Source organism: Chlamydotis macqueenii, chromosome 3 (genome assembly GCF_036417535.1).
Source record: "Chlamydotis macqueenii isolate bChlMac1 chromosome 3, bChlMac1.mat, whole genome shotgun sequence".
Taxonomy (NCBI): domain Eukaryota; kingdom Metazoa; phylum Chordata; class Aves; order Otidiformes; family Otididae; genus Chlamydotis; species Chlamydotis macqueenii.
This window is the reverse complement of record NC_141558.1, coordinates 80,905,705-81,049,883: the sequence shown is the minus strand read 5'-3', so window position 1 is coordinate 81,049,883 and position 144,179 is coordinate 80,905,705. Positions and strand designations below refer to the sequence as shown.

General features: G+C 40.5%; 2 long non-coding RNA genes across 9 annotated transcripts; both read left to right on the top strand.

Moving 5' to 3' along the window:
* The first annotated feature begins 57,030 nt into the window (after positions 1-57,030).
* On the top strand, positions 57,031-58,880 carry LOC147601327 (uncharacterized). The gene is made up of 2 exons (XR_015258020.1): positions 57,031-57,139; positions 58,604-58,880. It is a non-coding gene; the product is annotated as an uncharacterized LOC147601327 (long non-coding RNA).
* Positions 58,881-62,997: 4,117 nt separating this feature from the next.
* LOC147601326 (uncharacterized) lies at positions 62,998-110,301 on the top strand. 8 transcript variants are annotated; one of them, XR_015258091.1, is made up of 7 exons: positions 62,998-63,098; positions 84,297-84,459; positions 84,548-84,623; positions 94,887-94,968; positions 103,323-103,493; positions 104,681-104,863; positions 108,958-110,298. It is a non-coding gene; the product is annotated as an uncharacterized LOC147601326 (long non-coding RNA). The 8 variants fall into 8 exon arrangements; XR_015258088.1 differs by having other exon boundaries at positions 103,323-104,553; positions 104,681-104,772; positions 108,958-110,295; XR_015258090.1 differs by having other exon boundaries at positions 103,323-103,937; positions 104,681-104,772; positions 108,958-110,294.
* The last annotated feature ends 33,878 nt before the right edge of the window (positions 110,302-144,179 follow it).

Here is a 144,179-nt window from a genome sequence, read left to right as displayed (position 1 = left end):
GGAGGGGTGTCGGAACCAACTGTCAGTGCTGTCATTGCCCCAGGTTGCAGTGCCTCATACCTCATGCATGCCGTAGCCGCTGAGGCACCTGGCTGAGCAAGGGTGGCAGCAGCACTGGACCCGAGAAGACACTGAGGACCGAAGGAGATGCCGCCACAGTGGGCAAGGAGAAAGATGTAGAGTGGCATGACAACATTTTTATATAACTACTCTATGGGAATTTTTTTTTGTCAAGGAAAGGGCATATGCTGCAGTCACATGTCCCTACTCAGTGCTGATAAGGGATGCTGAGGCTCCACAAGGGCCTCCCATGGGAAGCTGTTAAACCCATGTATTCAGAGGCCTTTCTCCTCTAGGAGAGGACCGAGAGCCTCACTAGCGCTGCAGTCCCAGAGGCCTCTCAGCTGCCCATGACTGTCCCTTCCTGCACTGCCAGCACGGAGAGTGTTTTTCTGTGTAGAACAGTGGAGTCACCGCCTGAGCTGATCAGGAGCTGAGAGAGAGGACCTCTTCCCCAGTCACTATCATTTGGCACTGGAGGGGCAGAGGTTGAGGTATGAAGGGTATTCTGGGTGGTGGACAGCCAAAATAAGAGTAGCTCTTTCTGGACACCTATAACTAGTGTAACTCTCCTCTTCTTGCAGATACTCTTCTGAGTACAATTAGTGAAGGCTTTCAGCCCTCTGCTTCTCTTAGATACCTTTTCTACAGGGCAGATATTGTCCTAATTATTTTGTGGTCCTGGCAAAATCAATTTTTGTTGCTATTCCCCCCATATTTGCATAGTGATCGATGCTGACCAGTGAGCAGCTCTGCAGACAGCATCCCAGAAATGCTGCCCCTCCAGTTCTGCCAGCCTGGGTGACTGCCCAGTTTATCTCCTTGGATGTGCTGGCCCCACTGGACTCCCCCATGGTCCTCTTCATCCTTCCGCAGTCCTAGGAGCAGAAGATATCTTGGAGCAAAGGGCATGTTTAGGAGTTCAGTGCATGCTGTTTTGCAGGATAAGTGGGAACAGAAAGCTGGGCCATTATGTATTTCAAAAAAAAGGAGAGGAAAATGTTGAAACTTCCTTCTTCAAAAAAGCCCTGAAGCTCAGGCACTGCTTTGCTCTCTCCTCCTCCTTCTACCTTGTGAAAATTATACCAGTCCAACAAGCTCCTTTACTTTTCACCTTTTACTTCCTGGAAAACAAAGACACACAGAACTGGAAAGGACCTCTTGGGTTAACAAGTCTCCTGTCTCAGCATGTTGCACATGCGTGATGCCTTTCTTAAATTTGTGAGGTTTCTTCTAAAAGCCAGTATGGTTTTTCGGAGCCAGAACCCTACGGGGAAGCCATCGGACTAGCTTAGTGACTAGTACCTTTCTTGTGAATTGTAGCCTTAAAAAAAACCCAAGCCCCTCCAGTTGACATCAAATGTTAGTGTTGTTCTGTAGTTTCTTCTGCCTGACGGAAGTAACTCTACTCTGTCAGCCTCCAGGAGCTGTTTTGCTGCGCGCCCAGCCAAACCGGGTGCCGAGGTGCCCCTTACTCCATGTGCCTGCCGACTGACCCAACTAGCGTGTCCTGCCTCTGCCAGCTCTTGGCCCCGACAGGCCACCCCTTGACTCGAACCAGCCTGGTGCACAGAGTAACAGTAGGTAGGAAGGCATGGAAACGTCGTTGATGAGGAGATGGACATGAGAAAGCATCACAAAAACAAGCCGTGTTCACAAGAGACCAAGGTAGGTAGAAGGTGGGAGGCTGCTTTACCTATTAGATGGGGCCTCTGCAGGATATGCAGAGCTAAAATGAGGCAAAATTAGGAAAGAAACAGGAAATCAGAGTGGAAATAAGGGCAGATGGACACAAACCTGAGCCTCGAGGAGGAGAGGGCAGGCTGTCATTTATCAAGAAAGGACAAGGCACAGAAGGGTGGCACAGTCAAATCAGTAGGCAAGGAGAAGGATTTTGACGGTTAAACCGATGCGTTCTTGCACAGACAGATACATCGCTGTCGTACAGCAAGCTGTGTTTGGGTTAGGCCGCAGGTATGAGATGACTGTGTGCCGTGCAATGCTGAAGTATAAACTTCTCTCTCTCTTTGTATAAAAGCTCCAAGGATATCCCAAACACAAGACCCTGTATTTCAGATTTCTCTGTTTAGTCTGTGTGCTATAATTTAATCTAATATGACAAAATATTTGTAAGCACACATTTGTTTTGTCATGTGTGTGTTTTACTTCTGATCCAAAGCAGAATTAGGGTCTCGCTTGTGATGCTCTTTCTTTAAATAAAGAAAAAGGGCCTCCTCTCCAGTGCTGGCCTGATCTTACGCTAATCTGCTGCGATCAAGTTTTATGACCCAGAGTCACACTAATCCCCAGTGGTCATGTAGTTACTATAGTTTCACCGATAGAACAAGGTTTGCGCACTGCGAAGCGATGCAGCATCTGTTTCTGGCTGGGGTAATTCTGGACGTCTGCACGGGCCTCCCTCCGACCTCTCGGCCTCCTTTGTAAATAGATTTGGCGACTCTTTGAACCGTGCAACCATGCCCCTTTTCTGCTCATTCAGCTCTTTCTTCTTTGCTTGCACGCTTCTGGGGGAGGGGGCGTGCTTGGTGCGGTTCTGGACTTAACGCGACTTTGGAGTTTGACGTTGCGTGTTGTGGGGGGGCGGGGGGAGGGGGGACGTTTACTCAGATTTTGTCTCCTGCTTCATAAAAATTTGTGTTGCTATTGACTCGTAGATAAGTAATCTTCCTAGGACAAAGGTTACAGTAAAACTGCAAAACCATATAACTAGCGAACTTCATGGATTCGGTGGATGGACTATGGGTGCAGAAATCTGTAGTTCATTACTCTCTTAAAAACTCATCTTTTCTTTCTTCCCAGTTAACCTCTGCATACCTCAGTTTCACTGTGTGTCAGTTAGCAATAATGACAATTTTAACTTATTTTATAAATCACCGGTGATTCTTAGAAGGCAGGATAATACCATATTAATTAGTTTGGGGCAAGGCAAGATAAAGCCTCAGAGATTCCTATCTGCTGGGCTTATCTGCTAACTAACAGATATGCTATGAGTCTGTTTGTTTTATGCTTGTGAAAAGGAAAACTCCATTCAAAAATGTCATATTGCTTATATAAATGCTGCTGTGACTCTGCTGGTGATACACTTTTATTTATTAGAAACCTATACAACTCCTAGAGTTGAGTTTAAGTTGTATTGATTTCTTGATCCACTGCTTTAAATTACATTTAATTTCAAATTCATTGATTCAAACTGCACTGAGAAAATAAGTCATCTCAATTGGTGTGCAATTTCCTGGTGTACCTTCTACCCACAGGAGGAAGAGCTGAAGGGCTCGGTGTGGAGCAAGGCAGGAGTGATGTGATGGATGACTACTTCAGGTGAAGGCCCTGCTCAGTGCTGGGCAGGATTTCTGGACCTGCACGTTCCCACCCTCTGCCCAGGGACCTGCGAAGGGGGAAGCTGGGCAATGCCTTCTCCTGTTTTGTCTGCCCTGCAACTGGAGGATGTTGGTTTCCAGAAATGTCAGCCCATGTCAAGCAGCTTTCAGCAGCTCTAAATTCACTAATGGTGTTAATTTGCCTTAAATGCTTTTCCCCTTTCAGAGTCTCTGCCCTCTGTCAATGGGGTGGGACCGGCCTCCTTTGGAGTTTGAGATGTGGAAACCTTTCTGCTCACTTGCTAGACAAGCTCTACCTTGGATGTAGCAAATGCAATTTGGTATCTCCAGCAGACTGTCTCCTCTCTGTTGTGTATCTTATCCTGTAAACCCTTCTCAACCTGGAGGCAAAAGCTGAAATGTCACAAAGTAGGCAGCTGTTTCTTCCTAAAACACCTGTGAGTCAGTTCCCAGTGGGCATGAAGATGAAGATAACCTGGAAGGCTTGCAGGGACAGGCTCCATTCATCACCTCCCAGTTCCTTGCTAATCTGTTTTAACCCTCTTTTTCATTGGTCTTACAAAACACTTCAAACTTCTTGTCAGCCAGGAGGACCTGGTTTACCACTGGATATAGGAGGAAGCTGGGGTCCAGAATATCTGACCTGAATCTTAAACTGCCATACATTTAAGGTGTTTGTGAGCTTTGATTTCAGTGAATAATGACAGCTATTCTTATTTCCATTATTGTGAAAGCAGCTACTGACACTGCGCGTTGGACACCTGACAGTCCACAAACTGATGTTGTTTTATGTTGTCACATCGGTGATGCAGAGTTACCTTTCAGTAATAATTACACAACACTAACTGTGATACAGAGATAACTGCTGAATTATTTTTAATACCTTGGGAAAAGCTCCATAATTATCCTAGATGCAACAAAGTATGCTATTTGTCTAAAAGAAAAAAAAAAAAACCTTACATAGACAGAGTCCACACTCCCCTTTCCTTTTTTTTTTTTTTTTTTTTTTAAATATGTATAACATCTTCTGTACTCCAGGTAAATAAAGGTGATGTACTAGTTGATGGAGAAGAAACTATCGCAAGTTGTAGTGTTGTACGTTCAACATGAGCTCCTGTGTAGCTTTAGAGGCAAAAGCTTATTTGCTGAAGATTAATATAATAATCCCTGCTCTTTTGTTTTACTGTCTTGTAGCTGAGCTGTCTGCTGGAGAGAGTGAAAAGAATTTAGGCAAAAGAATGAAAAAAATTATATCTCTAGGCTGCAGCATCAGGCTGAGGGTGAGGTAAGCTACAGTTTGCTTCACTTTATGAGGCTTGAGGGGTTCTGGTTCATTCTACCCACAGAAAATTTTCTAACATTGCTCATATCTCTTATATTTCTTTTCCCTATGTCCTTGTATAGTCAAAACCACCTATATAATTAAATGGCAGAGGAAAAAAAAAATCCATTATTTTTTTCTATTTTTTCTTATACTTGAGGCTGTGGGGGTGAACTCTGGCTCATGTTTTTCAAATTTTTTTGCCACAACTACAAAGGCTAGAGAGGTATTTGTTTAGAAACGATCCATCCAACTTCCACCCCAATAAATGAAAGCTGAGTAGCTCATCTCATCATCTGGATGGAAGGTTTTAAGAAACTCCTGGAATAACATGAAAATTACTAAAACTGGGTAACCAAAATGAGATTTGTACTGAAGTTCATGACAAAACACCTGTTCTTCGGTGTGAAGGCTCTAACAAGCAGTAACTCCAATGGCTTGTAAAGCCTGCAAGACATTTTAAAAATGTTCTTACATGAAATGAAGTAGAACCAGGAATATTTTTCAAAGTTTCTATTTTTTTTTAATCTTGCATTGCATTATTACTCTCTCTGAATAGCTGCTATGAACAAAAACTGAACTAAATGCTCTGTGACTTGTTCAAATGTTTTCACTTTTTGTTAAATAGTTATTTGATATTTAGTTATTTTCACAATTTGATATACTTCACTCATTCATTCAGAAGGACACTTATCAATAAAACAAGTGCATTATAAGCCTGTTTACTGTTTATTTCTAAAGAGGTCTAATTTTTTCCTGATGCTTATTTCATAAGTAAGAACTATTGTGCTAAACAGAGTAATTGTGAGTAAAAGAAAATACTCTCAAGAACAAGTAAAATGACAAAATTTGAACATCATTCCTCTTTAGCTCTTCTACTTGAGTCATAAACCTAAAGATACATTTAAGTTTTAACTTTTCTTAATAGTTTATGTGTTTAGGGAATGTGTGTACTTAAATTACTTAGTTAAGTGACAGTAAGTCATTTAGTTAAGTTAAATGACAGTGGATTTGAGCTCTGCATTCCCTAAATTTTTTTTTCTGTTTTAAAGATCAATTTCATTTCCTTCAACGCTAGTGTTGTTGGAATGCATTGCAATGTGGTCTCAAGTATTTTCTGATATAAGCCATGATTTTAGCTCCTAACATATATGAGCGTGCCGTTCCATAACTAAATGTACTCCACAGAAAGAACTGTGTTAAAGATAAATATCATTAATACTTTGGGCTAAAGTAAATTGCAAAGGTTTAGTCTTTATTTAGATCTGCCTATTTAGTTGTGTTATTATTTAAGAAGGACACATAATAAGATTATGCCAAATCTAAGCCATGCTTGTCCACTGAACGACATGTTCATTTCCCCCCGCTTTTTTAAAAAAAAAAATGATTGAAGATTTATCAACAACATAGTAAGTATTGCTGCCCACTACTGAAAGATTTTATTTTTCTGTCATCTGAGTGGTTTCTGGATCGAAGGACTTGGCAGATGTATTGACTAAAAAAAGATTTTTAAAACCCAGAAGTGATTACTATAGCTAATGTAGGCTTTTGATGTACAAGGTAACTTGGCCGCTTTTGTAGCCCCACTAACAAAGACTTTCGGATAGGTTGTGATTTCCTAGATCACCACAACTTACATCAGAGTAGTTTGTCCAGTTGACAAAACTATGGTCCTACTCTAATTGGCAATGGTGATTTTTTCCCTGGAAAACACACTTATTTTTTCAATGGTGGGAACTGCTAAAAGGGAGGGAGACACATTTAAACTGTCTTGTGCATTCTTTCAGGCTAAACATAGGCTTGCAGAGAATAGTGAATCTGATGATATTCATAAATATTCCCTTTCCCCCTCCCTTTCCCTCTCTAATTTAGGAGAGAGTCTCTTGAGGAAGGGCAATGGGAAGCACGAAACATGGGAAGAAACAACTGAACAATGTCTGAATGGAAGTATAATATAATTTCTGACACTGCATGTGTTTTGTCTTTTTTAAGTATCAAATCACACATAACAAGATATCCATCAAAAGGAGTTATAACAAATAAAAGAATGGTGTGATAAAAGGTAATCACAATTTACAAAGCACCTACTGTGTGGGAGGGTGAAGGAAGGGGATAAAATTTAATTGGAGATGAGGCTTGCAATTTGTTTTGCAAGAATTAATATGGAAGAGTCTTAATCAGTTATGAAACATAATAAAGTTCATTAAATAACAACTGATGTTAATAAAATATAAATAATCACTTATTATTGCTTTTGAAATCTATAATTACCTGTGAGAGTTTTCTATCAGCCTGTAAACTGATCTACAAGATACAGGGATCTTTTGCTAATGAGTTACTCGAAGCCATTGTTTGTGACTCCAAACACATGGACTGCTTCTAGAGTGCTGTGCAGTAAACCATCAGTATTGTTAGCCTCTGGGCAAGCCATGCCCTGGCATTATCACTTATTTTTTTCATACTGTCTGCTAAGAAAACCCTCTGTTATGATGAGTCATGATCTGCTGTTAAGAATGTCCTGAAAATTCACTTTTGTCTGCTGAAAGCATAGTGTCTGGGAGCAGTGTGGAAAACACTCAACCACAATCATTGCATTAGATCAAGACCTAGTAGCATAATGGTAAGGTTTTCTGCAAAAGAACAGCAGATATTCAGCAGTTTACTGCTTTCTGCCAGCAACATCCTGCTAATGCGCAGGTAGTGTGGCAGTGCGTACCAGAGAGGATGCTCGGGACTTGAAGCAAACTGGAGAATGATTAAAGGCTCTTGACTGACTCATCCTTTGCTTGGCTGCCCCCATGGCTTCAAAATGATGTTATTCAGCAATTGCAATGAGATGAGGATGGCCCTGTGAAGGTGCTTAATATGCTACACATGGCAGTGTCAGCTTGCATGTTTGGCAGCCACCTATACAGGGAGTAGGTCCGGAGTGTGGTACAATCAAAGTGATAAATTTAAAAGACAGACTGTCAGTGGTAGGCCTTCCCTTTAAACTTGTTGGCTAAAAACTTACTCTGTTGACCTCAGCATCTCACTCATTAATGGCAGGAATCTTCTACTTCTGGACAATTCTGTGCCCAAGCAGAGAAGGAGGAGAAATTTAGAGTGGTTGGTGGTGTCTTGCAGTGAATTGACCATCCCCAGATTATCAGGGTGCTCTTCCCATTTTATTCCAAACTTTCCTCCTCAATGCAGCCTCCTGCTGATTTCCTCTAATAACATCAGTCATGGCAGGTTTTCTTGTAAACAATTGTACTTTTGTGTTTCAACCCACTATTTCATGTTGAAATATGCAAAAAGCTAAAAGAACATATGAAAGAATTATGCAAGACTGTGCAGACAGAGGGGAACTTCCCTCTGAAACTCTGTACTTTGTGAGTATCTCTGAGGCACAGCAGGTATATTGCAACCAGGCTTAGGTCATAAGTTTTTCTCAACCATTCTTCTATAGTTAGACTGACAGTTACCACGTGAAAATGTTCAGGTTTCGATACCATTTGGGTTACGGATGGTCCTAAATTCATGCTTCTGACTGTCATTCTGCCATTACTCTTGCAGAACTATAGTAAACATGAGGATATACTTGTGATGTGTGCTGTACTTGTCGTTGCTGTGTGAGCTAGGCTCTGCATCTGCAGTCTGTCCTGCAGCTCAGTTCAAATCTGTGATGCTTTCTGCAGAGCCCCTTGGCTTATTCCTCTTGTTTGTGTTTGCTGTAAAACTATCTAAGGAACTTCTGTGAGATGAGGTTCACAGTGTGGGTTTTGCTCTCCTCCACTCCCACTGCCGAGTGCTCCAGAGGTTCTGATCAAATTCCAAGTTTGCTGCAGCATGGAGACTTTATCAAGGGAAAGCATGCTGTATGCAAAGCATGTTGAAGTGCCCTCTTATGAGGTGAGGTTTGAATTTCTGATATCAAAAAGAACATTAAACCAAAATTTAATATATCCTGGGAAATCATATTTCACAATCTAATGCCTGAAGCCTTTTTCTTTTTAATATGAGGACCAGAATTCTGATCTCTCTCATGGTTTGCCTAAACATTTTATGTTAAATGACAGTAGGTTAATAAGTACAAAATAGTGGGTGGTTAACTACCGTTTAGCAAGCTAACACTTCGTCGAAATGGGAAAGCTCGGTATAAGATAAGGAGCGAATTTAAAACAGTAAAACTAAATCATTGTAGCCACATCTTGTAGACGCTCCTGTTTTGGTATTAAACTAGATGGGGTTATTTTAGCTTACTATTTATGAAAGCTTTTAAACTAAATAGTGAGTCTTGTCCTGCCTTATCCTGGAACAAACATCTATCCACGTGAGGGAGTTGTGTTAATGCATCCCTAGCTGCTTAGCCATCTTGGTACAATTGTTTAAAGCCTTTGAGGCAAGGAGAGCTACTGGAACTGTTGCCAAGTGACTTAAATGGGGAGAAAAAAAAAAAAAAAAAAAACAAGCCAACTTGCTAAATATGCAGTGACTCCTCTGATAACATGTGATAGTGTGGAACAATGGAGTGGGCAAGCTTGATAAGAAATTCCAGTAGCTTTGCACTGAAGGAAAGGAGCTACGATAGCCATGCAGAAAGTGGTTTGTCGTAGCCTGATGAAATGGCAACTTTTGTGAAATGAAAGGAGGGGAGTAGATGCCTTCTGCCCAAGCCAGGGTGGAATTATCACGCTGGGACACTGCTGTGAAAACTACTGTGAGTGTTGCCTGCTCTTCCCTCAAGAGTAATGGTGATGATGGTAGTAAGATAATGTCAGACAAGGGTAATGTTAATATAAATGCTAATAAGGCTGTTCCTAAGGGCTTTTTGAAAGACTAGTAACAGCATTCTTGTAAAAGAGTTTATGCTATAGTTGCTCTCATGAAGAGAGGGGAACATCTCCTGTGGTCATACAGCATGAGACTACATCACCTTTTCTCCATTGTCAGATGGTACTGTATGGGATTGATAATAATTTCACATACTTTGCTTAGATATGAACCATGAAATCCTGTTCAACCTAGCAGTTAGCTACAGTTAAGTCTTTTGAATGGTTTCTTTAAGGAGAAAAAAATGGATTATGAAGTTAGGTATGTTTTGCATTCAGACCGTTTACAAACAATACCTATAAATCCCTGAATATGTTGTGTATCGATCAGCAGGAGAAAGTTTCTTGGCTTTCTAGCTAAGCCTGTTCTCCAAAGGTCGATCTCAGTTTTTTCCCCACAGTGTTGTCACAGATCCTTCTCTACTGTCTATTGATTACTGTGTTTTGGTGGTTTCTCTCTCATACATGCAAGGGTCCAGCAAACAGCGTGCAGCCTCCAGCTTTGCTCTTTTCTTCCTCCACATGACGTGCATATGTTTGCATTTAAATCCCATGGAAAACTCCTCAAGCTGCTTAGCTTGATTCCTATTTGTGACTTTTTCACAGAACATTTTGCAGGTTGTTCCTATCACCTGAGTTTCCTATTTCATTAAATAGTTTACCTGCTTGCTTTATCTGTACTAGCATTACAGTCAATCGTCAGCTTCAGTGGGCATACCAACCGTGCGCTGGCATAGTGTAACTGTTCAAGGTGAACAGAGGTGAAAAATCTAGATAATGGAAACACTTGAAGGCTTTTCTTAGACTAGGAAGAGAAATAGAATGTCCTTGATTAGGGTTACGGCACTCGTACAGGAGCTGATCTTTTACAGAGATCTTTTTACATTGCAAGAGTATGCAACCATTTTAAAACTTACCAGAACATACCAATGCTGTTCATGGATATGAAAAATGAAGGGGCATTTAGGAAACTTTCAAATTCTCTGTGCTGCACTGGATGGACTGAAAAGGTCTAGTGTAGCCCCATGGGGGAAATTTGACTAGCTCAATGGGACTCTGCTCAGAAAGAGACACCTGGATCTGCTTGTTGCATATGTATAGATGAATTATAGAAAGACTGTGATATCAAAGTGCTTCAAGGATGAATGCCTATGCCATGGTGCTATGTCTTGGCTGACTCTGCAACTTACATCAGCAGATTAAAAAAAAAAAATTGCATTATAAAAAGAAAACTAAAACATTTTCCATATTTTTTTTCTTTTCAAACGGCCTCAAGAAGGTCTAAATTATATAGAGTTGGCAGGTTCAAGTGTGACTCAACTCATTGTTTTCATTCTCTCCTTTTGGCAGTCTTCACTAATTCCAGATGTTATTTCTCTAACCACATGGAAAAATTCTTATTAAAAAAAAGAGATGGCGGGGGGGGGTGTGTGTGTGAGAGAAACTGTTTTCCTGCATTTGGTACATTTTTTAAGCAATGATGATACTGCGTAGACAGTGCTCATGTGCAGCAGGCGCTAAGGCTAGCTGGAGGCATGCCCAGAAGGAGACAGCCCCAAGATAAAAGGCTCTGTGTTATAGGGGAGAAATGAGAAGAAAGCCAAAAGCAGCTAGTTAGTTCAATAAAATGGTGTTCTGTCATTCTACAACTCATTTGTTGGGAATTGTAAGGGCAGGACAAATGGGGAATTTATACTGAACCCACTATATATTGAGGAAGCTTGGAGAACTACAGTATCATGTCAAGGAGATAATGGATGTTTTTCTTACACTGTGACCACAGGGGGATATATAGTTAACCCATAAATAACGCCTTGCTCTTGAACAGAAAAAGGATTTACATGTGTTTGGATGGTGTGCTTTTAGAGCACATGAATCCAGTTACTTTGCTTGGCTCACCTAGCATTGCTCAGCTCAGGGAGAAATGGAGAAAGCATAGCATATAGGCTTGCGTGTGTTGTGGTAGCGCTGCTTTGCAAGGTGAGTCCAGCTCTCTTTCTGTGTTTTTGAAGACTCCTTCAGGATCCAGAAATTCCAGAGGTCTGAACCAAACCACCCCTGTGCTAGAAGGGCTAAAGTTCCCTTTTTGCAGTTCCTAGCCCAACGTGAAAACAAAAAGTGATGGACTGAATCCCATAGCGATAATGACTCTTGACAACACGGGATAATCCTTGGCTGAGCAAAGCTGAGCCTCCGTGCTCATGTCCCACCAGGAGAGAGCCCTTGTGGCATGTTTACAACCCCCCCATCTGGACCCAAACTGCACCTTTTACCATCATCGATGGCTTGCCTTTCCAACCCAGCAGGATGCTGGAGAGCATAAGCATATAAACTTAGGACCCTTCAAACTTAGTAAACTAATAAATAGTGCATAGAAGATTACCCACTCTCTCTGAGCTATCGCGCAGAGTATTAAATCTTATTAATAAAAGCTGCTCCAGTGAATACACGTATAGTGGCAGGCTCAGAACAAAGCACACAGGAGGAGAAAGCAATGTGCTTTTGAGAACTGTGAGTTTTCCCTCTTAAATGCAGCTTTTACTTAAAGGACCTCATTGACACCTCCTTCTAAGACCAAGTTTTGGGGTTTTCTCACTCTTATGGAAAAAAGAAGACAACCCTTTCACTGTGAAAAGAAAGGCCAGACTGCATCTAATTGATTGGCTTGTCATGGTTTACTTTTTTCATTGATGCTGCTTTTTTTTTTTTTTTTTTTTTTTCTTCCCCTCCATAGTGCACAAGATGCAGCAAAATGGCATGGTGCTAGCAAAAGAAGAGAAGAGTTTTTTTTTTTTATCTGTAGGTGGTTCAGTACTGAGAGCCCAGAGAGGCGGGGGGAAAAAAAGCTCTATGTCATTTGTTGGTAAAAGTGAGAACTGTTACTGGAAAATACTTTGTTTTGAGATTAGTTGCTGGTAAGCCATGACTAATGTTCATTGTGCCAATATGTGCTTGCATTTGGGTTACCAGGTCCCCTTCCTGCCCCTTTTGCTTGTTTTATGTAGCTGATGGAGCCTAGGAAAACTTGTACTGAAGGTCTTTGGTGCAGGGACTACTTCTCCAGGATTGTTTGCATCTTGCTTAATGCAATAGGGGCCCTGGCTCAGGACTAAAGGCTTTGGATGTTATGATAGCAAAAATAGTAAATTCAGTGGTGGTTCTTGGTTGCACTGACCTTTGCAGTATCTGGGTCACTTCAGTTTGGGACTCTGGGGACCCAGGGTTGATGTTGAGTTTCATTCGGGGAGTGGAAGCCAAGTCTCCAGCCATGTTCATTGTGAAGTTTTCAAAATGGAAAACAATTGTTGATTCAAGTCCAAGACGTTTCCTGGCTCTGCTAATCTTGTGTTCAGCATGGTCACAATTAAATACATTCAGTATTGCTTTTAGGGGCTTAGTGGGATGTATTGTGTTAGAAGCAAGAGAAAACAATGCATTTGTTACTGGGTTTTGTTTTATTTTAGGCATTTACTTACTTTGGGTTCTCTGGTTTTGTGGATAATCCTGAGGATCTTCTTGCAAAGCTAGGACTGATTGCTTTACTTTTCAGTAAAAAATAAAAATGACAAAGAAGGCCATGCGTAGCTTTTCTCTCTTTCAGGTATTCCAGAGGAACTTGCCCTATTAAGTTCTATCTGACAAATTAACAAAAATCTCTGTCCCCAGATGATCAGTGATAAGACACTGTGCTGGGAAGTGCGATGATGCAATTGCTAACAGCTATGAGGTGCTTGTTCTAGCACTGGCTCTTGGTGACCTACACTGGACCAGGTTCAGAAAGTACCGCTGCAGTCAACAGCAGCTGCAAAGTTACAACAGCATACATTTTCCAGAGCATATAAAAGCCTGCTGGGAGAATTCGCACAAAATGAAAGGAAACATGCTTGGCAACATTGCCTCTAGCTTGAGTTTTTTCCATCTGTGTATTGTAGGGAGAGGACACAGGAACTATGCTGCTTGAAAGGAAGATGTAAAGAAGCAAGTGTCCATATGGAAAGGATTGATTTTTTTTTTTTTTTTTTTTTCCCTCTCTGTATCCAGGGCACTATTTAAGAGGTGTTTGTATATTTTGGTGACTAAGTTAAAATAAACCATTAAACATTTTTTCAAGCTGCTGTTGCACGAGAAAAAGTAGGAAGTATACTGAGAAATTCAAATGTGTCTACCAAAATATCGGACCAACCAGCCAGGCAAGAGCTGACAATGTTGTTGCTGGCAGTATTTTTTCCTACAGGTTCAAATACCCGTAGTCTTTAAAAATCTCTATGGATATGTTAAGCAAAGGTTCAAGCTTTACTGAGTTCCCACCATTCTGTAAAATCCTTCCTAGAGGGAAGTTTAAGAAAAAAAGACTCCAGTTTAGAGTCCTGTTGGCTGGCTGACTTCTGTTAAAGGGTAAGTGTTCAGCATGCTCTGATTCATCCTGGTTCTCTGTATGTGGTTTGTAGATAGCTGTTTGCTTCAGCAGCAATCCAGAACAACCACGACTCAGTGATTAAGGAGTGATGCTTTTCTAAAGTAGCTGATTGTCATTCTTCTGTTTCTTCTCCAAGTATTAACGAAGTCTGTTATCTCTTTCTTGTGTGCAAAGCTGCAGTAGGCAGAAGCTCCTCAACTAGACACACGGTTTGGAGAACATTTTGTAATTTACAGGATACAGCAAACTTTGTGTCTATTGTTCATGGTGTAGTGTTAAAGAGAATGCTAACATGTCACTCTTGAATTAAGGGTAAATAGGTGATGTGCTATCTTTAGACTGTGGTTAGACTCATTATAAAAATCAGTATTGTTTTACTTAAAACCATGAAGTTGCCTCCTAACTGCTGTCTAAGATTTTTCTTAAGAAGAAAGAGCTGAGCATGCTTGGTTTTTCACCCACAGGGGAAGTTGCCATCATTTCTAGGTGAAGAGGTACGAGGATTGATAGTGCCAAGCACAGAAAATATATTAAATTGGGTAGTATGGAGCCTGAAGGTCCCTGAGGGCTGTGGTGAATCAATCCAACCAACAGGACAGGACTCTATTTTGATCCTTCATGTAGCTCTCCTTGTTTCTTGTGTATGTGAATGCTGATCCCCATCTCAAAGTGGAAGGACCATAAGGAAGATGGAGTAATTGAGAAAGTAAATGCCAAGTATATTTTTGTAAGGGATAAAGCAGAATGTAGCCAATTTATACTAAATGTCATAGGGAGAGGACTGGTCCTTTGAAAGCCTCTTGAAGGTATAATTGCAACTCATTGATTTATGCAGCAACCAGTGTTATCAAATACTAATAAATATGCAGGATAGATGGAGATTTAAAACTTGCTTTAGTTTCTTCATTCAAGGGGTGCCTGCCAGAAATAAGATTGTCTGAAAGCAGTGTGACTATTTCTGGCAGTATTTAGTTTTGAAATACTTGACATTTTCAGTAGTTTTCAGTTGACTCAGGCAGAGAAGTCTTAATTTTGAAAGTATGTAATGGCGGTAGGGGAAGCAGCAGTGAATAACGCTCCAGCTTACAGTGAATATAAAGCAGGACATTTTTAAACAGAAGGAGAAAAGAGTGGCACTGGGAAGTGGCCATGACTACTGTAGGACGGAAGTGTTCCATTTCTGTCAACCTGGGGAGCAGATGAGTCTGGTCAGAGGCAAGATTGTTACTCGAGAGAATGAGAGCGAGTGTGTGTGAAATGGAAGATGCAGAATAATTCTCACTAGTCAGACTCTGTGGGGCTAATGGATATGTTGAGCAGGGGTTGAATGATGAGACTTGCGAGCTCTAGCGTGTCTAGTGTCTGTCATTTTGCTGCTATTTGTTGGCAGTCCTTCACAAGGGCAGCATGTCTGAACTGAGGTTATCGCAGTTGTATCAGCTCCAGCAGAGACAGGAGGCATATGAAGAATGGTGGAAAGCTGGCCCTACTTGGAAATCCTTGCCTAATAAGGAATGTAATAATAACAATATAAGAACAGCTCCTGTTGTCCTGCCTCTGACAGTGGTCAGTAAGGAGCTAAAAGAGCAGGACAGACGTAGTGTTGATTTTTTTTTTAGTGTACTCTCCCAGTTTTCAGTAGTGTGTTGCATTCTAGAGCCAGAGGCGGTATCCTCAAGGTTAGTAGCCCTTGATGGATGGCTCTTACATGGCTGTGTGCAATTGCTTTTGGACCTCTTTCAGCTCTGACATCTGCAGTATTCTGTGGCGATGTGTGCTACAGCTTAATGGCAAGTAGTGCAAGAAACAGTCCTTTTTGTTTCAGAGTGACCTTCTGATAGCTTCATTTCGTGTGTCCTCACTTTCGTATTATTTCTCTCTGCAGTAAAAAATGGTTGTTTTCAGATGCATAAATACCCTGATTTGGCTTTGACATGTGGCCTCCCAAACAGATTCTGTATTTTAAAGTGTTTGTCAAACAACATTTCTGGAAGGTCAGTTATGGCCATCTATTTTGTTGGTTGCATGGTGGATGTAGCAAGGGTGATGGGACTTACTGCTGCTGACACCTGCAGGTCCTCGTGACAAAAAAGTTAGTTACTAGACTCTTCAGGTCTATCTTTAAAACGTTTAGGCCGACCACTTATGTATCATTATGTGTAGTTGGAAGAGAGGGATGTGGACTTCTAAGAGGCTGTGGTATGACTCAGTTGTTGTACTGTGCAGTTACGATCATAAATAAAACCAGCATCTCTTAGAAATCTTGGATCTGAGTAGTCAGTGACCAAAACAGTTTATCTAAAATCTGCAACTGTGTCTCATCTGAGTATTTGTAAGAGGAAACAACTCAACCTGACTAAGAATTTTCAAGGTCAGACCCATAGTACTGGTGCTACTAGCAGGTGATCTAATCTGCGTATGAGACTTTCATTTCTAGAGAATTACACTGGAATAACTACTTCAGTGATCTCTGCCTGCCTAATTCTGTTGCTTTTTATGACAGACAATGCAGGTCTTCCTGTTTACTTTCCTGACCAACAAGTCCGTCAAGTAACCTTTTAGGAAATACTGCAGGTCACTTCTGAAGCATGCCTCACTGCATGGAAACCTTTATTGCTGGGATGAATGATATTCTTAGATATTCATGGGAAATAAACAGCAATAATCCTGACAGGAGGTGTTGGCAGAATTAAGTGTGAACAGGAAGCGATTAAAGATAAAAGGCAATCTCAGGAGTTACCTGTAGCTCGCCGTGTGATTATAGGTGTGGCTGGAACAGGTCACAACACAATGTAGCACCTGCCGACAACAAAGCAAACTGGGATCCAAAGTTCGCTCCTCTCCCAGGCTGGACCCCTGTTATATAACCAGGCTAATCACACCGAATAAAATACTTGGCGCTTAACACACCTTTTAGCTTTGACTGTGCTTCAGTGTTGATGGAAACATAAGCTGTATGTCTTATAAGTGAAGCTGTAGTGATTTCTAGAATAACCTTTCAAGACATTGAGCATTAAAACATTTACCTTCATTTTCATTATAATTATGCAGTGAACGAGGCAGAAGTCTAGGCAAAACCCGTGTGTGATCATGTAATAAGGACTGCCTCATAATGACAAGGGAGGCAAATGATGGTTGCACCATCCACCTTCATTAGTGTGTTTCCCAACCACTGTGAGTTTTGTGGGTTGGTTTTTTGTTGTTGTTTTTCGGTTGATTTTTTTTTTCTTTTTGTTACTTCTAGTCCCATTGGCCACCTTCTTTACAGATTTAGTGCAAGTTTTAAATAATACAGAAGGCCATGCATATTATCTATGTGATTTTCAAAGTATCATTGGCTGATATCAAATTTTTAATCTATTTTAATTTGCCATGGGTCCTGTTATGAATAACAGGAGATATGTGTAACAAATGTGGGCCATGTATTTTGTGCATGTCATCTTCTTCCATTTCTACGTATACGAAGCCTGAATCGTTGGGCTTTGGGAAAAATGACAGAAAAGATGAAATCACGAGTAGCACTTAATGTTTTAATGGAGGTCTCTGAAGTTACTCTTCCAGTTTACAGCCTGGATTTTATAGCCCTTCACACTGTTTTCATAGTTTGCCCTCCTCAGCCTTCACCACTCTGACCTGTCTTCAGAGGAATCTGCCAAGCCAGTCCAGAAGAGAGACGTTTTCCTGTGGGGAGCAGGATGTGCAAGTCTTGCATGGGACACCTCTTCCCACAAATAGGGAGCCTTTATCTGAGACGTGTCATTTACATTTCAAATGATGTGGTCAAGAGGTGAGTGGACCTACCCGGTGTAATTAGAACATGCATATATAGCAGCTGAGTTCACAGATTGGAATCTAAGCATCCCTAAACCGGTGGTGGTGAGAGGGGGAGATGGAGGGAGATCTTAATGCTCCATACCAAAACTCCTCTGTGCTCAGGTCTGTCTCTGGTCCCTGCTCTCTCAGATGGAGAATGATTACCCCTCTCCCTTATTTATTCATATCCTTTTCTTTTCCCCTTGTGATTCCTTTGTGCTAATGTTTGCCTTTGTTGCCAGTTCTCAGCTTGCTCAGGCTTTTCAATTGTTTGCCTAGGTTTAATCTTCTTTGAAAGGTCAGTCTTGTGCTAAAGAAGGATGAGCACTGTGTCAAGCAGTGCAGTTCTGAGCATTCTGCAGCCTGGGAAGTTCACCGTGTGGTACTCGTCACTAGCTAGAGCAACCAAATTTACCAGGAGCAGAATGCATTACTTATGCAGGTTCTTATGTAAGATACTCAGCAGAACAATTTAGACATAATCACTGAGGTAAGAGGGTGGTTCCAGGATGTACCCACTGTTCTTAAAATATTAGCTCAACAAATCAGCAGTAGGTAAGCAAAAGGAGCAGACTAGTTAGCTAAGCAGGTTTTTTTTTTGTTGATGAGTCTCTCAAAGGCACTGCCCCGCCTGTGATGAAAAAAAGACTGATCTCCCGTCTTTCAAACTGCTGCAGAGAAATTTGCTCAGACACCAGAAATGTTGCTGCGTTCCCTCACCTGGAGAGGGAGTAATTGTTTGGGACGCACATGATTTGCAGTTCAAATTCCAGCTCCTCCCTGGGTAGGTCTGTTTACTTTAAACTGTTGGCTGGTTTTGGGTCTAAGGGCACTCACACACACAAATGGCAAACAGGTTTGACTTGACTGAGGACTTTGCAGTGGGGAGGTTGGAGGCAAATTGCAAAGACCCAACAAATGAAAGACATGAAAAAATGAAGCAGCCTGGTTGTGTTTAAAATCTTAAGTGTCCAGCCTTTTGTTTCCTTTACTCAAAGCTTTGAGGGGGAACTGGCTTAAAAGGAAAAGAATAGCTAAACTGTTCCCAGTAAATGTGTTTCTTTGCCCAGGCTGCCTAGTGCTTCCCTGTGTTATTTCACTCCTGCATGGCACAAGGCTTATCCTTGACTTTATCCTTGGAGCTGTCAACTCTGGAAAGGATTGGGACCATCTGAACAACAGCTGAACTGTTTTTCAAAGTTTCTGTGATTAAATGCTAGTTCTCAGTCATGCCTCCCAATTGTTTTATTATAGGTATGCACATATGTCCTTCAAAAACACAAAACAGTAAACATATGAGTTTTTAATTGCTCAGAAAGTTAGAATTTCCTTTGCTAGCACCTTTTAAAACAATTTTTCTGTGTTGTTTCTAATGTTAGGGCAGAATAGTCCTTACAGATGTTACCCAAACATCTAAATATATATTGCTTTAGGAGGCATCTTTTGCCAGTAGGCAGATCAAAATATTGCCGACGTGAAGGGAGGGGAAGGAGTCTGCAGAAAAAGGGTGAGCTATGACTCACATCTTCAGGGCTTGTAAGGGCCATATTTGCACCAGCCCTGCCAAGTGTGCATTATCGAAGGCTTTGCACTACTTCAGGGGCTTGGTGGAAGCCATGCCTGAGAACAGCTCCTGTGTACGCAGGAGGTTATGGAAGCTGGTCAAAACACAGCTGTGAAGCCTAACAGCACTCAACAAAACAGTGAACTGTTGACTCCAAGCCTCATCTTGTACCTGCTCTGACAGAGCTCTGCACTCCTGCAGCACCTCCTGGTGCTGCCCCCAACATCACCTACACCTGTGCCCCTCAAATCAGGGCCAGGGCCCAGAGTTTTGCTAGGAAAACAATGGTTTGGAAACTTCTCTGCTCTGAGATGTGAAACAAAATGGAGACAACTTCTTCAGTTAAAAGGATGTGGCATGTGAAATAAAACAAGGTGTAAGTGAGGCAGCAAAGGAGACAACGCTCATGTTACTTGATGTGAATCATACAAAGCAACAAAAATATTGAAGTCCATCAAAAATTGACAGCTGAAACTAGCTGAGTAGAAGATATATAGGCAAAAGCTATGTTGTCCGGTGTAAAATTTCAATTTCATTTACTTCAGTTGTGTTTAGGGCTCCATACCAACCTTTAGTAAATGTTCCTGAGCTTGAAATATGCTACGTAGAAACTCACGACACATGAATCTATATACAAGATTTGGAAATAAAATATAAATTTTCTTTCTACAACAACTAATATTCCATTAAAAGAGCTGTGCTGGGTCCAGCCCTGTTGCTATAGTCTGTAGTTGGTATTTGGAGGAAACCAAAAAAAAAAAGGGAGAATGTGCATGGACAGTAGGACAGGAAAGCGAACAGCCAAAGTGCTTCCTAAAGACACTGCTTTGAGAGAAGCAAGTGATCATGGACTAAGGGCTTGGAGTGGGAAGGTAAAGATACATCCTGGGGCATGGTATTGTAAGGTAGATTGAGCCAAAACAGAACAGTGATGCTATGAAAAGGGGAGGATCCTGCCTCCTCATCAGCTATTGTGGACAGCTCTTTTTTCTTGGTTGGTTGGTTTGTTGGTTTTTTTTGGGTATGGTTCCCTTGGGAGGTGACTAGGCCACATGGCTAGGGCAGGGGATGGAGGGAAGCACCGCTTTCTGTAGCACTGATCTGTTACATTGGTGCTGGCCCAAGCTAGAAACCACTGAAAGGGACAACAGCAGCTGAGGATTCATCACTCCCACATCTGACTCCAGAAACTGTCCTAGAAAATGAGCACTGCAAGTTGGTATTGCAGGAAATTCACAGGTCCCTCCAAGCCCCTCCTATGTACCTTTTGCTCTCTGCTGTGTACGTGCTGGCTTATGTTGGCCTCATGTGAGGCATCTCCTGAAATTTAGTGACATCACTAATGCTTTTATTTTAACCTCAGGAAATCTCCTGGGCTGATGTTTTCAGATTTGGAAACTAGTGGCAGAACCAATGTCTAAGATGTGTGTAATTTTCTCTGAGGTAAAAGGAGGAAACTATCATTTATAACTTAGATGAGTCACTGCTGATATTCAAATCCACATACTGTAAATGTTTCTATTAAAGAAAAATTTGTATCTATTCCCCAGGAACACAGTGCAGGCCATGCAGCAGTAAAACCAGTATTTCTGCTGAGGAGACAGAGGCTCTTCTCCCTGAGAAGCCTTTCTTTTTTTCTCCCGCAGTATGTATAAAAGACATACAAAGCCAGCTGGTCAGATGGATTAGAAAGCACTGCACCACGTCAATGGGCACCCTTGTTTGTGTTGTTGAGATGAGATTCTTAGTTAAGAAAGAAAGAAATGACTCCCTCTGTAATCGCTACTAACGAGGAGACCCTGGTGAAGTTTTTGTTTTTTTAAAAGGCTTGGGTAAAAGACGTTTTGGACTCTTGGATTAGTTTGTGTTCCCTCCCGCTCCCCACTTGATCCTTAAGGATATGCCTGAGTCATGGATTTTTACTGGGCTTGTTAACTCTGTTGTTTGGTTTGGTTTTTTTTTTTTTTTTTTTTTTTGCAGCCAAGAGGATAAAGAAATCCTTTAGTGAGAGCCACTCACTAGGGATTAGCTGCAAGTGGACCGAACAATGCGGTGACTCCCCGGAGGGGGTGACCCCTGGCTCCTGGGTCAGGTGGTGACTCACTCATCTTTTCCCTCCTAGCTGAGGCAAGCTGAAGGCTCCCAACAAGTGTTTTCTCTGTCCTCACTGATTTCCCTCTGCACAGTGACAGGCAGTGCAGAAGATGGGCTCTGTGTTATCACAGCTGCTATTTTGCAAAACAGAGGAAAATGATAAAGTAGATAGAATATCAAAGGATATGGTAACTGTTATTGGAAGGAAATCGTAACCTCTTTTACCACCTAAAGGGACCTGTCTGCTTTCCTCCTCTACAATTTTCAGAGCTGCCCTTCCAGCAAGGGTTTTCCCTGCACAGCAGCGGTGCTTCAATTCATTGCGGAGTTGAAAGGTGGCAAAAGTGGCTTTTGGAAAAGTTTCTGTTACAGATGGTAACTCTACCCGGTCCTGACGGTATCACGGATGCTGCGGTGGTGGCAGAGAAAGGTTTCAAAGGAGCTGCTTGCACCAGCTTTGAACCCACTTACTTTGGCTGGGAAGTTACAAGCAATGCATTTGGGACGCATTTGGGAAGCCAAAAATTAAACTGAAACCTTACATGTAACGGAGGTCAGATCGTGTGTGTAAAACTAATACATAGATGAGTATCACTGAACAAATAAGCTATGCAGATTAACTCTGCTTTTGAGAAAACAGGTTAAATACTATCCTATCTGCTGTTTTACACAGTCTTTGAAATCCTGGCTGTTTTACAAAGCAGTCAACTGCATCTTTTATCAGGTTATCAAGGGCTTGGATCAATTCATGGTGAATAAGCATCCAACCTACTCTATTGAAAGGTCTGTCAGTTATTGTAGTGTACCAGTAGATTTTATTTTTTTTTCCAAGAAACAGCTGTGTAGAAGGAACCTTTCCCTCCTAGCCATTGTTAGAGTAGAAGTAACAAATCGCTTTCATTGTTGGAAGGGAGCGTCAGCTCACACACAGTCAGGTTTAGTGATGTGTGTTATTTTTTATGTGAATGAACTGGATGGAATTAGATGAACCTCCAGTGTATTAAAGCATTGCACCTCAAAAAGAGATTTCCAAACAAGTCAAAGGAATTGAGCTCCAGTGCAACTTAGATCTCAATGAATGAGGGAAGAGTGGAAACAGCTATATTTAAATAAACTGTATATATTTAAGTCTATATGCATTTGATACATATTGATGTGCAAATACAAACATGTAAGTGTTAGCTTTTTGCTTCCCAGCTGTTAATTACTAGTTGATTTATTGTAAATGTGCATGACAGAGGAATGCTCTTGGCTTTATAAAAGGAACAGGCTGTAGCAGCTGTAGAGGTATTTAGGGAGGATCTCTGTGCAGGAGAAGGGAGGCAAACAGGAAGAAGTTGTGTAAAAAGCTGGCAAGGAGAAGGAAGGGCAGGTGATCTGTAATAAGCATAGAAAGAGGAAAGCCTTTAGGAGTAAAAATGTGGCAAACTTTGTGCCTTTCCAGCATCATCTTTGCAACTCACTCTGTGCAGAGCTGGGGTTTTTTTTGTTTATTTTTATTTTTTTCCAAGTTGTTTGCAGGTGATGAAATGCCTAGTCAATACAAGCAGTCTTAAAACTGTTAGCCATTGGGAAACACAGAAAGCTGCAGTGTGCATTTCTCCAGCAATGGCAGCTGTCGTGAATGCATCAAACTTACTCTATGGAGAGCCAGGGCAAAAAGTATTAGATTAGGTTCAAGGTCTCTCCGTTGGCTGTCAGGGTCCTTACTGGCCTTGAGTAAGGGTTTGTGGCAGAGTGCTGGGAGCTTGAGGTGGAGAGCTGCAGCTGGTAGTCTCACTCCTTGGCTGCAAAGAAACCTTCTTCAGTCAGGGTCAGATTGCTGAAGGTAAAGCGACATGTTACAGCTAATCCTGTTTCTTTTTGTACCGGGGACATGTGGTGCTCTGTCCCCATCTTACCACTCTTCTTCCCTGCTCCTGGCTGCCTACTCTCCCTGGCCGGCAGCAAGTCTAGTGCTTGTCAGGCACCGAGTGAAATGGATTCAACTCACTGGCCTGGAAGAAAACTAACATGACAAAAAAGTGAATTGTTTGCTCCTGGGTTAATGAACTGAATCAGCTCAGTGAAGGCTCTGATGAACATTAGTTTGATGCAAGAGAAAGGGTGCGTTAGCATGACTGGGATGGTAAGAAGAAAAGGCAGGGTGGGAGTGCGGGACGTGCTACTTTTGGCAGTGATGAACTAACTGTGAGAGTGACTCAACTCTGACACGTAACTTCCCCAGAAGGGTCTTAATACGGGACTGTGAAACAGGAACTGCTTTTAGCACGAGCTGCACCATCGTCTGTCATTGTCATAAACAGCCAGTGGTATGTGTGCTAAAACAAGAGATTACAGTACACACACACAGGACTCCCAAATTCATTCAGAGGGAGAGCAAAGCATACGATAGACGTTGGCCACACTGTTGAATGCACTGCTGCAAGTCACTCTGTCACTGTAAAGCTGAAGAGAACTTACTGGGGGGGGAAATAAGTAATGAAGATGAAGGGAGATTTATTCTCAGTCTCCCAATAACCATAACGAAAGTACCATCCTCCAAAGAAGAAACATATTGTCTGTAGAATATGATGGAAAAGTGTTAATCATAGATTAATTTCCTTAGACTGAACTTCCAGGGTACTCCAGGGTTCTCATTTATTTTGATTCTGAAAAGCATTTATCACGGCTTTATTAAGGCTCATGTGACAAGCATTTTGGAAGCTCTGTTTCACATCAGCTAGCCAAGTTCCTTTTAGTTGTGTTGTGCTGGAGGTCAGGACTGAGACCTTTGCCTTACAAGGTGGCCCAAGAATTTGAGCACAGAACTATGTTCTAATTTATTGAAAGTATGAAGGATAAAGTTTGCATTTCATAGTGTATTTACAGCTTCAGTGAGTTTTTGAACAATCATGTCTCTAATGAATATCAGTTGTAAGTAGTATGAGTAAAGTTTTTTTTTCCTTTTCCTTTACTAAAGCAAAAGGTTATAAAGATTTTACCCTTAAGTTTTTTGCCCTTATGTCTTTTTCTCTTGTAATTTCATCCCCACCTTGCATGCTTTTATCTCATTGCTCTCTTTAGTTTAAAACATATAGGTAAAATTAACAGAGAATGACCATATTGCTTTACTTGAAAGGTTTTCTTTGCTCACAATGTAAGGTCAAACCATTTTCCAAGTAGTAAAATTCTGTAAACAGTGAATTGTGGAAGTTCAGATGTATGTGTGACTGTGGGACTCTCCCTTCACCCCTTTCCAACTCGCACATGGTGTTATCCACATGCTTTCTCACACCTCTGTGCTTCATTTGCAACTCTGTGTGGTCTTTGGCAGAAGAGATGAAGTGTTTTAGCCTTGGTTTGGCTGCACAGAGAGGTGCAGGACTCTTGCTGCCCTTCCTTGGAAAGGCTGTGGTACAGTGCGGCATGAATATGATGAACTTGCCATCATAACGTGTTGCAGCATCACCCTTCAAACAGCTAGCAGCTTTTCTGCTGAAAAGAGGACATTACACAAAGGTCTCTCAGCCGAGGGTGTATCAGAGAAAGAATGAACCATGCATTGTTGCATTGATCACACTTCAAGGGATAGCCCTTAAGCTTCAACAAATAAACATGTATTTTGATAAACCAGTCCATCTTCAATACTCTTTCAACTTAGTTGTAAAATTTATTGGTATAGCTGGAGACATCATAAAGATCCAGATACCATACAGTTGTCTGTAATACAGTCATTTGTAGCAACTTCAGGATTTAAGTGCCACCTCAGATCCTGCTGGGGCTCTAGGCAACCTCAGGCTTTGCCACAGTTTTGTTACATTTGAAAAGTTTGTCAAGTCTTAGCAAGAGTTCTGCTCTGACATGAGCTGGCTGTTAACTTTCAGATGTTATTGGTATTAGCATTGTGATTTCTTCTTTCCTCAAAAGAAGCAATAGCCTTTATTCACAGGAGGAGGACTCTGTGGAAATGAAGACTCTTATTTCAGTTTTTTCTACTTTTAGTTGTAAATGCCTTTGAAATAAATCTGAAAATGAAGGCTATAATTCAGATCAGCTGGAGCAATACATTCAGTGGATCATGCACAGAAAATTGTAGGTGTTCCTCATATGTCATCCTGATTTTTTTTTTTTTAAGAATGTTCTTGGCTACAACATGATGTTTTTGTGTGGACAGCAATACTAACATTCTGTTGACACCCCTTCCCCCCCAACCCGCCGCTAACCACCTGGTATTAAGTTATTTTTATAATCAGCAGATTTTCTATAAGCAAAATGGTTCAGATTTAGCAACTGGATGGAAATGCCTGGCATGCTTTCTGTGGTCATCCCTGATTGCAGACATTACAGGGTAAGGAAAATGTGCTGCAAACATGTGGTATGTTTGCATCTTCACGAAGTGACTGATGAGTGGCCTAGCTGAGTTACCCAGGCATAGGCCACCTAGTCTCCACGTTTAAGTCTTCCTAAAAGATTGGTGTGTCTTGAAGCCGGAAATCGAGTAAATCTGTGTTGAACTGTAAGTATCCACAAAATCTGAACATAGAGCCCGATAGGACTGTTGAGTCTGGCAGCTCGGTTTAACCAAGATTGGCTATAAAATGCATGCTATACACTGATATTCTTTTCCAAGTATCCTTAAGTTTTTCTTCAGCACTGTTAAAGAGGACTTTAGAGTGACAGTCTCAATGGGGACCCTTCAATGTTTCCTTACACCTCTTTGCAGATGCTGAAATGATCTGTTCTCCTTTTCTGTTCTACATGTTTCTTTCCTTTTTTTCTGTTTTGTTTGAGCTCAGGCAAACTAACAGCACTTTAGAGTCACCTTCCCCTGGGCCTGTGTGCTTTCTGTGACACTGTCTATACTGTCACCCTTGGATTTCTACAGGAAGAAAGCAAATCGTGACTGGCCAAAGTACAAGAAAAAGGAGAAAAACAGATTATTTATTTATTTCCCCCCCCCACAGTCCACACAGATTAAGAGAACTTTCTGCTTTTCCTCACACAAGAAATGAGTTCTTGAAGTGAGCTAAATGCCCAGAACCACAGTGGAGTGATGGCTCAATTTCACCTTTGGTCCGGTTGCCTCCAGAGAAGCTGATCCTGAGCACCAGAGACTCCCACAGGTCCCATTGGGGTGAGGTTCTCAAGCCTGTGAGAGGGTTTCAGGCTGCTCCATCCCGGAGCTGGGGATGCTGGGCTGTAAGTCCCAGTGCTCAACATCACTGGTACATGGTTTTGTCTTTATTGCAAGACCCATGACATTTACACACATTTTCAGCAGCAGGACAGGGTTCAAATGATGTTAAAAGAGATAGTAGGAAGCTGACAACTGAATGTCAACAGGGTCTTAGTGGTTGTCAGCCTTTTCCAGAGTCCTAAAACTGTTCCGGTGGAGGCGCAGGCCAGCTTGTAGGCCTCAGTGTCTCAGCCTCTTGATATTTTGCAGGATATTATTTACCTATTGTTTGGGCCGGGGACTAGGAATCCGGGGGCCGTAGGTTGAGATAACTTCCCAGTTTCTCTGTATACAGCCAAAACTGTGTGCATGGTCCTCTTTTGGTGCAAAGCTCCAGTGAGCCTTTGAACATGGGTGCCATTAATGTGATGAGTATGGGATTTTGCCCCAGGCATTTTTACATCTGCATGTATAATCTGCTCTGAGCAGCTTCAGAGAGTACTGCGATTAAAAATGCCTGGACAGGTCTCCACAAGTGTTGTCCTCATGCCACATTTTGTAGCACTGTACTGATGTTACACACACGAGGTGACAGGGAGCGGAGGGTGACTTTCAGAGCAAGTATTGAGCAGGTAGTTCTCAGGGCTATAGGAGCGAGAGCTATCTTCAAACCATCATTTTAAGTGATAAAACAGGGTGTTGCTTACTGGCCAACACAACAGGCACCTACCTGAAGCTCCCAGCATCCGCTTTGAGGCATTGCAATAGTTGTACAGTTTTCCTTCCAGCTCTCATCCTTCACTGATTCTTTATGCTTCTTCCTTCTGTGTCTTCTTGGTTGCCCCATGTTTTGGTGGTCTCTGTTCTGCTTGGGTGTGACTCCTGGGAATGCTGCGCTCTGCACCCTCCTGTTACCTTAGGAAATGCCTAACCTGTTACCTTTAAGGAATGTACATGGTAGGAAAAGACATTGGTTTCCAAAAAAACACAGCACAGAGATCCAGACTTGCTCATTCCTTGGGTTTTAGGTCTAAGACTCTGCTTTGATGTTTGGATGTTGTGTTGAGAGATATGATTTAGCTGAGAAGTATTGGTGATGGTTGGACTGGATGATCTTTTAGGTCTTTTCCAATCTTGATAATTCTGTGATTCTGTGATCCAGCCCCACAAACACTAGGTCTGAACCTGTGCCAGTGTCTGATCTGACAATGTTTTGATTTGAAGAAACATGCCAATGTTTCTTTGATTTGTTTTTTTTTTTTTTTCTGTTGTTTTTGTTTTTTTTTTCTCCATGAGAGAACTTAAATGTGAATGGTTTGAGGGGGAATATTTTAACTATTTGGAACAGTTTCTGTGATATGAAAATGGTGTTATTGATAGCTGTTGAAATACGAGTGACAGCCAAGCCCTGGGCCTAGCGTCTCTTTGCCCAGAAAAAGGCCTGAACCCAAGACAGCTGGGGAAATCCTCCCAGGCTTTGCAAACCGCTTTCTGGTAAGTTCATTAGCAAGTAAAGCAAATGTAAATCAGTTTACGTAGAAAGCTATGTTAAGGTGGATAGTTGGAGAGCTGTCCTGGAGGAAGCCATCGCAGCTCTTTGCCATTGACCTTGGTTAGTTCCCCATCTCCAGAGTGAGCCTGCTGAACCTCCTGCTTGCTGCCGTGTGCTAATGTAAACTGCTTGGGCTGGCTACATGGAGCAACGAGATGAGCCCTTTGTCCCGAGAGACTTATTCACTCCCTCTTCTTATGATCATGGGACTAGTTTGGCAACATTTTGGGCAGATTTCTAATCTTTTGAAGGGTTACTTCAGCCTCGCTTTGTCTGAAGGAAGAATTCCTTGCTCTGGAGCCTTTCCTTAGGTAGTTTGAAGTGTTTTGGGGAACACAAACTGTAGCCTGGTGTCACTCACAGCTTTTCATTGCTGTCTACTCTTGACAGCTATTTCTGCCAAGAGGTGCATTTTGAGAACCAAATGAATTTATTTATGCTCAGAGACACTTTTCATTTTTTGATATAGAGAAGGCTATCAGTAAAATTATACCCAATTTTCTTTTGTAGTGACTGGTGTGCTAAGGCCATGGGAAGGCCGAGGAGCAGACAAGGGAGTTGTATTTGGAGCCTGGAGTACACTTTGCAGTAATACGAATTGCCAGAGATGTCTGAGAGAAATCAGTTTCCCTTGATGTCTTGCTGATCAGGTTGGTATGTAAGGTGAACCATTGACCAGTGCAGGGAGTGCTTCCAGCTGGCTCCTGCCCCCAGGCCCTATGGCCACAGTTTCTTGTGTAAAGGAGCAGCACGTGAGATGACAGGATTGTCAGAGAATGCTCAACTACATCTAATTTTTAGGGGCCAAACGTGGTCACTGCTGTTTGATGTTTTGGAAGGAGGACTCCTGTGCGTAGCAGTTAATTTCTGGCAATTGCTGTTGTCCTTGTAAATGCCTGAGGTTGCCACAGTCTGCCAGCATGTGCCCAGTGGGGCACTCTGATCTGCCCACTTCTCCAGAGCCTTATGCAGTATTTTCTGAATTTTTGCAGAAGAGTTCAGGATGGCAGTCACTGAGGCTGGGACCATGCAATTCCATGGCTTAGAACACCCCTTAAGTTCACAACAGCAATAGTCTTCTCTTTTAGCCAAGATTCAGGATATGCTCCACGTCAAGTTATCCATCAGTCTTATCCTTTCCTCACCTCCTATCTGCAGTAATACGTGATTACCCCTCCTTTTGCAGCAGCACCAATGCTCATGCAACTCAGCTGCACTGTTTTAGGGAGCTGATCCAGCCAAAAAGTAACCCAAAAAAGAAGTGATGAGCTGTGTAAACCTGCTCCCCAGGAGTCACGTAAGTGTTAATGCTGGCCCGTGGAAGAGAGTGGGAACACATATCCCAGAGTGAGGCAAGAGCTCCAGCTGGGTGTCGGAAGAGTTTCTACTGCATATAACCTCAGTTATTTGGATGGGAAATTTATAACTAAGCATCTTATCTAAGTCACTGATGATTGTTAATCTTACCATGTTTACCCTGCAGTAAGTAATATCAGTAGGCTGCAATCATGATAAGAGCACCACTATGCATAGCTCTGTGTACACACCAGAGGAAAACTGCACAGTGTTTGCAGTCTCCATAGACGTGATAGACAAACACAACCAATGACAATACAAATGTGCTTCATTCAGGAGAGCCATGCTGTTCCTGACAAAAAGTCCTTCTCGCCTCTCTTGCCCTGTAGCTTTGGAGAGGGTGCAGAAAATATGGCATATATAGCACTGCTGTATGCGGTTCACCCTCACAGCTGCAGGGAAGTGGGACTTCTGGGCTGTGAGTTGTTTCCAGATCATAACAGTTACTAAGAGACATGTCCAGCATGAGTTTGTCTGAACTGAAAAAGTCCTGTCTTGAATGCCTCTGCAACAACCCATTGCAGCGGGTTTCTGTCTTATCCAGTGCTGTTTAATGGTACTCTCCTAAAAATTCACTGGATGTTCCTTACTTCTTCTATCAGAGATAAGGTGAACAGTTGTTTCTCATTTGTCTTTTCCATGGCATTATAACTTTGTTAACCAGTGTAAGGTGAGCTATATTAAACTTTTTAAGTGAGAGGTGACCTGGCCTTCTATGGCCTGAGCTGTTAGTTGAGGAAAAACTGCAGCTGGACGTGGGAAGTGCATGGTCTCCTTTGTAAAAGGGCTGAGTCCTCACCACTCCCATGGTATGATTTGCTCTTAGTACTTCTGAGAGTCAAGGTACATTTGCAGTTCTATGCTGCAGACTGAAGGAGGTATTCCTCTAGACACTGCTGCAGGTTTAGCTCCGTGACTTGATTCGGAGATATCGCTGATTTTTTTTGTCGTTGTTTTTGGATTTAGGTGTTTTTGGGCACTTCTCTCTTGCTGAAACATTGCTCTGTAATAGAAGTTTCTGTAACAAGTGTGTGTATCAGCTTTTCAGCCATCACTGCCTAGTGCCTGGCATTTTAACTTAGCCACCACTTATTTTATGTTATTACCTTGGGCTGTGAACTGCAGTTTAGGAGCAGATATATATATATAAACCCCATGACCAGGCAGCAGCACTGGGTGAGGTGGCAAGACCAGTAGGGGCTGGTATCCTTTTTAACTGTTATTGTCAATCCTTTGTTGTTGAACCACTTAAAAGCAAAATGAGTGAACTAAAGCTTTAAAGCAGTATACTGCTGCCCTCTTTTCATGAGGATCACAGTCACATCTCAGAGTGTGTCATCTGCTCAGGGGCACACGGCATCAGCTGCTGCACATGCCTTGGTGTCCTTACAAATGCAGTGTCGTTTGGGAAAAAACAGGGAACACTTTGGGAATTGGCAAGTTTGAGAGGATTTCATCAGTTACAATCAGTTGGCTCCCAGGAATCATTTAAAGAACTCCCTTAGTTCAATTCAGAACGGAACTGGAAAGTGAGTGCAGTATGTCCAAGTCTTGTTTCCTGTGTAAGAACAAGCAATATAAAGTAATTTACATCAGATTCTTTCTTAAAAACTAATGATCATTTCTTTCCCTCATTCTTTGGTAACTGTAAGGATGTAATTAGATGTTAAATAAATTGGATTTGACACAAGACAATTTAAGAAATTCCTGTTTCCCACCTTTGCTGCTCCTAGCTGTTCCTGCACTGCAGTTTGTTGCTGCTCTGGTTGTGCTGATGCAGCAGTTTGTGGGGCTGTGCTGAAATGATTCACATTAAACATCTCCGCACACAAAAAATATCCATCAGCAAAACCTTTTTTTTTCTTATCGACTCAGATCTGAAGATTCAGTCTGTTTTATTTATATCCATCCCTCTGCAAAGTCGCAACGATGTGAGGCTGCACTGGACCGTGGCATGGAGTACAGATGGCACCCAGGGAAAATCAGTGGCAAAATAGGAGACTGTTTGAACATAAGTGTGTAAAACAGTGATACTGGTAATTCCTGATGCACCCTATGTCCTGAGCCAGCCTCTGCTTTCAATTCATATGCACACACAGAGACTCCGATGGAAGTGGCCTCAGCCAGTGGACTACCTGTCAGGACGGTAATACTCACCGAACACAACATTTAAGGGATCTATGTAATTCTGCGACGGTTTTCTTTGTTTCACATTTAGCAAAAAAAGCACTTGTGGCCTCTCACAGACTCTTTGAACAGGAATAACTGTATTATATATAAAACCCAAACTCAACAGGACCCTTTACATTGACTGGAGGGAAAATATGAAGTTGAAAAAACAGACTGCTGACTTCAGCTCTATCTCTATGTGTTTAGTTGTGTCAGTTCTCCCTTCATGCCACAGTAGTAATGCCAACTTAGCTTTTTGAAAATCTGAAGGAAAAAGAAACAGAAAATACTGTTGCAAGGTAGACAGAGGCAACTTCTGAAGACCACTTAGCATTTCCTCCCATTTTGCTTACTAGTATAGGAAAGATGGAATGATTTTCAAGGCGTAATGCTTTTTCTCCCAGGCTCTGCAGTTCCTACCTCTAGTACAGTAAGGTTTGTTTAAAGATGCTGCACAGGTCCCAGCCTCTGTACCTTTGAGTTCTATACTGACATTTGAGGACCAGAATATCAAGATGGACTTGGTCTTTTAAATGCAAGGCCATGAAAAGATGTTAAGTGCCTGAGCATTGTTGGGTTCCATCCTTGTACCCTGGAGCCGGCTTAGGAGAGACTTTTACTTTTCCTCTAACCTCCACAGAATGGCTAACTCTGGATAACTCCAGGTTGTCTCCTATGAGCACACTGGTTAGAATTCATATGTAAAACCTTAAACACTCCGGAGCTCAACCATTTAAGAGAGATAATTACGAACTGGGCTGCAGCGAACTCCCCATTCACTTGCAGCATTCTCCAGTTTAAAGTTTTCTTCAGAGGAGATGCAGGGACAACACTCCGGGGTGGGAACACTTCCTTTTTAAATTACTAAGCAACATTATTGTCTTAAATGTAAATTAGATAATTAGTGAGGTCAAGAGACCACACAAAAGATTTTATTGGCTTGAATAAAATGCAGCCTGGCATCAACTAGTACAGTAACAACCAGAATTTCTGAGTTAGTATGAATCACCATACTAGATGCAATTTCACCTTGTGCCTTTGCTCATACATCTACTGTGTTTCCAATTTATTATAGGGCTGTAATTATTTAAATACACCTTTGCTTGCTATGAATACTGTATTACCTATGCCATTTCTACACAAGGGCTTGGATTTAATTTCTGTTCAGTCTTCGTTCTATGCTTGATTTTTCTTTGACTTTTCTCTTCTTAGTGCTTTGTTTCTTCTTTCCTTGTGGAGGTTTGCTTAGAAGTTATGCACTGTTTTTCAAAAAGGTGAAGGCATGAGTTTAACAGATTGTAAATTACAAAGCTTGAGTTGTCTATTTGGCTATCACTCACGTGTTTTGGCTTTTACTACCTGTTTGGCATGCACTGTCTTTTCATCCAGATGTAAGTAGTGCTACTAAAGTGAAAAAGCTGTGGCTGTTATAGTAATTTTTTACACTAAGTTCTTCTTGTGCTAAGGGCTGCAGATCCTCTCAGCAAAAGAAATTTGTTATTCTCCAGATTATATTATGAAAAGATAAGATAGACAAAAGATGAGCTAAAAGATGCTATATCTGGATCATGTGCAAAGGGAACAGAAGTATTGTGAAGATGCAATGAGAACATATGTGAAGTTTATACTAAGTTGGAAACTGAATCCAAGTCACGTTGTTCCTGTTTTAGTGCATTACAAGTAAGAATTATCTCCCTTTCCTCCAGATTCTCCCACTCTAAATTTTGGATTGCCATGGTTGTTACAAAATACTTTAAATAATGGTATGTAAATTTTTACCTGAAGAGAACATGGAAAATTTAAAATAGATCCTTATTTTCTGGGCAATGTGGTTAAAAAAGCATTGTCTTGCCTTTATTTACACATGAGAGACAGGGTTCCTGCCAGCCAGCCATGGGAGCAGCACTTCTCCCAAGTGAAATGCGTTGCGAGGTGCTTAAACCAGCAGAGCTGGAAGGGAAGGGAGGACTGGCTCTGCCAGTTAGGGAGACACGGCTAAATAAATTGAGCGCTTGACGCAGTGGCAGGAGCTGAATCATGTGCCAGACAAAGCAGACAGCAGGCGTAAAGCCCAGTTAGCATCCACCAGTTATTAAGAAATATCTGACCACAGACACGAGGGTGACAGAATTGGATTTAATTTAATTCTTCACAGGTCTGCGAGGTTACAACCTCATGCTTTTACTTAGGCTGTGCTTCTTTCAGGCTAGAAGTGCAGCATGAGGCTGATGTGAAACCTCATTTTTGTTTTCATGCCACCTTGAAGCAGTAGAGCACCCAGTTTTAGCAGGTATGGTAGGTGTCCTTGTTACAGTGGGTGTTCGGTGTACTTGGTGAGATAAGGGAATGTTGTTACCTTTCATTTTATGGACAGCTATTGCAGCACAAAGTAAACAAGGCCCAGACCCTCAAAGGTACTTTGCTTGTCTCTAAATGATTTCAAGGGCATTCAGGGCCTGCATATTTCTGAGGCTCGAGGCTGATGTGCTTTTTTTTTTTTTTTTTTTTTGCCTTGACACTAGCAGCCCAGGCTGTGTTCCAGGCAGCACTGGGATTTCTAGGTCCCAGGCTAATGGCTTAACCACTGGACCAGACTGCCTTTCCCAATCTTTTGCTCAGATGTCTACCTTAAACCTGTCTGTTCTGCAGGATAAAAACTACTGTGGTTTTTATGCTGAAGCTATGCCTCAGAGCTTGAAAAGACTATGTGCTTCTTGCATATGGGAGGTCTGTTTTGTTGAACTTCTGCACTGTGGGAACAAAAAGCTCAAGTTGCAGTGCTGGGTGAGCAATACCCAGCACACACTCACTCCAGACCTCTTTGTGATTAAATCCTGCACTGTGGGATCATAGTGAAATTATGGCACAAATCACCAGAAAAACTGGAGTGTTTACATTGTGTTTAGCAGGAAAATCTTCAGGAAAGAGTCCACACAGTAAATAAGCAATGAAGTAAAGAGAAGAATGTTTCTACAAACTGTTTGATCACAAATATATGTATTATGTATGTGTGCCTGTGTGTAAAAACAGGGTTTAATAAAAGCACAGATTAATTCCAGGTAATTGGCAGACTGAATTTTGCCTTGATTACAGAATTCTTCTGAAGAAGTGTACTTTTTAAAAATCAAATTTTCTGCTTGATGCCATGCGACTGAATTTAGAAAGTGAGCGAATCTGCCCTTCGCTTGCTTAATCTGCCTGTGAGTTAGAGAAGACAACCAGCAGATAATTTTGATGAGGATTTAGGGAAGGGAGAAAAAAAAAGCCAACTGGGCACTGAGAGTCTCTGTTCCCTCCCACTGCAAGGTTTATTGATGCTGTCTGCAAATTTGTGTTTGCTTTACTGCTGGTAGTTAGAACTGGTGATCAAAGGCTAGTACAGCCATATCCATGAAGGGGCATAATTGGTTGGACTCTTTGAGTCCTCTGTAACAATACTGGGTTTTGTTGTGTTAGGCAGTGCTCCACAAAGTATAAAACATTGTACGATTGCTGGAGCAGTCGGTCAAATGTTTTCTTCTCGTCTCAATTTCTCTTATACAGGAAACCAATATAGCACAGAGCCCAGGGATGACAGCTTTAAACCTGGAGGGTGCCTGGTGCTTCCTGAGAATCTCACGGGGGAAACGTTCAGTCCCGAAACAGCTTCGCTGACAGATATATTTTTATAGCCTATTATTTTCTCTCCTCACTCTTTTTTTTTTCATTTGAATATAATAGGCTCTTTATTTTTAAATGCTCATCTGTTCCTGCTGTTTATATCCTCACCCAAAAATCATAATTCTCTGGGTTATTTTCTTTTTGTTTTGTTTTGTTTTTGACATCACATTTGGTTACTGTTGAACATATGTGCTACAATGCCTGTATAGAAGGGACATTGTTTATTTTTGAGTGATAAATTTTCCATTTTCCTTTCTGTCTTTTCAAAAGAATCCCATATTCCACTTTGAACCAAAAGGTTATAGACCTATTTATAGTTTTTGAATTTTGGCACTGATGTAAGCATGTTATGTGGTTTTATGACTTCATGAGAGAAAAAGCCGGAGTTGCAGATGAGTATGTAAAAATGTTATTTTTCTGCTTTTTTCTTTAATACATGAAGTGGAGAAAATACTTTTGACACAACTCCTCCTGGGTGTAGCTTGTATATTCCGAGGACCACTCCAGGCTCTAAGCAGACCATGTTCTTAAGCTACCGAGGCAAGTTTCCCAGTAGATTCAAACATGATCAAATCCAATGAAATAGAATATACAGAATGGCTTCATTGCCTGGCAGTGTTTAAATGTGGAATACAAGGCCCATGCTGCTAGTGAAGTTGGGTTTCTTTTCCATACCTTCCAAAATTATCTGTTTTGTTCAGTCATTTTAAAAGAATAGATGCACAACTTTCAGGTGTGATAGTTTTTAATTTAAACAAATAAGCAGCCTAGGGTAGAAACACAAGATTTTAGGAAACACAACGTTGCGTGCATCCTGTCAGTTACAATTTCCCTGGAGGCGTTGTAGAAGAGCAGGTCTCTGGAAAGCAGGACTAAGGCCCAGGGGCTGAAAGGCTGCAGCACGCAGAAGACTGTGACACATCTACCTAGGCCACATTTGTAAGGACATCCCACTGTCTAAAAGTGTTCAAAAGAGATTTAAAAACTACGTAAGAGGCAGGCAGCATGTCTGATTCTTGCATTTTTCATATGAGATCTATTTTAGGGTGCTATCTGTGAGAGCCAGCCTCCTTCTGCTACTGCTCCATGCACACCCGCATCCTCCAGCTCCTGGGGATGAAGCGACGGCGTTTGCCCAACTGCCCTTTGCACGCAGATGACTGCACACGACCAGGTCAGCATGACATAAACGCACCACCTCTGACACGTTGCAGCAGGCTACATTGCAGGTTTCTGTCCAGAGGCAAGCTTTGCTCTCTGTGCTGCCGTTAGCTCTGAATGACTTTTGGACAAGTTCATAAATCTGATTCTTAGTCACCCATCTATTGCAATGTCTGCTTCGGAGGGTATTTGAGAATAGAACTGGTAGGAAAAAAGACTTCTGTCCCAGCAAAACTGTAGAAATTAAAATATTTTTATATATATGTACTTAAAATGTTATATATATATGTACATATGTGTATATATACAATTATTTAATATAGAAAATAGCATTATACATATATGTAAATACATACATTTATTCTCCAATTTAATCATAATGAAAACTCAGATAATGAAAATCTTCATTGCAGAATATTTCCTCTTCTCCAGCCTTGTTAAGTTTCAGTCATAATGTCACTTACCGAGACGATCAAACGCTTCGTCCGAGTTCTGATATTCTGTGGAAACAAATGTTTTTGCTGAAGTGGGATTTGCTGTTCAAAAGCTGTTTCAGGAATGCCTTTCTGTTGCATAACTTAATGTTGTACCTAGAAATTATTTTAAGCTCCTTGCAGATCTATTACATTATAATGAACAATTATAATGCAATTAATAATTGCTATTATGATTACTTAACCCTTTTAAGTATGCATCTTCTTTTTATGTGCTTTCCTCCTTGCAGATTGATCATCTTAATGATGGTACTATGAAAACAAAACTTAAAATGCATTCTCAGACAAATTACGAACAGCTTTGTGTGTCTGGAGGCCATCTCAGTGGGAATGGACTAGCATTTTTCATCTCCCTGTGCTGATGGGTCTTGGACTTTGCATTATGTCTTTTTCCCAGACCTTTGATAGAAAATGCACGTTCGCTCTCTCTGTTCTCAGTATTTTAAGCATTACTGGTAATGGTCTAATGATTAACTCTTGGAGCAATGGGGAGCAAAGTGTATGCCATCATCCCAATAACAGTGAATTCTGCCAGCTCCAGACAGAAGGAAACCTCTAGAAGTTTGGAGAATTGACAGATTTTGTTACCAGCTAATGCAATTGGCTTTTTATATTTCAGTCAATATTAAGGGTTATAGGCTCTTAGTCACTGTTCACAAGCCCCTCAGCAATTAGAGGATTTTAAAATTCTCAGTGGATAGAGGTCAGTATGCAAGTCTGCACATGAAATGTCTGCAAGACTGAACAAATTACACATACAATTTTAAAGAGATCTAGAAGCCTTCCCCCCCCCCCAAATAAATAATGATATAAAAGGACAGAACCACCTGTGTAAGTGGCCTCCAACACCGAGTGAGATTAGAGGCCCTGCACTACTTGCAAAGTCCCGTCTACACAAGAAAGATGAGTCGAGCTTTGTGTAATGTTTCTTTTTCTTTCCTGGCTGTGATGGGGTCATCTGACGCAGTTACTGCCCATGATCACGCCGATGAGCACTGCAGCAGTGATGTACCTCTCGCTACGTCAGCGTTTTCAGCTGAGTTTGTGTATCTGCAGAAGTGGCTCACGTCTGCTGAGCTGCCTAACCAGTGTGGATGTGCTAGAAGATTGGAGGGTGAAAGCATTACGCAGCTCTTTCTCTCCCTCAGATAGGCCCTTGCTAGCTGTGTTTATACTGGTATCTCCTGGGCAGCTTTCCCATTCTGCTTTAGCTGCTGCTCTCAGCACAGCCTATTATGGGTACATCTCAAAACTTTTCATTTTGTTCTCAGATTCAGATCTACACTACTGGGGAAGGAGAGCTGAGGCTTTTAGGATTCAGGAGATCTGAGTGTGGGTTTTCTTTTTTTTTTCCTAGGCTTACTTCTGAAATGTTCTTTCTTCCTCACTGAAACAAACTGTAAAGGGGAGCAATAATATTTCCCTGCCTCACTGATTCATGCAATGGTGTCTGTAACAGTTTTTGAGATACCTGCAGGGGAGTGCCCTTAGAAAGTAAAGTGCCATTGGTGGTGGTAGTGTCATAATCAGCTCTGAATCTTCCATCATTTAAATACAAGTCTTTAAGTTTTCTGTACGTCAGCTTGGAATCAGTTTTAATATCATAATTGGAATCCAGGGCTCTCTGGATATCAGTAACATGCCAGTATGTGTGCCTTTCAAAGGCTAAAGGACAAGGAAAGAAAAACAATGGATGAAGGCTTCTGTCATGGAGCTGATATTGACCAGGTGTTGCTTTCCTCCCTTTACTTTGATAAGCTTTTCCAGTTTCTTCAGCCTGGTTGCTTTTATGCTGCCATATTTATCATTATATGGTTGTTGGTTTTTTTGGTTTGTGGGGTTTTTTTGGTTATTTTTTTTTTTATTGCTAATAATAGCTTATTGAGACTTGAGGAACTTTATTTGCTTAACCTTGGATCTCTGGAAGAGAAGCTGGTTACTTTGAACCTTTCAGCCTTCTGCTCTTAAAAGTGTTGAAAGAAGCAACTCTAATTTAGGGCTTTTATTGCTATTTAAAATACACAAATAGATGCCTTCATTCTTAAAATCAACATCAAAAGGCCAGAGAGTCTGGAGTGTATCAACCACGTATTGGTCATTCACCATTAATCAACTTACACATGCCTGTCTCTCTACCAGGATCTCTTCTCCTTCCACTGTATTCGCTCAGCCCCACTGCTGGAGAAGTGGAATCCCAACAGGCCCCATTTGTTGCATGCTGTAAGAAAGAACAGCTTGGTTTCCTCACATGCTTTGGTACAAACATAGTGTTTTGTCACACGGATGAGTCTCTATGCTTATTTATATGCAATACCATTACACTTCAGAGTTTGGATTTTCTGTTTGCACTTCTTATGGAGATTGCTTAAAATAACGCATCTTAACAGTTGCAGACTGATTAGTTAATTTTATAACTTAATAAAACAATAAACTAATAAACATCAAAGCATTTAGGTCCAAAGTCCAAAATGTAAAGAAATAACAAATATTTAAATGTTTGACAGTTAATTTCCAGCCCTTGTGTATATGTGTATTTGTATGTTGTGGACCTTCCCTTTTTGCGTTGCACAGTCTGTGCGTCATCACTGCTTAACTCTGCTCTCCGAGTTGTGCAATGTGTTTGGGCTTGCATCTTACGAGTCAATATATTGGTTTTCATTAGTGCTCTGGTTCCACAAAGTAAATTATCTCTTTGGATGGGAAACTCAGCCAAAGAACACTTATGTTGCTTTAGAAGGACAATGTTCTTGTTTCTCTGCATAGGTATTACTTAACAGAGGTTGTGTATACCAGACTGTGTGTCTTTTTTGTGTTAGCTAAAATAAGATTTGACTGCATGTGTAATACGGGGAATAATTTTTTAGAAGCACATTTCTACCTAAAGCAATGGTTTTAAAACATACTTTATTCTTCCCATTCTGATGTTTCCTCTAAACTCTACTATTATTACTTTTATACACTAAAGAGAAGCTCACTCACCATATAACTCTAGTGATATGCAAAATCTGCCCTGAAAAGCTTATATTAGTGTATAAGAATGCTAATATTCTTGCTAAATAAGCTAATCATGCAGAACAGGAAAAGCTATTAGATCACACATGACCTACAGTCATGCAGGAAGTCTATAAGAAATAGAGATATCAGCCCAGATCTCCCAAATTCCAATCAGTATTTTAGTGAAAGAGCATCTTTCCTCTGTTCATTTCCTTTCTCTTGCTCTTCCTCATCTCAGGTACACATTTTATGGTGATAGTCTCAATAACAATGCACAATATATGGAATACCTGATGGGGAAATGCAAACTCTTTCTTCGTGGCTTTTTTTTTTTTTTTTTCCCCCATCTCCCAGCAGTTTGTATTGTGGCAGAGAGGGCAGAAGCTGTTGAATGCTGTGGCCCTCGAGAGCAACTAAGTGGATTTACTGGCTCACCTTTGAGAAAAGGGGCCTGTCCCTCCTTTCCCTGCTGCTAGCTCTGGTGTACGTGACAGCACGCTATGCTCGTTCAGTTCACTGGTGTGGAAGAAGAGGGGTCCTGGGTAGTTTTTGGTGGGTTACTGAACCACACTGTTAAGGTAAGGGGGTCTACAAGTACCAAGACCAGATCAAGAAAAGCCTAGGCATTTTCCTGTATGGGAACCTTTCCACTTCTCTGATTTACTGCCTAAATTTGTCACTGGAAACAACCAGGAACTCTTTGCGAGAAATTATTCCATGGTGATAAATGTGGCACAACTGTTCTGTAATTTTGCTTTTATTCATTAGATACAGATCAGTGTTTTTCTTTTCTCCTAAAGTCTCCTTTATGTTGTGGGATTGTCTAATGACAAGCTCTTCAAAGGAGAGAAACAATATTCTTACGCACATGGAAGCCTTCCATTGTTTCTCCTGCTGCTCCTTTGGCTTGATGCTGTATTCAAGGAGTAATTGTGGGAAGTCAGTGCTCCTCTTCCTAAAGATAAACTAGGTTGAACTGCACTCTTCCTGCCTGCTATTGTTAGCAGGAGCATTAGAAAATTGCTGTGTACCAAGTCAGTCATGGAAAAGGAAAAGCAAGATGATTAGCATTTTTTCATAGCTGAAGGTAATGCCTATCTTTTCACCTGCTGTACATAAGATCGTTTGCACTACGAACTCTGACAAATAATTTCAATGCGAGGGATTATTTCATTCCCTGTAATGAAATTTTATGGGGAAATAAAGCAAACAGATTTAGGTTCTGGGTTTTTTTTTCTCGGCATTCCCTTTCAGACCAGTGTTAACCCATGAAGGGAGCAGTTTTATGTTTGTTCAGCAAGCATAGTAAGAACTCTTTTGAACTTTAATAGTCTCTTTAGCTAAGATAATTATTAAATAATTTGTCCTTAACCTTCTCCATATTGCCACTAGACAAGTCAGTGAGATACAATCAAATTTAGAATCACATAAGTAACTAGTTTCTAGCACCTTCTTGCTCCAGGTGGAGATTGTTAGGTGAAAGAACAAAACAAAACAAAACAAAACCAACCCAAAACTTAGTATTTCTGGACATATTTATTTGCAGCAAAGAATTAGTATAAAATACATGTCAGAGAAATGCATTACACAGTTGCATACTATTGAGGCTCTTACTATAAATTTCTTCTTTTCAAGCCTGGATAGTTGGAATAAGCTCTTCCTGCTGCTAAAACTTTCTCCACTGGTATAGCCTAGGGATTTTGTTATTCACAGTTGTTTTTCCAATGCAAGCAATTTTCACTCAGGTCAGAAAAAGTGTTCTTTTAGGGCAAGCATGAAATATCTTATGGAAATACCTAGTATAGAGGAAAGAATTTAATGCTGTGTTTGGAATTAGGTTCAAGCTTTTGTTTGTGTTGTTTAAAAGATACTTTAAGAACAATATTGATTTTCTGAGCAACACATCTAGTTGCCACTTGTTTTGAAGATTGTCAACTTTTAAAACATTTATCTTGTGACATAATAGTATATTTCCAAGGCTCAGATATGGCTGGTTTGGGCCCAAGAGATTAGTTCCTTTTGTTCCTGCTTCTTATAAGGATGCCTTATAAATCTCCTTCCTTATAAGGTGGAGGCATGTGTCGTTTAATAACATGATTCAGAGGAGCGTTTCATCCCTTTGATTAGGATAAGAAAATTTTCTTTTTTTAAACTGCAAAGACAGTGAACAATAAGCATGCTGGAAGGACTTCTAGGTTACAGAGGCATGAATAAGTGTAAGCTTTCCATGAAGAGATGAATAAAATGATTGTATTTACTGTTGCTGAGCAATGTATTTAAGAATATCTAGTACCGCTATTCAAAAATGCTCTTTTAATAACCTTTTTTGTGCAGATAACTGTAGGCCCATCTGAATGTCACAGTCAAAAATAAAGAGTCCATTTCTGTGTAGAAGTGCCCAGTTTTAGAGCTGAGTTTGAAACTGCAAGTCTTCTGCAAAAGAAATGGAAAGACAAGGGTTCATTTGGCAGAAGGGGTGAAAAAGTGCAGGTCTTGACATATGACGTGAGAGCTAATGGCCTGTACTACAACAAACTTTACTGACCTACATAGTCAGTTTAAAAGACTAGATGGATTTTGGGATAGACACCCATCTTAAAAATGTATGTTTTTATGTCCTTGTGTTCCAGAAAGTTATGATTCTGGGATGAAAAATGGTTTAAGAAGTTGAAACCGGCTACAATTTTCTGTTAAAATGAAGAGCTGACAGGTTGCAGTCTAGAGAAATCAAGGCCTCATTCAAACTGAAACATTTAAATTCAGTTGGAGCAGAATCTGTCTAATCTGGCCTTCGTGTACGAGATCAGCAGCATGGTATAATTGTGCTCGAGAGTCTGGTTTTCAAGGAATGATTTTGAAGTATCCTCATCCTTATTGCTCGTGCTCTGGGGTGCCATTTGGTCTTTGTATCTTAGGGCCTAAAATGAATATTCAGCAGTTCCGTAGGGATAAGGAGTGAAATCCTGGCCCAGCTGAAGTCAGTGATTTCATGTTGATCTCATAGACACAGGCTTGAGTATTCCTTTTTTCTTTTTCTTTTTTCCTTTCTGATGGCATAAAGAGTTGTTGCAGTTCTTCCCAGGTGGTTAAATTATGTGTAAACTGAGCTGGAAGAGCATTCCTTGGCAGAGGATGAAAGGTTCCAAAGGCATTTGTCCCAGCTAAGCTTCCTGGCCAAGCTGTAAGGAACTGGAAGGGCAGCCAGCGGGCTGAAGCGTGGCACCATAAGCTGTGTGAGGCAAAGGTGGCCCTTCCTCTGGTGCTAAAGTGACGCCACTGCTACAGCTATGGGACACATGGGATGACTGGTGGAATCTTCCTGACCCTGGAAGAGTTCAACATTATGTCGGTCAGATTTGCATGAGGGCATGGTTTATGTATGGAGCCTGTTGTTTTACAGCGGGGTGTAATGACTGACCCATTGCCTGGCTGAGGGCTCTTTTTTAATGTTAAACACCCATGGAACTACGGTGGAAGCAGCCTCAGTTGGCTAAATTTCTGAGAAAAGCGCATCACAATAGCACATTAGTCATCCTTGCTTGATAAAAACAAGAACGATGAATGAAAAAGCCTAGAACAATGTAGATCTCTCAAGAGCAGCTTATATTGAAAGAGCCGGGTTTTTTTTTGTTGTTTTTTTTTTATTTTTTTTTTTTAAAGTGTATGTGAAGACACTGCTGCTACTTGAAATACTTGAAAGCCTCTCAGTTTTAGGTTTCAAAAACTACAGACTCCTTGGGATTACAGGACCGGTAGCAATGGTTGACTCAGCCCTTTATACTTTGGAAGAAGAGGAACAAAATTCTGGCTTCTGCCTTGGCATGAGGCATCTGACGTGTCCTTGAAAATAACAAAGTAGAAAAGGTCTGCCTGCTCTGTGTAAACGTTCAAGAGCACACAGCATTTTCTGGGCGAGCTGGGTGTTTGTCCTGAGACACCACATCCTTCCATCTCCGCAGCTGTGCAGGTCGTTGCTGCCTTCCGGCGCAGCGCACGGTGCACTTGCATTGCATGTGGGCAGCGTCTGGAGCGCACCAAAGGCTCTCTAAGTAACTAATAGTGACCGGTTGCACTACGGTGAATGAACGCTGTTAGTCTTTCTCTAGGTCAGTGTGCAATAAAGGGTTTTCCAAGGCTGATTAAACGGCGCAATGCCAGATGTTAGGATCTGTTGGGCTGTATGTAGGTCTTGCGGGGGGAAAAGCAGATCTGATGACTTATGGAAAGACTTTTGCTCATAAAAGTAAAATAGATACTTTTTTTTTTCCCTCATAGTTGTTGGCAGAAAAAAAATAGAAGGAGCTGTAGAAGCAAAGTGATTATTTGAGCACTGGGTATGTTAGCTGGGCCATCAAGATGAGAAAGCTCTGTAATTTCACAAGGAGAAACAGATCAGTCAGATATAAGCCAGCTTTGCAGGAAAGTGGCAAAAATGCAGCAGTGAAGAGACAACAATCTACCTACCAAGTGATGCTCATAATGCTGAAGGCACCAAGCTCAAATCTGTAAGTTCAAAGACGTAACACTTGGTCCTTCATTCCCACATTTGTTCATCCAGCCTCTTTGGTCCTGTGAGCAAAATATCACAGTGTGACTTGCTTAAAACTGGCTGATGAATTCACTGGAATATGAGGAGTTCCTTAAGAATATGAAGCATTTTTACATGTAATATGATTTATAAGTTTGCTTTTCTCTGTGTGACTAATTTCATTATAATTTCAAGCTGTGATGTTACACAACAGAGAGACTCACCCTCCGCTGTTACAGTCCCTTTTATTCTCTGCCTCTTATTTGGTTTGCCATTGAAACTTTGGGACAAATGCCTCAAGAAATGGTGCAACAGTCTCTCTAAGGCTTTGGAGGCCTGGACAAAGCAATGGAGAGAACATGCAATGTACAACTTGTGCACTAGGGAATCATGAAGAAGACATTCCGTTATTGTTTTTTGTTTTCTGAGTAAAATTACAGTTGTAATTAAATTAAAATGCAGAACTCAGGCTTACGAGGTGTTCGGTGCCCTCTGCTCCTTCTGACGACAGTAGGTCTAGAGAGTGACAGTTCAGCATTTTTTTTTTTTCCCCTCCCATGGCTGTATACCACAGTGGTATTTATTCCAATCCTGAGATGGCATTTAGATTAAGCATTTGTAATCCAAGTCTCTAACGCTGCTGAAAAGACTAACTCCAAGGCAGATAATAAGGCTATGAGAATAAGCTGCTGCTTGAGATGAGTGGAAATATTGTTTTAAAGGCCTATGTGTGTGTCATAGGAATTCAGGACTAGATCTGGGGCTTTTTTAAACTGTCTTTTAATAATGCTGGGTTATAATTAGGCATGCTCTATGTTTGTGTTACACTAAAATATAATTGATTATAAATGAGTCTTGACATGTTGTGCTTTTTAGGAGGTCGCTACTCTTTAAAGAAAACCTTTATATAGTTACAAGTGATGTCTCCTAACATATAAATTTCCAAATATGGATTAGACCTTCTGATATAAAATAATTTGGTTTATGCTCAAGCAAATAATAAGCTCACTTGTCTGATATTAGGCATTAAAGTAGGATTAACTAATGGTGTCTCAAAAAAAAAAAAAAAAAAAAGAAAGGAGCAACCCTTGAATATAAATTCAGAAGGGCAAGGTTTTGTACTTTATGTATGGTCCCTATTCTTATTTATGCATCTCACCTTAAAAGCCCACAAGGACCAAGACAGCCCCAGCAAGAGTCTGGGCACAGGCACCTACTTACAAGAAATGTCAGTGGTGCAATTTCTGTTTCAGAGGAACTGAAGGCAATACTAAGCCTGCTGGTAACTGAACAGGTTCCATAGGTGTATATATCACCTGTTGCCTCCAGTGCCACTGGAAAAATCTTATTGCTGCTTATTATGCCTCTGTCACCAAAAGAGAAAAAGAAGCAAGTGGGAGGGGAGGAAAAAAAAAAAGTTTGCCTTCACTGTTCTCACTGCTCTTTGTATGATCTTACCTTTCAATTCTGATGTTCAGGGGGCTGCAGAATGACACCATTGCTCAAAAAACCAATTTTGTTTGTGGATTCTTCCCTTACTTAGAAACATAATTTTTAGATGAAGGAGAAAATTATTTCTTCTACTAAAAATTAGTAGGCTGGAGTTCATTGTGGATACAGGCAAAACTACAGAATCTACTTAATGGAATGCATCTGAGTTTCCATGTCCTGTGCAGAAATGAGAAAGCAAGAAAAAAAAAATGTGTCAAGCTATAGTGATGTCAATGTGATAGATTAATTTCAGAGAATGACTGGCAGTTTTAGGGAGGAAGAATTTTTTTTTTCTTTAATCTGAGTTAGAACATGAGCAGTTGCAAAGCGATCTTAAATCTAATGAAACAAAGTGTGGGACCAAAATCTGCTAGTCAGCAATGAAAATAAAAATAATTTCTGACACAAACACTTTCAATTAACAAACCTCAGCATAGTAGATGGATCTTGTCCTGTTTGAAAGTACAAGGTCTTGTATGCCTCTGCAAAATGCACAAAAATGGGCTTCTACAATTTCAGTACTTTGACAAAGCCTTAAAAAGAGCTGAAAATGAGGGAGTCCTCGCTCTAAACGTCAGCAACTTGGCAAGGCGCTGGGCTGCTGGCATTAACATCAATGCTAGTATTCAGCTGACATCCTTGTTCAATGTATCTTTCTTACTGCAACTGGCAAGGGACAAGAGCTATTGTGACTGCAACTTTGAAAGCAATATTTAATTAAGTAAATTGATGTGCTCATTGGGAAACTGCAAATCATTTTTATGTGGGCTTTTTTTTTTTTTCTTTATTAAAGGCTCTTGAAGGGATGCTCTTTGCATTCAACAAAGTTCTGTCTTAACAATAACTGCTTAGTGGTTTGCATGCTTCAGCTCTCTGTTTGCTTGGTGGGTATCAGGGCAGAGTTTTTCCTTTAAATTTATGCATTCTCCACCTTCAGGAAAAAATACAATATTACATGGTGTTTGACTTGTGCTGAAGGTACAAATCATCCTTTTTATTAAAGACTGAAATGTTGTCCAGTTCTGCTTAGGGACCTGAAAAAGGAAAAGAAAAAAAACCAAAACATTTCAGTGGGTTGCTTCCTCACTGCTTCCAAAAAAAGTTTTTACATACACAGCACTCATGGAAGTGAAAAGGAGAAAAATGATAACATTTTTGAGGGGAAAACAATTAGCAGCTTGTGCAGGGAGATGTAATCATTATCCTCTGTTTGGGAGAAACCAAAATGTGAACACTAAAGAGTTAACCACAACATGGAGAGCAATTTGTCTATTGTTTCTCTATTAATATCATTCACCAACTTGCTACTCATCACCTTTTCCAAGTAGTCTCCCTATAGCAACAAATGGCGCCATAGACAAACCAGATGCAATCTCGTCTCTGTTTTCTTTTCATAAGCATTTGCAAATTTGTTAAAAAGAAAAGTAAGAGAAAGTAGGGAAAAAATGTTTGTTTTGTAGAAGCAGCACCAAGGATCGCTGAGCACAAGCAACTATTTTTGCTGTAAACCCCTCTCCTGATGGGCGTCCACATTTCTGATGTATGATTTGATTTCCTTAAAGGATTTGTCCTGTGTCATTGAAATGAACCTAGATTCCCTTCACAGCAATCTTGATGATCCTGAGCTTGTATTCTGAATAGTTAAAGCATACTGTTGGAGCACTAGGTCCAAAATTGGACTCTGTTCCTCCTCACCTTCGGTTTACAGCTAATTTTTAACTTCTCTGTTTAATTCCAGTTTTCCGCTGTGACATATCTGCACATAATCGCTGCATGCATGTTTTTCTGTCTGCAGCATGATAGCGTGACTGCATGGACTGTTTTTTTCCAGCAATGTTACTCAGAGTCCTTAAATTTAAATCTTCCCTTTACTAGGTAAATCTATTATTTTTCCTTAAAAAGGAATCTATTCCTTTTCTCCTTTTTTGGTCTCTAAGCTCCTTTTAGTTGTAGCTGACTTTGAAATATATAAAGCATTTATCTTTCTTTACATGGAGAAAAACCGTATGCTTTATTTGAATGTAGGTTATTTCAGTTTTAAAAAAATTACCACTGTCCTCATTTTAACAGCAGATTTCTAGATTTTTTTCAAGCATAAACAATTGTTATATATATAAGAGTTACTTATTTTTCTTTGATGCATCTTTTTTGTACCTTAGGAAATTTTCAATGAGCAGCATAGACTAGGCCCTCAGATTGTGGGTGAATGCTCGTCAGCAGTCCAGGTTGAACTTCTGGAGACTGGTCACACAATGAAGCCGCCCTCCTCCTCCATTCAACGACAGAACTGCAGCAAAGGCTAGCCAAAATGGACTTAAACCAGTTGTTCTTCTGCAGCAGCAATTACTGCAGCTGTTACAAGGAAGTTAGAGGATCATCAACTGCAGGAAGATCAGTTCAGCAATTGTGAATCCTTGCTGCCACTCATTTCTCAGTATGGAGCCTTTAATGAATGGAATTAACTTGTATTTCTATAGAAAATACAATTGAGGCAATATTTTACGTTTGCCACCCAGGTGCAGAAAAACTCATTAGTAAAAAGAAAATTAACATTAGTTCCTTCCTGTCAATAGCACAACAATTATATTCAAGTTTTTCCCATCTCATTTGATGATCTGCATATATGTATGTGCATATAGGTTGGTTGGCCTATTTAAATAGTAATGGGAAAACCTGAAAGCTTATTGCCTTATATGTAAAACTTTTTGAGAACTTCTGTCACCTCTTTCACAAGTGGGGAGCTTTGCCATATCATGTTAGCGGACTGAAACTCTGCTCCATGTTGTTTGCCCCTAACACTGAGAATCTGCTGAAAAGACGGTCCAATTTCCTGCCTGAAGTTGCATTTGAGGTATCTGTGGCTCTTGGTGTTAAACAGGAGGAAAAAATTTACGCTTGGATAGGTTTTCCTGACTTTTGAAGAACATCTTGTCTCCTTATCTGTTACAGACTGTGCTGTAAACACTTCTTTAACTACTTCCAGAGCTCATTTCCACAGGCACAACATTTGGCTACGCCATCTGATTACCACCAAAACAGAGGAAAACAGCCTTACACCATCGCTTTGTTGCCTGTGTTATACTCTGTTATCGTCCAGACAGTGTTTACAGGATGCCACAGTTAACGTTGCCCAGATGCTCTATCTGTGGGAAACCTAGAAACCAGGCAGCACTGACCACCAGTGTTTTCCAAATTCAACTGTCTTATCCGAGGTCTCGCCTGTTTGGGCGAGCTGGGGTCACCCCACAGCCCGGGTGTGCTGTCAGTTAGCCCTGACAGGAGATAGCACTGCTGAAGATGTTGAAGTTTGTGTTGTTTAGGCCACTTACAGCTTTTCAGCAAACGTTTTAGAACAAAGTGATGTGGTCTCCCTGGCGGCTTGTGGACCTAAGAGCATTTTTTTAAACATAAGAATATGATAGGAATACTGCCTCTTCTCTTACTAATGGTATTTAGCTTGTATTTTACTTTGGTCATCACTTTTTGTGTTTGAGTGTACTTTTTTTTTTACATTTTACTATACCATACTCGTGCTGATGATTACTAAAGTCAGTAATATCAGCTTGCTTTTAATGGCACACATGAAACAAGTTGTTTTGTTTTTTTTTTTTTTTGGCAGATTTTAAAGTTTGTTTATCACACTCGTATACCGACTAATCCTAAGCATTGAAGAAGTAAAACTATTTTAAGCCATGCTGAGGCGATATTTGAAGTGAAATACGCGATCAGACTATGTAGTGTCATTATAGATTCATGCTAACGGTATTTTACTGAAAAGAGTTAATATTTTTCATAAAATAAATACTTCAGAAATGGTCACATTCCACCAAGTTCACACCTGGAATATTAAAAAGAAAAAAAAGAATAACTTGTAGCAACTTCATAATTTCCTACAAACTGTGTAAAAGGCACAAAAATCTCTGGCCTACACAACTTGTAGAAATGATACATCTGTTTTTATGTTTGTGGTTCTTTTAAAATATGCATTTAAATTGAATCATCCCTTTTTGAAACTTTCTTTTTAAATGGGTTCTTTAGAGTTGTGTATTTTTATTTAAGAAATTTTTTTTTCCTGAAGAATTTGTATTTTGTTTCCTATGTATTTTGCACTTCTTATGCAAGAAACTTCTGCGCACAGCACACCAACCACCCCATTACCTGGGGTCCTACTTTGCTTTTAAGGGTGTGAATAGACGTTTCTTCCTTTAAGGGCTGGAGGTAGGGTTCCTTTTAACTGCTTCATATCCACATTCCAAAACCTATTTAAAAACCTGAGTCTAAAGTCCAGCTGACAGTGAACTCTATTTTCAGCTGAAACCCCCTCCTCCCCCGCCTCACCACACGCTGTTTCTGCTGCTGGTCCACTTGTGATAAAGACCAAAACTGTTGTTTGGCTGACATGCAGAAGGAGTTGTTTATCAAAAGGAGGCTATTCTAGGAGGATATGCTCTTTAAACAGAACAATGAGGATTTTGAAGATAACCAAATCAGTACTACATAGGTGTGAGATCTGTTTTAAATTGTTTCTGGGCTGGAAAGTAGGAGGGGGCCCCGGGTGTGTTTGGCTTTGAATCCCTGGCTTGCAAGTGTGAAATGGCTAAATCCAAATTAGCTGCCGACTGTGCTTTGTGCTGCAGCTCATGCGTATCTACAGGGCATGAGCACAGCACCTGGGGAGCATGGAGCTGGGGGTGCCAGCGAAGGGGCCTCTGAACATCCCATTTCATTTTATGATCCGGCTGTACTTTGAGCCTTCACCCAGGGGTTTTTTGATCCGTCCTGGGTGCTGCCTGGTTCAAACGCTGATTCCTAAAAGCAGCTCTACAGGCAGAGCCATCTTTTACTAGTTAGATCAGGTTATAGACACCTACCTGCTCTATAAACTAACTCGTTTCTGGATGTGTAGAGAAGTATCAATAGCTGATAAGAAGGAGGAAAAACCAAGGAACCTTGTGCGAAACTTACATCTGCTGATCCTCTGTACAGAAATATGTGATGCATTTTTGTTTGCTCACGCTTTCCTCAGAGGGTTCTCGCTTTTGGTTCCCATCAAGAATAAAGGTGACCTTCAAAGGCAAGGGGAGGGGGTGAACATTACATTTTCTGAGAAGCTCTTAGATGGCTGTTTCTCTTCTTTCTGAGCTATGACAATCCCTGATTTTCTTTAATGAAAACTTTTCTTCAAATATTTTTTCAGATATTTGTGTTATTTTGGGATAACACCCTAATACCTGACACCAGGTCCAACTGAAAAATCCCCTTTCTCACTTGCTTGCAGTGGTCTTTTGCGGTACAGTGATCTCATTTAAAAAATCTCTTTCCAAAACTAAGAAAGCGTAGATTCCCTATAAATAAAGAAATACCAACCTTTTTTTTCCCCTCTCTTCCCCACCCCCCGCCACCCTGGCCTTGAGCTAACAGCCAATGTCTCTATACACGGAAAGGAGCAGAAAACTTTCTTCTTCTCTAGTGCTGATCATATGCAAGTGATTTATTTAAGGCCACACAGTCAATTGCTTGCAAGAGTGGGATGATTCTCTCTGCCAGCCGTCTGGTTAAAACTTAGCCTGAATACTCTTGAATATTTGCAGGTGGTTCAGAAAAACATCTGGAGGTGCCCACTTTTCCTGAAATGTTGATTGCATTTTGTATGCAGCTGGTAGACATCTCCTGGCCCTAAAATTCAGGAATAATTTCTGTTTTCCCCTATAAGTTTCCTACCTTCTCCCTCCTCCAATACAAATGCAAGCTTAAATTATTTTACATGTGGAAAGAGCACCTGAGTGACCCATGTCTAATATCACTGACACAGTTCGGCATCTTCACTTGAAGCCTGGATTTGTTTCCTTAAAGATTCCCACTAGGTAAACCCAACAGAAAAACTAACCCTTGACAGCTCTTGCTGTTTTGACCATCACCTTTTACAGCCAAGTGTGATGATGTGGAGACTAGAAGGGGCAGTCCTCTTGTTTGTGCTAGAGCCAGCCTTACTGTTGGTTTTTTATTCTGTGCTGAAGTGATGCATTTTCAGAAGCTGTATCACACAACTAGGAAGAAAAAGTGATGCCATGGTTATTCAGAGACGTGGGGACTCACTTTACGCAAACAAGGTAAGTGCTGTAGGCTGATTTTTGCAGTAAGTTTTGCCAGAGGCAGCACTGGCAAGAGTGACAAATAATGAATCCTTTTCTGTGCTTGCCTGAAGTAAGCGTGTCCGTCGCAAGGGGACACAAGCATATCTTGGTCAGCAGTGACAGCCTTGTAGTTTCCTGTGGTGGGCAGTCCTGGTGGAACTATGTGCTGTGCTCTGCTGTTAAAAGTTTGTAGACTGCTTCGTAGGTACGTTGCCTGTGATTTAACCAAAATAAGTCTTATTAAACTGAAATGATTCTGTTTAACTGACATAGATTCCTGAAGTGGGATGGGGCTTTAATTAGTGTGTCGCAGTACAGATTTAGACATCCATTGTTTGCCTTTATGTTTGAAAATGCTGCCCTTGGTTTTTTTTTCATCTTATCCAGGTCAAGAAACCATGCTTCCATTTGGCTGTGTGTTTTTTGGCTTTGTTCTAATAATGCTTGACCTCCCCACATAGATTTAACTGACTGGGAATAAGGTTTGTGCCTTGTTATCGCAATAACTCATATACATTGATAGAGGTGACGGAAACCAGTTTTTATGATAATGTAAAGGGTAGAAACCCTACTTAAGAGGAAGTAGATTCCCATATTTCAAATACCAAACAATTTATTAGAGGAAGCATTTATACCTCACAGTGCTGCTGAAGTCCGGTGAGCACTTCTCTGTTCTGCGGGTACCTGCATGCCAAAGTTTGCCAGCGGATGAGCTCAGTGCATTGGTTGCTGCTGCTTGAACTCTGGACTTGCTTTGCTGATTGGTTGTTTGCTTTAACCACAGCGCTGGATGGAGCCTTTGGAGACTATCGCAATCTAAATAAATAGGATGTGTGTTTGTGTACGTGTCAAAGAAGGGGGAAAAGCTGTTAAGAATTTATTTGCATGCCTTTGAGATGCAGGAGGTACAGGAAGCAATGGGTTTAAGGAAAGGCTAGCAAAATCATTCCGTAGGGGTATAACAATAGGGAAACACAGAGAGTGGTTAGATGCTGTTAGATTAGATTAGTGCAAATTGATTCGGCAAGTGGTGTTTATTTTGCTATTAATCATATAGAGGTACTTAAAGCTTGCGAAAAAAGTCTTATTCCACAAATCAGAATGAAGAATGGTTAGTTTGGTGCATTGCTTTTGGGTTGTTTTTATTTTTGTATGATCCCTAGGAAAAGATTACAATGTTTAAAATATTTTTTTTTTTGAGAGTAAAAAGGCTAGACTAGAACTAAAAAATGAAAGGTGGCAGTAAAGTAGTTCAGGCATGTTAAGTTGCTCTGCTGCCATGATTGTCCCTAGGCTGGATTTTTGTTCTTTTGCATTAGTGATATTTTTCTTTGTGCTTTTCCCCTTGTTATAATTTTAAATGTGGCAAAATATGCTGACTTGTACCAAGTTTTATGCTTCAGTAAAGGAGAGACTGCAAAGAGAAAGAACAAATGAATTCACAGTTGGCTAGAGCTAATTTTGTGTAGTTACTAGTTTACGTCATGGATTTCTCTGCCAGTTAGCTGTTTGAAAGTAAAATAGGAGGCATGGCGTGGCCTGAAACTGAGGGAAAGGTTGGAGTTTGAGGGACAGCTTCTTAATACCATTGCCAAATCACCTCATTTACTTCCCATTTGTAGACATAAAATAGGGTACAAGTCTGATGGCTGCCAACAATTCTCCTCAATACTTGTCATTTCCCTTCAAACGTTTTACTTGCTCTAAACTTTTTCTCCCTTTTTGTGAGGGAGAAAGCTGGTGTAAGACATAGCCATGAAGCATCACAAAGTTTGACAAAATGGCCTGTGAACAAGCATCCCCATGTCTCTAGTGCACCTACTGCTGCTCCCAGTGCTCCCTAAAAGAGCCTGGCTCCAAATGGCCACTCTGCAAGTAGGAGGTGATGCTCATAGCTAGTGGGAACCTTTTCCAGCAGTATGTTCCTGGAGCAGACGATCCCTGTTCCACACCCTTGCCTCTCTTCCCCTTCTCCCTTCTCTGGTACTGCTCTTTTATGCTTTTTTTTTTTTTTTCCTGGTTTAACTACTGCTTCCTCTGAGGACTACACAGATGCACAATTCCATCTTGTTTACAATCTCTCCTAACCCTGCTGTGAAGGGAGGGCTTCTTCCGTTGCTTTGCTCCCTTGTAATGCAACTAAAGCCACCATCAGCCTCAGCTAAAGGAGGGAGATGGTTTGTCGTGGGAGCTTCTCCTGCCCTCCAGCCCCCTCCTGTCGGGTACCTCTTTTTAACCTGCACCTTTAGTTGGGTAAACAGATAACAGGCTTCTGTATTTCTCAGTGCAGGCCTTTCTTGCTGGAAAGGCACCTGTATGACTTTTGGCAAATACATGTGTTTGCCATGGTATTATTTCATTAGCATAGCCATTTCCCAGGTCCTAAATACTGGCCTATGTATCTGCATTGGGTGACTGTTCTGCTTTCTATCTCTTCATTTCTAAAGCAAATTTGAGCTAAGTTTTATGTGCTACAAAAACTTTGTGTAGAGTAGAACTTTCTGGCTTAAGTTAAACTGTAGGATGGATTTGTATTTTTCAGCATTTCTTTGACCCTGTATACTTAGTTTCCAGTTTCCTTGAAAAAGAATGTCTTGTCTCTTTTCCAGTTTTGCTTTTTCTTTTTGTTGGCTGAAATATTTAATAAAAAAGTTACAGCAAGCAAAAGCCATGGGCAAAAGTATAAGTGGAGGAAATTTCATTGACTGAACAGTACAGATGGTCAGATTGGGTGACCTTAATTTTTAAATGTATTTTCAGATCTTCCTCAATTCTTAAATGAATATAATTGTCAAGATTTTTTTTTCTTTGCTTGGTTGAACTGCTTACATTAGGCAAGCTGAAGATAAATCCTTTTCTTGTTCAGTTTTTACTTTCATGATGCTTGTGATGGTGTCATTGTATTTGCTCTTTGGTTGTCCACAGTGTGTTTCATAGTAGACACGTTGCCTGGTAATAAACCAGTGGACTCCCTCTCCCTGTATTGGTTTTTTGAGAGGAGAAAAAGGCAGCGTTCACAGCTTCATTGTGCACTCTAAGTTATTTTAAAGAAGGAAGAAAGGAAAATGAGATGACTATTCTCCCTGCCCCTTTGTAGTCATCTCCTAAACACGTGGTACCATGCTTGGAAACAGTGAGTAATCCTTACCTTCACAGCTCTGCCAGCCTGGGCATTTCAGGTGAGGAATGAAGTGTTTTGCTGACACAGGGCCCTGCTTACTCCAGTGGGTTTCTCTTTGTGCCTTTTGAGATGCCAGAAAATCTAGTGCATAGGTCATGCAAAGGGAAATTAATTTGGTGCCATCTCGTTTCAGCTCCTGCTTATCCTTATCACGTGCCTGTGCCCTCCTTTGAGGGCTGGCAGAGGCTCTGCGGAGCAGCCCGTGACAGGAATAGCAGGGAGGGCTGCTTTGGGCTGAAGCAGAGCTGGCTCCATGCCTGCCCTTGCCACGTGTGCCTCAAAGCCAGTGGTGTCACACTCCCTCTCCTCCTCTCTCGTACTCACAGAGTTTCGGGATCATTTAAATGAGATAGTCCTGAAAACATAGCGTGACAATTTTAGAGGCTGACTTGGGGCAGGGTTTATGTGTTAGGTGCCAGATCTTGCTTGTCTCTGTGCAGTTATACCTCCTCTGAATTTACCTTAGCTGCAGGCAAGTGCTCAGAGTTACAAACGTGACTGAGAGGAGAAGGGCTTGTCTGGGTTGTTTGTAAGGGTGGCATGAGAGGGGTGCATGAGGTGGTTGTGTCAGGTTTTGATGTCTTGGGGCTAGCTGGAGCCCTATCAGTGCAAACTGTATGTAGGAGGCTAGGACAAATGTGGTGAAAGCCACAACAGAAGATCCTCTTATCTCATCGCAATGCACCTGTACCAGGACTTTGCGGTATTGTGGCTACTCAAGTGTGGTTGTAAAACAAACCCCTTCCAGTTATCACAAACCATTCTTCTTTTGGAAGTCCTTCATTGTTTCAGTCTTTCTCCACCTCCTAGTTTCAAACTCTTTAGCATCACACTCTAGACTAAGCATAATAAATCTTGCCTTCATTTTTTAATCTTCTCTTGTTGTGCACTCTCCCCATCCTATGGAGGCCGTGGCTCTCCTTTTGTATGATTTTCCTGCTTTCAAGGTATACCTACTGTTTAGCACTCTTCACATTCATACCATTGCTCCAAAAACAACCTATTTCTCTGTTTCATGGAAATTTGACAGTGTGAAATGGGTGCACTAGAAACTTAACTGTAATCACCTGCTGTTTTCTCTATAGTTACCAGTAAGCAAATCCACTATAGGTATTTGTATCTCCAAATTGGATGTGAAAGAGACATTTATAGCTTTTGAGCCAATCATCTGTTGGTCTGACATGAAAAATAACCTCACTGGAATAAGAACCTTGTCCTCCTGTCTTTGTACTGTTTTCGAATTCATATTGTAGCTACGATAGTTTGGATATTGCAACATTGTCGGAGCCATATGGAGATACCCAAATTTGTCCTAGTCCTAGGTTTGGAAATAGCTTCATTTCATAGAGTTAGCAGCTATAGCTATTTTTGAAAATGTTTAAAGTCTGCACATACCTGGGTAAACTTTAGAGGACCTTTCTTAGCTCTTATTTTAGCAATGTGTTTCAATGGTTACGCTAGTGACCTTTTTCATTATGAGAATTCATGTTAATTCATGGCAAGCCAGAATATTATTATAAACCTCTTGACTGTTCTGTTTTTTAGGGCTTTGAAATGTAATCAAAGGGGGATTTATCTGATACCAAGAGCTGAAACAGTTACCAGCCTTAGGTTTCCTGCCTTTTATTTTTCTAGGAGGTTACTGCCAGAGTAAACTGAAATTGGAGGTGGTTTACGTTAATGCTGCAGCCTGTAGACTGCACTTGCTCAGGAGTTTATCCAGGAGGATCAGCTGATCCCGCTGCAGGATGGTGACCTCTGGCAGAGACACAGACAGAGACAGCTGCTTCAGCTCTCCCAGCTAAACCTGCTTAAGGCGGTGAGTGGGAGTTGTTAATACCATTATTTGTTTAATTGTAGGGCTAACAGATTTTTTTTTTTTTTGTGTGTGCTTTATTACAATAGAATATGTGAAGTAGAAGCAGAGGAAAAAATGAGTGTGCTACCTGGGAGCTGGCTCCCAATTATTATTCTTCTATATTAACGAGAGCCTAAAATGAAAAGTAACTAGAAGCATACTTGGCTTTAAACTTTGCGGTTGTATAGAAAGACAGGTCACTCTGAAACGTCTGGTGTCATGGAGGGTACGCTGCTTTTAGGAATACAGGGCAAGGGTGAATTTTTAATTAGCTTAGTCTTTTTATTTTCCTCCAAATATAGACAGGCACTTAGCTTTCTCAACTTTAGTACTTGAGAACAGGCAGCCAAGTGTACTCTGGGAACGATTTGCTAGGGAAGTCTGTTAGAAGAATGGGAATCCAAAAGTTATTTCTATTTTAATAAAGAGAGGATAAAGTTTTTAATGATGATAGCTTTATGGAAGTGCAACCCTTTCCCTCCACCTCCTCTCCCTCCATAATTCCCTTTATAAACAAAACAGAGATAAACCAAATACTCACTTCACAAGCTACTGCAGGGATCACATTGGCATTGTGTGCTGGCTTGTGAAGTGCTGTGTCCTTGTTTCAATATGCCCAAGCCCTGAAACTCCTAGGGAAAGACACACGTGCTGTGGGAGCTGCCTCCTATGCTCAGGCCCACTGTGAATCTGCAAGTTAATGGTTGTTTCAGGAGAGAAGCTGAGGGCACTTGGCAGTGGAAAGTATCTTGCCCATACTGGAGATGGTGACAGAATTGGCAATGAGGAGATGAGTAGTCATTCTGCAAGGCCTGGTCTGGGGCCAGTTTTCATTTTCATCTTGTTCTCTTTCTGTTTTTCTTTCTCTCTCGCTTTTGTTATTTATACCAATGAGCAAATGTTGCTTATTTTTAGCAGCCTTTCCATTTTGCTCAGGCACTGATCCTAAGTAATGGAATGCCTGCAGCCCTTCCTAGGGCACCATCCTACCTCTAATAAGAGTAGACAGATGCAAGCTTTGGTGTAGGGAGTTATTGATTTGTGTTCAGGCAAGTAGGTGTGTGCAATACATGTAAAAGGTGCCCATGCATAAGCACTCCAACATCTTAGCAAATGACCTTGCATGATCTGCCTTGGGCTGTTGGTGAGAAATTATTTCTTTATGTTGTGTAGCTCCATAAAGCAAACAGCCTTGCAACTTGCTTATTTTAGAGCATATAAAACCAACACTAAAAAAACCAAACACATCCAAATCACATACCCATTTCCACAAACTGAGCAAAAGCAAAGTCCTCCTTCAAGTGCAGAAAGTCTCAGTTCTGGGAAGAGCAAAGTAGATGGGTCAATTCATGGAAGCAGATATAAGAGTTACATAGATAGGAGTACATGATGCAAGTGCCATTTCTTTTTCCTTTTCTTTTCTAGGTCTTGTGTCACTGCATTATCGCAGAGATGTGAAAACAAAGGACAATAGAGTCCTGAGGGACGCAATTATGGGATGACTTCCACTGAGATGTGGATATCCAGAAAGCCTCTGCTTCACAGATTAGCAGCTGACCAGCAGCATCTTCCACTGAGTGTCCTAGCAGCTTTATGTCTACTTTCCTACTTTAGGAGACAAATGTATGACCTTAGATACTGCTCCTCTTCTAAACTCCTTTAGGCTGGAAATAAAATGTAAAGGAGGGTGTATTCAACTTGAGACATCAAAGTTTATCCTTTCCTATCCTTACCCAAAGTTTATCCAAAATAACTTTAGAACCAAGCAGAAGTAGCTACATACTTAAACTACAAGGCAGGAGATGCAGACTTTTATGTCTTGCCCACCTATGCTGGTCCTGCATCTCCCTGAGGTATGAGGGATTTGCTGGGAGAACAAGTGCCCTTGGTCACTGCTGCCTACTTTTCATCAACAGAGCTTTGGTCCTTGCCACTGACATTTGTATTGCTGTTGGTGGTGAGGTGCTTTCTGGCTCATGCCTATAGTAGTTTTGGCTAGAAGGAAAGGAGGTGAGGAGGTTGTCCCACATGCTTGGTGTGTCACTGGGATCCCACTCAGCCTGCAGACATAGCTGCACAACTGCTTGGTTCTCCCAGTAGGGTCTCGTGTAGTTTAAAAAAATTTTGTAGGTTTTTTTTTCTTCCCTGTTTTCAGGCCTGACTCATTTTGATGGGATTAGGAACTTACTACATGCATGCTTATGCTGGCAGAGGAAACTAATTTGCTTCTGATGGAGGAAGACAGGAAGCTAGGGGGACGTTACTCAGGTGCAGCCAGGGTAGCTGGTGGCTCAGTGCTTAATTCGTAATGCCATGCCTCCCCAAGAGTTCTTAACTTTTGCCATTGCTAGGGCATTGTGATTGAAACATATTGGAGACAGCAGGTGGAGAAGAAACCTTGTTTAGGAAACAAAGTTATGTTGCCTTTGAGAGACGCAAATACCTTTCCTACCATAGATCTTTGTAATCCTGCCACGTTTTCTCCTGCTCCGGTTGCCTCTGGTTCTATCCTTACTCTGGTAGATCTCTGTGATGAAGCAAGTCTTCTCTGTGCCAAGTCCCTGCCTGTCTTGTTACTGTCATTCAAGGTCCAGCTCCTATTAACTATCCTCAGCCTGCTGGAAGGGGATAAGGCATCTATTCTGAAGCTGCTCTTTTAAATTCAGCCCTATCTGTATACTATGATCTGCATGCCTCTCTGCCCCCAAATTACTAAAATTGCAGCACAGTTGTCCAAGGCTTATTTTTTAGTAAATGACTCTTATAACTGGCATTCAGATTAACTACCATGTTAGTCTGAAATGCAGCAAGACATTTAACATGTGTGCGATATGATACCCATCTCAAATAAATACAACACTGCATCAGTAGATGTTTTCATATTTTCAGGTAAGCTGGCTGGTGTTAGGAAAAAGGTTAGTCTATTAACACGACCACTCAAAGTAAGCCAGCTTCCTTTCTGCATGGAATAATTATTTTTTCACATAAGCCTGGTAGTGCCTCTGCTGTGTTTGCACTTGTAAGTCTCAAACATTGCAGTACAGATAGCCCTTTAGGAGTGGAATTTGAGGTCATGTGTTAGCCTGTGCACAGTGAATTTTAAATGCAATCATGCACTGGCTTGTGAATTCTGTTGGTGTAGGGGTTATGGGCCCGTATTTCAGGTGTGAAGAAAGCAGAGCCTGTTTTAGCCCTTAAAGCACCCATGTGTGCTACTCACAGCTACGAGTACCTTTGGCAAAGCTTTATAAATTCTGTTGATTCATAGCTGGCATTTCACCATCTGCATGGGCAGGATTATATATAAATATATATCTCCTGTATATAACAGGACCATTTAGAGCATCCTTACAGCATAAAGGTAAAGTGAACTTGGGCACAAAAGTCATTATATCTCTGTTGGAAGACTTGCTGGGGAAAATATTGAAAGACCTTTTGTCTGCCATAACCTGGGGCTCACAAGTTATTTTAGACGGCTGGCAATACATGCTTCTGTTTATATAGTTCTAGCAAGGATTAAGGATCTTTAACCAAAGACAGTTCAGAAATAGGTGATCGTGGGAGAAGTGATTGTAACCAGCATGCCAAGGAAATATCAGAGATAGGAAGGCTTCTATCCTGGATCGTGAATCCTGGGGCTTTCATGGATAAAAAGTTGCAGCTGGAGTTGGAGAGAGTGCAATGACACACAAATCTTCGGTTTAATCATCTTCTAAAGTCATACCCAGGATTGGTTTACAGAAGATGAAAAAACCTAATGAACCCTGAGGAGGACTGATCTGCAGCTGTCCTCAATAGCTTTCTTGAAGGAGGTCTTTTTTCATTGCACATCTAACTGCTGCATGTTGCTGTTTCAAGCAGCTGTGTCTTGGCTACTCCAATATGCTCATTGCTGGAACTATCTCTTAAAACTCTGGCCAGCACCTGAAAAAATATTATTATTTAAGATGGCATTAACATCTAGGTTCCAGCCACAGTTTTGTGCTGGGCACAAAATAGTTGAAATACGAGAAGCTGTCCATGCCCTAGAAAGCTCATTTTATATCTGCAGACACTTAACTTTGAAAGAGGAAATGGGTAAAGATGATCTAGTTGTTTTTTGTTTTTTGGTTTTTTTTTTTCATCCAATAGGAGCTGGCTAGACAAGTTAGTGAGATTCTTAACAGGTGTGAGATTGAAGTAAGATTGAAGCAATCTGGCAGAACTGCAGAAAATTTGCATAAAAAAGAAATAAAATTATATCAATCCACACTTAGTAATGGGGCTAGGAGAAGGACCTCAAGAATGAAGGGTAAGACTGAATTTCAGCTTCTGTTACTATCTTTGCCACCAAATTCTTGTGTACCTATGTGCAAAACCTTTCACTACTGTACTAGAGCCAGAATTTATGCCTTGTGCTGCTGTATGCTAGAATTTGTGAATCTTGCACCAATAGCAGAATTCACAAGGGGCGTGCCCAGGTGAACTAGAGTGACTGTAACTATGCTGGTGCAAGAAGTCTCCCATATAAGCTGAATTCTTAATCATGCAGAGTATGAATTTGTAGAAGCAGATTGACGTGACAACCTGAAGGGGGAAAAAGAACAAAGGAGAATATATTGATGCAATATGTCCAGTGGTACAGCACTGCAAAAAGAAAATGGCTGTGCTGCAGAGAGGAAGGCAATCCCCTAACTTCTGAAATCTAAAAAAAAACCCCAAACAAACAAACAAAAAAGTCTGAAACATGTCTATCTTTGCTTAGCAGATTTTTTTTTTCTTCTTTCCTTCACACAGCCCCCCCCCCCCCCAAGTATATTTTCAGCTTTTAGCAATCAGAAATGTTTACTGTGAGGGAAGGTATTAATGAAGCCCAGCAGAATGGTGAGAGAAGGGGTAAGTGCATATAAATTCAGGAACTACAGCGGTACATTCACTAGGAAAAAACGTGCATTACCAACATCTGTTAACTAAAATATGATAACTAGCTGGAGGAAAGTCTAAGGCTGTCCTCTATGCTAACAGGCCCGTGTAGGGAAACTGGGAGAGCCCCAGGGTGAAAATTGCAAGTTGTTTGAATGAAACGTTCAATACTATGGCTGTTTTTAAATTACTGCAAGTAGGGTGGCTTTTTGTTCTAGCAAGGATAAAACATTAAATTAGATGTTTTGCAAATGTTTAAATATATGCTTTTGTTAATATGTTATTGGCTAGTTAATATTTTGAATAAAATTAATTATTGTGAAAGGTTTAAAAATTATCTTTTTGCAACAGATGATCATCATTAAAGGCAGTGAAGGAAACCTGAAACATTTGGTTGTTTCAGCAGTAAAACTGAGGAGGGTATCTTCTGAAATTCTCTAACATTTCTGGTGCAAGAACCGAGGTAGGGAATTTATTTTAAGGATTGCTTTTGGAAAAATATCCCTGGTAGTAATTAATTTTTATTCATGGAATATCCAGAAGAGGGGAAAACTTTGGGAAGAAAAAAACCCCAGAATTGTAACTCCCTGCTAAAGGTGTTACTATGACGCTAAGGAACCATAGCCTTTCCACCGCGTAGCTGGCAACATTACCACCCATCTGTGCCGAGTGGGATGTGCAAACAGAAGTCAGGGCTGAAAACCCTCCACCTGTTTTCGGAAAGTTAAGTGCACACACAGTGAAGTTACTCAGCGTATTCGTTCTGTCTTTGGCGGTACGGGTGATGCTGTTACTACTACTTTTCTGCTGTCTCATATCTCCCACTGCCATGTGCCAGCTGATAGGGGAGCTGTGACATACCACACCCCCGTGGCCAGGAAGGGGGTCACATGGACAGGTCTCATCCAGAGCACTTTAAAGAAACTGATAAGCTCTATCTCGTTTAACTTGGCCTTTGGAAGACGCTTGTGGAAATTTCTGCAAAGGAGGTGGCATCAGTTGTTGTCACAGCTGCTGTGTAAGTCTGCAAGATTGCGTCTGTTCAGTATCTGGCTGGGGTGTGTATGCATGTGCAAGTGGATATTGTTAATAGATTGCATTTCAATAAAAAAAAACAGTTTATATGAAGGAGATGAGGAGGTTCAGTCGCTCGGAATATGTGCACTATCATCACGACTTGAGGCGATGATGGAATACGTAAACTTAAAGCAGAAAGACGACCGGCTTTGGAGGGCCCATGTTACATTTGAAACAAACCTTCTCCCCGGGGAATTCCAAGTGCTAGCATGTGGGACATACTCCAGCTGCTAGCTGCTCAGACTTAAAATAAACCAAGCAAAATCCCATATTCAGGCTCTACCAACTGAGGCAAGCTGCTGTTGCAAACCTTTCATCTCCCTCTTTGTTCCAGTTGAGTCAGAATGACAACAAATATTTTTGAAAGAGCATTTAAACCTTAGTATTTCGCACAACTTTCCTTATGCTTCTCTGAAGTGATGTGTTTCTCAACATAGTTATACATTTAGCAAAGAATCTGGTTTGTACAGGTTGAAACACTGTCCCAGGAAGGCTGGAATTAAAAAAAAAAAGGTTTAGAAAGAATATTTCTACCTTGTGTGACAATGACATTGCTACCAATAGTACTGCTGTCCTAATCTAGGTACTTTTGAAATCACAACGTGATTTCATTAACAGAGGACTATTCTCCTTATTCAGTCGAACTGGGGAGACCTCTTTTCTTAAAGAGAAACATGTGACTTTAGGGTGTTTTTCTTCTTCTTTTTATTTTTTTTTTCCTTAATATATTGAAGAGGAAAATAATTAATGTGTCTGTGGAAGACACGATAGCAGAATTTAGGGGAAAAAAGACAGCTGGAAGATGCACAGTTGTTTGACAACTAGAATATGAATATCTTTGAGGAGGTCTGAAAATAGACTACAGTACTGTTTGCTTTGTCTTGTGGTTTGAGATTGACTTCAGGTTTTTGCATTTTTTTTTTTCCTAAAATTTTATTTTAATAACTCTCTGACTATAAATTTTTTCTAAGGTACTGAGATGCTTGGGAGGGGTGGGAAACGAGCAACTTAATGCAATCCATGCAAATAATGTCTGATTTTTTTTTTTTTTAAACATTATCCTGTATGAAACTTCATTCATCAAGACTGCTTAGTTTTTCTGTGATAAAACCTGTTGAGCAATGGAGTACACAACATTTAGGAATTTAATGCTTTTATTACTGTCAAAGCACAGATATCAAGCTATACAAGTCAGCTTGAAAAGTGTACAAGTGACTGACACCGCCTACCTTCCTACTTCTTCTCTTCTTCCTTTAGACATAGAGGCACAAATTCTTGTTCAAACCTACAAGGTTATCCAGAATATGTTTATAAGGGTGAACTCTGCCAGGCAATGGTTAATCGCATGCAGTGCTAGGGATATCTTTTGAAGGTATCCTGAACACTGTGACAGAAGTATTTGTCACTCAAACTATTTATAATTCTAGGAGTTTGGAGGGCAGACAGATGTTTATTTTTTTTATTAAATGGCAGCTCTTCCTTTGTACAAAATAAATGGGCTATGTCTGTATGGACACATCAGGCAGATTTGGAGTGTGCTGTTTTCGGGAAATGCCGTGTTTGTGCCCTGGCTGCACTGCTGCTCACCCAATTAGCCTTTCTGTCTCACAGATGACTTTGTAGCTCCGTGGCAGTCTAAACTGAATAAAACTATGAGCCTCAGCTCTAGTGTTATCCACAATTTCAGCTTTTTTTTTTTTTTTTTTTTGGATGGTGTGCAAAACTATACCAAGGCCATTCAGCCTTTGAGAAATAAGGCTGATAACCATCACAGGTTTTTTTTTTCTTATTTTCCTAACCACCTCCAGCAATTAGTTTTGAGGATTTTTTTTGACAAAGGTTACGCAGGTCATCCTTCTCTCCTATTCCTTGTTACATATCTTGAATTATTCTTAACTCTGTGTTTCTGGGAATCGTGGGCAATGTATGGACACAACGCCTTCAGCAGGCACATGAGGAATGTTATAAGGGTAGCAAGCTTCCCGTTTCCTTGGTCAGTTAGAAGATTAATGTGCCAGTATAATGAGAATGAATGATGAGCTGTTGCTCATTGACAGAGACCTTATGGATCTCTCTGTGCACAAGAGGTTTTGGAAGTTGATAACCTTTGTGCTTCAGGTTTTGTTTTGAATAGATAGAGGAGGAGAAAATAGTTATTGGTAGATGTAAAACTGGATGGACAAACTGAAGGGTGTTAGCCAGGCTCTGACAGTAAAGCTGAAAATCTGAGCTATCTATACCATTGAAAACAGGGTTGGGGTATTTTCATTATTTTGGCACACACTATAGACTTTTATAGAGTCAGGAGAAGCTCCTGCCTAGAACTTCAGTCTCTTCTGTTTTTTAGGTCTCTGTGAGACGATATGATGTATGGCAGTTTTGGTCTGAGCACTGTCCAAGTATAAACGGAGGGGCAGATTTTGAACTCTGAAACTGAGAAGTCTCTAGGTCACTCTAAACTTGCCTGGAGACAAGGCATGTTAAAGTATTTTTTTTTGCCATTCAAGAGCAAGATAAAATGTCCATAGACAGAGCCACTATTACTACTCTATAAGTTATTCACTTCAACACCTTTCTCATATCATATCAAGTTAATGACCATTTTGTGCGTCTGGTATACATCCAGAACTCTGTTGTAAAGTCAAGGTTGCATGAGCTATCCCAGTTTGCATTAGTAAATGCTAAAGCACACTATATTATTTTGACAAGTATCATAAAGCTACGTAAACAGAAATGATACTTTTAAGATTTTTTTTTAATAAAGGATATGAAGTAAAGATTAAATACAGAACTCTGATTTTCAGGTATCTTACACCTTTCTCCCCCTAAATCCTAAATAGTAAATTCTTGGGAACCTAAAAGATAAGAGCCTGAATTTTTTTTTTGCTTTTGTACACCTGAAATGTATCCATCTTTAGAAGAAGTATTATGTCTACTGGGACCACATTGATTCAAGAAGAAAACTCTGTCTTCTCTGGTATTTATCATTTCATAATATCTGCTTTCTTAAAAATTTTGGTTGTCTCAAATGTTCCAGCAGCTCCACATTATAAGCACTTGAGAGTGATTTAAAATTTCACCGTGCATTTTTGTAGTGTGATAGAGAGCTGAAGCTAGGATTTAAGGACTTAGGTGCTGTTCAGAAGTTACCCATGTGCAAAAACATTTTTCTGAACCATATGGGGAAGAACTGGGTGCTCTTACGCACATGTCTAGAAGATAATTGGAAATCACTGTGCTCTGTTTTTCAAAAATAAGAACCATAAAAAAGCTTTTCTGGAATGACATGAAGCACGCACATTTTCCCTTTGAAAGGCATTCACTTAGCGCTTTTATGCGTACCTATGGTGCGGTGGCTGGAATGGCATTTGGAAGCTCTCCTTAACAATAGTTGCATCACCATCCTTGTATCTTTGGTGGCTGTAGTGGAGACAAACTGTTATTTACCCCTGTGTTGTTGTATAGCAACCTGTGGAAGTCAGAGGCATAACTGCATACGTTGCTTAGCATTGGGAGCCAGGCCAGATAGTGGCAGCAGTGGGGAGTCTTACGTATGGGGTGTGAAGCTACAGACAGTGATGCTTGGTGAGCCAGGGATCTGATGGAAAGAGGAGGCAGAAGGACTGGCCAGAACAGCTCCATTCTCCTGTGTGGTGCAACAGGGGGAGAAGGAAGGGGGCAAAACTGCTCTTTCAGGAGCTCCACCTTTCCTAGGTGTGGGCCTGTGCCCAAATGATTTCGTTCAGCCCTGAACTTGTAATGGAAAATATTGCATGAGTACAACTTAATATACGATAGTCTGTATTTATGGCTGAGTTGGCTTGAGTTAACAGTACCTTTAGAGATACACTGCTTGCAAAACACGTACCACTAGCCAAAGCACGCCTTTTATCAAGATGGGTTTGGAATATCCAGTGCTTCCCTACAGGCATGTTGCTACCTGTAGCTGAATTTAATAATACTAGATTATTGTAGTGTGGTTTATACTGTCTTTTTTTTTTTTTTCCACTCTTTTGAATCTATTTATTTACTTACTTTTCCTACCATGAAGAAAAAACCCCAACCCTAGGAATACTTGCAAAAGCAGGGTCAAATGGTGAGTCTGGATTGAAAGAAGATATTGAGGTTCTTAGGATGACACTTGAAAGAGCCTGTGGGCTCAGCTATGCTACGTAGCAAAGTACACTATAGAGATCCCTGAGCTAATGCCATGATCGGAAGCTCTGTTAGTGTTGTGTTCTCCCCGGGCTAATTAACAGGGGTGTCTCTCAGCATGCCTAATTAGCTCCATTCCTGCAGCATCCTCAGGGGCAGGGCTAATTAGCGTGGGCGCTTTGCTATACAGACAGAGCTATATTGCCTCTGGGATCTAAGCTAGCATCCGTGCACGGCATTGCAATGTACTGTGTAGACGAGCCAGTTTCCTCAAAGCTACCTCAGGACCTCTAACAGTGTTTTGCTGTGTAGACTTGCCTGGTGCGTTAATGGGACCCCAAAAGCTTGTGCTGGGAGGAGGATAGCAGCTCGGGATGTGGGCCGGAGGGTAACATTTTGGGAGACAGATGTTTTAGGGTGAGCCCCCGATTCATTTGCATTTACTTTACCTCTGCATCTACTTGTTACCTTTGGATTAAAGGCAGTATTAACAGTAAGCACCAGCTACAGTGAGGCAAAAAAAACAGGCCTGTATTGAGGTGTACGAAGTCTGAACCTGCTACCTTGCAGCTTGCTGGTTTTTGCTTTTAGGTTCTCAGCTAAACTTACAACTACTAGAAGACAGTCATGAACTAATGAACTAAAGCATTTTTAAAGTGTATTTCCCCATTGCTGTGGTCAAATAATAATATTAGCAAAGTATCCTTTATGGTTTTACAGACCCTGCTCCCTCTGATCTTGAAGTGCTTTGCAAGCATGAGTAAGCACAGCTTCGCAGGAGCCCTGTGATGAGGCAATACACTGATTCTCATAGTAGGAGTAGTAAATCTGAGATGCAAAGACCAGCCAAAAGTAACTTGCATTTATGAGAAAGAACGCATCCTCTCTGGTTTAACTTATTCTTGCACAGTGCTCCTCAGAATTTTCTTGTATCAACGTTTTTCTTATCAGCACTATTTTACGTCGCTGATATCAAGTGATTGCAGATTCAGTTTTAGCTGAGCTGACCTGAAAATGTTGCATTGCACTCTACCAGAGCTGCAGAAAGGTGGTTTATTATTCACAAAGGGGCTGTATGCTGCAGAGGGCTGATAAACAAAAGATTCACTGTTTCTGTCTTCTGCTTACTACGGTATCAGTAGCAACAGGCTGCACTGATACCTTCCCTGATAGCTCAGCCTTGCACAGAAAAACAGTGCCATTTGTGGCTGCAAATTCCAGCCTCTGCATGGAGTCCTCAGGGGCTCAGCACCTCCCAGGAGCTCAGTGGGAAATTCTTCCTGACAAGTGGAAAAGATCTGTCAGAGATGGCCTAATATACCTCTTAATCTTGCTTCACTTTATTCTCATCATTCTAACAACCCCAAAGATACATAACATACAGCAGCTATCCAATTTTCTCTCCTTCCCACAAGGAAAGCCTGTGGTTACACCTGCATCATATCTGAACTGATCTTGGGAGTGGCCTGAAACATGCAGAGCTCATCATGTCTTTGTGGCGTGGAGTTCAGGTTGCCTATGAGTTCTGCCTCCTCTGGCAAATGATGCTGATGGCCATTTATGAAAGGCCCTTTCTGTACTGGGAGAACAGACTGGATACATGGAAGTGACCTGGTGAGGCAAGAGGAGTCCCTCTGCAGCCACGTATGCCCTTCAGTGTCTTGACATACACAGATCAGCCCAGAATGCATACCAGAAGGTAAAAAATCTAGACAGTCTCCAGTTATCTCCTGAAGTTCAGCCTGAAGGGTGAACATTACCTGAAACAGAGAGCAGAGGTAGCCTCTGCTTCTCTCACTTCCAACAGTACTGTGAGGGATGCTGAGCCTTTACAGCATTTCTCTAGTGAGGCAGGCAGAAGAGGAGTCTCTTGCAGACAAATCACCCTATGGCTGGTTCCACATCCACCTGCCAAAAGCAGCAACCTACCAAACCCTTCTGTGGTGCGAAAGGGGCCCATCTTCCCTGCCTTACAGCTTTGATCAGTTGTAGTTAGGCACAGCAGGTGAGCTTTCAAACAGGAGGTGAGTGGGACCTAGTTAGAGCTCTATGATACTCTCTTCATAGAAATGATTTCTGGTTTTAACAGATGATCGTGTACAGGTAGAAAACAGCATTGTCTTAAGTGTATGGATCCCTCTTCATTGAAATCCCAGAAACATTCTTGCTTGAACTCTGTGCGAAAGAAACCTGGGATTAAAAAAAGGCCTCATGAGTAAAGAGGAGCGAGACAATAAGAGATGTGTGTCTCAGCAAGACTGCCACAGAGAAGCCTCGACATGTGTGGAAGGTGAAAAAGAATAACAGGATGACTTCAGCATTGGCTTGCGATGGGCAAGGGAGGGCCCTTTTCATCACAGTCTGGCAGAGAAATGTATAGCTTCAGAAGAGGGAGGAAGTACAGATCCTTACTTCAGAAATACAAATCCTTTTTTAATAAGTGACTGAAACTGTAGGCGTTCCTAAAGAAAGACAGCTTTCCTGATCCCGAGATTTTTAACTCTTTCCCTACCTGATGGAATGCTGCCATTGCTTTCACTTTCCTGCTTCGCTCAGTCTCCTGTGTGTTTTGAGGGGAGAGAGCAAGCAGTGTTACCTTACACAAAGAGGTCTCCAAAAGGTCAAAATTCAACACCAAGACCTGCACCAGAAATAGCTGGAAGCCAGAGCTGTTGCAGAGTTCCCAGTGGCCACACGATCCCAGTCTGAGACATCAGCAGGGTAGCACTACTGCTTTTAAAGGAAAAGGCACCCACATTCTCACTGAAAGGGATATATATATGTATTTATTTTTTTTTTCCTCCCTGAGGCTTAGGTTCCAGTAACAGATTGATCTTGCCTATCTGGAGCAATGCATCTAGTTGCTTAAGCTGTGTTTATAGTCCGTGAGGCTAAATAAGCTTGTCCAGAGGGCAATTAATCCCACCTATGTTAATTTGGGGAGCTGAGGGTGCTGATGGTGGAAATAAGTGCCCCTGGGGAGGGCCTGCCTACTCCAGCTGACCACACAGAGAGCCCAGGCAACTTTCTGGGGCTGGTTTTTTTGTCCATGGCAAAAGTCTGAGTAATGCAGTGCTGCCTATATTTTTCATTTGGCTGAAGCAGGGAAGGATTGAAAAATACATGAAAGAAGCTGTTACCTTGCTGTTCTCAAGCTGAAGCCTTGAACATTTACCAGGCATCACAAAATTGTAAGTAAGGGTCTACACCTTTGAATAAAGGATGCAGATAAGAAAAACACTTATAATTTAAATATGCCTGTGCTTGAACAATTGCTATCAGGATCTGAACACAAGACATGAAGTCAGTATTTGCATGCTGTTTTGGGTCTATTACTGCTAAAATTGTGATCAGGTTTAGAAGCTATAATAATTTACAGAGAATACGATACCCTTGAAAGTGATTTTGCAGCACAGATAAAACATAATGAATCACCTAGTGCCATAATGCAAAATTTTCCACTCCCTTCTTTATGTTCTGTTCTGATATCTACCATCCAGTTTAAACAAAACAAATGGTTTTTGATTTACTTTGCGCAACAAAAGTCAAGGCTAATTCTCATAGAAATATTTAATTTTAGTATTGAGATAAGAGTGACCAATCCAGATTCTGACAGACAATTTTATCAGTGCAGTCTAACACATAACTCTTGTTGCAGTGACACTCGCCCTGAATCAAAAGCAGGTATGCTAACAGAGATGAGAGATTTCCTGGCCTAATGCATCCCAGATGATCCCAGTCTGGCCACATTGCATATCTGTGCAATCTGAGTGAGGCTGGCAACTGCGCCTTGCTCTCGGCTGCTTTTGTTGGAGGCAGTGGCTAGCCAAGGTGCTCAGCACCCTGCCAGGCTGGGTCCGCTGCACTCTGGGATGGTGCAGAATTCTACTGAGAAGAGAGAGACTCACGAGAACAACTCTATTCTGTGCTTTTCCATCAGTGGATTGCTCTGTTGATTTTAGCAAAACTGTCCTTAGCATGTGTGTGTGGGAGGGCAGACAGTTGCTCTTTAAACGACCATACTTTGTGTAAAGCCAAATCCAGAGCAGTGATTTCTCTCTCGCTTCCCTCTTTTCAAATTTCTGGAGCATCATTGAGGAAAAAAAAATAAATACTTAAAGAAATTTGGAGTTTATGTGAAGGAGCAAATTTAACTAGGAAGCGAGTTAGCAGAAAGTTTCTTGATGAAACTTGAAACTATACTGAAACATTAGGTCTAATGTCCCAGAGCTGTTTTCCTGCTGTTCTCTTCATGATCCAATTTATTAATTTACATGTGCCTAACAGGTATAACCCTGGCCTGGGAGGTATATTTTTGGTTCAGGCAGCAAATCCTTCCCATGCCCTCTCCCTGCTTCTCCTACTCCCCATGGCAGCAGAAAATTTCAGACATGTTTGTAAGGGTGCTGTTTTCTTCCTTGGCCCATGGAGCTGGCAGGGTGACTCATAAGCCAAACATTGATAATATCAGCTGGCAGTTATTTAAACCTGAGGTTTCACATTAAGGAGTAACAATAAGTACAAATCTAGCTGGTGAGAGACTGTTTGTAATACACGCGCACATGTGTTAGAGCTGGAAAATCTTTAAGGATTGTTACCACAAAGCCCTATAACACAAAGTTATAAGGTCCTGTATAGGGAGTCCATTCTACTGTGTCTGTCCGTTTTGATGATGTGGATGTATACCTGCTTCTCAGGTACCCCCCCCAAAAAACTGCCACTCGTCCCTGGGCTCCACAGAGAGGACACCTATGGTCTTCCTTCCACTTGTTAGTAACAGAGGATTGCTAGTCACTTTAAAGAGTATTGTGTGGTAGCTTAAAAAGACATTACTGTTGCGTAAGTACCAGTAATTAGTTAAGCTGTACCTGGGAGTGTTTCCATGGATGGGACCCATTAGAGCATTCTTTGGAGATGGAGCATCCCAGAGACGATTCCAATAGGCAGGTTGAACCCATCCACCCACTTCCACAGGCTGAGAGAGGTTGCTAACATAGTTAGGGGGTGCTGCAGGACAGTTGGCCATGGTTCTCAGAAATGGCCAGATTTCATGGTCTTATTCTTTCAAAGCAGCAATATCAACTATGATGCTGTCAGAAATGTTTCAACTTAGAAAGTGTCCTGTTTTTTCTCTTAGGGGAAAAAATGTTAGGGAAAAATCCCGCACAGTGGTTTTTTGTTTTAGGGGTTTTTTTTTTTTTTTTTTTCCTTTTTTCTGTGGATGGACAAGTGAATTAACATTTTCTGGCACCTCGCTTTTTTCCATAGCTTCTCTCCTGTACTGATGAAAGAACTGCCTTACTGCTGCTGATTATCTCTCTTTGGTGTTGCTGGTAATAACTGATACAGACTCCTGGGTGAGAAAGCTCTCACTGAGCCCTACGTTGCAGCAGTGAAACACCAGTGACTATAAAAAGTAAGCCAGCAGCAGCCAGGAACTGTCTTAATTCTTGTCCTTTCCTGCGTGGCGACAGGAAATGGCAGAGCCTCTGGGATACATCCTCACTCTTCCTCTTCTTACCTGTAAGGCAAAGTCTGTTTCCAACAGTTGTCCACCCCCCACCTCTTCCTTGCCCCCAGGAGTTTAGATATGCATATTTTTCCTAGGGAAACCTGAGATCAATATAGCCTAGATTATATTAATATAAGTACCAAGACTGCTTACTTTAAATATTGAAGTACTTTTGACATTTACTTTCTGGTGTGTGTAGAAAAATCAATCCATAATACTTATGTTAATAATGCTACTGTGGACAAGCAAAAAGCAGAGACTTCATATGAGGTGAGATTCTGCTTAGACAGTTTGGCAGATGTGTTAATGATAGATGGATGGCTGCACTGATGTCATCCTCTTATTTTGACTCATTTTTGTTTGGTTTTGGGCAAAAGGAGGATCAGGAATATTTTTTTTTAATTGAGTTTTGGAAATTCTAGTTAGAAGTGTGGGGTGATATGGAGAGGAATGGCTGGGTCTTCTACATGTAGACCTTCTGGGTTTGTGATTCGTTGGCCTATATCACTTGACAGAACTTATTTCATTGTGTTAGTTAGATTGTACTGAGTTGTATATTCATTCAGGAAGACAGAGACTTTGATCACATCAACATGTATTACCTTTAGGCTTAATCTTTACTGGAGATATTAAACTGCTTAAAATACTGGAAACATTTGTGAACAAGGCATATAAACACATTAAAATATCCTAGAACAATTTACAAATAGTTTAATTGGTGTTTAGAGTAGCTTACCTTTAGCACAATTAATTGCTAATTCAGCATTTGAAACTAAGTTAAGTGCCAGACTGGACATAGGAATTAATTTCAATCACATAATTTCCCATTATGTGCTCACAGTTCATCAAAGGCCTCATGAAAGATTTGTAATTCCCAGGAATAGGAAACTCTTAGAAAAAGCAGTGGATGAACATTGGAAATTGTAGGACAAAACTTAAACTGCAGCAGGTCTTGTTTATAGAAGTCCAGTTCAGCTGATTCAGTTACAAACCATTCATTCCTGTTGTGTAAGCATGACCCAACTGAGATATGAAAGTGGAGTTATTTTTCTGAAACCCCATCCCACTGTACCTCACAGCTGCATCTTTTTGTCTTCCCATGTGGTTTTGGACCACCATAAATAGAAGCCATACAGACCTCCATCTCTAGTTGCTAGTTGTAACCTAGCAAAGTCTGTGAAGTGGTGCAGAATCCTGTGTGCAGCTGAATCTCCTGAATTCCTCTGTGTTACCTAGTTTATATTGTGTATTCACAGCATTTTCAGGTGTTTTTTCAGAAACTGATCCTGCTAGTGTCACTTTGCAGAAGAAAAAATCCACAACACTTGAAAGCAGACAAGTCTCTCATGAAAGTACACTGTACCTTCTTTGAAAATGAAATACTTTGTCTATTTTTAAGACTTTGGAGGAAAACCCCTTCCCAATGACTTCATAAAACTTTGCGGTCCTCACTCTGCGTAATGATAGATAGAAGTGGGAAATGCTTTAAGCACCCGGAGGTCATCAAAGTTACTTATCCAAATAAAGATCAGTTGGCTGAGGTCTGTTACATGGGATAAGTGATAAGAATAAGGTGTTCAACCCAGGTGCTTTGAACAAGTTATGCCTTCTTCCCCCTGCAGCATCAAATAGTTATGCAGTAACCGTCGCTTCCTCTTCCATTTGTTCTGGTTTTGTGCACTGTGCAATTGATAGGGCATTCTCTCTTAGTGGTGGAAAGGGAATTTTTTGTGTAACCCATGTTTACTTCATGGTAGCTAAGGTTGTGTACAAAGTTAGTTTCAGTGGCAGCAGCATAAAGTATCAGTAGTGCATTCATACTGGATTTTAGTGATGCTGTGTCCAGGTAAGAAAAGGATTTCCCCAAACTGGGAGACGCTTTTCCCCATGATTTGTAAAAACTTAGTAACAGTTTTCTATTCACGTACAGCCTAGCATTCAAATACAGGAAAAGAGGAGGAGGAGTCAAGAGTACAGATACTCTATGTTCTTGTAGGCCTAATTTCTAAACCAAAGGAAACTGCAGATATTTGGATAAACAACTGATGAAATCTAAAGTTTCATTAATCTTTTCATTAATCTCTGTTTCTGTGCCTCTGTTGCAACTACCTTTGCATCCTCTTCTAAAGCATGTCCATCTCTACTGTCTCCTTTTCGAGTGCTCCTTCTAACAGAAATGCCCTTAAGAAATGAGTCAGTAAAATATTTTCAAAACACCCACTATCTCATGCTGTAAATACTATTCCTCAATGTCCATGCAGTGTTACTGAAGATAACTTGGTTTATTTCATTATTTCAAACACTTTTTCTTGACATTTTATTGCAATTTCTCAGTAATCTGATTTTACAACTGTCTTAGCAAGCTCCTCATGTGAATTCCCTGTGCAATCAGTAATGAATGGTGATGATCTCTGCAGCAAAGCTTTCAAATTCTTTAGTGTTTTCTAATCATATTTAGTATTCAATTTTTCCTGCAAGTAAGACACTGTCACTTCTTGCATTTACTACTACATGTCAGGAGTCACACAGAGCTTGGATAGCAAATAATATTGCTGCAAGGACTGCTCTTTTTCATTATTCCTGTTCTTGCATGGGAAGAGTCTTTCTGTGTGGCTTTGAGCTTCTTAAGTCACTTTTGTTTTCTTCATTGAAGGCAACTTCTGGAAAGCTTTCTGTTTGTTCTCCTGCCCGGGCTAGCAGGGATGCTAAAACAGGGGTGCAGCTGTTCATATGTTTAAATGGGCAAAAAGAGTTTCATTTTGAATAAAGCTAAATCCCCTCAAGGGCTGCTACTTCTCTGCTGAGCCAATGTATTATGTGAGCAGTAGACTTTCCCCAGGAATGGTTAGGACTTCCAAGTTAATAGTAGGGCTGTTGTGGTAGTGTGGGACCAGATTCGTAGCAGCCTCTGGACAGGCTCTCACTGGCCCCAGTGGGACCAGCTCCTTTTTCTGCTCCGGGAGCAGGGGGGGTAGGGGGTGTGTGTGAGGAGGAGAAGGAAAGGGCATGAGATCAAGGAGAAAACAGGAGATGTGTAGCACGTGACAACTGAACTTGGCCAAGTAACAGAAATGTGAACCAGAAGACTCTCCTAAACGCTCTGCCAATGTTGGTTACGCGGTGGGAAGTCAGGTACAGGCTCAGTGTCCGTTCTCTACAGAGCGCTAGCATACATTTGCCCGTAATAGTTAAATTAGAAAGGGAAGTTTAGGTTGCCCAAATCAGTGCTAAATGAACTCTGTAATGAGGAGTCAGGTGGGCAAGAATGACCTGGATGAAAAATGGGCTGGTTATTGATTGGGACATATGTATTGGGACACCAGTAAAGCAGAGTGTTACATAGAACAGTAAATGCCACCAAAAACATAAGAGGGAGTGCAGTTTTAGTAACAGAACACAACTGCATTTTGTTTAGCAGATGTCTGCGATGGTATTTATCCTGCCATCTGCAAGATTTGCCACCAACATAAAATCTGAGAAGAGATGAAAGGATGGTGCCAGTAAGTGCTCTTTTTAGTAAAGTAAGACTGGTACTGATTTCTTTACCTCTATTTAATGTAGTGTCCAAAACATACTGCATGTCTTACAAGAAGATCTGAGGTAAAATAATAAATACAGCTTTTTGAGCCTGTTGCTTCTGACCTTTTCTCACTCCTCAGTGTGCATGTTACACCACTGAAACACAATTTGACCAAGTCCTGTTCATGTCAGTGGGATGACTTCTGTTGACTTGAGTGTTTTCTGTAAGAGTGCACCTCATCATGTTGTCTTCTAACATCTTTTTAACGTTAGCTTTTAAGGTCAGCTTCAGTAGCGTTGCTTGACATATGACAGGAACCAAGGCCTTATCCACCAACTTTTAGATATTCAGGTACCAATACTGAATGTTGACCGTGTTTTCTATCCTCTCATATTGCCTACAGTAATGCTGAGTGACTACTGTTATATTCCATCTGCAAGTGCTGTAGTTTCCTCCTAATGGTTCTTCTAAACTTCGAAATTATTTATTCAGATATGATCCATATTAGATTACAGATCAGAAGTAGTCTGATTAAAATATTTGGCAGGACATGTTTGCTTGAAGATATGTTAAGAGACTAAAAGAATGATCTAGAAGAAAATAAGTTACTGTAATGAGTAAAATATTTTTCTTCTTATGTGTTTCTAAGAACTTTTTCAAAATGATCTATTTCATCTCTTCAAAGATTTAAGGAATTACATAAACTCCTGGATATTTTCCCTTACAGCAAATCCTACACAGTACTGCCAAATGAATTCCAAATAAATTCTTCCTGGTTTTCTATATTTCATTGGGTACTGAAGTGATAGCTGTCATGCAGTGATCCAGATCATTGCTTCAACCAGACAGTTTGGTCTCTGGCTAGCTTACCTCTAAGAGACATGCTGGCATGAAATGAAAACTGTAGGAAAAACATATAACATAGATTATGGAAGTTACTAATAAATTAGTCTATATCATTTTTCAGGTCTCAAAAACCCACATAAATTTAGGTTGCATGAAGGCCTCCTAAATGTATAAAGGGCTCTAAGTTATCTCAAGGTATATCTTATGTGCAGCTAAACTTGTGTTGCCTAGATTTGATGCAACAAAACCTTGGAGCGTGTGGTCAAAAGTTCATCACGAAGCCAAGGCTTCGGCTGTGTGTCCTCAGGTAACTGAGGTAATATTTATACACCTCTACAGAAAAATAACAGGTTTGTATAGAGAAATATGTAAATATTAGGTATTTTGGTTATTAATTATGTTTTTCCAACTGAAGTAATCTGTTATATTGTTAAATTCACTGTTGAAGGTATTCAGCAGACATTCCTGATCTATACTTGCAGGGTGCCCTCTTCCACGGTGTCTGAGGACTTAATATTTTTTAAAAGATCCTATGAAGCAGGAACACAGTGCTGTCCGCATTTAACGAGAAGAACCGAGAGTCTCAATGACACCCTGAGACTTAACTCTTCACCCCATGTGAGTGAGCACGCATGCTAACCTTGCTGCAGCGCCGCGTTCACTGTGCATTGCTGTGCCGTAGGCTGCCGGAGGGGTGCCTGGAGCCATCCTGGGGTCGCTGCACTGTGCCCTGCTGGGTGGTAGGTGAATTGCCCGTGGTTGTGTGGGAGCTTGAGGGGCACCAGGTTTTCTAATGCTTGTGGGGAAGCTTTGGCCCATCTATCTTCTCTCCTAAGATGCTGCATGGAGTGAACACAGAATTAATCTGGGCATCCACAGTACCTGGGGGAGAGTCTGCCATATCATGAAAGGCTTACAAAATTGGGTTTCATTCTGGCGTGCAGCAAGGTTGGGACAATGCAGGGCTTTGTGAGCTGCCTGCCCCCATGGGCTGAGAGGGGCAGGAGCGTCTGCTGTCCTGCCCCAGCTGCCAGTGGCTTTCCAGGGAGAGACACTCCTGTCGGTGCCACTGTTGTGCCCTCACCTTGCCCTGGGCTGGCTTCCTCAGGAAGGCAGCACCCGGCTGTCCGCAGCTGTCATGCCTGCCTCCTGAAACGAGGCCTCTCTCTTCTATCTCAACAGATCTTGGTTTAATTTGGGTGGTGAGTGTTTACAGGTTATACGCACTACTTAATAATGCTTCTGTGGCAACTGTTTTGTCCACCTATCATCATGATGTAAATATTTTCACCCAAAGATCCTTGGATACCTACTAATATGGTACACTTTCTCACGTGTTTGCTAATTGCTATTTATTTGCCAGAGAAACTTACTGAAATGATAATGTATAATTTTTCCACTCTACTTCTGTTTCACGGTAATGTTTAATCTGCTACTTGAAACAGCTTTTTCATTCTTTTCACTATAATAAATTGCTGAACTGAAAGAAATGGAACTAAGCTCCTTTAGCTTAAATTCGCTGAGCTTTTGTTTTGAGGTTTAATAGTGAATCTTGGCTTGTTTTTTATTTGTCCTGAAACCTTGCCCCTCCTGTCTCCCCCTTTTCATGCCAATAAAAGGTAACCAGAGACAGCTGGGGGCTCTCTTTCTTACCTCCCTTGAATGGGAGTGTCTTCTGAATGCCTCTTTCATGTACCTGCACAGACCCCGCTCTGCTAACCACTGCAGCCGAGGTTCTCAAAGGTTGAATGGGTTTTCATTGCCTGCATTTTTGGTCTGAAGCAGACTGAGAGAAATGAGTGTTAAGTAAACGTGGTGGCAGCCCTGCCAACGTCAGCATTCCAGCTCACAGCGTCGCTCCGGACTGGGACACCGCCGGCACAGGCTTCTGCACATCCAGCTGTTGGGGGGTTGTTTTACTTGTTAGCAGTTGAAAAGGAGAGGGATGTGAGGCAAAGCAAAGAGTGGCGAGTCTGGTTTTTATGAGGCTGTTTATTCTTTCTATAACAAGTGTGTGGTGCCTTATTGATGTTGAATGGGAATTTAATACAGTGATAAAGTAAAACTGTAAACTTACCAAATCTGTTTTCAGCTGCCTTTGTTCTGTACCTCTAAGCATCTGCAGAAAATGTGTTCAACAGCACTCAAACACTTCTGTGAAATAATGTGTGATCTTATTCAGCACCTTCTGCAACGAACTGGTCACTCTGCTGCAGCTGATTGAAGTCAATAGAAAATGAAGGTGTCTGTCTGTTTTTCCATACCAGGCCTTTTGCATGGGAAGTCAGTGTTTGCAGGCTTGTAAGTGAAAACAGAGTTTTATTTTCTGTTTTCTGTCATAAGCATTTTACAAATACTCTGATGTGGTTTAAAGATCAAAATTTAAGAAACCCAGGCACTTGATAATAGAGGCTTTTGGATTTGGTGTTTTATTAGGGCAAACTCTGAACATCCTAATGCTCAGCTTACACTGGAAGTTACACATGGAAGGACTGTGCATTCATAATGTGCTAATAACAAAGTCGGAGTATTGTCTGTTGCAGCAGGCAAAAGAACCTGAACTGCATGAATTAGTGCTTTGTTTCCACACACACCTAGGCATTGTGCAGACAGGAAAGTTTCCCCCTTCTTCCAAAATAACCCTATTCCTTTCCGCACGTAGGCACTCTTATATCAGTTCAAGACCTTCCCAAGTGAAGACAATTTTGTTCAGGAATGACAGTGTGGCTCAAGAAGTTATCTTGCTGTAAATGTAGCATAGGGTATGCGGATCCATCCACCTTATTTTCTTCCAGTTGCTCCCCTGTGAGCTAGAGAGTTTACTCCTGTCTCAGCTGCTGGTTCGAGATCTTTTGCCTGGTGGTACCATTCCCTTAGCTCTGCCATGTAGCTACTTGGACAATACTCCTCTTCCTCTTTCACTCACTGAGCTGGTGGCTGTAGCTGCATTGAGGGCATCTTGAGGCATGTCAGCATTGTCTAGTTAAGGTACCTAATGTGGATGTACTAATGATTGCTAGAGTAGTGCTGTGGTGGTGTTAGTGTTGACTTCTTAGACTAGTACGTGTGATGTTGGGAAGAAAATGATCAGTAAAAAGGCTTGTGACTAGGTCATAGGTGCAGATGTAACCGTAGAAATGGGAGCTGGGAAGAGTTACTAACATAATATATAGCATATGTTGTTCTGCAGCAGTCCTGTGCCACCCATCACCTATGGCAGACACTGCAGAACAGTCCTGCAGTGGAGATGGGCAGGAGGGCTGGCTGAGCAGAGAGCTGCAGACAGGCTGCATCAGCCTCACTAAAGCCAACCTGTGCAGCACCACTGCTTCTGGGACCCAGAGTCCAGCTGCGTGCTGGTGGGCTTCTGGATGCTCAAAAACATGAGCTAAAGTAACTCACCCTAATAACTTTCAACTATGAGTTCCCACAGCTTCTGAAGTCATGTTTGCAGAAATGAGTCCATAGAGCTGGTGGTCTTCAACTGTTGGTCTCAGAGGGAGATTTACATGTTGACTTAATAGGGACTACTGATGAAAAATGCTTCAACTTCTTGGAAACTGGATGGAAAGCATTTTCAGAAAGGTAGTTTTTCTGTATGCTCAGAACAAGGCCTGATGCACCTTAGATTTAAGGTAATGAGAGTCAAAGATTCGTGCTCTCTTTCCCCCCTTTTTTTTTTTATTGTTGCAAGTACTTGTTACCATGTCATTGAGATTTTTTGGTTTTTTTTTTACTCCTAATTGATGGTGCTGGTTATTTGAATAGTAATTATTTTCCGTTTTGTACGTAGTTTATTGAAATGAACTGCTATCGGTGCACCCTGATCAAAGCAAAGAGCATGAAATCCCACGTGTTGCACTTTTGAGAGCATCAACAATGAAGCTAACCTTTCACCCTTGACTTTCTTTTAACCCTAATTTTGAAAGACAGTAGCAAACAATTCAGCTAACTTCCTAAGTGAAAGAATATTCAAACTAGCTCGATTGTGATGCAATGTCGCTTTCAAGTGAATGGAAGATCTGAGAGTAATGCATACAAATACAGAGGCTGGGTAAGTTCATTACTTCGGAGTTTCTAGCGTGGCAATAGCAGTGAAATGGTTAAAAGGTTGGCTTTAAAGTGGTCATAGTTAGGCTTCAAAGTTAACACCCCACCCCACTGAGATGAATGGGAGCAGTTGACATTTCTAAGTGCTATTGTTTCAGTCTGGCTTGCTATAGCTTCTAAAATAAGACAACAGTACATCTGTTTACATTCTGCTTCCGCAAACCCAGATGGGCTCGAAACTTCATTGTTTTTTAAGTGGAAGCTTAGATTCTGGAGAATACAGCAATATCCACGGGGTATCTGTAAGAAGAAGAGCTGAAAGCCGCCTTAATCACAGACATCTCCTCCGTCCCTGTAAACTTCTATTGTCCCAGGACCAATCTGTAAACCACTGGGGAGAAAAATAAAGTCATGTATATTTGAAATAGTTTTTTACTTACTACATGACACACACATAGTAATAACTTCTCAACAAGTCTCTAGTGTGCAACTTTTCATAAATGGATGTGGGGTTTTGAACTTGTCTCTTAGTAAGAAGTGTGTGCTGTAGAAAAAGGTAAAGGTCCTGATCTTACAAAATGTGGTAGTTTCTCTTAACCTCTTCTAACAGATAAAACTTCTCCTGTCTCTAGAGAAGACAGAGTTTCGCCCAGGAGTCTTTGAGACCAGGTGTTACTTTCTGTGTTCACATGAGTAGAATCCTTTAATTTACCTCTGAGGGTGATATAAGAAGAAATAAGATCCTTGGGAGATATGTCTTGCATTTTTTCTGATACTTTTAATAGGGCAGCTACATTAACTGCAGTAGGATCTTAGGAGCTGGAATGGATTAATAAAAGTGCAAGTAGGGCCAGAATTTGTGGCAGATGGTCTCTATTACCCCATGCCTCAGTTCATGTAGGGAGTATGGAGTGTCCTCTCTGATTTTTGTTGAGGGATCTGCACAGTGGCAAACTGCCCTCAGTAGCAGCCAGAACCCTGTGAGAGCTTCTCTGATAAAGGCGGCCCATTAGATATGCTTAGGCTGTGGATTGAAACCAGCTGTGAATCTGTCGGAAAGATTTTTCTCATTGTGCTTTCATCAGGGTGGAAAGTTTGTGGCTCGTTCTGCATATATATGTATTTTGGGCTTCGTTGCTCTGACTTTGCAAGTCCTGAAGTCTGCCAGTGATAAGAGCTCTCATGCATACAGGCTCCTTTTGTACGCTGGCACCCAGAGGCCCTGCCTACCCTTCGCCTGTGGACAACACAGCTTATGCTTCGGAAGTGACATAGTGGGCGCTTCCAAATGGTGTCTCCCAGATTTCAACCCCTGGTGAATCGTATGGTGAAGGCAAGCATGCCATCTGTGCTTTGGGCTCGTGAAGCTTGTTTCCTGCCCAGCTTCAAGCAGCATTTTCATCCGAGTACGAAATAAAGCAGCTCTGAGCCTAGACAGGCCTCCAAGTTGTGTGACAACTGTGGGCAGTTCAAGAGCATAAGCTGACTCCTCTCTTGTCCTTTTCTTCAGTTCCTGTGCGAAGTGGGGCAGTGCAGCAGTCTGATCTGTATGAAGAAAATACATGAGAAAACCCAAAAGGAATATTTATTTTGAAAGTTTCTCTCATGAGTTTGTTTCATCTTTCTGTTCAAAGCTAGTGCTTTACAAGTGAAATAGTGTTAAATCATGCTGGAGGAAAGTAATTCCAATGTGACAGAACTCCCAACAATGTACAGGGGACCACTCAATACAGCTACAGAAGAAAGTGCAGATTATTTAATCAAACAGAAGGTTAGAGAACAGCATCAAATATGTGTTTGTTATTGTTGTTTCCACTTTCCATTTCCCTAGTCCATTTCTGACCGTGGATCTCTATAGGATTACGTAGACATGAGTTATGTCTTGTGCATCTCGTGGAAGAGAATAGATATCCTGTTAGACCTTTCAAATATATTCAGAGTGACTTCTGCAAGGCTACAATAGGTCAGTGGCAGAGTTTGGAAAATAAGTTAGATTTGTTGGCCAATTTTATATGTTAACTAGCAGACTGATCTGCTTCCCTGTATTACACCAGCATTGAGATAACTACATGTTCAGAAGCCTAAGCTTTGTATTCTCCCCTAACACAGAGAGTTTCCTGAATAGATCTAAAGAAAATACTACTATAGCTTCTCTACTACTTGTGGCCTAACCTGCTTTTTGCCTCATATTCAAAGCTGATTTTGATAACAGAATGATCTTTCAGGGAACATGAAAAAAATATTTAAATTTTTAAAATATTGTGCTATTTTATTTTTCTTTCAGAAAAGAAAACAGAGCTTTCTGATCTGAGACTATTCAGTTTTTACCAAATTCTGCACTTCGCTTTTGCGGTGTATTTTTTTAATCAATTTATAGTTTGCATGCCTACTGCTCCTACTCTCTTTGCTGGTCTGAGCTTACTTGCCAACTGCTATTTGCCACTAAGCAACAGAATCCTAGTTCTCTCTGAGCAGCTTGGTACGTTATGTCAGTCATTATCCCATAGAAGAGGATGAGGGATGCAGAGGGTCTCTCCTGTAGCTCTCATAAGAATGCAATAGGAAAAGAGTCCAGCAAATTGAAACTAAGTTTTTCAGTTAATGAATACTAAAAGTCAGAGTTTCTTCCCAAAATAACTCAAAAGTTTTACTTCTCATTGGAAATTCTTTAAAAAAAATTTTGAAAAAAAAATGGATACTTTACTTATTCATCCCAGTTTAGAAAAAAAAAAGTTGAATACTGAAGTATTCAATAGGATTAAATTCCTATCTTTTGATGTACAAGGGTTTTTTTTGTTTTTGTTTTCTTTTCTTCCTTCTTTCTTTCTTTCTCTCCTTCCTTTTTTTCCACCCTAAACAATGAAAATGATTTAATCTAACAGCTTTTACATTGTGGTCTGTGACCAGAGCTGGCTTGTAAAACTTTTTCTTTCAGTGATTCTATTGTTCAAGAACTGATGCTTCCTGTTACTTCTGGCTATGCGTTTTGATTTTGTGAACGAGTATGCTTAGACAAAAGAAGAAGAATACTAATGAAGCATATACCTTTTGTATAGCTTTACATTCTCATTAAATCAAAGATGACACCAGAACTGCAGAGGCAACAACTCCTCTGAAAGATGGAGTAAACTGAAAAAAGACAGAAATGGCATCAGTCAGTAACAGAAATCTGGGACTTCTTCACATCAGGCATTCCGTAAGGAAGAGGAAACAGCACAGGTAAAACACAACAATGGGAGTATTGCCTCTGATTTCACATATTATAACCTTGATGGCATAGTAACTGTGCTTTGGGTTGTTTTTCAAGGAATGGAAAGTCAATGGGGTTCTGGTTCATGGCAAGGACTAACAAACCAAGTAGCAATCAATTAAGATTTAAACAGGTAAGTGAGAGCTACATGATCTCAGCTGATGCATTGTACTGAGTTTTTTGTTTCCATATTGATTGTTGTGATTTTACTGTTCTAATGCTTAATTTTTGTGTAGTGTGAAGGCTGTTGTGTACGTGACTATATTCACTCTCTACTGGGATATAGGCCAAGGTTTTCAAAGTGATTGTTTATTTTGAACGCTTCCATTTTTCACGAGTCCAAAACTGAGAAATTTTAGAGAAGGTTGTCTTTAAAGGAGTGCAGAGCATACATCTTCTAAAGCTTAGTTTTGTTTGGAGTCTGTCAATATGGCATGGAAAAATGAAAGAAGAAAAAAAGGATGTAGTCAAAATCCTTGTTCACTCTTCATCATTTCAATGTCTGATCTTTGACTTGCTGAATTGAGGTGAGCAGATTTGGATACTGCTGTGCTGGAACCTGGAATGTGTAGCCTGCTGTGGTCCGGGCTAAAGGAAGCAAAGCTGTGCAGCATGACAGAACCCTGACTCTGCCCTTTTCTTCCGTAACCTCCTAACTGCTCTAGGGCTTTATCTAAGATTTAGATGTGGTCTTCTGCTAAGATGATGATGAGATCAGTGCTGACTGTACCATATAGGGAATGGGTGTAATAGCTACAGAATATATATTATAATGCATGTATAACCTATGTATTCCATCTCTCTGTCCATGGTGTGGGTGAATCTAGCCAATACAGGGGCAGCAAGAGGACAGGCTTTTTAAAAAGACAACATGAGCATGGGTGCTGTCAGGATGGTTGGCTGAGAGTTAACTTTCCACTCAAATTCTTTTTTGCTAATATTGAGTGTACCATTTGCGTTGCAGAAGAAAGTTTATTTAAAAGAAATACTGACGTTGAGTTAAAAAAAAAAAAGTCCTGGAAACATTTCTATAGGTTTTAGCTTTTTGAATACCTATTTTTAGGCCTAAATGTCAGCTGACATAGCTGCTTTAAAAATGCATTTTGGATTCAAGGAAAGAACATAATGAAGCGTAAGCTGTGGAGTCTTAATTGTTAAAAGTGCAACAATAGCTTAAAAACAGGCTGCAAAGCCTGCTCTCACAGCTGGAGGAAGGGATACTTTATTAATAGTTGCAAGAAACGGGTGGATAGGGCCTGAAAGAGGCAGCGGGAGATATAAAAAGAAGCCTTGTAACATTATCAGAACCCCTTACTGAACAATTTATGAAAGAGCCTGCATCACATAAGCATCAAGATAATACATGAGTGTCCTGGTTTTGTTTAGTGGGGGGGGGGGCTAAGGTGGTATATAACAAGATCTGACTGATAGGCCTCACCGAAAGTTAAGTTGCACCAGTGCTGCTGTGGTAGATCATTTGGTGGGCTGGAGATGAGCACACGTCAACAGCTTCTGGTTTCATGACTCAAAGTTTCTGACTGGTAAGCCACAGACGATGGTTGTGGTGACGAGAGAGGGCACTTGCTGAATAATCATCACACTTCAGTATTTTATAATCTGATAAGTCCCCCAAATGTCCTTGCAACTGATGGCCCAGCTGCTCTGCTATTATGATCTGGGACAAACAACTCTAAACACTCATTTCCTAGGAGAGATGGCAGGAAAATCCCTCTCTACAGAGATTTCACGTAACTGCAATTCTCTCAAATGAAATCCTCAATTTAAACACAACTGCATGTTTTCTGTGGCCAGCAGCTGACTGCATGGAAGATAAGGGAACTGCAAAATACCCCTCGTCACTCCAGCCCCAGCTGCAGGGCTCTGCTCTCCCAGACTGCCTGGGTGCCCAGCAGTGCAGTGTCCAACATTAGGCTGTGATGGGTTGTTTATGACAGATCCAAACTACTGTATTTTTCCAGTTATTCCTTAAAATAAGTCCTTAGGTAACTGCCAATAACCCCCAGAAGTTGGGAAAGCCTTGGGAGCAGAAGGGTTGCAGTGCTAGGGAAGTTTTGATTTAATTTGAAAGCATAGATCCATAAAATTGCTTTAGCGCAGACTCCCCGTCTCATGCCGTGCTGACTCTGTGTGAGATCTAACATTGTTCTCCACTCTTTCATCATGAGAGCTCTGGAGGGAGAGGAAATATAAGCAAAAATCTGAGCCTGATTTCTACTATCGTACAGATTTAATCCAAGTTGCCTGTGCCAATCATAATCCCTCCTTTCAGGTTTGTCCTTTCCGTGTGGGTCAATGGTAACTCAATGCCTGATGCATCAAATCCAGAAAGTTGCTGAGACTGTCAGTATCCCTGGCAGCATCACATGGTGCAGATGACACTTATTTTGGATGTGGCACATGGCAAATGTGTTCTCGGGGCCAGTCTTTACTGTGGGCATAGTGTCAGTGTGGCTTCCCTGCTTCTCTACTGCTCCCCTCTGTTGTAGGTGTGTTGCACTGATAGGAAGCATTATTTGTCTTCACCTTAGTTTTAACCATCTTAATGGATTTATTTGTTTGTCGTTTTGCTTTTCCTAAAAGGATGTTTTCCTTTTTCACTAGTGACGTGAGCCAACTTCACTGGAGTTGATGGGAATCTCTGGTCCTGCTACTCTGCAGTATTCTTCCTTGATTTATTTCTGTATGCTGTACAAAGGAGTTATACCCTTTGATAGCAAAGTTGTTGCAGCTTTTCCTGCAAAACATTTTTTTTTTTCTCCATCCTTATTGCCCTCTCTGGGTAGCACCAGTAATGGGAGCAGCAGGGCTGCCAGAAGAGCTGCTGTGTTGTTCAGATTTGCTTTGGTTGGTATAAGCAATTAGCTAGTTGGAAGACAAGCCTGCATTCATGTTGGTATTTCTGTGGTTATAAGTAAAGTAAAAATGTGAAGGTAGATGTTGCTTGTGACGCTGCTAAGGAGAATTGGGGTTGCTAAGATGGGAGAGGAATTACGTTTCCATGAGATGTTTGGGATTTTGTCTGCTGGATTCTTTTCCTATACTGTGTAAGAGAAATGTTTTTACATACTGTGTACAGTATGAGGTCCAGTCTGGTCATAAAATGAGGGTGATAGCAACTGCATTCATTAATAACTTCTGGGTTGAGAATCCGTTATGGTAGACTTTGTAGAACATGATCAGAAGGAAAGGCAAAGACAAAAGCTTTTTGTTGCAATCACTGATAAGATGTATACCCACGGTTTTCTTATCAAAGCTATGCTGGCATGTGACAGAAGGAGAGAGAACATCACTCCTCACCCTGTCCAAAGGAATATCTATTTATTATTTCTGTTGACACAGCCTGAAGTCTGATGGGATTGCCTCCCTCTGCTTTTGGTGAGAAAGGACTCCCTTTCTTTCATACATCCTACCCATGAATGCTAAATCATGGTTTGATTCCATGTTTCAGACGCTCCATAATGAAATATATCCATCAGAATTTCCAGTTTGGTTCCAGGGAAGCCTTTCTTACAGTTTTGTAAATGATAAAAAGTTGATGTTAGAAATGCTGCTAGCCATCCATGTGATCCACAGAAAATATCGCTTACGTTAAAGGAAATAATTAAACCTCCTTGTTGTTTTTACTCAGTTTAGGTTTAAAGTGTGTTGAGCATCCTAGCTATACCAGAACATGTTAATTGCTGCTGTACATTATTACTGTTATATTCCAGAAGAAACACATCCTTTCAGGACCTACTCCTTATTTATTAGATTAGGAAAAAAAAAAAAAAAGACATCACGAGGCTGAAACTGTAGCCCATCTGTTGCAAGACTTCTTGCTGCTGTAGGAGAGGCACCATGATGCTGTGCCTCTTGAAACAGCAGGACTATTGCTTCCAGTGACTAATGCACGTTCCCACTGTGCGGGGGCCCGCACCCTAATTTTTTGAGGTAGGAAACTCAGAAAGTAAGGTTATTTTTCTGCCTTTCCTTTACTGGCTTTTTTACTACTTTTAGGCGTCAGTTGCCTTCGTGGGTCTTTTTTATGATTATAGTTACTAAAAAATGCAACTGATTTGAGTTCCTCACCTAAATAACTTGACTAAGAACCTATGATACTTGCTGTTCTCCCTCTTCTTCAAAGCTAGACTACAATTAATGAAAACTTGCAAGCAGTTTGTTTAATACACTATTATTTTTTCTGGGATTTTTTTCTTCTCCCTCTCAGCGTAGCAACCTGTGCAGTTTCCTTGTACTTTGTTCCTTTAAACATTATTCAGAGTAAAAAATAATTTTGCTCCTTACTTGGGCTTTGAACCCTTTGAAATGAAATTGAATGAGTTTGCCTATACTCAGCTGGTTAGGATCTTAAGAGCTTCTACTGTTTTTCTGTGTAGGAAATGCTGACTAAAATAGATCTGATCTTTTGTCTAATCCTCTAGATCAGCAGGTTAATTTGTCATTTTTGATATACAGCAGTATTACAAAGTTGTAAGGTATCACTGCAGTCTACATTTCAATAGTAAAAAAAAAGTAACTGCACTGGGTTTAGACAGTCTGTACCTCATAGGGATTCGTATGAAATATATATGAAGTTAAAGTCTATGAGTGCATCTAGGCTATTGACTTTTCTCAATTCTAAAGAAGTGGAGAAGATGGAAAAATATAAAGTACCAATTATTCCATCACTGTCTCCAAAACCAGGACTAAATATGATGACATAAATGCAAATATATATATATGACTATATACACATATATAGTAAAATATATTATATATATTCTATATATACATATATATTCTGTATATGTGTATATATAGAATTCTGTACATGTTCTCTATCAGCTCTGGCCTCAGTTCATTAAGTTACTAATATGCATGCTTTATACTACATATCTATACATGTGATAAATATGTGATAAATAAAAAAGACACAGGCAAACATGCCTCACAGAATTTGTGGTCCGAATGACAAGATCTATCCCATATGACTGCCTACAGTGTGGTAATTTAAGTTCATGCCTCTGCTGTCCTAGTAAGTGGTAGCTGCTCTAGAAAGCCCTCTAAGCTTTCCATAACCAGATGTGCCACTAGTAATCTTTTAAAAATGTGATGTCACTGGAGCTGCAGCTGGTTAAAGGGCTACGCAGGGCAAAAAGTGGTATTAGTGGCTAATAAAAGCTAATTCTTTTGCAAGCAAAATTAGCTCGCTTCACTAGCTTGTTATGACTTGAAGTGTCTGGCCATTCAGCTATGCATCTGGCTCATTTGTTGCTCTCAAAGAGATTGCACCCTGACTGATAGATGTACTGGACTGGAAAAAAGTAGCTCAAATGATTAAGAACAAGAGGACTTCAGTTTGTGCGACTTTAGGACAGTAGCAATCCATGCAAACAGCCTTAATAAGTAAAAGATATGAACCCAACAGAGAATGTGTGTGATATAGATCCTGGCTTAGGGCAATAATTTTCTTTAGATAACTGGTTCCTAATGCAGAACTTTGTTGCCCACAGATGCTACCTCCCACTCAGGTTATATGCTACTACCTAAAAGACACAAATGTCCACTAACTGGTTGCAGCAACTCAAAATAATCTCTAAAAGCCTAATTTCCAGCAAGTCCCTGATCTTCTTGAGATGCTCTGAAGTGATTTAAGCTGCACGAGAATAGCCTAAACTTGGTGGATGTGTATTTATTTTTACTCACTGGTGTTGGGGGGTAAATGCCACATCAGAGTGTTTTCATTATCAAGTTCCTGTTCCTGCACAATGCAGCTGTACCATTTCTAAACTCCTTCATCAAAGAGGACCATTTCCTTTTTTTCTTAATCTCAGATCAGTTTAGCAAGAGCAGTTGTCCCTGACTTCCTTAAGCATGCCCTGCATAAAAGCTTTTTTAAAGTTTTCCCTGCATCCTTTCTTTCCTTAGCACATACTTAGAAATATGTGTGTATACATATAAAAGCACACACACGTACATGCCTGTGCATATTTTAATCAGTTTCTGCTTCAGTCCTGCAGTCTTGCGCATGGTCAGACTGGCAAAGGACTCATGGAAAAGATTAGTGCCAGAAAGCAGAAAAGCAAACGCTTCCTTGTGTACTTCAGGTACTTCCAAATGGTCTATTCTAATGCCTTCTATATTTATGAGATGGTTCAAATTTCTGAACTCTGTGATAATACCGTGCAGACAAAGGTCAAGACTGATTACTTTTTCACTGTGGTATTGTTTTTGCAGGTGATTTGAGACTCAGTGTTAATGCAGGTCATCAAAAGCAAGAGGTTGGTGATGTTGCCTTTTGTGCAATTAAACACTTGAATGTTGTTATTGGATTGAGAGTTTATAGAAACCACATGGAAATACTGGGGTTTGTTGTTAAGTAAATTCTGGGTCCCAAACTTTTTTTTTTCATTATCAAACAGTATTTAAGTTAAAAGGAGACCTTGGACTAATGAATTGAGTGAGTTTGGCTTCTACAGCATGCCTGTGACGCTGCTTTCTTTGCACCACAGAACCCTGTGAAGTGCCCCCACCCACCAGCATTTTGTTAGAGGCTGGAACATGAAATGGAAATCTCCCAGGAGAAGACCTATAGGTCCAACTCATCACCCCAAAAATTACAAAGAAGAGAATTACTAACTTAGGTAGAAATACGATGCTTGAAATTGGGCTTTTGCATCTGTATTGTTTTGTTCCTTGTGAAATTTATTTGGATTAGCCATGGTTGGGTACAGCCTGGATGCCCAGCACTGCGAGGGGCTGAGAGATAGTGAGAAACAGTAGTATAAATGCTCTTTGCTTACTGAGGATCTCAGGAAACCATGCAAGATGAAACTCACAGAATTTTCATTTCACCCTAAAAAGAGATTTTCTCACATAGTAAAAAAAAGTAAAGGCTCTTTGATCCAGTGGTAGGCATAAAGGTATACAAAAGTATTGTGTAGAGAGGAGTCTAACTTATAGTGTTTAGTAAATGATGACTTTGCACAGTGAAAAGAGAGATCTTGTAACAACCAGGATGGTAGAGAGGAGGCTTGGAGCTAACATTGAACCTACAACAAAGCTAGCCGACCAGGAAAGCATTTGCGGAGATAAGTTGCTTGCCAGAGTACAAGAGATATTGGTGCTGAAGAGACTCCCTCTGTTTTGATGCTGCCGCAGTTAGAATGGCAGAAATACATCAGTGCTGCTGACCATGCTCAGGCTGCAGGTGACAGCCACTTCTCTGAATCTCAAGTACAGAAGGATTAATACCATGTGTTACCAGCAAAGACTGGTAGAAAACTTCTAAAGATATCTTGACCTCACTGAAAAGCTAGAACAGTCCGTTTCTTGCTGGATCAGACAGTTTCTCTGTAAGGAAGTGAAATAGTACTGACGTAACTTAGGGCATGACGTTCTCCTGCTCCCATTAGCTTTTGCCATTGCCCTTCCTCTCAATTTGTGTCCCCTAGTAGAATAAATCTCAATTTTGAGTTTGATACAGGGATAGTATCCTTTTCATCTTTTTCTTATTATGGGCTATGCCGTGGCCAGTGTTTTAACTTTCCCTTTCCCTTTGCTTGCTTAAGAAATTCAGGTCTGTATGAATATTCTTCATTGTGTTCTGCTGTTATCACTGTGCCTGCGTGGTTTCAGTTTTTCTTGGTTCCCCTTTATCAAAGGCAAAAGCACTACTCAAACCTTTTTTGCTTCTACAATCTCCCCAGTTTCTCCTGCTGTAACTCTACATCTGAAATTTCTTTCCCTGCTTTTCTGTCTGTAGCCTGTGAAGCTGGCAAAAAGTAATTTTTTGTTATTTTTGTGCAAAATTACATGCAAAAAATAACGCCATGCTACAGCAGCAGCCAGCAATGGTGTAGTTGCCCCAGTGCTAAGCTGATAATGCAGACAGCTCTGAAGCATTTTTACTTTTGTGCTTTGAACTCCTTCTCAGAGCTGGTTTCCTAATTTGTCTCGTTAGCACTGATTTGCTGATTTGCTCTGGGAGCAATTGCTCTGTTGGTAAGAGTTCCAGCAACTAGATCTCCATTTTTCCCCAGCATAGGCAAAGCAGCAGTGATGACTGCCTCTCCCTGGCTTTTCCTTGGCAATCTTCCCAGAAAGATGTGTACTTAATTGTAATTTGCTCTCCGTGGTCAGAAGCAATATCTCAGCTTTTAGTGTCTCAACAGCGTCTCTGTATTTAACTCTGTGCGTGTCTAAGGCCTCACCTGCTGATTCTATTAAAATTAAGTTGAATATATGCAGCAGAAATTATTGTGTTTATTGTATATACAGTTAATTCCTCTTTCATTGCTGTGTCATCTGCTTGTTGTGACTGCAAAACAAACTGAACACTCCCTCCCCACTTTCTTTTGGAAAAATAATACTACTTTCTGGGGAGAGTTCACCCTCCTTCCCTGTTAAGAATCCCAATGCCTGTGTATCTAGTATATCATCCTAAAGCTGTCACTGAGTTTTAGGCAGAGAAGCAATTGTCTGTCAAAGTGCTTCTAAAGAAACCACGAAACGAGCAGGCTGTAAATCCAGGAGCGGCACAAGAGAGGGAATATGAGACCTGCAATATGTAATACGAGTCTTTTCGTCTAACCTCCCCTATTTCCACCCTGGTGCTAAATATACTGCTGATGTCCTTGTGAGAAAACAAATGCACTGAGTTTGGACATCAGTGTTTTTGGAAGGGCGATGGGCACTGTTGGTTTAGGGTGAGTTTAATTGCTGTAAATTTTGTGGACGATACATTGAAAAGAGAGAGGCTAAATTCTTGTAACTGCATTTGTGACTATGGTGGTGAAGTTTTTGGCAAATACCAGATCATTTTAATCAAATGTTTAATTTTAAATCAAACCTTTCAATTTAAAAATACATTTTTAATATAAATAAAATGGACAATTTTCAATCCAGGTACGTACCATGCTCTCCAGGAACTGCTGTTCTGGATTAAGAAAAGTAAAATTTATATATGAAGTGCCTTAATAACTGTTGTAAGGTAAGAAGGCTGTTTCAAAATGTTTAATTTGCCTGCCACATTTGCATCAGATAAATCAGAAGTACTTTGCTAGCCACTGTTGTGTTGTATTTTATGTAGGAGTTAGATAACCATCCCTATGTGTCCTGGAATGAGCCTTTCCCTACTATTGGTCAGGTGGTAGCTTATTTCTTCTTACATCCAGCCTCAGGGAATGTAAGGAAAAGTGATATTGTTAAAAAAGGAAATAGCTACAGATTAATTTGAAATTAAATTAAAAACTCAACTGAAATATATTTTTTTTTGTGCATAAAAATAATATGTCAAGTTTGAAATGTAATTATTCATCTTTTCCAGATTTCACATCTTTCACCCATCACCATCTTTCCTGTCCATTTTGATAATCACACTTGGTCATCCCCAAAATGAATTTTTTGGGAAATGTGTGATTTGCCTCTTTATACTCTTGGCACTGTTGATGCAGAACAAAAAGCACATCCAGTGCTGTAAATGGCACCTCTTCAGGACTTTGCAGCTTCTTCTGAAATATGCTGCATTAATAACAGCAACTCTTGTTTTGAACTTCTATATGTAACTCCACTTTGTTTTATAATAGCTAACTAGGAATAGTTTCTTAAAAATATTGATATAATTTTGCAGAAATCTTTTCTAGATCCTCTTCGAATCTCCTTCTGTTGCCCTTCAATTAATAGTCCAAGTCTCTTTTTATAGCTTTTACCTCAGAATTTCTATTTAATTGTTAAATGAAGTGTTTAATGGGTTTCAAAGTATTACATATTGGATACAAGTTGCTTATGAAATCAGGTAGGTTTTGTTAATGTGTTTTATTTCAATGTGTTTTGTATAAACAGTAAGCTTCACTGAATAATTATGAGTGTCTAACAGATGAGTAATACTTTTTATAGGGTTTTTCTTTTTTTAATAGACTTAACGTGTTGCCCCAGTGCATGTGGATTCCTAACATCTGAATTTGATGCAAATCGTAGGGATAAGGACAGATGTCCTTACACGTCAGACACGTCATGGCTTGCGCACCGGAGCACTCACATCAAGTCGTGCCTCGCCGTGCCCCATTCTCTCCAGGGGCACAGTCTTAAGTGGCCATGGGAGGACCATGGCATCAGCTTGCCAGGATGCATCCCTCTCCCTGGCCTCTGTGGGGGACAGTCACCCCTCTTCAGGGATCCCCACCCCGAGAGTGTCACCTCTAAGGGGATTACAGAGCTGTGTACTGTCTGCCTGGTGGGTTGGGATCCCACCTTGAGTGAGGAGGCAATGCTGCCCCGGAGATGCATGAGAGCAGCATTGCTGTGGTGCAAATTAGGGGGAGTCTTTTGTGTGTGAGAACAGATAGGTTCTATCAAATTTGGGAAGTACTGCTTTTTGCTGATTTTTATATTCTAGGCCCTGCAGCAAGCTTACCGCTGGCTGACTCCAGAGTCACCTCGTGATTCTGCTGTGCAGTTTCTCCGTCTACAAATCAAGGGTAAGGATCAAAGTATCTTGAGATAGTGGGATGAAAAGAACCATGGTTATTATGATTATACTGCTTGCTGTTAATATCAGAAGGGGAGATACTGTGTTCTTACATTCGGAAGGAATCAGATGCTGTGCAACTAGTGGAATTGTAACAATAGCATGAGGAATGCTGGTAAAATACCAGCATGACATGGCTTGAGTTAGAAATATTGTATTTTTTGCCACATGTTAGGAACCACTAACCCCGGTGGCTACTGTAACTGATTAAGAATTGTATGGGAATCTGTTTTCAATATCTGTGATTTAAAAATATCTTGGAATGTAACGCTGGAAAAGAAAAGACATTTCCTGAAATCTGCCTCAATGCTGTTCTGTCACTGTCTAATTTCTAGTTTTCTTCTGTTTGGTTTTTTTTTCTTTTTAATTATTATTTTAAACACTGTTTCTTCATTTTCCCAAAGAACTGGCATTTATCAGAGATCACAAACTGAAAACCAGCTGTGTAGTTATACATGCTCTCTTTTTTTTTTCAGGGTGAATGTAAGCATTTCAGGAAGAGGAATCTATTTCTCTTCCTGGTTTCTATAAGACAAAGTAGGAAGGAAACTTGAAATGTTTTCTGTATGCTTTTGTCATGTCTATTGATTATTTGTTTTTCTTAAAAATTTAACTATGACAGCTGAAAAGATCTGATAAAAAAAATTGTTAGGTTTTTTACAGTATCTATGGTCTCTAATTAAACTGTAATAAGCACTTAAACTCAGCCTGATTGACCTGGAATGGAGGCTTTAAAGTTCCAGCATTTTGTAATAAGGAAATGAAAACTGTAGAGCTACAAGTATAATTATGGCCACTTCATAAACAACTGCGACAGCTTTAACTCACTGATAGTATCATCTCTGCCCTGTGGACTTGAAAGCTCAGTGAGAAGACTTTCCCATGCCACAGAGAGAACAGGATATCAACAGTTCTGAGTCCAATTTCTAGCTCTGACACAGACTTCTTCTGTGGCTTAGAACAAATTATTTCTTCCTTATATGTTTTAGCTTACTCACCAGCTATATAAAACCTCTGAGATGTAAGTGCTTGCAAAATGCTTTAAAACAGTGAGGTGAAAGTTTAAAGATTCCTTAAAAAAAGGTTTCTGTGAGGCCTCAGTCTGCTTCTGCAGTCGTCAGTGAAAGTTTTCTCACACTTAAATGGTCAGACTTAGGCTTAGATTAAGTTCTGTTAAAATCCCAGCTATAAAGAGCTTTGTAAATGCGAAGTATTGTTGTCAGCAATTGTTTTCACTTAAATTAGTGACTTTATCTAAGGATTCATATTAACAAGATTTATAGTCTCCCTGTCATTTCATTCAGATTAGAACTTGATTCTTTTGAGCTGTACTAGGAAGTATTCAGGCAAGTAATTTAGTTGACCCGATTCTTCTCCTTCTATCCACCTGAAAACATACCTTCCATCATCCTCAAAGCCATATCAAAAAAGCAGCTCATGCCTGAAATCGGTCAATGGCTCAATGTCCAAGTGGAGATCAGTGCCGAGTGGTGTTCCTCAGGAGTTGGTATGGGAACTGGTGCAGATTAACATCTTTCTCAATGACATGGAGAGTGGGATTCAGTGCACCCTCAGCAAATTCACCGATGACACCAAGCTATGTGGTGCAGTCAACACACCTGAGGGACAGGATGCCATCCAGAGGGACCTTGACAGGCTGGAGAGGTGGGCCTATGCAAACCTCATGAAGTTCAACCAGGCCAAGTGCAAGGTCCTGCACATGGATTGATGCAGTCTCAGGCACAAATACAGGCTGGGCGGAGAATGGATTGAGAGCAGCCCTGAGGAAAAGGATTTGGGTGTACTAGTGGATAGAAAGCTCAATATGAGCTGACAATGTGTGCCTGCAGCCCAGAAAGCCAACCGCATCCTGGGCTGCATCAAGAGGAGTGTGGCCAGCAGGTCAAGGGAGGTGATTCTTCTACTCTGCCCTGGTGAGACCCCACCTAGAGTACTGCATTCGGCTCTGGAGCCCCCAAGACAAGAAGGACATGGACCTGTTGGAACAAGTCCAGAGGAGGGCCACAGAGATGATCAGAGGGCTGGAGCTCCTTTCCCTGTGAGGACAGGCTGAGAGAGTTGGGGCTGTTCAGCCTGGAGAAGAGAAGGTTCTGGGGAGACCTTATAGCAGCCTTCCAGTACCTAAAGGGGCCTACAGGAAAGCTGGAGAGGGACTTTTGACAGGAGCATGTAGTGATAGAACAAGGAGTAATGGCTTTAAACTGATGGAGGGTAGATTTAGATTAGATAGAAGGAAGACATTCTTTACTGTGAGGGTGGTGAGGCACTGGAACAGGTTGCCCAATAGAGGCTGTGGATGCCCCATCCCTGGAAGTGTTGAAGGCCAGGTTTAATGGGGCTTTGAGCAACCTGGTCTGGTGGAAGGTGTCCCTGCCTAGGGCAGGGGAGTTGGAACTAGATGATCTTTAAGGTTCCTTCCAACACAAGCCATTATATGATTCTGTGAAATGTTACTGTATTTAACTGGTTTGATCTGGAGGTGGCAAGGTCCATTGTCCCTGAACCTCAAAAAGCATTGAAGCATGGGCCCGAGCAAGCTCACTGGAGTTCAACAACAACAAAAAAACCCCACAACAATATTCCCTTTGTTTAATAAGGGATTCTGGCCTTAAAACCCTCGCTGCCTTTAAATGTGATAGAGAAGTAGGAGCAAGTGCTGTTCAGATACCAGACCATAGGCTATAAGTGACTCATTAGGAGAAGAGGATTGGCTAGCCCAGTTCGAGAACACTAAGCTTCCCAGCAAGGTGTCCTGGTTACTAAGCAAGGAACAGCATGGTGTACTAGCACCCTTGTCTGCTGCTGAAATTGATACTGCCAGGTTGTCCCAGGACTTAGCAGGTTCAGTATCTACATATGTGTCTATGGACCAGTGGTGATCTGATTATCTCCTCCTGCTAATTGATCCTGAATCTCCCATACATCTGTTGGCTTTGTAAGGTGTGTAGTAGGTACCTTAATGCTTTGGAAGGCTTGAGTGGGTAGCTTGTATGGCCACATATGAGACAGTTTGCTACAGCTATGCAGATAGTTTCTTCGCCAGTGCCTTCCTCAAGGTCACTGTGCTCAACGTTTGTGGGTTTTTTTGTTTTTTTTTTTTTTTTTTTTGTTTGTTTGTTTGTTTTTTGTTGAACTCCAGTGAGCTTGCTAGGGCCCATGCTTCAATGCTGCTTCAATGCTTTGGTAGTGTCTGAAACAGATAGGACCGGATGATAACGTTCATCAGCAGTAGCTCAAGAGCATGAGATCTGCTGCCCTGCTAGCTGCCCTAATGGCCATGCAAACATGTTCTGCAACAGTGATTTCAAAGTGGCATCCCTCTAGACTGCACGTTAGTGGGAACAGTTCCACCAGAGAGCAGGCCTGTCTGTCTGCTTCTGTCAAAGACTGCAGTTACAGGTTCCAGATAGCAAACTAGATATGTGGCATCCTACAGCAAGCCAGCGGAAGATGCAAATCTAAATGCAAAAGTAGGAATTCCAGCAAGGCAGAACTTTTCTCAATGTCTGATTGAATCTAGTGGCTCTTCAATCTGGAAGCAGTGCTACCAAATGGTTTGTACACAGTAGTAATGCTTAGCAGCAAATTATTGAGTAGACAGATGGAGACACAACAAATTCTTACAGTCTCAAGAAAACTTTCAAGTGTAGTATTCCGATTTAGGGAATTTTGTCCTCAGTGTCAGGAAAACAATTCCCCTAGATGGACTTGGTTGTTTAAAAGCTCTGTGATTTTAATAAGATTATTTTAGACATCAGAACTTTAAAAATTGAAATGATGTAAGGTGTGGGAATAAATATGTATGCAGAGTTCGATCTTTGTGGCTTTACAGAATTACTCAGACTTCCTTTATTTTTAAAAGGAACCACATCTTCCATGTCCTGAAAGCGACAGTTCTATAGTGAAAAGAAGAACTTGGTAATCCTCATCTTGATGATAGGGGTCAGTGAGATGCAGAAATGAGCATTCCTTGAACACACTGATCCAGATGCACACGCAGGGGTTAAAGGGTACTCAGCTCAGAGGAAATGGTGTAGTGGCCAAAAGCTATCTGGCAAACAAGGTCAGCTTGGAGGCTATTGTGAGTTTTCTACTCAGTGGCCGTAACACGCCTACTCTAAAACAACTTATTTAATTGTCACTGCAAGCGATGAATGCCCAGATGAAGCAGTTTTTTTTTTTTTTATAATTAGAATTGGCTGAGTTACTTTTCATGGTTGGAACTGAACTAGTGAAATGGTCAGAAATATTTGAATGTTCTTGGCACGTTAGGTACTGTGCAACTACTAACAACATGTAAATGATTACATGGTAACTAGAAAGATGTGTGCCAGGTTAGTAGTGTGAGAATGCCTTGGCAAATTAGATTAATAACTGCATGGGAGACACTCTGTTACAACTCCCGTTAGTCACATGAGCATGTTTGATGGGAATGAGACATGCCCAGAAGCTTGAGCAAACACAGTCTGAAGCAAGTGCTCATTCTGTTGATAGAAAAGACTCCCAGAGTCATACCATTGTGATCCATCTTTCCGTGTGCGTTCATACATCCTGTTGTCTGATCCATGAAGCTGCAGTGACCAGTTGGGGCACTTGCAGTCAGTTTTCAAAGACACTTGGAGCAAACAGGTGTTTAGTAGAATTGCCAGAAATTACCAGATACTTGCTGCTTTTGATTTAATGATGATTTTGTGAAAATCCAAGCCAGGGCTAGGTCCACCAAAGAGCATCTGTGTTCTAAAGCACCTAATGGAATTTATTCAGAAAAGATCTACTGCACTGCGCTGAGGACTGTACCTGGGCACCTTGTGAGGGAATGCACAAAACTCTGCACATACTGAGGAAGAAACTTCTAGCAGGTAGGAATTGTTTGGAAGAAAGATAAGACTTAGCTTGCTTCATCTTTCTCTGCATTCAGGATGCAGTTCAGCCTCCTGCCTTCTAGAGTCCTCAGCCATGAACTGTTGTTGAGTGACACAGCTTGGTGCTGCATGGCTAATATAATCTTCTATAGTTTCTCAATGTATAAACAGCTCCCCAGAACTCTGTAGCCAATTTTAAGCACTTCTTCAGGTCCTAAAAGTGTCTCCTTTTCAGCAGCTTTTCAAAGTGCTAATTCACAGCCCACTGCTCCTTTTCTCACATTGTCTTTACTCCCTCTAAAATAAATCTCTCTTTCCCTGACCCTGCTTAACAGTCTTGTAGTGGTTATAGAGACACCAGCCTCCCAAATCAGTGGGATTAACACTGATACTGATCTACTATTTAATTTCTTTGCTGATTAGAGTTAGTCCAACTGTTGTCTCAAGGATCAGTGTCATTCTTTTTGCAGCACTGATATTCTTCAGCTCTACAAACTCTTGTGTTTTCTAGCCTGATGAAAGGTCCACATAATCAGCTAGTGTAACCACTTATACAACAGAATCCATGGAAATATACATCATGAGAAGGGAAAACTTTAGTCTTGTTTATGGTCATTTATGGTCATGTGCTGAAGTACTGTAACTGGTTTTAGATATCTTGTTAAAAGATGTTGGCTAAATCCTGGGCTGTGTAAGAAAAGTGATGGTAGGCTTGCAAAATAAGATCTATAGTATGATGTTAAGTTGAAAGAATTAATCACGTTAATTCCAGGAAGTTTAAAGTGACCTCTTATTGTCCACAATAGAAAGGAAATTAAAAAGAGATGATATTTGATTATTCTTACTAGTTAACAATAAAGAAATAATAATTAAAAAATGGTTCTAAGCATTGTGAGGGGAAAATTAGGGTTATATATCAGGGAAAGTTTACAAACATAAGGATTTATAGTCAAAGAAACCAGCTATCAAATGAAGCTTTGGAATCAGCACCACTGAAGATATTCAGGGCTCAGCTATCAAAAAAGGATAAAGAAATCAGCCCAGCCACAATGTAGGCATAATCCATCAGAGTTCCCTGCCAGATTTCTACCACAAATAGTGTATGATTTGGTTGTAATGGGAAAAAAAAAAAAAAAAGCACTTTGGCTTGCTAGATCTTTCACTGATATAATCTTAAAAGCACAAATTCTTCTATCTTTAAAAAAAAATTAATTGCTAGGAACTTTTTAACAATTTTATTTATTGTAACTGGAGCATGTAGGCTTTGCTTAGAATATTGTTACATTTCTTGAAATAGAAAAAAAAAATCTATTTAGAATAAAAAAAAATAGCTCTTAGAATGAAAAATTGTTTCATGACATCTTTCATAGCAATTTTCTGGACATTGTCAGATCACTCAGCCAGAAGAAGGACCCTCAGGAAGATATTTGGTTTTTGCATGCTTAATTAGAGGTATGAAGGATGGTAAGACTGGAGGGTTAGCATGGTTTTAATGGTATGGTGAGCTTCTTACCTCTATCTCACAACTTCAAGCACAGACCAAGCGGGATATTTCTCATTCATTACTTCTGAGTTACTGTTCAGATGGATGATAATGACCTAGTTCTAGTGGGTAGGTAGGTAACACTCATACAGTACAGTGTTCAAGACTGAATTGAGCTGTCAGGCTAAGACGACAGGTCATCAAGAACTGGGGTTCAGATTTTTAAGGGTATCTAGGGCTTTAACATTCAAGTAGTGTTGCTTATTGCAGTTTTTAGGAGTTTGAAAGCACTTACCTTGACCTGAAGTAGGGGGAGTTAAGGTACTTAAGCTCTTTACAGAAAGCTAAGTATACGTTTATCTGGAACCCTGAACACCTTTACAATTACAGCCTAGCACCCTCAACAAATTTTCCATGCAACTCTGATTCACCACTTTTCAATGCAGCCTTCGCAACCGTCTGATTTCCCCGTTGTTTATACCAGCACATACTGCAAAAGAGAAGATGGATGACAGTTCGTTAGCTTTCAAGTACACTGCTGTAAGCATAGTCTTCTTTCATAGCAGTGTCTTCCAAAGCATCAGTCATATCAGAGATAGCAGATTAGCACAGAGATGAAGCAGATACACAGTTTTAAAGAGCCTGTTTCAGAAATAGAATTAGCCTTAAATAACAAATTAATTCTCAGATGAATTGAGTGAGTACTGATTTTCTGCAGAAATGTAACACATCAAATTTAATATTTGCAAACACAGTACCATCCATACGTTTCATTCCCTAATTTACAGTGTAAAAATTAGTGCTAGTTTCTAAGAAATGCTGTAAAGTAGATCAAGGCTAATTCTCTGCAAAACTAAGTCTGCCACGTTGTTGCTCTGCCTTATGAAAATATGTCACATGATGGAAAGGAAGTATGAATATCTGCTATCTGATATATACAATTGAAAAGGGAAAACACAGAGTGAAATCATCAAGCCACATTAGCCAAAGTGAACAGATAAGAAAGGGTAGAACACTGGAATTGTAAACAATCAAGCAGAGATTACACATCTAGGTGAAATGGTGCATGCTTTTTAGATGTGAAAATGAAAATGTCGATAGAAAATTAAAAAAATCTAGCACTGTTTATCACAGAAAATATTCAAATGCTGTATAGATGGGGCAATAATTATTATGTGTATTAAAAATGCTATGTTGTGTTTCACTTGAAACTAGTTTGCAAATGGCACAACTTATAAGCAAGGAAACTAACTGGACTTCGATGGGGCTTATGTTTGTATGTGCATCCTATGCCTTCACACACAGCTTCTTGCCACAACTCTGATGGTGTCACATCTCTTGCTGCTGCCCCACCGGGCTGGCCTGGCAACCAGCATGCTCTTCTCAACCACCACAGGAAACAGGTTGTGCATGTGCTGCTCATCGCCTCTATCTTCCCTTCTGAACGTCTCTGTGAAACCACATGTGCTCGAGTTTGTAAATATAGACATCAGATAAAGTGCCAGAAAGCCTCACCATCAGAAGATCTTGCCTTGAATGTGACAGACTCTCTATTTTCCTCATTCCTCCCCCCTCCACCACCGAGAGAGAAACCACGATGACAGGAAGAGCGCACCATTTCCTCTTGAAGAGACTCATTACTGCTGTCTGTAACTTGCATTTACCCAGATTTTGCTCTTTCAGTGTTGACACACTTTCAGCTGCACAAAATAGGAGACTTACCTGTACATTTTAGGTTGCTTAAATAGGACATTTTGGTAGAGGAAATAATCAAATCAGGTTACCACATAACGGCAGCTTTTATAGTTGACCGTTCAGGCAGTGCTGCTGACTGCTGAGCTAGCTCTTAGGAAGAATGTGCAAGTTGTGCTATTTTTACTTGGTATTTGTCTAGCACTGGACTTGTTTGGAATAATTATTTTTTTCTTGCATATACAGGTATGTATCTAGCAACAAGAATTTAGAAGAATTTTCTGAAGCTGATAGTATTCTCACAAGACTTCCATTGAGGGAGAAAGAAAATCTTGCTGAAAGAAGCTTTGAATGAACTTCAGAAAAATGTCCAAATACATTTGACATTCTTCTCAAAATATTCATGTTTTGCCTGTGGTGAGCCCACTTCTTGTTAACTTTTTGTATTTACCCACTTGTCTAGTTCAGTGGGTTTTATTCCCTGGTTTTCAGCCACTATCCTTTTCCAGTTTTCACTCTCAGGCTTGCACACAGACACCATCTGGCTTTACCTCCAGAGTTTCCTAGACAAGGGCAATCTAGTTAGCCTTGTGAAATCTAAACCCCAGGCAAAACAAAAACTGCAGAAAACCTCCACAAGACAGGCTTTCTCACTTCTGTGTGAGGGGCATCTACATTACCCATAGCAACTGTCAGAAGAGAAATCACATCTTGAACAGTAAGTTATTTTTCTCAAACAACCTACTCTTTTCCTCAAACTTTTCATTACAACATACTGGAGTTACTACAAGCCTGTTCCAGTCAAGAGAAAGTTTGACCAGTGTGTGTCTGTAATTACAGAGCTTCAGAGTAGAACATCATGTAAGAAACTCTCTATAAAAACACTTGGATTAAAGTAGATTAAGAACAGATTTGCTAAAGAAATTAGGAAGTCATTCCAGTGTTCTTTTCTATTCTAAATAACATAGTACAAATAAATCTCTGAGGCAAAATTCTGGACAAAGACATTCCTTTGAAAAGAGACCACAAGATTCCTGGTTGTCTTAATGGAGAAAACAGAAAGAAATGGTCTCAGTCTGGGACACTCAAAGTGCTGATCCTTTTGAACAGTGTGGACAAGTACAGAATATGATGTTCATCCTTGAGCAGAAGTAAACCAATTTTTTTTTTTTTTCCTGTGTGCTCTGATTGTCTCATAGGAGCTGGAAAAAAAAAAAAACAAACCACAACAAAACCAAACCCTCCCTGTTTTTTTTTATGTTTGCTGGTTTCCAAAGTTTCTAAAGGAATTTATTTAGACAAGGCATTTTGAGCTGTGTATCTGATTTTCCCTGAGAAATTATGATCTAGTTGCACAGTTCAGTGGTTTGGGGCCACATAGTCTTTTATTTCAGGCTTTTGGAATCTAAAGTCAGTGGGGAACTGCATATCTACATAGGTGCAATTCCCTAGTGCTGGCCACAGAATGAGGGCTGAGGTGAGTTCTCCACAACAACACAGCCATCCCAACTTCTAAACTATAAAGACTTCATTTTTATTTTTCATTGTTTGTTGTATTTTGTTGTCTCTCCTGACTTAACAGTTACTCCTGCATGTCTTCACAGGAAAAGTGCATACTGTGGTCCTGCTCTGATAGCATACGCTCAGTGAAATGAAGAAGACAAGCAAGTTTTCTACTGTTGTACACGGTGGAAAAGTAAAAATATAGTCAGCTACTTTCTCTGCTTGGCAGCCACAAGATTGGAAAGGAGGATACATGTAGCAGTAGTTGGGGAACAGTGCTGTAGGTAATAACTGTGAACCTTGTTAAATGCCTTGTGCAAAGCAGTATATATTGCTGTCTGCTCTCAATATGACTGAGGTTGTATGACATTTATATGATAAAAGATGGTCATGTAAGAAGTAGGTAACATATCAGATGTGCTATCAATTCTTTACAATGTTCCTGAGTGAAAACCACAATTTCACTTTGGTTTAGTAAGCATGCCCTCATGGCTTTGGTAGGTTTACATTTTGACATGATCAGAAGAGTAGAATTAGACTGACTAATGTTAGCAGGAAGCAGTGTCTGATATTAATTAGGTAGTTAGAATTTTGCAGTTTAGAAATTGGGTTTTGTTGCTCTTTGAGCTTTCTTCTAAAATAGTGGCCTTTTCAGTCAGCACTGTACAGAGAAAAATCTCACTGGGTGAAATTCTTGTGTCAGTTAACAAGGTTATTTAGCAACAGTCTTGACTGAATTTTAAAGGATGTGAGATGTAAATCAGCTATCTCCGCTTTTAATCACAGCTGATGCACAGGTTCCCTTTGGGTTCTAATGAAGGAGTTTGGAGCTGGAGACCACAACATGTCTGAGTTAATTTTGATGTTCATTTTGCAGATATCCAAACTATTTAAGATGTGGCTAATAATAATAGCAGGTGTTGTCTCTTTCTCTTAGCATGTGGCATGAAAGTAGTATTGTCACATAGCTATGCATTATTTACATGGTGTCAACGTGTCAGCAAGTGGGATGGCAGAGAGCCAGATTAAATCACTTCTGATTTTAAATACAGGACACTGAATAATAATGCTGTGTCACACTTGAGGACACTGGAATCTGACAAATCAGCAGTAGCTCAATGTGCCAAGCTCATTTGAATGGCTTTCCCCCTCGAAGGAATCAAAATCAAGAGTCAAGGAAACTATGCAAAGTTGGTGCTTGGTGTTTCCCCTGCCTTGAAGCAGAAGATTGTATCCAGTAAAGAGACACCCTTTGATCACTTGGTATAAAAATGCGTGGGTGTCTGCCCTCATGCAGGACTAAGGATGGGCAACCACTCTAGGGGACATCCATTTGCCATTTACCTTTGTTGTTTCTGTAAGTGGTAAGTCTGTTTGGTACGATTACTTTCTTTCATTATTTTTTTTTTTTTGCGGAAGCTAGTGCAACAGGTCCACAATCTCAAATAAGTGCATTTGTAAGATTTTAAGGGTTTGAGGTCTCCCAAGAAAAATCTATGAGTGCTGTTCTCAGCCATTGCTTGTTCTGCATGAGCTCTGATTTCTTTAACACCCCTAGAGCTGGTTCACCTTGCCAGCTGGTAGAAAACTAACCCAGTAAAATAAAAACATGAGTAGTTTTCTCTTGGTTTAATATTTCAGCTGGGTTTACTGAGAGGCTACGTGAAAATCAGAGAAAGTGGAAGGGAAGGAATGGGCCTGTGTGCCAGGGAAGGAAGGATGCAGGGAGAAGTGGAGGGAGCAGGACTGTTAGATGAGCAACGTCAACCGTCTACAAAGTTGAAGGAAAAAAAAATGTATACTAGAAGTACACTAAATAGAAGCCTCTGTCATGGGATGTTCAAATACTTTACCTAGTAAAGTGAATGTAACTGTCCTCATTTTATAGATGGGGTAACAGAGAGTGAGATGCAATTTGTTTGTGGTGGCACAGTAAAGGTAGGACTAAAGTAGAAATGGTCTTAACCCTTAATCAAGGACACCACTTGCTGGTCCTCTGTAATGAGTATTCCTAGGAGAGTGAAGACAGATAGCTGCTGAAGAGTGAGATTTGTGTTCATGGAGAAGATGAGACCCCAGCAGGGCACTCTCCTAGCTAGTGCTCAATGGTCTCTTGGCAGTGTTGTTTCCTGCAATCAGTTCTGTCAGGGAATTGTCTTTGCAGATCCTATCCTCAGCAGCTTTCTTTTCCATCCTTTGTGTAGAGCTGAACTCTGTTCTGAGTAGAGCTGAAAGTTTAGGATGAGATGAAATGCCCTTAAGCTGCACTGGGGGAGGTTTAGACTGGATATTAGAAAAAAATTTCTTCACTGTAAGGGTTATCAAGCATTGGAACAGGCTGCCCAGGGAAGTGGTTGAGTCACCATCCCTGGAGATATTCAAGACATGTAGATGTGGCGCTTAGGGGCATGGTTTAGTGGTGGACTTGGCAGCATTAGGTTTACGGTTGAACTCAATGATCTTAAAGGTCTTTTCCAACCTAAATAATTGTATGAATTCAGTCATAATGCAAAACCTCACCCTGTGAATGCACAGGGAAGGAGCTGTTGGAAGGTTAAAAGAAGCATCCAGAATACTGGGATTCATTTTACCTTCTCACCATAATACCCTTTTTATGAAACTAGAGCTGTGTATGCTCATAAAAACCTTTTGCTTTTTTTTTTTTTATTTTAAAGGATAATGCAAGCATTGGAGCCTGTGCACAGTTCTTTCAAGTTAAATGCTTAGTTCAACATTCCACTTCCATTTCCTGGTAGAAAATGTTTTATATGAAAGCAACTTTAACCTTTCAGAAGGGTTCATTTATTGTTATGTTTGGTATCAGCTTTCCAAAAAATGCAGTCTGCATTTGGCATATTATAGGTTCTGGTTTTAATATTCGTTTAGGAAAAAAAAAAAAAGAGTTGTATGCTATAAGTCAGAAATAAAATATTGCGCTCAAAATTCTCTCTATACATGAATTCACCCTGTGAATGAGTGGTTTAAAGTCGGTCTTATCACTTAAAGCCAAGACCTGGGCTCAATCTATCCATGAACCAGCTGGTAACAAATAACACATTCAGCTCTCGATCACAGGAAACTGTTAGGTTGCCTTTTTATAGACAACTACAGCCCTACAGCTCCTGAAGCACAAGGGAATATCATACGGACTTGGAAAGTGTTGAACACCTACCATATGCACATAAAAAAGGGTAATAAAGATGAAAGGCCTGAACTGAGCTTTAATTCCTATTTTTCTGCTTTTGATTTATCAGCTGCTTCTGCATTGTTGCAATTTTCTTTGTCCTAAAATTAGGTATAAGATGCTTGAATTGCTTGGTTTGATCAAATCAGTCAAACTTAGGCTTCCCTCTCTGTCAGTGTAACAGACAATAAATGTAAAACTTTGAAGTACTTTCTTGCTTTCTTTTCAGCATTATTGTGCATTCGTTTCTGAAGTGCTGACTGCTATAACAATCCACTGCAGTGGGCAGTTCCCAGCCACATGTCACTGTTACAGAGGTGCTGCAGTCATAGTGAGATGGGCAGTGAGCTGGTAGAGCCGTGACTCTGAACTAGAGCTAGGGCTGACTTGGTAGGGTGCAGGGCACTATAAAAACATGACTGAGTCGCTCCTGGGACCTGAACAGCTTCTCTGTATAGTGATATACAGCTTCTCTGTATAGTGCAGTATGCTGTGGAACTATCTTAGCTATCAGATTTGCTCAGGAGTCTCTGCACTGTGGTCCACTGCCAGGTATGGATGTATTCTGGGAATTATCCTCCACAGGACTTCTGCCATCAGTAAGTACCTCTTACAGGAAAAAAAGGGCCTTCAGACAGGTCTGGCCATGAGTGAGACAATAAAAGCTAATCCTCTGGGCTGCTGAGCCTCAGCTTCTAATAAAGGACTCAGAACTTGTAAGGGTAAAGCTTCAAAGTACAGATTTACAGAGGCAGGGCAGATAAGAGGGTTGTAGCCCACCCATTAAGACCACCTGGTCTTAATATATGGTAGCAGTCAGCCTTTGTGTGACACACTCTTTCCATATCCTAGCCTTGTTCCAGGGAGTGAGATTTCCAAGAATTCTGCTGGCGATGTACTTGTCAGAGTTGGGTGCGCTACAGAGGCTAAGTCTGTCAGTCATATATAATAGTTTTATCACCCCTTGAACTGCCGCAGGTGAATCTGACAGTGATAGGAAAGCACAACCTTAGTAAAATAACATTTAAGACATTTAATATCACTAATATTTTCTGATGATGAATGCATGTCCAATGCTTTGAAGATGGAAAGGTCTGCAAAAATGCAAACTATTATTTTATCTGGAAATGTGTTTTGTGGCATCCCAAAGAGTATTCACATTTCTTATTCCTTTTTTTTTTTGCGCATGTGCAGGAGTTCTCATGAATTTTCAGCAATGAGTCCATATGAAAATAATTTCATTGTGAGAAGAAGGCTTTCATTCTATCATGAAAAAAAGGCTGCATGGAAATCACGGAAAGCTGCAGAAGAAAGTATCAGTCATTGTTTGAAAGCATTGTGGCCTATGGAGATGGAAACCAGAACACGGATTTGCCTCCAAATTTTCTAAGCTTCTAGAAACCCAAATGATGAGAAACAAATGCGAAAAGTTCACAAAAGTAGTGGTTGTTTGAAAAAAAAAAAATCTTAAAGCCTTGTTGCTTTTATGATGAACAGACTTGGAGAGAAGGATATTAATTATCTCAAATACCAGTGTTTAAACAGGTAGAGCTAGTCCCAGAATTTTTTGGTTGCCATCTAGATTAGTGTTACACTCCTCAGTTGCTAACAATGAAGCTATCAGCCACTGGAAGAAATTACTAAAAGGAACAGTGAGCTTACCATTTCCTGAAATCATCCAACTAAGAGTGGATGGTATGCTTTAGCAAACAATGGAGACGCAGCTGGGTGAAATTATATGGTTGCACTAAAGTGAAGGGAGCAGGAGATAGATGTCGTCCTTTCTAGCCTTAAGAGCTATAGGTCTATAATTTCACAAATACTGTTACAAAGAACTCCTTAGAAGTAGTGATGACCATAGCATCAATCTGAATCCATCTCCTGATTTGGGGTAGATTATTCCAAAGTATTTTTAAAAATTAGGGACCCTAGTAATGTTTCTATATGTTTCTGTCACTACAAGTCATATTAGTAGCATAATTTTACGATATTCAACATCTGTTTTTGAGGACTGAAGAAACCCTTCCTATCCCCTAAAGGGCTCAATATACTTAAGTTCATGAAAGAGTGTATAAACAAATAAGCATGCGTGCTGCTGCTCTTCTACCTGATGTATTTCAGTCATTAAAATTTGAAATAAGTAAGCTAGATTCACTCAGTGAAATAAAAGACAATCCATGAAGGAAATGCTAAGATACTTCTCATTATTGTAGACCATTTCTAAGCTAAACTTTAATTTTCTCCTCCTTGTAGGGTGATCTGACACACCACTTAAGAGAACCTTAAAAGAAGATTATTTTTTTTCCCCATAGCAGTCCTCCGTTGAGAACAGCTAAACCATTTTTTTTTTTGCCCAGATTTCAAGTGTTTTGGGGCACTGGACACTGCAGAAACGTAAATCTAGTGGGACAACTGGAAGTTTGGGAAAGCTGTACCTGACTGAACAGGTGGACATGAAAATAAATAGTTCTTCAATGCTGAGATGTATTTTTCTCACTATAGAGAAGGAATTAAGGGACTACATGCTTGGAAGACCTTGCCATTTCATGATGACTCTCAAACATCATCTTTATAACTCCCTTGAACTGTTTTTCTGATAAAAAACCTGTAGCGTATACTACAAAGGGCTTTGATTTTATGTATAGCATATACTGTTATTACCACAATGGTCACAAAAGGTATTCCTTCAGTATGGTCAAACTATCTCATTAATTGTAAGACAAAATTACTTCTGTGCCAGTATGCCTTCTGCCCACAGAGGTGGGTTTGGCAGCATAGCTAGGACAGCATAGTTGAGATGTCCTAACTCTAGAAGATCTGAAAAAACATCATGGTATATAGCTTTTCAACTATTTCAGGGAAAGCTGATTATTTTGTGTCCAGAATGGATAGACATAATTCCAGAGGCAGGTTTTTAGATGATGCTTTAAGAATAAAAACAACCCAGTTTGTCATAACAGTTTCAGCATCAACAGTGACTAATCTACTTGCCATGCAAAGGCCATAGTAGAATATAGGTGTGTATGTTCAATATTTTGAGTTCCTGAATCTACAAGAGCAATTTTGGGTTGATTTGGTTGAAGGAACTCCTCTGTTTTAGTCCTCTAAAGACTACGGGTGTAGCCCTCTTCTGAAAAGTGTAATAATAAAAATTAAAAAAAAAAGGGGAGTGGAATAAGAAGTTGCTAAACATTTGAAAGATTGGAGGTCTAGACTGTATTTCCATTCATTGAGATGGTTCTCATAAGTAATTTTTGAGCCACACTGCAAGGAAACTGGGAAAAGCTTGAACTGCTAATGTTCCCTTTGTTGTGTGGATATACAGAAAACAGTTTTCTTGTCCCACAATGGGTCTGTTGATTTTGAAATTTTAGGCCTGGCGTGGGGCTCAATGAATATATGAGTGACTTAATAAGCACGCAAACATATTTCATTTTAATGCTGACCTTTTTTTTTTCTTTTTTAACCTTTTAATATAAACTAAATTAAGTTTCAACAGGCAAAGATGCTTTTAGCCACAAAACCAAGACTTTTTGTTTTAAAAATGTTGAAATGTCACATTTCTAGAATTTCAAAACCTATTTTTCCAATTTTTTTTTTTTTTTTAAGAACAGGAAGCTTTTCTGGGAATAATTTCAATTTTGATGAATTGTCAGTTGTAACCATCTCTCTCCTTCTCTATGAAAGACCAGTTCTCACTCCCAACTCTAAAACCAGGCTTCTTAATACTTTCCAGAAGCCTAAGGTATGATTGCGTGAATTACCTCACTGATGCATTTGAGTGAGACATAGATTTTGGGCAACTATCTTTATCCATTGGTACAGTAAGACAACAGTAAGAGTGTTGTGATATTCTTAACTGGGATTCTTCTTCCTCTATGAGTACTTGAGATTGTAATTGTTCTGTTTTTGGTTCTACATTTCACATACATACTGTTTCATGTCAATTATTGGTTCACTATTTGTAAACAAGCAGATAGGAGTTACACATATGCTAGAAATGAATTTCATTAACACACTGAGTGCTTCTTTCCATTATGTCTGTCAAGAATGATTATTTTCCTATAACTAATGACCATGGTTGTGTTGATGGGACAAAATCTGATGCCGTCCGTGAAGGATTATTAATGAACCCTGCTTTAAGAAGTCTGGGTGGTTTTTGTACCTGGAAACGACCATTGGAATTTTTTTTCACTTTTGATGCCAATATTTGTATATATTTACATTACCCTAGAAATAAATTCCTTTCATAATTTGATGGAATGGATCATCTATTCTGCTAGAAAGAAGCTAAGGCACAAACTGCCCTGCAGCCAGAGGACCCACCTGCTCTACAGGCTGGAGATGGAGGAGGCCCCTATGGTGGAATGGAAGCACCAGAGGCTGGGTAAGGTCTGCACAAATACTGCCAAATTATTCCAGTGAAAGTCCTTATGTTTCTTTCTCGTGTGAGAAGATAAATACAAGTAGAGGTGTTTCAGAGCTCTGAAAAAGAGAGGTCAGTTCATAGGTGTCAACTAAGGAAGTTACTAAATAAGCAAGAAGGGATTTCTTCCTGCCTGAAACCAAAAATGCCCTGCACTTAGTGGGCTCTTCCCTTCCCTCCTCCAACTGGGCCCTACTGTATAATGTCTATCAGTTAGTAAATGTTACCTTATATGTGAACAAAATACTGACATTTTAAATAGTTTTCATAGTTCATATTCCTGCTGTTTGATAATATTTCATATGTGTTTTATTCATAAAACCACATGATTTACTCAGCTATACTTCCATAGGCATTGTTACTAAGTACAGCTTTAAAGTGTCAAGGCTCTGAGGGCACCAACAGGCCCCAATGTCCTTGCCCGGCCCCTGGGGCTCCCCCGACTCTTCCCATAACCCAGGATCCCATGTCAGGCCCCAGGCTGTCAGCCCCTGCTGCAGTGGCACGGCAGCAGGGCCAGGCTCCAGCTCACAGCCTTGGGCTTTGGTCAGCCAGGCCCACAGCCGGCCTTGCCTTGGCCTATACCCGTCCCCAGGGAGCTGCCCAATGCATGGGGCTGGAGCTGCCCCAGTGCTCCCCAGCTGCCCACTCTTGGATGGGAAGGTGGGACAGGCCCTGGTTGGTGAGGCCCTGCCCTGATGGACCTCTGGAGAGCCCTCCACCGCTACCAGTGCCCCCGCTCCAAAGAGCCACCGTTGCATGTGGCACCCTGACACGGAGTTTGTGGTGAGCCTTTGCTACCCACAATGTGTAGAAATGTCACCATTGCATCCAGATACAGTAGATGCATCCTTTTCTAACAATATATTCCTGTGAAGCAGTGTTGGCTTCCGGAAGGAAAGGACTCCTCGTGGCAGAGGTGCTGTCTTTCATTCTCAGGAATTAACCATGCTCCCGATGAAAGAGGGTACTGGAAACTGCATTTTATCTTACCTTTGTTGTAGTGTATTCCCTTGAAATACATTACTCTGGTGTGCTGTGTGACAATAATGCAGCAGGACCAAAAGTGAAATTTTCAATCATCTTTCTGAAATTAAGTACAGGTTTACAGCTTTTCAGACTTGAAAATAGCTGTACTCTTTGTTTCAGACTTAGCTGAGAAAGAGCTGGGATGTCCTTGTGCAGATATTATCTTTATGTAATAACTTAAGTTTTCTATCAAAAGTGGTGAAGGCCTTATGTGAGGATGTCTAGGTTCAATGGGGCTTCCAGCACATTATTCAGTCACAGTAAGTTCCAGCATAATCCATTCTGAAACTCAGATACAGTTTAAGATATATATGCATTCTCAGATCTCCCTTTACTTTTTCTTTTCTTTTTTTTTTTCTTTAAAAAAAGCAAAGTTTTGGAATTGTAACAAATAGTCTGAGGTCCATCTGGAGACTGATTAACACTGCCTCTGGGATCAAGATGTCTTTATTGCTTGACAGCTGAAGGGAAATACATTTTCTCCATTTCAATGTGTCTGTATATCCTGCATATTATCAGGAGCAGTCTTCTGAGCTGGAAGAATTAGCAATGGCCTCTGCAAAGCATCAGTACTTCTTTGTAGTCCCAGAGAGGGATGGTGCTTCATGATGCATCTTTTTCCAAGTAATAGTTTTGAAAGATGCATCCCATTATCCTTCCAGCCTAGGAAACCAGAGTTCTTCTCTATTTTCTGTGCCAAGATTTCCTTCCATCTGTATTGCAAACTGGCAAGGCACAAAGAGCAGCTAGTGCAATGTCCCATTAGCCAAATGCATTACCAAAATTAAATGCCCTACTCGTGTATTAGCCTTCATTTAGAAGAGCACTCTGAGTTTCATTCGTTGCTGTCTGTGCTAATCAGTAGCATTCTTCTGCTATCCAGTTCATTTTGTATTGTTTCAAATCCTAAATTTGAAGCATAACACCAGTGTTATTTTTGGACTGACAGAACACCAGTTCATTGTAGAAGATCCACGGAGAGATTTTGGCAATGTAGTAGGGAGCAATGGGGGCTTGTGGTGCTGCCCTTTGTGCTTGGAGTCGAGGCAGGAGTGGAGGCTTGGGACGAGGGGCAGGACTGCATGCTGCTTTCTGTCAGGTGCAAGCAGTTTGCAGTTGAAAACAGAGGAGATTTGGTTTCTGTGCACCTCTTGAGCACCATGAAAGTGACTAACCACTCTTTCATTTTGAAACCGAAAAAGAAGCACATCAGCTTGTGGTTCTGCTGCTAAAATAATTTGTTTCAATGGCAATTTTTGTTTCTGAATCCTGATGATCAGTTGATCTTGCTGATTGTGAGTTTGGAGCATCTGCAGACTCAGGAAAACTTCAGCAGCTTCTGTCTGATGTCAGTTTTAATATCTTTCTTCATTACTTTTGGATAAGTACTTCTCTATAAAAAGAATAACAACACGTCTTGTGTATAGTTATATGGCAATTAAAAAAAGGCAATTATTTGGAGGTTAATGGTAATGGCATTTAACTGCATTATCTACTTTGGCTGCTTACAGCTGACTTGTAGCAGTGTCCTGAATCTACAACTGCATAAAATGAGGGGAAGGCATCATAGTACTTAGAAACCTTGTTGAAAATCAAATGACCTCTCAGGAGCCTAGTCTTAGTACTAAATTTTTACTCTGATCATATTTATGTCTTCAGTTCTCACTGTCTGTTGGTTCAGAAGTAGGCCTGGTTGTTGCAACCTTATCCTGTCATTGCATTACTTAAATAGCATATTAAATATTACATAAATACTTATGCATAGTTGTTGTCAATAGATAATATGCATCCTCAAAATTGAGACTATAATTAAATGACTTTGTAACGCAGGAAGGCATATAACATTTTGTAATGTTGATGTAAGTATCAGCCAGAAGAATGAGCAGTGCTGATAAATAGTGTAAATAGAATCATAGAATAGTTTGGGTTGGAAGGGACCTTTAAAGGTCATTCAGTCCAACCCCCCTGCAAGGAGCAGGGACATCTCCTACCAGATCAAATTGGTCAGAGCCTCATCCAACCTGACCTTGAACGTTTCTAGGGATGGGGCATCTACCACCTCTCTGGGCAACTTGTTCCAGTATTCCACCACTCCCATTCTAAAAAATTTTTTCCTTATGTCCAGTCTGAATCTGCTTCCTTCTATTTTAAAACCATTACCCCTCATCCTATCACAACAGGCCCTGCTAAAGAGTTTCTCCCCATCTTTCTTAGATAGATTTATTTCTGTGTTAGGATAAAACAGAAACACTTGATTCTAAATAACTTTTTATTGGCTGTATTCACTAAGAAATTATGCTCCTGACTACTTCAGGCATTTGAGCAAGCTTTTGTGTATATATGTATACACACACACACTCTACAAGCTGAATACAAGCCCTTTCTTTTGTTAGGAAATCATACACTTAATACTTGAAGAAAGACCCAGTCTGTATGATGGGACATTTTTTTCTTTCCCCCTTTGGCAGCGCATCTTCTATACTCCCACACTCAGCTCAGGATAATATTTGCTACTGTTGTTACCCCAACAAAGATATCTGCTGTCATAGATTGCTCCTGACCTAACTTCATCATACCTCAACTCCTGTCTTCAGCTTAAATTCTTCCAGAGGCAGCGTAGGATTTTGACGGGAGGAACCTGTTGTTTGTAATACAGCAATGAAGGGCAGCATTTGATAATGACTTGCAAGGAGAAAAGATTTATTCTAGACTTAGGAGATGTTGCTTTCATGCATATTCTGGAAAATTGAAGAGAAATAAATAGCCTTCTACCCCCTTCCCCCCGAAGCAAAGAAATCTGACAGCTGTGAATGGCACAGGCTGAAGCCATTTTGAAGATGGATGTTTAAGTTGTGCAGTATGGATGGGATTCTTTAATAAGTATTCTCTCTTTTTCTTTCATTACATGAGGTTTTGCTTTTCTTGGATCATGTAGCTTCTTGTAAAAATGTAACAAACTACTATTCTGAATATGCCAAATAAGGAACAGATGGATCTCTTTAAAGAATAGTCTATCAGTAATATTAATCGGGTCTCATGTTTAGGGACCAAGCACCTCCCTTTCCTCATGCCAGCCTTCTTAGCCTGAACAAAGAGGCTCTTCTAGCAATGACTTGCACATGGCAAAGGAGAAAAAGGAGATTTTGATAGCAACAGAATAAAGCACAGCATTTTTTTTCTCTTTTCACAGTGTATTTTTAATGTGCTATACCCTCGGCTATTAAGCACAAGATTTTCTGTGCTGGACTGAATTAAACACAAGGCTTGACTCTGTTGCCAATGTCTTTTTCACACCACAGGTCAAGCGGTGTAACTCCATTGCCTTAGTTGAGTTCCTCTGACTTAAGTGTGATCTTCCTCGATTGATACCATGTAGATCTATATTCACGTGACTAAGCAAGAGCCTTCTGAATTAAGAAAATTCCAGCTGGTATAGCATACAATAGGATGTACTTAATACTCCTGACACAACAACTTATGCATTTTAGGTTAGAGCTTTACTTCAGGTTTTGCATTGACATTTTGCTTTAACTGAAGTGGCCTTGTTCTCTCTTGTTGTCTTGCCTTGTGACACCCTTTCTCAAGAAAGAAATCTCAGTGGTATGAATGACTAAGTACTGTGTGGGTGGCCATCCTCTACTTCTTCATGAACAGCAGCTTTATATCACACACAACATATATTTTCTGTGCTATACTATCAAAACCTGATTTACCTGCTGTGTTGAAAGTAACACAGAACAGCAGCTTCAGAAATGGCTGCAGTATGCCCTTTTGAGCTTATTAGACTTCATGAGTATACTTGGTGCGTCAAGCCTTGGATTGCCAGGTGGGTGAAGGCAATTGCAAGACAGATTCTGTGATTCTTGTAACCATCCTGGCTGCCTCTAAGGTTGTTATGGGCAAAGAATGTGAGTTGCACAAAAGATGTACTTCAGAAAAATCAAATAATAAAGCTGAGATGTTCCTTTACTGTTGTTATTTTCTTTTACTTGGGATATTTCCAAAGTTGGGTGGGTGGGATGTACAGTACTTTTTTTTTTGTTGATGAAATTATAACTTAACCTAGATAAAACACATACATACTGTTATTTTAATAAAAGAAACAAGGCTCACATGTAAAACAGAAATATAATACAGTAAACATCCTTTTGTACTAGCTTAGTTATTTTTCTAAACTTGTGTGAGGCTGAGGTATTTGCCTTCCAAAACAGAATTTTTGCAAGAGTCTGCAAGTTCTGTAATACCTTTTTCAGTATCTGTTGAGTGAGCCAAAGGTCTGTGGTCAAGTGGGCATCTCAGTTACAGCTCTTTACTGAGCATCTAATGCACTAGGCTTTAAGTCCCACAGACCTTTCTCCTCCTGAGCAGAGCTGTTGAGCATTTAATTTTCAGCTTCATCCTAGTTCCAACGAAAACACCAGAAAATGAATCCAGTCTTCAACTGATGATGTCCATGAGTCTTGGATGCCTATGATGTTTTGGTTTAAACTATTCAAAATGATCAGGAAGTTTTGTTTTGTTTTGTTTTCTTAATTTGATTTTAAAATAACCTGAAAATACAGGGAAAGCATTTACATTTTCAAATTTTAACCCTATTTCCCTTAGAGTGCCAATTTTTGGTTTTTTTTTTTTTTTTCAGTAGTTATTGAAGTCTTGTTAGGATGTCCTGTTCAGATTTTCTCACCGTTTTGTGCATCTCACCTTTAATGCATTTTAGGATGATTTTAAAGTAAATATTTATCATAGAATAGTTTGAGTTGGAAGGAACTTTTAAAGGTCATCTAGGCCAAGCCCCCTGCAAAAGGCAGGGACATCTTCAACTAGATCAGGTTGCTCAGAGCCCCATCCAACCCAGCATTGAATATTTCCAGGGATGGGACATTGATCATCTCTCTGAGCAACCTGTTCCAGTGTTTCACCACCCCAACTGAAAAAAAAAATTGATAGATCCAGTCTTGTTCTGTAGATGTTATTGCCACTCCTCTCAAATTGTAGTAAGATTACTTGTTGTAAAGAAGGCAGAGATCAGAATGGAGATAGATGTGAGTGCTGCTGCCCACAGTACTGAGGGTAATTATGCCAAGTTTCTGGCCTGAGATACTCCCACTCAGTGATAACTCTCCTCAGTGTATCTGGTTTATTGTAGAATTTCAGTGTTAAAATTAATATGTTCCCTTGATATCTTGTTGCCTGTCAGAGGCCTGCAGATGGAAACACCCTTCTTAGAGAGGAGAGATTAGATTAGATTAGAGAGTGAGAACTGGTGTGAAAATAAGTCATATTGCTTTCATAAATAGGTCTGCGTTCAGCATCAGTCTGATGTGAGGCTGCAGGAACCTGAAGACACCATCTGTGCTTAGACCTACTACAATAGCAACCATTACAACTTACTCCAGACCTTCTGCACTTCCATCTCCAGCATCACTGGGATCCTCCCAGGTGGCTTAGAGGGTGTTCATTAGGGACATCAATATGGGTTCTCCACAGGAGAAATAATGTTTCCTTCCTTTATAGCTGGACCAAATAAGCCCAGCAATGGCTTCAATGCTCAGTATGGGTTGAATATGCCCCATAATGAAGTTATGCTGTCAATGTGGTGGAGAGAGTAGAAGCATTTGCCATATCTAGAAGGGAAGAAAAAGGGTGCACATGGAAAACTACCTGAGTATTTTGCATTTGGTATTCTTTTCCCATAACACCAAGTCTTCTGGTAAGACAAGTTAACCTGCATTTAGAAATCTTCCTAGAAACATTCAAAATAATTTGTCTTTACAGTAAATTAAGATTGCTTAAAAAAACGAGCTCCTGCCTGGTGGGATGTTTGAGGTTTCAGAATGTATGTAGTTTATTTTTGTCTTGAATTAGAACAGAAAGTTGAAAGTGTTTGCAGGAAAAAAAAATGAAATGTTTCTCTTTGATACTATCAGATCAAATATAAGAAAACAAAAATCCCCTCCTTTCAGAGAAGAAATGCTGGATATTTGATGATGACAATATTTATTACCTTTGAAAATGCATTATAAATCCAGGGCAATGTCAACATTGGTATTAGTGGTGGATAAGTTTGTTTAAATAGCATTTAAAGCAGCTTATTCATGAAACACAATCTTTTGGATGTTTAGAAATGTTTTATTCTACTATTATGCTTAGAGCTTATAGTTATTATCCTTAAAGCTGACCTGTTGCTCATTTAGCTGAAACTGAAAAGCCCTTCTTGCAGTCTACCATATTTGCTTGGAAGGAAGGAAGGAAGGCTGACAAAAAGCAGCATTGCTGATAACTTTGTTTCCGGTGAGGAGACACCAATAATGTTCAGGTAAACATCCAAAGCATTAGGCTGCCTCCATCAGAATGGTATTATGTACCAACATGTTCCATTGTCAGTTGTAGCCAAAAGAATCTTAGTTTAGTGTCTCTGAACAATGGTGGTGTTTTTTTTTTTTTTTTTCTTCAAAGAACAATGCTGGCCACACTTTTCCATGGGATAGTCATTAGTAGTTTGATTAGCATTGTTTTGAAATAGTTTCCCAGCCAAAACCTAACAACCTTCTCCTCAATTCCTCTCTGTGAAAACTATGCTAAAACTCTGTAAGGAACAATGAAGTTTTACAATAATTTAGCAAGCACACTTCAGTTCTTCAGTCGTGCCTATACAACAAGGGGAAATCTGCAAAGCGATGAACATCCTCATCTCCCACTAAGTTCAAGAAGCACCAGAGGTTAATTAGGCTTTAATATGTCTTTCTAAGAACTTTCCATTCAGAATTATCAAGATGATCTTATCAAAAGGTGCTCTTTCAGAAAAGCAGGAGATATTTTAAACAAAAGAAACCATGCCATGCTGATTTGCAAATGCCTAGGTGATTCCATGGCTTAAAGAAATCTGTTGTATGTAAGGACCTATGTACAGTTTGATGGGTATTTTTGGTATTAAAAGTAAGACATAGATCCAGCTCCCGAACTGAAGACCCTTGGTGCTGCAACAAGAGCTTGGTACCGAGACGCATCTGAATCTGAGCTTCAGTAGTGCGTGGTGGAAGTATTCCTTTGCTTTATGAGTTTGGGGTTGATTATTAGGAGTGGTTGCTTCTGCAGTCCAATTTTCTGTTTCCAAGATGAGCACAAGAGGAAAACCAGGAAGAGACAACACTAATGTCTTCTGCAGATTATGCAGTACGTTGGGATTGAGACTTCCCTGATCCAATGTGTGTAACAGAGGTACTAATCATCATCAACAGGAGTAGACCTGAGAATTATAGGATACTTCTTACCATTTCTGTAACACTTATGTGTCTCTCCAGGTCTGCAGAAAATAAAGCTTTCTGCCAATGGTGAATAAAAACATAGGTATGGATTTATTATACTCTGAATTTTTAATAATATCAGGTGAGATGAATGGGGAAGGAAATTTAGCTAGTAAAGTTTCCTTCTGTGTTTCATGGCTGGAATAATTACTGAGAATACTGAAAGATGTGCATGGCAGCCTACTCTGTATCTGCTATGGTAGTAAGTACTCTGCTCATGGCATTGATGATGCAGTTGTCACTCAGCAACAGAAGTTAGCAGTTCCTGACTTCTAACTGTCTATGGACAAGACTTGATACCATGAGGTCAAGGGTTGGAGCCTGTTGAGAAGTATGGAAAGATGTAAAAGATAGTTGCCCAAGCTATTTGCAAAATAGTGACATGTGAAAGCCAAGGGTGGCCTATCTGGCTTACCCCATCTGTTCTACGGGAACTGAAAGTATGGACATCTTCACTCGCTCTGTTGTAGAGCTGATGAGATTTTCTATTAACAGGAAAGCGTTTTTCTCCATCAATCTGTGAGCCATCGTAAAACAGTTCTGCCCTTTCTGTATCCTTCAGTGATGGGAGATATGGTAGAATGCATGATGTCTGAGCTTCAGTAACTTGTTTGTAGCTATGGTAAGTTGCATAAAGGAGACATCCCTTCTAGCTGGCCTTATAGTAGAGATCATAGAAATGAGTGGACTGTATCTTTCTCCTTGATGATCTTGCCTGCTCTTTTTATCTGTATACCTGGTGCAGCTACAAGCTATAGGATCATGGTGGAGTGTTCATTTTGCTGGCAAAAATCAAGATGTCTACTTGCTACATAGTTGTGGCACTTGCTACAGGACTGTGTTTCATCTCCAGAATTTTTGTCATGTGTTGCCACCAACCTGGTATTGGCTGAAGGCTGAGAATGGTAGACATCAAAGATCACCTCTGTGATCTCACAAAGCTACCATTTCTGTGTCCTCTGACACAGCCTTTGGGCACCTCTTACCAGCATCCCTGGCATCACTTCTTGCCTTTAAACCTCTAGTTTGGCTAAGGGCTGTTGCCACAGTGGATGCCTTAGAATGACATGTCTCAGCAGATGAAGAATGCAGTTGTCCTAACATACCTCAGAGATTCGAGTTCTGATGATTTTCTGACAAGCATTCCTTACAAGTATTTTTAAGACTTGATAAGAAAAATACTCTTTTCACTTAATTTGGAAAGCTTCAGCATAAGGATCAGGACTTATCCTCGACTCACAGCAATGCCACACATCTAAGACAGACGGCTGCAAGGAGGTGCTAGGATTTTGGTGTAGGCCAAATAATGGCATTGGACACGACAGAAACAGTTTCAAAGTTAACCAAGAGGGAGCAGAAAGTCTAACTATGACTAGCTAAAGTTGACTAGAGGATGGGAAATTGGGAAGTGAAAGAGAGAGGCAATGGAGACTTATTTCTACATTTTTCAACTGCATTCAGGCAGCACTGCTATAATTATATACATGACATCTTGTGTAAGACTGAAAAGCTGTCTCTTTTTCATGAAGATAAAGAAACTTGTTTCTGCTGAGATCTTGCAGAAATGGAAAATGATGGCTGCCTTCCCTGCTGCTGAGAAAAAGCTTGCAAACCCTGATAACTGATCTTGCAGTACTCACTTCAGTGCCAGTGTCTTACTCATGCGTCTTGTGTTGGCAGTCACAGACAATTATTTGAGCTGGAAAGCTAGGGCAGCACGCATGAGGTGTCTGTTTTTGTGGTTAGAACCTGGGTTTTAGCTTGTTGCTAATGTTAAATTATGAGTATTAGTAATCTTTTGAATTTGCTAAACTGAAAACTTAACCAGCTGTGATCTGGGAGTGAAAGACCATGAGCCGTTGAGGTTTCACTGTGGTGCTGCATGGAGCACATGAAACAGGGAGTTTGAGAGGCGTTGTGTCTGAGTTGCACTTGTTCTCTCTAGGGACACACAGGTCCTAGATATTGAACCTGTGGCCCTCCACACCCTGGGCATCTATCCTATTCCTATTGGAAAACTATATCTGTCTCTGGATATCTGCCATGCCAGCCTGTTTCCTGCAGGTGCCCATAAACTGTGCGATTGATATGACCATGTTCCTGGATTACGCATGACCAATCTCCGGATCCTTTAAGGCATGGCATTGTTTTGACTTGCTGTTTTGCATGTAACATTCAATGCCTATGATTTGATCTGATAATGGCCCATGATCCTGATGATCCACATGCTGCATTTAAATGGCCCGTATAGCCGTGCTGCTCTGATCTAAATCCATGATCCAAAGGAAAAGGAGATTCCTCTGGGATCAGTCTCACAGTGAGACAGATCAGACTTCATATACTACAGCTGTGGCCTTATAGTGGTCACAGAGATGAAGGCATAAATGTGGCCGTAAATCGGTTAAAGGCTAGAAGAATACTGTAGAGGTTGTTGTCTGTTTTGCAAGATAGTTGCACTCTGTAGGTAGCTGAATGTCGTAGCAGCAGTGAAAACCAGCATTTCTTGCTCCATGTGTAACAGTAGGAAAGGGGCCTTGAACTTACTTACAAAGGAAGTGGGACATCCAGAAACATAATTTCCAAATCTTTCATGACTGGAGAAGGGGAAAGAAGGCCTCCAGCTGAGCGCAAAGGCAATTCAGGGCACAGTGAAGTACACAGATGATCACAAGTTTTTCCAGAAGAAAATGGATGTTCTGACTCCATCTGAGATTTAGACTGAGTTGAGTCTGAGCTGCCAGAGCTAATCTTCTCCGTGTTATGGATCAATGACCACTTTTATGCAACTTTATTCAGATTTATGTCATTTTCTGAATTAGACAATATGATGTTATTCATGTATGAATGTTTCCCTCGCATAAATCCTTTCAGCAGCCTGTGAGCTTGTCAGTGTGGGCAAAGGTAACGGCTGTGATGTCAGAAAGGCACAGCTTTATTAGGCTCTGTTAAAATGGAAAGGATTTTTTTTTTTTTTCCAGCCAATTAATACTGAAGGAAAAACACAAAGACTGTGTCTTCCTCAAACACAGCACACCATGTACTACTTATTAAGGACAATATGTGTGCTGAGTGTCACATTTCAAACTTTGGCTATTTTTGCTGTTGCCCTATTCAAAACCAAGTATGGTTAGAATTTCATTACAATGGGAAAAGTGTATGTGTATATTTGTTTCCCACTGTTCCATAGCATAAAAGCTGTTGGGAATTTGCTCCCATTTTAGCAAGACGTATTGGTGTTGTGTTTTGTTTTGTGTTTACCCTAAAGCATAAAAAAATCAGCTTCGCAAGTGGATAAATGTGTGAAACCAAGAGGCTAAGGAAGAAATTATTTTCCAACTTTAATTAGTATTGGTGCTATTAATTCAATGGTTGAATTCTTCAGCTAAGGTTCTCAAAGTACATAAAATTAAAGATATAATTAGTGTATGTATTTCTGGATGTTCAAATGAGATCAGACTATTACGCGATGTAGTATGTTACTTCTGTAAGTAGCTTTGCGGCTTCTGTTTTTCACTGCAGGAATCTTTTTGTGGCTGGATATGAGGCTTTTAGGGCTCTCTTTTACATTATTCCAACCACATTAGGTAGGGTGAAAGGGTTAGTGTACATGTCTGATTTGACAAGATAGATGAAGTGAAGGAACTAGTCTTTATTGTTGAGATAGGGAAATGAGGTGAAGGAGACATATGCCAAAGATCAGATAGATTAAAGCTAAGAACTGAGGCCATGTCTTACAATTCCCTTAATGATAAGAGAAAGTATTTCTATTTGGTTATGGCAAACTAACACAGGTAGTGTGCCACACTGAAGTGATGTCTGTTAAGGTCTTTTGGAATTCCCCTCTCTCCTCCCCTGCCTATTCACAGCAAAATGTATTTTCACTAACAATGATTCTGCAGTGCTTTTGTATTATATGTACAGGAAGCTGAATGAGTGTCTGGGGACCTTTTAACTGGATCTATAAAAAGACTGTGTCAATAAAACCCTGTCAGACCTATCCTTCAGTATGGTGATTACAGAAAAGGAAAAAGAAAGGCTTTGCTCAATGTGACTGCAATATTCCAGCACATAATCTTCTCCCATGTGGTCATGTTTCCTCAGATAAGAAAAATTGCTGCTCTGCTGTCAGTGGGGATGGGGTCACTGAATGGGAACAGGAGCGTTTTCATTTTTTTTTCACAATGGACAGTTGTTTTGTGTGTTTTCCTGACTGGATAAACTATGTCCATGGTTACTGAGCAAAGTTTATTTCTATAGGAAATAGGTAACCATGTTTGTGCAGTGGGGGTATCAGAACACAGAAGATTTGAAATGAAGGGTCCAGAGGTCATCAGCAGAGGGGATATGATGAGGAAATGCAATGAGATATATCGTGTGGATTCTGGCATATACTTCATGGGATGCTTCCTTTTAAGCACCGGTGAGCAAGAGAGGTGAATAGAAGCTCTTTGATAATATAGCAGCAGGGTAAATTCATTCTGGGGCCAGCTCTTCACCTTGTATAAAACAGTGCAACTGATTTATGCCCACAGAGGATTTGACTTGAAGCTTTAATTGCTTTCTTGGCTAAGTTCTGTTTTCCTTATGTGTGCTTAGACTATCAAAAGAGCGTTAAATGTTATATTTCACCAAAACCTGTTGCTCCTGCTACTCTATTTTGAAGTATTGCTGCAGAGTAACTTTATTTCATAGCTCTGATAAAAAAATGTGTCCAGAACTACAAAAGGCTTTGTGAATGCCAGCAGCATTCCTAAATTGTCCTTTCTTGTTAAGTGACCACTGGAATGCTGACAGGCTATAACTGTAGAGTTAATCTTACCGGATAATTTATGCCATTGCTACACTGTTTGTATCCTGTGTTTCCACATTCATCTTCAGGTTTCCACATTGCTTCAGGTATAAGGTGTGCTGTGACCTTGTGTAACATTATTGCCTAGAGCACCAGTTAAACTGTGACTGCAGCTGATGTAGGTATGAGCATAAAGCTGAGTGCTGTGGAGGGTGAGAAGTGGTGCTCAGAGCTAAAGATTCTTCCCAAAAACCGTGATGGAAACTCAGGCAGTTGGTTTCTGATGAGTGTTACGCAGTTTAGGATCTAAGACTCTTCCAAATTAACATCTACTTGAACTGGATTTACTCTTGAATACTGTATAACTCTTAGGAGGAGAAAGTGATAGTACTTTCCCCAAAGGGTTGACAGTATAAAAAAACAACAGCAAACAAATAGTGGTCAGCAAAAAAAGATATTTTTAAATAACTTTTGCAGCTAAGAATCAAATGCATAGAGAGACTGAATGATTTGCATAGGGTCATGCTAAAAAATGTGAAATGTGGAGTTAAACTGAAATTTCAGGCCAGAACCTTAATGACAAAATACAAACTACTTTTGTTTCACTGTTACTTTGTACTTCTTATATGCATGACTGTATTCATATTTTGGTTATACTTGAATCATAGTTAAATATTCACAGCAGAAAAAAAATTGTGGTGGCCAACTCCGATGTGGCTGTATCCCTGACTGCTTGTTAGCATATTTCTGAATCAGGTGGTGGAATGGGATGCAAGAAAGTGCCTCATCTGCCTCAGTGTAGAAGCCATCTGTGTCTGCTTTAGCAGGGAGCTGGTTACCACCACTAAGGGTGGCTGGCTGATGTTGTGGTGGAGCAAGTAAAAAACATTAACTGAGACCATTTCCATTATAATACATACTATGATCTTGTACAATAGGCTAGAAAAAAATTGTACTCATTAGAAAACTCATTATTACATTCCTCATATCTTACAAAGGATCTCAAAGTATTTAGATCTTTGAAGTCTCTCTAGAGGTGCTTAGAAAGGTATGAAATTGTGCATTACGCAACACTCATAGTAAAAGACCATTTTTGCATTGGTAATGTACCTGTCTGAACTGTAGCAGACTTTTTCTGTCACCTTTTCTCTCATCGGGTGCATATTCTTGGTACTGGGATGCTGTAATGCAATCTGATACTTGACAGTTTGTGTTGTAAAATCAATTCACTACTCTTACGGCCACAATAATGCCTCATAGTTGCAGCATGTTTTTATGGAGCACAAGAAAGTCATTGGCCCTCACAGCATGTCTGAGGTACCGCTGGAGGCTGCAATGAAAGAAATTAGAGTAATTTTTTAGTTCATACAGTCCATCTGAGGGAAGCAGGCAGACTGGAGCTTCTGTGTGAGTGGTAAACCTTTTCCTTGATCAACTCTCTTAGGGCAATGTGAGCTGAAGCTCTGTGTGAGCTGAATGCAGGAGGATTTACGATGATTTGTATTACAGATTGTGGATTTGCTGCAAATAAATAATGGGTGTTCAGTCGGGTGGAGGCAGCTTCAAGGGTGGACTGACAGCAGCCCCCCAGTGCCTGTGGGAAGGTTATTGAGAGGGTGGTGCCAGGCTATATACAGCAGCATGTGGTGGGAAGATGAGACCCAACAGGCATTCATTGAAACAGGGAAGGAGCAAACAGGTACATGTACACAGGGAGGAACTTTTTCTTTGTGAGGGCAGATAGTGGAGCAAGTGCCTCGAGGGGTTGTGTGGTCTCTGTGCTTGGAGATTTTCAAGACCCAGTTGATCACAGCCCTTAGCGTTCTGGTCTGACCTCATGGCTGAGACTGCTCTGAGCAGGAGGTTAGACTAGAGTCATCCTGAGGTCCCTTCCAACCTAAAATATCCTCTGATCCCATGACAACTTACACAACAGAACGTTACCGGGTAGTTTTCTTGAGGAAGCTGGTACATTTTGTTTTAGTGGAGTCATACATCTCTTGGAAATTACTTCAACTTTGATTAAAGAATTATATAATGTTAGAACTATTTTGTTAATTATACTTGTGTTTTAAAACCAGATGACAGCTTAGCTCAAAATTCTCAGTTCCAAAACTCCTACCTCTTCTCTGCTTTTCTTCTCTTCCTTCTTCCTCTCCAGAAAAAGTTCCCAAATAGAATTAAAAATCCTCTGATTGTTAAGTGAAATATCAATATAGAGGACAATATTTATTGGTCCAATCTTTGGTTCCATTTCAGTGTTTTTAGTTTTTGTCCTTAAATTAAGGGCAATGTATTTTGTCTTATTCAAAGAAGGTTCTGCTAAGTCACTGGGGCACATCTTGTAGAATGAGGGTGAATTATGGGCCGCATGCGGCACATTATTTTTCAGACATACATTGGACTGGCAGTTGGAAGTTCCCATAATCTCATTTTAGTGGTTAATACTCAAGAATAACAATTTTTTTTTGTGTCTGCAAAAGTCAAAGAGGAAAATATTTTTATTTTTTAAAGAAGCTGTATTCTATGCAGAAATGAAGTTGCAGAAACTACAAGAGGAGAATAAATAGCATGACATTGTTCAGAGATATTTATTAGGACTTCTCTGAGTTAAATCCATGCTAGAAATTCAAGCATGCTTTTTGTTTCAGTATTGAAATTATCTAATGCACATGGCTCAGTTTGTATGACCATGTACAGGGTTGGGTGTATATTCAAGACATGAGTGAAAGGATGAAATTTTGGAATCTTTGGCTTGTTTTTGGCATTTAATTGGAAGAAAATGATAGGAATCACACTCACATGATATTTGAAAAAAGAGTTGAGTCATGCTGTCAGCTTTGCCAGCTTTATTTACCTAACTCTTCAGCTAATACCACTGATATCTCAATAGGACTATTGATTTGGTAAAGGAGAATTTGGTGGCAGCAGTAACTTAAATTTAACTTGTTTGTCCCTGCACCATGAAATAAATTCCTCTTTAAAAAAGGCCCATCTTCTCCCTGTTTTTCTCATTCTCAATGGTATTGTACTCCAACTGTTGTAAGGTACTTGGCAGTGAAACACAAGTGCTAGTAAGGTATGAATTAATCTCATATAGTTTAAGCTATCTAAAAGTTGCACCTATCTGAAGCAGTTGCTTTGGTTACTTCTAAAATGGAGGCAAAGTAATAGATGTTCTGTCAAAGCTGTTCATCTCATCGTAGGAATATCTAGTTGGCTAACTTAAAGTTTGTTCACCTTTTAGTTAGTTAAGGCTAAATGAGATGAGCACCACTATAAGCATGGTAGAAGTTAATTTTCCATTTGCAGAAATGGTCATATTTTTATATATTGACTTTTCTAGGTGGAGCTGGTAAATTAAGATGGTATTCTAGTATTCAAAAATAGCCTGCGAGTCATTGCAGTATATTGTGTATTCTAAGAAACCTACATTCTCCCAGCTATTAAAAGTAATATTTTTATTGTCTAAAGTGACAATCATCTGTTGCAATTTGTATATTATGTAGCAGATGCGTTCCTGCCCAACAGCTTTCTGAGCACTGTGCCACAAAGTGGGATGCAAGCCAGCGACATGAACATCATAAAATAACCAGATAGTGGGTACAAACCTATCAGTAGCACACCTTCAGCTCAAATATTTACTATATGTAATGCTTTTGGTCCTGCAGTGCACAAAAAACTTTTTGTCTAGAAAGCTAACAGAAATCATAGAGAATCACTTTATATTTTCTGCAGAAGGCACTGAGATTAGCCAGAGCAGAAAAATACCAAAGTGTCAGTCCTGATTATGCAAACATTAATTCAGAACAAAGATTTTGCTTTTATAGCTTTGTTTTTTTTTTTTTTAAACAAGTACACTGTTTCTCAGAAATAAGAGAAGATCCCAAACCCTAGTACAGTCCTAAACACACTTCTGCACCAATTTCCCCAGTCTCTTGGCTGTATATTTAAGATGAGCCTGTTAGCCAGGGATTACCGAGCCCAGCAAAGACAATGTGATGTTAAGGGTGGTAGAGCTACACAGTCAGAATTGCAGCTGCAGGATTAATACACCTGATGTGTTCTCTGTTCTAACATCTGAAAGAGTTAGTTATAAAATGGGTTAGTGGTTAGTTATAAAATGGGTTATAAAGGGTTAATTATAAAATCTTGCAGTGCTGACTGTGATGAATATGCTGCTTCAGTGACACTAGCACCGAAGGAAGTATTTTTTTCACTAGAGCTCTATTCTCAGTGGGAAATATCTGGGCCTTGCTCATGGTCAAGTGGCTGAGAGAGACAAATAACTTGCCCTACATGAGGTAGACTAGTTTTATTAAGATACTTCTTTTAACATCTTTCTACCTAACTTTGTGCTTGGAACAAGATGAGGTCCCCTCTTCTATAGGCCCCCCGTGTCTGACAGATGAGGCAACCCCTGGGTTCCTCAGCACCGCATCACTTGTGTTTGACCTATTTGCAGAACTTCATTCCCCTGCTTTATATTGCCAGTAGGTCCAGCTTTCGGCAGACCGTGCTGGCTCTTCAGATGTTTTAAATGGAACAATGCATTATTCATATGCCATAATATGAATTCATGGCCCTTCCGCAAAGGAAATTACTTCTACCTACTTCTAAGACTTCTCCCATTCAAGAAAATTAAATGAAGCACTCGGAGATGTTTTTAATTGCTTACGACTCAGCTGAGAAACTTCTAAGAATGAGTTTCTTTTTGTAATGCAACTTGAGAACTCATTCATTGAATGTAATTATGCTGTATGATGGATTGGGAGTATAAGTGGAGAGCTAAATAAGATGATGATGACAAAATAATGGTAATAAAAATAATAGTGTTTGGGTTATGTGATACTTCCTGATAGTGTACATCACCACAGTGTCACTGTCTTTGAATAGCAATGTAGCCTCATGGCTTCTTGTTGTAGCATATATTTAGCAAATGGCATGCATTGTCTCTCTTCTGGACTTCAGTGTGCAAATGGCTTGGCTGCATGCTTGGGAGCTCTTTGGAGAGGTGGGAGTGAGAAGGCATTTTGTCCTCTCTGTGGAGTGACTGCAGACCTGCGCCTTTGGGGCCAATGTGCTACCCCTCTCCTCTGTGAGACCAGGTGGTAATTTGCAGAGTTACGGAGACTAGCCATGCCTCTGCTCTTTCCCTGCCTGAGGGCTCAGCTGGAGTCCAAGATGAAGCCTCTAAAGACCTGTAAAGGCCACTGGGTGCAGGCCGGTGTATGTAACACCACAGTGACCCAGATAAGGCGCTGAAGTTGTTTACCACTAATGAAACCTCCATGACTTTTTCAATAGCAGTGTTAGAAAAGTCTGTTATAGATTCTTTAACACAAAGCAAACACATTTTATCAGTCACATGAATGAATGTGTTTGCCTGTTTAAATTGCTGTATGGTACCGGGGCTGTTCCTGTTAATCTGTAACTAGGAGGCTGGCTGGAGAAGAATCACTTTGCCACCTCAGTTAAGTGTTCACTGGGGCCTGCAGAGGAGGAGAATAGCCCACAGTCATAGAAAGTAACTAATGGAGGTGGCTTGAGGTACAGCTTCAAAGAGAGACCACGAGCACTTCTGAACATGAGATATGTGGAGAGGAAGGGCTTATTGCTGAACATTTTCTTTTCTGAGTGCTAACTTTCGCTGTAACTTAAGAAACCAGACTACATGTGCTTTCCAGATTCTCCGGTTTTGTCTAGAGAGATGAATCCAGCCTTTCCCACTGTTTCTCTTTTCCCACCCTATTCCAGATGTGCAGGCCTGCATAAACCAGCAGGATTCTGATTATAATGGTACTTTCCCATTCACTATTCATCCAGTATTTTCTTGATGTGAAAATGAAATGTGACCCAAAGTAACCCAGTTGGTGGTGGTGGGGGGGGAAGTCTATCATTACGTACATGCAATTTATTTTTCCAGAGTGTTTTTAAAAATTTTATCTTTTTTTTTTTTTCAAGTACTAAAACAAAACAAAAACCCACAAACAGGAAGAACAAAAAATTGGATATTTGCAGGAGACTCCTATTCAAACCAATGGCATCTGAGGACAGGAATTATCTCCTAGATGGAACAAAGGAGCAAGACCCTGATACGTGATGATTACTAATTAATAAAAACAACATCAAGACCCAGAGTGATAAGACTCAGAAAAATGACTTTTGCAAACAATACTAGCATTCTTGCTAGGAAAGTATGGATGAATAATAAGAAATATAAAAAGCAAAACCTCTAACACTAACTCTTGGAGCAAAATTTTAATTTATTCAATATCGTCTTTTCCCCAATCACAGAAATATGGAATAACATAGAATAACTGAAAACTAAATATTACAGTATTTACTCCACTTCTAGTACTGATTAAAGGATTGTAATGCTGTTCTATTTTTCCTCTTTGGGTAAGTTGTGAGAGCAAAAAGAATGCATTGCTTTTTGTTGTGCAGATTGTACATCAGAATTGGGATGTGTGGCATTTTGCAGGCTAAAGAAACAATATCCAGAGGCAAGCTGAAGTATGACTAAGGAGTGTAAGTTTCTCACAGCTCCTGTGCACTTTCCAGAAAAAAAAAAAAAAAGAGCAGTTTTAAAAGAGTGAGACATGGTATTTTGAGTCTGGGAGGAGGCTGAATGAAGGTATGAGAACTTTGAAAGAAAAAGCAGAAAAGACTTGAGAGAAGACAGTACAGAGCCTGATATAGCCAGTGGTCATCTATCTCCAGAACAATTGAACTGACCATATTTACGATACTAAACTGAGTGGGGAAGTGGACACTTTGGAGTGGAGAGCCACCCTGCAGGAAGATCTGGATAGGCTGGAAGAGTGGGCTAACAAGGACCTTATGAAGTTCAACAAGGACAAGTGTAAGGTCTTGCACCTGGAAAAACATAATCCAGGAGGGCAGCACAGGCTGGGATCTACTTGGCTGGGGAGCAGCTTGGTGGAAAGGGACCTGGGGGTCGTGGTGGACAACAAGCTCCACATGAGTGAAAGGTGTGCTGCTGCAGCAAAAAAAAAAAGCCAAGAAGATGCTGGGTTGCATCAACAAGGGCATCACCAGCAGAGGTAAAGAAGTCATTATCCCACTCTACTTAGTGTTTGTCAGGCTACACCTGGAATACTGTGTTCAGTTTTGGTCCCCGCTAAGCAAAAAAGATGTGGACAGGCTGGAGAGGGTCCAGAGAAGGGCCACAAGGATGATTAAAGGACTGGGAAGCCTGCTGAAGGAGGAAAGGCTGAGAGAAGTGGCTTTGTTCAGCCTTGAGAAAAGAAGGCTTAGGAGAGACCTTATCACCATGTTCCAGTATTTAAAGGGTGGCTACAAAGAGGATGGAGAATCCCTTTTTACAAGGAGTCACATGGAAAAGATGAGGGGTAATGGGTACAGGTTACTCCTGGGGAGATTCCAGTTGGACGCTTAAGGAAAATTATTCCCAATGAGAACAATCAGCCATTGGAATAATCTCCCTAGGGAAGTGCTGAATTCCCCAACAGTGGACACTTTTAAAATTCAGCTGAACAGAGTGCTGTGCTGTGCTTGACTAGACTGCGCTTTTGCCAAGAAAAGCTGGACCAAATGATCCTTGAGGTCACTTCCAACTTGATATCCTATAATTTAACATCGTTTTGAAGAAAGCATGGCTAGCTTTCTTTGGCTTTCTTTTGCTTTTATCTGAAAGGCTCTCAATAGTGCTTTCTTAAAACAGCCTTTTGGGTTTTGCTGAAGACAACATCTTGCTATAAGAGAGTGAATGGGGAAGTTGATTTGTTTTTTGTTGCTAAAGAATTGAAGATTAGAGGAATTTTGTTAACTGAGTTACTGCTATGACAATTAAACCCACCAGGATAAATCATGGAGCAGATCCTTCCGGAAACTGAGCTAAGGCACATGGAAAACAAGCAGGTGATTGGTGACAGCCAACATAGCTTCACTAAGGGCAAATTGTGCCTGACAAATTTGATGGCATTTCACGATCAGTGTTACAGCATTGGTGGATAAGGGAAGAGCAACTGATGTCAACTACCTGGACTTGTGCAAGGTATTTGACACTGTCCTGCACAACAGCCATGTCTCTAAACTACAAAGACATGGATTTGATGGATGGACCACTCAGTGGAAAAGGAATTGGCTGAATGGTCACACTCAAATGGTTGCAGTCAATGGCTCAAGGTCCAAGTGGAGACTGGTGATGAGTGGCATTCTTCCGGGGTCAGTATTGGGACTAGTGTTGTTTAACATCTTTGTCAGTGACATGGACAGTGGAATAGAGTGCACCCTCAGCAAGTTCTCTGATGACACCAAGCTGTGTGGTGCTATCAACATGCTGGAGGGGAGGGATGCTATCCAGAGTGACCTTGACAGGCTGGAGAGGTGGGCCTGTGGCGTCTCATGGACTTCAACCAGGCCAAGTGCAAGGTCCTGCATGTGTTTTGGAGCAATCCCAAGCAGAAATACAGACTGTGTGGAGAATGGATCTATTCCAGTCCAGAAGACAGCCACAAAGAAGATCAGAGGGCTGGAGCACTTCTCCTATGCGGACAGGCTGAGAGAATTGGGGCTGTTCAGCCTGGAGTAGAGAAGGCAGAAGGCTCCGGGGAGACCTTATAGTGGCCTTCTAGTAACTAAATGGGGATTATAAGAAAGATGGGGAGTAACTTTTTAGCAGGACCTGTTGTGATAGGACAAGGGCTAATGGTTTTAAACTAAAAGAGGGTAGATTTAGACTAGACCTCAGGAAAATTTTTACAATGAGGCTATTTTTAAAATTTTATTGTATAATTAACATTTTTTTCCTAGAATATTTTCTTTGTAAAGCAATGGGATATAGTTGGAATTTTAAAATGCTTCTCTGCTTGGCTAGTATCATTGTCCAAATTAACGATAACCTGTGTCTTTAGCAATTTAAATGATTGGATTTTTGCAGAAGCTGTTACTCTGACCAGAGCAGAGACATACTCACTCATATGCATTCTCATGGGCATATGTATATCGTTGTAATAGATTGGTTTCAAATCTATCCTTTTACCACTAACACAAAAACTGGACTCAGAAGGTGTTACTCGTGAAGATTATTTTTTACACTAAAGGAGATTTCTAGCAGTGGGCTAATCTATAAACCTAGAAATAACTGAGATTTGCCTTGCAGCACTTATTCAAGAAACTACATAGCAAAATATACCTTCTGAATCCTGAGCAACCAGAAGAGTTGCCTGTTGGTATCACGTCTCACTTCTTCTCAATGGAATCTGATATTCTAATTTTTATTATTTTTGTAGATTAGGAAATGAATATAAAGGTGGTATAGGTAAGAACAGAAAGTCACAAAGAAAGTCTATTGGCTCTTTGTGACTGCAGTTTCCATCTCCTGATATATAACATTTTCCTGTGCCGGCTGATGGTACCAGCCCAGGAGGTCTTCCTTTCACAAGGGTCCTGAGCTACCTTGTGGAATGAAAATAATCATTCATCCCACTGAAAATTTTCTTCAAAAATTAACTGATGGAAGTTCTTCCATGCTGCTTTCAAACTGGTGAAACTGTACTGAGTTCAGGAGTTTTTGATGGCTGACAACTGGTGGCATTGGAGAAGAATCAGGCTCACAAATTCTACTTTAGAAGCCTGGTTAAAAAAAAAAAAGTCACATTTATAAAGGCTGAGCACTTGCCTGTGCACTTGACAAGATTTTAAACAATTAGGCAACCAGCAATGGCTTCTGATCCCATGGAAACGGCTGTAGAAAAAAAAAGGCGTTCCTCCATTGAAAAGTGATTAGTTTAAAGCATTCTGTCCCATTTTTGGCAGTTTAATGGCAGTTTCCATGGGGATGGGAGTAGAGGATTGCTGAAGTGTTATCATAACTCCTGCAAATGACAGAGATGGAGGTTAAAAGATGTAAATTATATTTCAACAGCACCTGTAAATGTATTAATTTTGAGAGAGGGAGAACGGAAAGACAACATAATGTTTTTCCTTTTTCTCCATCTGCAATCCATCCCTGATGAATGACGCAACTAGTTAGAGTAAAATAAAATTATCTTTTCAGCCTCTCATTCATAGTTCTGCAATGTAGTAATATTTACTGCTTTGAGAACATGATGACTGGGGTGTCAAATTTCTTCAAAATTAGATATTGTTATGCTCATTTTATAAATTGGACAGCTGAGTCAGAGAAAAGGTTAAGTGGCCGAAAGACATGGAATCGGGGGTATTGCTGGAAAAACAGTCTGCTTGTTTCTAAAGCCTTGCCTTGGTAACTGTACAGCTCAAATAATGACTGGTTTTTTCCTATCTTGGGGCCCAGGGGGCACCACAGGACCCAGTGTGTACCTGCTTAACCCCTGGGACTCCCCCACCCTATTCACAGCCCAGGCAGGACCCATGTCGGGCCCTGAGGCTGTCAGCCCCTGCCCCAGTGACACTACAGCAGGGCCAGTCTCCAACTCCCCATGGCCCTGCCATGCATGGCCGTGCGTCCTGCCGAGTCAGGCTCACTTTGCAGGCCCACAGCCCAGCCTGGCCTCACCCTGTACTTGTCCCCAGGGAGGTGCCCAATGCCCAGGGCTGGAGCTGCCCCAATGCCTCCTGGCTACCCAGTCTGGCTAGGCCAGTGGGACAGATCATGGTTGCCAGACTCTGCTTTGGGCATCCTCCTAGGGAGCTCTGGGCCAGATAGCATCCTGGCAGTGAGCCCAGGCAGGGGCTGATGGCCCCATGCTGGGCTGAAATTAAGTCACAGAATCATAGAATGGTTTGAGTTGGGAGGGACCTTTAAAGGTCAACTAGTCCAACACCCCTGCAAGAGGTAGGGACATCTTTAACCAGATCAGGTTGCTCAGAGCCCAGTCCAACGTGGCCCTGAATGTTTCCAGGGAAGGGATATCCAACACCTCTTTGTGCAACCCGTTCCAGTGTTCCACCACCCTCATTGTAAAAAATTCTTCCTTATATTCAGTCTGAATCTACTTCCCTCCATTTTAAAACCATTACCCCTTGTCCTGTCACAACAGGTCCTGCAAAAGAGTTTCTTCTCATCTTTCTTACAATCCCTGTTTAGGTACTAGAAGACCACTATGACATCTCCCCGGAGCCTCCTCTTCTCCAGGCTGAACAGCCCCAACTCTCTCAGCCTGTCCTCATAGGAAAGGTGCTCAGCCCTCTGATCATCTTTGTGGCCCTCCTCTGGACTCCCTCCAGCTGGTCCACGTCCTTCTTATGTTGGGGGCTCCAGAACTGGACACAGTACTCCAGATGGGGTCTCACCAGGGCAGAGGAGAGAGGGAGAATCACCTCCCTCGACCTACTGGCCGTGCTCCTTCTGATGCAGCCCAGGATGCGGTTGGCTTTCTGGGCTGCAAGAGTGCATTGCCGGCTCACATTAAGCTTCTCATCCACCAGCACTCCCAAGTCCTTCTCCTCAGGGCTGGTTTCGATCCATTCTCCGCCCAGCCTGTATTTCTGCTTGGGATTGCTCCAAAACATGTGCAGGACCTTGCACTTGGCCTGGTTGAACTTCATGAGGTTTGCATGGACCCACCTCTCCAGCCTTTCAGGCTCCCTCTGGATGGCATCCCTCCCCTCCAGCATGTTGATGGCACCACACAGCTTGGTGTCATCAGAAAACTTGCTGAGGGTGCGCTCTGTTCCACTGTCACTGACAAAGATGTAAGACAGCGCCAGGCTCAATACTGACACCAGAGGAATGCCACTCATCACTGATCTCCACTTGGACCTCGAGCCATTGACCGCAACTCTTTGAGTGTGACCATTCAGCCAATTCCTTTTCCACTGATTGGTCCAAACATCAAATCCATGTCTCTGTAGTTTAGAGAGTCTGTTGTGCAGGACAGTGTCAAATGCTTTGCACAGTTCCAAGTAGATGACATCCTTCAACACTGTAATGCTGTCATAGAAGGCCATCAGATTTGTCAGGCACAATTTATCCTTAGCGAAGCCATGTTGGCTGTCACCAATCACCTCCTTGTTTTCCATGTGCCTTGGTATGGTTTCCAGAAGTGATCTTGCCAGGCACAGAGGTGAGACTGAGCAGCCTGCAGTACCTCGGGTCTTTCTTGTTTCTGTTTTTAAAACTGGGAGTTATGTTCCCCTTTTCCAGGTCTTGGGAACATCAACAGACTGTCATGACTTCTCAAATATGATGGACAGCGGTTTAGCAACTTCATCTGTCAGTTCCCTAAGGACCCATGGATGCATCTCACTGGGTCCCATGGACTTGTGCACCTTCAGGTTCTTTAGATAGTTCTGAACCTCCTCTTCTGCTGCAGTGGGCAGTTCTTCATTCTCCCAGTCCCTGCTTTTGCCTTCTGTGACTTGGGTGATGTGGCTAGAGCCCTTGCTGGTGAAGACTGACGTAAAAAAATCATTGAGTGCCTCACCCTTCTCCATGTCTCAGGTAACCAGGTCTCCCGTTTCCTTCTGGAGAGGGCCCACATTCTCTCTGGTCTTCCTTTTATCCCTGACATACCTAAAGAAGCTTTTCTTGTTGCCCTTGATGTCCCTGGCCAGATTTAATTCTATCAGGGCTTTACCCTTCCTGTCCTGATCCCTGGCTGCTTGGGCAACCTGATTCCTCCTAGGATACCTGTCCTGCGCCACGGGCACGGTGGAGGAGGCTCTGGGGAGGCTGGGCAGTGGGAAGCAGGGCTGCAGGTGCCCTCAAGTCCTGACTGTCTGGTGATAACAAGTGACAAGTGCAAGAGTTATCTTGGGAGTTGGTTTTTGAAACTTTTCAGCTCTGTCAGTCCTGAAACAGGAAGGTAAATTCTGTAGATTCTGAAAATGATCTCAAATCCAGTGCTGCACCATTGCAGCTTTCTAACATCTCGCTCATCTGCAATGTGGGGAAATGATGGCACTTGAACCCAGTGCTCTCTCTGTTTCAGCTGACGGTTGGGCCTGAAACCTGAAGGGTTTGAATTACTTGTCCTTTCATAATTTTTGCACTCAGTCAAACAGATACCTAAAGGGATTTTTTTTTTTGGAGAGGAGGAGGGGAGATTTGGGAGGGGAGGAAGAGAGTACATGATTCTCACAGACCCAAACTGTGAAAAGGTCTTGCCACCCTTCTTTTTCTTTATTTTTCTAGTTGGGTAACATTGAGGACATAGTTCGTGACTGAATTGTGAAGTATCTGCACGGAGATTAAAATATCTTCAGTAGAGTCATGATGTAAAAAAAAATTACTATGTGGATTGCTCATGGAAAATCTAATTTTAAACGGTGTTGCTTAGCTGTGATTTGCTGGAGAGCTTCACAGCATCATTCCTCTGGTCTGCCGTGATGAATATTGAGGTGCTACTATGTATTCCATATTAGCTCCTCGTTTTCTGTGAAGAACAAAGGACGCACTGAAGAATAGATATACTGACCCCCTTTTAATGTTGTCTCAGTGATGCATTATGCAAATACAATGGGTTTTGCCTATGCATATTTGTGACAAATACACAATTCAACCATTATTAGTTCCAGTTTCTTTTTAAAAAATATATTTTTCAATTTTAATACATTTCAGTTTATCTTTACTCTTTTAACTTGTCCTGTGGAACTCTTTACAGTTACAGCTGAATTTCATCTTAATTTCAAGCTGACTCCTAACCTAATCAACATGCAGTACATTTCTATGGTCTGCCTAAATCTATTTAAATGAGGAAAATATTGTTTCCAGTGTCCTCTTTGGATAGGAAAAGACATCAATCATTTCACAAGTGGTAAGAAACTGAGAGAACAAAAGTTTAAAGGTGAACACTACATAATTCCTTAGTACATGACTCTTGATGTGAGTGATTCACGTCTATTCATTTTCAAACCTCCATCTGTAGTTATATGGCTTCATGAAGAGTAAGCTTTGTTAGAGAGAATTGCTGAATCGGATTATGGAAGTGTCATTTGCTAAAGTTCAAATCTGAGTTTTAAATTTGCTGATTTCTTTTTTTGATAAGTATTTAAGTAATAGTAGGACTTTTTTTAATCAAATGATTTATGTAAATTGTTTAGCTTTGGTCAGCAATAAATGGCACAAATGATGACTAAAGAAATGCCTGATCTTGGAAAGAAATTCAGAAATTTTAGAAAATCTGTGAAGAGAATAATCACAGGTTGAAGTGCAGGGACTGTTAGAGAGAGAAACATGATCAGCTGTGTTTGGAAGAACTACAGAAAGGAAATAAAGCCATTGGTATTTCAATAGCTGAATGTCTAAAATTGAATCAAGGAAGGGGGTCACGTATCTCTTCTTCAAGAATTAGCCTTCATTTCTTTAATTCTCTGTAAGTGTGAGGACAAGAAAACATCCACGTTCAGACTTCATCATGAAAATCCTTTGCATATTTTAAAAACCACTGAAAATCTTTCCATCGTCTCCATCTCCTGTCATGTGGAACTTAAAAAAACTGAAATTATACACGCTTTCTTAATAGTCAGAAGCCATTTCTATGAGCTGGAAAATATTTTAATATTCTTTCAGTAAGTATAGGGCTGTGCTTTAACAGTTCTATATGCTCAAGATAAAATGCACATTATACCTGATTCATTTTGACAAATTCTTGTCACACACTGTTGAAGGTTGAACGATGACTTACTGATAATGCACCTTGGTGGCTATTTAACTGAAAGCAAATATTTATGCTCATTTTCAGTTAATTTGTAGGCAGAGTGGAATTGCTAGTGGTAACACCACTATCTAAAAATTGTGTTACGTTGTCAAAGTTGAAATTAGTGGAATTTTAGTTGATGCTATATTTTCAACACTGTTAATGGAAAAAGAGCAAATTGAAAATTAATTATGGCCCTTTCATATGCATATTAATTCAGAACTACACTGAGATTGTCATGACTGCACACCTCAGTCACAACAGAAAGTTAAGCTCTGTGAAACGAAATTTTTAGTTATTTACACTGCTGAAAGAATAGCTAATACAATGGTCAGAATAGTAAACTTTCTTCTAATAGGATATATCATTTAAAATCTGGTGGAACTTGGAGAAGTATATTACTTAATTTACTGTTGCAATCAAGTGGTTTGTATGAATGGTTTGTAAGACTGAACTGTGGTACATTTTTATTGCTTTTGTAGCACTTAGCTTTCATATAATTTAACATTTTTGAAAAAAGACTAATTTTGTTCTTAGAGCCTAGACTGTTTTTTTTTTTCCTTTGTTCTAATACTTGTACTTGTGAGTCCACTGTGAACAACAGAGAAACTTCTGCATAAACTGCAGCCCTATGGCAAATATTTGTCTTTATTGAGCTATGTGAAATGATCTTTCAACTCACTCTGGAAAGAACAAGTTGTCTTTTTAGGGATTGGATGTCAGTGGGATGTAATCATTAGAGTCACTAGCATGTCTATGGTCTGTGAAAGGAATGCAATAAGCTAAAAATTCCCAGTTAGAGCCAGCCTTTGGTCCTGATCACTTTGCTCTGTATTTTCAGTGTGTTGGGCCAGTGGACTCTAGACACAAGGCAGAATCTTTCCCACAGAAAGTATACAGGATAAATTTTCAAATACTAAATGATTAAGCATACACGAAAGTCCTGGCTGCACTCATTTTAAGGCAGACTAGAACTATTCTAGAAATTTATTTCACACTTTGTTTGCTTTGCATTTCAGTGACATTTCTAAAATGAGTTAATAAAATAATTTAGAATATTTGGATTTTAAGGTACTGCAAAGTAATTGTCAACTATTCTTTTGGAAAACAAGTACACTTGAATTATTTTCAGACAAGAGCTCTTTGGAAGTTGGGGAAACGAAATATTTCCAGAAGTTTTCTTTCTCCTTTTTTCTTTCTCCTTATATGCTATTTCTGTACCTAAATGTACAAAAAATAGAAGTCTGGGATAACATCAAGATATAGAGTAAAATTTGAATGATGAAACTAGATAATTGAGTATTGTTCCACATGTTCAATTTACTGGATTAATACAGGTAATTTATTTTAAATATTTTTTAAATTTTTGTTAATAAGTTTCTGCCATGAAATTCTACACCGAAAATAAGGTTACTTAATGTTTGTATTTTGTTTTGACCTTTAAAGACAAGAAATTAATAATTTAAGCGATAGAGAGTCATTCTGTCTGATTTTGTTTCTGACACTTTCTGACTTTTGAAAACCCAGCTGACTTTGTTTTCCCACTGTAAATCTGTTTCTTGTCCCCTGGTCTTCAGTCTACCATTATCTTCTTTTCAACTGAAAAAGATTTTCTTTTCTGTAATTCATAGATTTACACGTAAAACCCCATAAACAGTTCCCAAGAGTGGAAGCTGCTTGCAGATCTTCTGAATTATCCTTTGGATGTAAAGATTTATTTCCAAAAGGCAAGTTACTCTTCAGTATCATGATAGTTAAAATAAGCTGAAAGTTACAATGTTTAGAAATGTAGAAAGTAAATAATCTATCTATGCATATATATGTATATAGTCTGCATATGTATTAATTTCCTCTTCCCAGAATATCAGAAGGGTCTTGGGTTCCAATACTTGCTTATTAAGGGCAAGGAGAAGCACAATGAAAAACTTCCTTGGTGACTTTATATGATGAGTCCTAGCACTTGGGACAGCCCATCACTTCTGGAAACAATGTATGAATAGCTGAGTGTGACTCTCAGTGCAGTAAACTGTGTGTACAGAGATTTCTAAATACAGATGTAGTTATTCAGTGTCAGTTACTGTCAGTCAAATCAATACAGATATTAAAAGTGTTTGAATCTATTTTTGATGTTGAAAAGTAAGAGCAGTTCTGAGATTTTAGCAACTATGTGATGCACTTGTAAGAAACTCTGTGACTTTATCCATGCCTTAGTAGTCTGTGATAGAAATTGATGTGACTGTCCTGATATCTGCATCTCTATATTTAATATATATACCCATACACACAACAAATTTTTCTGGTCTAAAAAAGAAAGGCCTGTAGTGGAAAGTGCTATCTATTGCCATGTCCAAAGCTGGCAGTGCATTTTGAGCAGCTGACATTTGCCTTCACATTTAAGAAATTCCTTCTTCACTTTACAAAGCAATAAAGAGACTTCATGTGCATTAATATATATTTTATCCCTTTTGTTTTTAACTTGTTTGTTTTAGTGCCACAACAAGCAGTCTGAGTTGGACCTGTGACTGCATTTTATGAACACCAATTTTTTTTTTGGCTGAAAATCTGGTAATTATGATGACATTTAATCATAATATAACCCCAATCTTCTCATAAAAACTCTTTTTTTTTATTAAGACATTTCATATTAAGAGGAGAATGGGGAAGAAAGACACAGAAGGCAGAGCAATGTATAACCACTTTTCACTCCTGATTATTGTCTCCTTACATCTTAAACACTGGTTGTGTGCTGTGTACTCTTCTGTCAGATCAGACTGACATATGGGATGCGGTAAGAGTCAGGAGAAAGGTTGTTCTACAAGCTGTGAAACAGTTCTGCTGTTGCTGGGAAAAAGAAAAAAAAAAAGTGTTAGCATATTTAGAGGAAGCTTTCATCCTAGTGAAATGCCCCAGTGTGATTTCAGTATAGTATAGATTAATTTCCCTTACATCTGTTTCAATTTTTTTTTGTGACATCTCTGTTAATTATAAAATCTATTTGTTGCACTAGCAGTTTTCAACCTCTGATGTCCACCATAGCCCATCTGCTCCACCCACAAAACCAGAGTCCAGAATAGTGAATTGACTGTGTCACAGTTGCTTCCCCAACAGCCAGATGATCATATGAAATCAAAATGTTCAGCTGTGAGTGGTCTTTTTAACCAGAGAGACTACAGTCCTTCAGAGACAGTAAGGTGAACCGCAGTCTCCCCATGGAGAAGATACAACTATTGACTTAGAATCATAGAATTGTTTGGCTTGGAAGGGACCTTTAAAGGTCATCTAGTCCAACACCCCTGCAATGAGCAGGGACACCTCCAATAGATCAGGTTGCTCACAGCCACGTCCAACCTGGCCTTGAATGTTTCCAGGGATGGGGCATCTAGCTCCCACCCTCATTATAAAATAATTTTTCTGAATCTACCTCCCTCTATTTTAAACCCATTACCCCTTGCCCTATCACAACAGGTCCTGCTAAAAAGTTTATCCTTATCTTTCCTATAAGCCCCCCTTAACTATTGAAAGGCGGCAATAAGGTCTCCCCAGAGCCTTCTCTTTCCCAGACTCACTTCAGATTGGAAGCATTTATTTGGTTAAACCACTATAGTTGGGAGAAACATTCTCAAATAACTGGAATGACATTAAAAATATTAAAAACCCAAACAAACAAAAAGAGGGTTTTAGGTGGGACCAAACCCAAGCAATTTACCATGAACTTTGTGTTCCATTCTGGGCCTTATATTAACAGGAGGTGTAGTCAGCCTCAAGGGAATCCTTACAAGACTAACACAGGTATTACAAGTATCGTGATGGGGTAAAAGAGAGAGACTGGTTGAGAGACAATGTAGATGCTCAAAAAACATTTTGAAAGCCTAAAAATTCCAAGCAGAAAGAAACATTACTCTGTGTAGCATGCAGAAGTTGTACGAGTATGGACTTTTCTGTCCCTTTCTCAGCAGAGCAATTTTTCAGCATAATCTGGTGTTCTCCTGTGATCCTTTGGATTTTTTTCTTACTAGGCCTGGCATTATCAAATCTTATGTGACTCTCCTACAGCAGGGCAGGTCCAGCTTCTAAAATAAAGTATGTGAATCTCTGTCGGAGTGGCAATAAGAGAGTCTTATGTAAGTGTAAGAGGAAAAGCAGAGGAACACAAAAAAATAGAAGTTGAAGAGCTGCATAAAAAAAATTTGTAACAAAAAAATGTACCATAAGATCCCATCAGAACAAGATGCCAGGCTTGCAGTCATAGGGAGCACTTC